The sequence below is a fragment of the Tasmannia lanceolata genome, unplaced genomic scaffold, assembly GCF_043159265.1.
Source record: "Tasmannia lanceolata isolate RefF3 unplaced genomic scaffold, GAP_Taslan_0.1 ptg000012l, whole genome shotgun sequence".
NCBI lineage: Eukaryota > Viridiplantae > Streptophyta > Magnoliopsida > Canellales > Winteraceae > Tasmannia > Tasmannia lanceolata.
Window position 1 is genome coordinate 47,142,928 of NW_027518689.1, and position 144,179 is coordinate 47,287,106.

At 40.5% G+C, this 144,179-nt stretch overlaps 3 protein-coding genes and 3 pseudogenes across 5 annotated transcripts; all 6 read right to left on the minus strand.

Moving 5' to 3' along the window:
- Nucleotides 1-983: 983 nt before the first annotated feature.
- On the minus strand, nt 984-15,576 carry LOC143887426 (protein DETOXIFICATION 23-like). Its single transcript, XM_077391512.1, has 10 exons — nt 14,288-15,576; nt 14,077-14,147; nt 13,085-13,359; nt 5,736-6,277; nt 3,874-3,960; nt 3,734-3,790; nt 3,358-3,596; nt 2,616-2,734; nt 1,921-2,007; nt 984-1,223 (listed from the first exon to the last, which is right to left on the minus strand). The coding sequence occupies exons 3-10, from the start codon at nt 13,328-13,330 to the stop codon at nt 1,143-1,145; spliced, it is 1,458 nt and encodes a 485-aa protein (XP_077247627.1). The 5' UTR covers nt 13,331-13,359; nt 14,077-14,147; nt 14,288-15,576; the 3' UTR covers nt 984-1,142.
- Nucleotides 14,130-18,467, minus strand: LOC143888891 (protein DETOXIFICATION 23-like). Its single transcript, XM_077393279.1, has 5 exons — nt 18,453-18,467; nt 16,793-17,334; nt 14,428-14,514; nt 14,288-14,291; nt 14,130-14,147 (listed from the first exon to the last, which is right to left on the minus strand). The coding sequence occupies exons 1-5, from the start codon at nt 18,465-18,467 to the stop codon at nt 14,130-14,132; spliced, it is 666 nt and encodes a 221-aa protein (XP_077249394.1).
- Nucleotides 18,468-26,219: 7,752 nt separating this feature from the next.
- LOC143888384 (protein DETOXIFICATION 23-like) lies at nt 26,220-50,258 on the minus strand. 2 transcript variants are annotated; one of them, XM_077392776.1, is made up of 10 exons: nt 50,176-50,258; nt 49,547-49,903; nt 48,362-48,903; nt 46,309-46,395; nt 46,169-46,225; nt 45,815-46,053; nt 44,980-45,098; nt 34,388-34,474; nt 26,963-27,088; nt 26,220-26,928 (listed from the first exon to the last, which is right to left on the minus strand). In XM_077392776.1, exons 2-9 carry the CDS (start codon nt 49,790-49,792, stop codon nt 27,008-27,010), a joined length of 1,458 nt encoding a protein of 485 aa, XP_077248891.1. In that variant the 5' UTR covers nt 49,793-49,903; nt 50,176-50,258; the 3' UTR covers nt 26,220-26,928; nt 26,963-27,007. The 2 variants fall into 2 exon arrangements, with proteins under 2 accessions (XP_077248891.1, XP_077248892.1); XM_077392777.1 differs by lacking the exon at nt 34,388-34,474.
- Nucleotides 50,259-110,928: 60,670 nt separating this feature from the next.
- LOC143888892 (uncharacterized) lies at nt 110,929-111,566 on the minus strand (annotated as a pseudogene).
- An 18,198-nt stretch (nt 111,567-129,764) lies between these two features.
- On the minus strand, nt 129,765-130,402 carry LOC143888893 (uncharacterized; annotated as a pseudogene).
- A 4,844-nt stretch (nt 130,403-135,246) lies between these two features.
- On the minus strand, nt 135,247-143,386 carry LOC143888894 (protein DETOXIFICATION 20-like; annotated as a pseudogene). The gene is made up of 8 exons (XR_013254613.1): nt 143,180-143,386; nt 142,395-142,935; nt 138,711-138,943; nt 138,619-138,622; nt 138,242-138,479; nt 136,910-137,028; nt 136,749-136,835; nt 135,247-135,376 (listed from the first exon to the last, which is right to left on the minus strand). The product of XR_013254613.1 is annotated as a protein DETOXIFICATION 20-like (transcript).
- Nucleotides 143,387-144,179: the final 793 nt, after the last annotated feature.

Genomic DNA, 144,179 nt, shown 5'->3' on the forward strand with positions numbered 1-144,179 from the left:
TGAAGGAAGTAAAGGAATTTCTTTAATTAGAATTATCCACAGTAAAGGAATCTCTTTATTCCAATATGTTCATAGACAACAATACTAAAAAGAATGAGATAGACAATACAACGCCTCGCTCTAGGTACTGAGAAGCATGGTCAATCTCTAATCAGTTTGATTGTTGAATATAAAAAATAGGAATTAAGGAAACATCCTTTAATTCGACTTATGAACTGTAAATGAATCTCTTTAATCTAGTATGTTCATAAACAACAATAGTAAAAAGATTGAGATAGACCATACAACGTTTAGCTCTAGGCACAGAGAAGCATGGTCAATCTCTAATTCGATTGATTGTTGAATACAAATAACCGGAATTAAGGAAACATCCTTTAATTAAACTTATAGATTGTAAAGGTATCTGTTTAAGATAGTATGTTCATAGACAACATTAATAAAAAGATTGAGATAGACTATACAATGCCTCACCTTAGGTACGGAGAAGCATGGTCAATCTCTAATCAGATTGATTGTTGAATACAAATAACCAGAATTAAGGAAACATCCTTTGATTAGACTTATAGACGGTAAAGGAATCTGTTTAAGATAGTATGCTCATAGACGGTAAAGGAATCGAAAACTTCCAACTCTGCGCTCAAAGCCCCCTCCCTAGCTAGACAGTAGGCCTCACTATTCACACATCTTCCTATTTTTCCTCATTCTTTATTTTAATTGAAAGATGGGAACCGAGTGAACTAGTGCAGTCTGTTTCTCTATGTTTCTGCCAACCAACCATTTGTCCGGTCCTATATTTATACTCTCGGTTTCCCTAGCATTGTGCTTTAAAAAACGACATTGGTAAATAATAACTGCTCTGATTGTCAACTCAACTCAACTAAGCATTTGTCCCAAACTCGTTGGGATCGGCTAATGAATCTCTTAGAAAATTTTCATGAAGAAGGAGAAAGAATCGGAGAAATTGGTAAATAACTGCTCTGGTATACAGATAAATAAACATCCAATGATTCGGTCTCACGTGACCAATCTTAAATTCAATAATGGGTGTAAACACAAGCCTGGCTTGCTTACGAAAACATATTTTGGTAAAGAATCATCTCCCTCTTGAGGCCTCTTTTCTTCCTGTATGTAGAACATGCTCTCTAAGCATTGGACCGGTTGTCATATGACTCACAGGCATCAGGTAATAACCATCTATTTAGCCTTGCTGATGCTTTCTCTACCTGAAGAACAGGCAAAAGAGATGAATTACTCTATTCAAAAGAGGATGTTAGATAGGCATCATTAACCAAAGAGGTTGATTTGTTGAGCTTTCCATATTGATGAAGTCCATTTTAAAGTTACAACAAATTGAATGTTTTGGGTCATCGTTAGGCCTTCAATTTTTGGGCCACGACTTATCTATGGGGGACAACAAATTAATGACCTAGATCATCCATAGAAGTGTGCCTCACTCTACCTTTTGGCTGCATACCTACACACGGCCCTAATATAAAAACTCCATATATTAGGCTCTGTGACTCCCTACCTTTTCTGGTTGGTAAGCTGGAATTGAACTTCCAACCTCATGGTTGAAGAAGAACGCCTTAACCAATTGGGCTACGGCTCAAACCCTGCTCTGATAGAGTGATACAATTCCAAACCAGTCATGGGTCTTCATATTTAGATATATATTAAGTTTTAGAATTGAGTTGTAATATTACATTTAAGAATAAACAAATGTTAAGCAACCATAATAAATTAAGGGAGATGATATTTTCATCCCCCTACCGATGCGCTCCCCTTATAAGGTGATTTGACGTGAACAGTGTGCAACTTTAACGCTTTTTGAAGTCAAATCACCTTATAAGGGGAGCGCATGCGTAATGCAGTGGGGTGAAAATATCATCGTCCTAAATTAAATGAATTTTGCAGTATTACCTGAAGATTCCAATCTGTTCTCCCAGTAATGCCAATAAGCACAAGTGTTTGTACAGCAACTCCACATATCATGCCAATCCAAATACCCTGAAAAACGAAACCAGAGAGAGAAAGAGAGTATGGTTGTGTTCTTTTATGCTCCTTTCGGAGCAAGACACAGATAGAGCAGAATCACTAAGAGCGACTCTCCTTTGCTTCGAGAACTCAGCAGTTAGTCCCCTGGATATCAAAATTTGGAGTGATGGGATTGCTGGGCTTGATGAACGGTATTAATTTTTTTTTTCCACAAAAGAGAGCAAAAGTACTGTAGAGAATGGTTGAGTATACAACCTATGTTTCTGAAGAGTTTTAACTGAGGATCAAAAGAAAGTCACTTGGAGGATCAAACAGTACTGTTTTGAGGTTTTTAATTCCATATTTTTAGGAAGTTAGGATCAAAGGGTGAGTTTTAAGTTCCTTAAGATTTTATTTTCGTTTTTAATAAACTTCAATATTTTGAGTCAAGTAAGGGTTTTAAGTTGCAGTGCAACCAAAAATGAGATCAGATTGTTCTTTGGATATAATAGTAGTTGACATATTTTCCTTGTGTATTCAAGGTGTTGACTGAGGTTGGAGAGAGAGAGAGAGAGAGAGAGAGAGAGAGAGAGAGAGAGAGAGAGAGAGAGAGAGAGAGAGAGAGAGAGAGAGAGAGTTACTTTAACATCAAGAGAGGTACAATAGCAGAGAAAAATTCCTGAAGGAATCCCTATAACATAGTAGCAACCAATGTTAACATATGCTACAATACTTTGCCAACCTGCCCCCAAAGATACCCCTGCTGACAGCACCACAAAGGTTGAAATGAAAAGAAATAACAATGCCAAATTAACCCAAGGAAAGAAAAAAATAAAAGAGATTACTGTAAATTAAATTGTTTAAGGAGAAGTTTGGCCACCCTGAGAAATTATTTCATGGAATATTAATTGGCTCATCTGTGAAAGAGGATCTCAGCAGGGGGTGGGAGAGAGACTTTAGAGGGCTCAAGTGGAGAGAGCATCAGAAATCCCTTAAAATAGTGAAAATTTATACACTAATTCAAATTGGGTTCCCCTTTTTCTTCAGGAGCTTTTCATGCTCCCCGCACTCCCAACGTCTTAAGTCTCTCCTTATCTGCCCATTTCTTACAACTGGCAGTACTAATATTCCAAGGAATAATTTCTCATGGTTGCCCAAAAAATGTCCTAAAATTTCTTGGTTACTCAACTCCCATATAAATTTGGAAGTATGAAACCACCAAATAAACAACAATATTTATTCTGGGAAGTGATATTTACACTACCTAGTTTAATAAAAACACAATTCTCAGGCAATGAAAAAGTGGCTTAGATGTGTGTGTTCGATCCCAACTTACCAACCAAAAGAAGAAAAAAAATAGAGCAAATAAGATGTAGAATTTGCCTGTAAGTACTGGTTGAATGCTGTTGAGCAAGACAGAGAATGATAGAAGAATGCTGAGACTTGACACTTCTTTCGCCACCTCTATGCTGCTACTGAACGCATAAGAAATGACATTGCCGAGTGCTAAAAACAACACAAAAAACACCACACCAATAGATAATGAAGTGCCTGAGACCACTTTTATTGCAAATTTTGCAGCTTTTGCATCTCCACGCCCCAATTCATTCGCCACTCTTACACTATGAAACCAGAAAAAATGAAATCTTGTAAAGAAGAACATTCTGGTTTATTAGCTTATGCACCAAATATTTGAGCAAATGAATTAGCCCTCCCATTAACACACATCCAAAGAGAAAGTTACAGTATAAAACCATACCTTGCTGCAGACAAGAAACCGAGAGGGATCATTAATTCCCAAGTAGTGATGTTGAGGCTGCAAATCCACAGTTAGTTAGTGTCATTACGTTAGTTTGTGTGTATGAAATGGAGAAATGCAGTCAATTTTGATTTTCATACCAGATTGAGAAGGCAGATATTGCAATCGTGGCATTTTTCATGTACCCAGCTACTAAGATCAACACCGAATTGTACCACATCTCCAAGCTGTTGTAAACAATAAGTTTATAGGCATATGGAATTGGTATTGGCACCCATAAAATTAAGAAAGTTAAAGCATATAAGTTGAAGTTAATTAATTTGATAGAGAAAACCTCCACAGATAATATTCCGACGGGGAGAATCAGCCATAAAATTCTAATGAGCACAACCTTTTGACAAAAAATGTAAGGGAGATGTATTTTCCTCCAAAGTGGTTCGCCGTAGAAGTGATTTCTGCCATTCAAATTGTGAAACTTTTGGAGCAATTGGTTGTTTCACATGGTATCAGAGCAATTGCCTTGTCCTTGGTTCAAAGCCCCACAACTCTTTGATTTTAAGAATCCATATGTAAGGCCAACACAAAAGAGGGGTCATATTTGCCACGTGTACCAACAACCCAAAAAAAAGAAAAAAAAAAACTGGCGTCCCAGACTCACATGTGAGTGGGAGTGTTGATGGGTTTTAGAATCCAGGTTTTAGTTTGTTAGCAGAGTAATAGAGGGGCGAGAAATCAGATAAAGACGGACGGTCTCCTTCTTTAAAATCTTAGATATCAATTGTTTTCTTAGTTTATAAGTAAGAAATTCAGGTTTCAGAAATCCCTCCCCTATCCCGAGATTTCTAAAAAATTGGAAACGCGGGATGATCTCCTACTCTCTTGCTCAACGAAAAGAGAAGCGAGCTGGAAATTAGAAAACGACGGTCAGTCTTCTTCTCTTGTCTCTCATCTAGGTTTTTGGGGAAATCCAGGATTTTAAAATCCTTGTATCCAAACATCCCCTAACAGCTTAATCATCTGAGTAACTGGTTGTTCTTTTACCTGTGCCTGTAGGGGATGTGAAAACTGATGCGAGGCCACGTAAGATCGGTCCTAAGGCAACGTCTAGTAGGTGATGTGAAACTAGATTGACCTTATCCAGTAGGGGATGTGAATCTGGAAACCTTATTCAGTAGGGGATGTGAAACTAGAAACCTTATCCAGTGGGGGATGTGAAACTGGAAACCTGCATAAGTAAGGGATGTGAAAACTGGCCGTGAACTTGCAGGACCGATCATCGATCTCTTCTAGTAGGTGATGTAAAACTAGAAATTGGTGTCTATCACGAGAGTAGTGAAAGTGGTTCTAAACAGCTATTCTTGCATGCAACTCATGGAATTCATGTGTATATTTTATGTATTGCTCACTTTATGTATCTTGGAAAAGTATCACAATTTTAGAGTTTTATTGTTATGTTACATACTTGATTTAATTTTAGAGTTTTATTGTTATGTTACATACTTGATTCATCTGTTATAGGACACTAGTTCACTCTTTGGGCATTAGCTTATTCCACATACGTTGTTTTTCAGCTAGGGAGGAATAAATACAGACGCAGGACGGGATTGGGATGAGCCTAGATTTAATTAGCTTTAACATTCTTAGATTCATTTATTTTTCTTCTCTAGGAACATATTACTGATTTGGTATTTCATTAATGATTGAACCTCATGAGAGGTGAATTATTTAGATATTAATTGAACCTTTTATGGTTAAATGGATTTAGAATTTTAGATGCTCTGCTACATGTCATATTGGACATGTGTTACTATAAGTGTTTGGCCCTGCATGCTTGTGTCGGTGAGCCACGGGCATGTGATGCTGTTGCGGACCCTGCTTCGAGGCGTGATACTTCTTTTATTCATCAATAAAATTTGAGGTGCACCCAGGTTCCTAGATAAATTCCATGTAAAAAAAAGAAAGAAAATAAAGGGTAGCATAGGATACTCTAGAGGAAACGTACCAGATCATTACACCAGAGGATACAGAGAGCTTTACCATTGGCCATAGCTCCGAAAATGCACTTTTAGAAAACCCTCTCCATGTTTGTGGACACCATCCCCCGAATACATACAAAAATAATCCAGAGATCGGCAGCCAAGTTGCAAGAACCATGGAACCCATGGCGCCAGCAACACCCAAATTCAACTTGTCAACCAAGGTCCATGAAAGGATCATGTGAAGTGGAAATGATATACCAGCTAGCCATGCAATGATAAAGTTCTTGAGTTGGGCTTGTAGAAACATTTGCATTGTTGTGTTAAAGAGATCATAAAAGGTTATGGGGATGAACCATAAGGCAATTTTTCCGGCTGCTTCTGCTATCTCTTTATCCTGGCCAAGAAACTTGAGGATCGGAGTTGCAAAGATATTGAGAGGAAGAATTAGGACAGCGGTGGCAAGGATAACGATCCAAGACCGTTGCATATATATTCCCATCATGTGGTATTGTCTTGCTCCGAATGCTTGGCCACATAGAGTTTCCAAGGCACTTGCCATGCCAAACTGCATAGGGAATGGGAAGAACTTATGAAACATGAGTAGAAATTGGGTGTTGATATTCTCCCCCCTTGTAGGATATTCCTCCTACGGCCCACTAACGGGAAAAGTAAAACGTGGCCCATAAAGGACGTTTCCTATCTACTTTTTACCGATAAAACAATCCGGTCTCTTCCCCAACATGCATGAACGGTTGGTGGACCCAACAATTAATTTGTTTTAATCTGTGAGCAAAGTAGGCCCCACCATAGGATGATCCAAACCATCCATTTGATGGCCCATAATGAAAATAGGTTGCACCGCAAAATATCATTTCCAAAGGATGATCCTAGCCCTCCGATCTAAAGAGAAACTGCAAGTTATTGAAACCTCTATAGATTGGAGGGTTGCGATCATCCAATGAAAATGATTTTTGGGGCACAAACCTATTTACATTGTGGCTCATCAAATAGATGGTTTGGATCATCCTATGGTTCATTAAGGCCCAATTGTAGGCCCCACAAATATTTTTCAAAATGAAGTGTACGTTCCACACAATAGGATGATCCAAGCGTCCATTTGATGGGCCGTAACGTAAATAGGTTGTGCCCCCAAAATCATTTCCACAGGATGATCGCAAAAAACCATTTCGATTTCCACAGGATGATCGTAGGAAACCATTTCCATAGGATGATCGCAACCCTCCGATCGATGCGCTTTCTCTTCAGATTGGAGGGTTGCGATCATCCTGTGGAAATGGTTTTTTGGGATAAAACCTATTTACGTTGTGGCCCATCAAATGGGCGGTCTGGATTATCCTATGTTCTTGGCCGTACGGTTGATTTTGAAAAAAATGGTGGGCCTACCTTGCTCAAAGATTTAAACAAATTAATTGTTGGCCCCACCAAACGTTCATGGTGGGAGACCGGCTCTAGAGTGGGGGCGTTGGGGGAATATCACTTCCCTTTCTGTTTTCCTCAAAATCTGTTCATTGCCAAAACAATAGGATTTTTAGTCCAATTTTTTGTACATTAATGTATTGAGATCCAAGGCATCGATATGCGCTACACCCACCACCAAGGATCTCAATTGGCTCAGATCCCAGCCAATAGGATATCGTGTTGACCGATTGATCATTTCAACAAAAATATAAATGGTGAAACATTTTTTCGGGAATACCGAAATACCCAAAAAAAGATTTGCGGATATCCTTCAGAAAATAAAGACCAACGATTTCTTGTCTACTGCACATGTGCCACTGCATGGGATTTCGTGTTCATCTTCCAAAGGAAATAAAAAACATAGACTCAGTGCAAAGGGTTTTATGTGTGGAAATAACAGTCTTTAAAATGCTTTCCTTGACATCCCAATTTGGTGTGAAAAGGGCAGAGAGGCATCCCCATTTTTCTTGCTGGGGAAGTATAGCATCTGCATCATCGTATGGAAACAATTACTTTTCTAAACATTGTTATCAAACCCATACAAGATCCATTTTTCAATACGTTATGTTGTTTTAAGATGGTCTCTCTATCATGGCCCAAACATTTTCCCCAATTACAGGTAATTTCGTCCAAGCCCATCTTAAGGATTAATGGAATTAGCAAGAATGTTTTGGTCAGTTAGAGATTAGGGTAAACTTAACCCTAAGTATAACCATGGTTTTAAATTTCGGTTTCAGCTAAAATTTGAGACTTATCCGAAACTGAAGTTTCAGCTGAAATCCCAAAATTTAGGGCGAAATTCGGTATTAGCTCTCGAAACGCCTATTTTTTTGGACGAAATTCATTAACGTAATAAAATATTTTTCTTTTACAAATTCTGACGAAATTTGGTATATTTCGAGAATTTCGGTTTGGTACGTTTCAGTTTCGGTCCTCACCGAAATTCCAAATTTCAGTCCGATATTTCGGATTTCAGTCGAAATTTAAAACCATGAGTATAACTAATATTGGCTCTATTTTATGATTTCCATCAGAAGAGAATCCTGGAGAAACTTTGAGGCTGCCAGAGAAACAAAATTGTGAAATGGGAGGCAGGAGGCTGACTTACAGATTGGACATAACACCCAAGGTAAGAAACTTGGTTGTGAGATTGTTATTCTCGCTCAGGTTTCTTTTTTATTCATTGTTCGTAGTTTTCACCAAGGTTTAAAATTCGGTTTCGGACCCTGAAATTTCAAAATTTCAGTCGAAATCTGGTACAAAAAAGGAAAATAATATTTTATTCAATATTAAATTTCGGTCGAAATTTCAGTAATATTAAATTAATTAAAAAAAAACAGATTTTTTGGGTCAAATTTTGGAAAAACAAAAATTTGACCGGAATTCCGAAATTTTGGCCGAAATAAATGACCGTTTCGGGTTTTGGTGGTTTCGGTGTCGGTCTCCACCGAAATCCGAAATTTCGGATTTCGATCGAAATTTAAAACCATGGTTTTCACCTAGAGAGGGGTGTGAGATTTCCATGTTTTCGTCGTATGGGATGAGCCCATCGTCAAAGTTGGATCTTCTGAATTCTCCTCAATGTAGGAAATACATTGGGTCCTAGTTTAATTGCTTTGTATGCCTAGTGAAGATAATAGAAACTTATAGCCTTAGCCCTAGTTTCTCCAATGATCCCCATCCAGTGAGATTCCGACAGCCGGATTAGGTTTGACGGAACCATCTCTCACATGGATTTCAACAAATCCAACCACGATCAGTTTTGATGCTCGGTGAACAAGTCATTGCCCCTCAAAGTTGTTAAAAATTAGAGGAAATCTGAAAAAATTGCGACTTGAGTAAAAAAAACCTAGAATTGCCTTGGCGGCCGACCGGGGTAAGGGTCAACCAGGCCGACTGGCGTAAGGGCAGGTTCACCGAGCCAATCGACTGAGGATGTTTGCTCGACCAAGCTCGAAGTTCTGTTCCGAAAAAACAAATATTTCTTCAGTTGATTAGGGTATGGGTGGTCGACCAGGGCTGATCGACCACCGTAAGTTCAGTTGACCGAGTTGAGGATTTTTCACGGGGATTCTAATTTATCGAACTTTCCATTTTGGGTGTGTTCCTCCAACTCTTTTCTTCTCGTTTGGACCCTGTGAACCTATCTAATGATGTTGTGGTGGAAATTGATAGGTGAACCGATCATTTGACTCAAAAATCGAATAGCTCCACTCGGAAATCGAATATTTGGACTTTTCCAACTTCCATGGTACATTTCAAACCTTGTTAATAGATAGGATCCCCATGTTTAATGAACTAGGATCTGGCATGCAATTGATACGTTTTCTATGAATTATTGACTTGAGATATATTGAATGTCGATTATGGTGATTTTAATTGCACGAATATTCTCTATTGCATTTTGGTTGTATTACCATGCTGTGTTATATCTGAGCTTCATCGACATGTTATACCAAGTATGGGTCTTATTATCATGTGATGTTGTGCGTGGGTCCTTATGTCCATTTTGTGTGATGCATGAGTTACATGATCATCCCATGATGGGCATGGGTTCTCGATTCTCGATATGTGGATGTTTATCATGATTTGCATTTCACAATGGCTAAGACTAGAACCAATCGCTAGAACCAATCGCTTCAGTGGGCGGTGATCCCAAGGTGGCAGTATGAATATCAGTGGTACCTTTAGGGTATCCCCGAGCTGCCGGTGCGAATAGCAGTGCCACAGATTTTGAAGTTTGAATACTGTGAGGTCTATAACTTGCTACCGACACGGATTAATCACCGGTAAATAGCAAGAATCTATCTATCCATGGATCTGCTGGTCATTCATCCCACGGCTTGGTAAGGCGGTTTCGGGGCATGGGTGACCCCAACTATGTGAGGCCTATTGCTCTTGCTCGCCTCGCATGGCTTTATGAGTGCATTGGACATGCATTTCATTTATTGAACCGTGGTAATTCACAGTTATTCCTGCCTGATTACTTACACTCTTATTCATGCGTTGACCCGTGATTTCCCTTGGCATGCCTAGATATGCCAAGGATCCCCTTATGACAAACTGAGCGTTAGATCACCTCATTGATTAAATTTTATAGATCTTGAGAGCTGACTTTGGACAAGTTCAAGAGGCGCATTGAGCCGGCGTACCGAGATTTACTAAGTTCTAGTAGTTACTTTCTTTTACTGCAGTGAGAAGTACATTGGATGAAACTCTGTAATAATTTTATTAGTTTCTCGGGCTGAGGTGAGATGATTTTATAGATAGTTGTGTTAGCCCAAGGGTTCTCATGGGTTCAACCAATCACCATGTTTTAATGATTAACAAACATAAATTGATTAGTTCTTTTATGGACTGATGTATTGTCTTGAGTGTTGTGCTATAGACAGGTATTTACAGGTTGATTCATGCTAGCACATCACAACACATGGCCTATGCTTGAGGATGAACCAAACAAAAGTCAAAGGAGCTGAAACATACTTGGATCAATCATGCCTTGGAGGTACAACCGAGGAGAAACTCAATCTCAAGCATCTCAAGTATTTGAAGATTCAAAGGAAGATCATTGAAGGTCAAAGTTGAGGATCAACATGCATAAAAGACAAATGAGCTTGAACATATTAGTGGCATCATTATTAGGAGATGTCAAAGCAAATAGCTCGAATTGAAGATCACAACATGAAGGCAAAGTGAAGTCAAACAAAGGATCACTCCAAAAACTAAAGCCATGCACATGCCATTCAAGGGAGTAGATCGAATTCAGGACCAAGCACGGGAGATAAGTGAAGACCTCAAAGAATGGAAGATATCAAGAAAAGAGCTCGAATTGAAGATCACACAAGCAAGCCTTGCATTCAAAAAAAGATCAAATGAAGACTAAGTAAAGAGGCACTCAAGAGAGTGAACAAAATGGTAGAATGTATTCCTCTCTCTCTTGGATTTATTCCAGGGTCAAGGCACTCATAAAAGGACAAAAAACACACCTAAAATATACCCTAAAATATTTTAAAAGTGACCCAAAACCAAGTGGCCACAAAGCCCAAGTTCTAAGTTAAGTTTTAAAAAGGAAAGACATGAAATTAGCACTTGAAAAATTGATCCAGCACATAAATCCTATCATAACAGGTTTAAAATATTTTTAAATAATTTTGAAAATATTTTTAACAGAAAGATCTCATTGTTTCCATTCAAATCAAGTACAACAACATCAAAATCCGATAAGAGACGAGTGAGTTATGAATTTTACAAATCAGGAAAACCTTCTGAAATTGCCTAACTCGGAATTCAGAGAAAATTCTCTGAATCCAAGCTCCGAATTCTGAGAATTTTTTCGGAGTTCCGAGAAAGGTTCTGTTGCTAAAAAAATATAGCTGTTACGAGTCTAAAAGTTGCACAGTATTACGGTTTTGCCCCTGTAACGGCTAGTTTTGCTTTTTAGCTATATATATGAGTTTAAACTTGCATTTTAACTTTAGAAAAAGGTTTTCCAATATATTTAATGTCTATACAAAATATCTAAGGTCTATATAAATACTTGCAAACCTTCTTTGCCTTGAACATCTCTCTCCACCTCATTAGTGCCTTGATCTTGATTAAACCCTTTTGAGAGTGGATTAAGCTTTACTTGTAATCTTCTTTGAGAGAATTTTTGTGTGAGCTTCAACTTGAAATCAAGCCTACATTGAGGCTATATATTCTTCTTATTTCTTTAAGATTGTAAAGAGGGTCTTCGATTCGGTCCGCTAAGAAAGGTGAATCAAAGTTGTAAACAGAGTCTTCGATTCGGCCAACTAAGAAAGGTGAATCAAACTTTGTAAGAGGGTTCTTTGATCTAACTCGTTAAGAAAGGAGATCACATAGTGGAAGCGCCGAGAAGGTCTTGGTAGAGTGGACGTAGGACTTAGCAAGGTGCTAAGTGCCGAACCACTATAAAAATCCTTGTGTTCATCTTCTTGACTCTTTCTCACTCTCCCTCCTTCACACTTGATTGGTATGCTCTTTACTTTGCTTATTTTCTTTCATCTTTAAATTAACAAGAGGTAGTTGCATTTACATTTGCAAATTAACAAGGGATCCTCAAACAACTTAACTTGAAAATCTTTTTGTGTAGATCGACTTGCTCTTTGTGCCCTTTGTGCCCTTTGTGCCAAACTTGCAATCTTGATTTAAAATCTATATTAGTCAACCTAAAAGGAGAAATTTTTTATAAACCCAATTCAGCCCCCGTTGGGTTGCCTATTGGGATTTCAAGTTGGTTATTATTATTCTAGAGATTTGGATGTTAACACTATGGTTATTTGATTCCACAATTGTGAATAAGGTTAGTTTGTTATCGTATTTATTGTAACCTTGCATATATGGGAGTTTTGAGGGCAGGTGTACGTAACACCGTCACGTGCTTGGCCATGGGCTCGGTTTGGAGCGTGACACTCTCTCTCTAGTCCAAAGGTCCACTTTGTTGGATTGAAACTAACTAGGATGGAGGGAGAATATGAGGTTCAAGAGAAGAAAATTGTTCTCTTGATGTCAAACACACAGAAAGAAGCCCAAGTTGTTATACTACTTGAGAGCCTTCAAATTTTCCTAAAATGGCTTGAAAAATATGAAGATACAAGGCCTAATATATAAGCTACATTGTAAATCTGAGATTAACATGTTATAATTATATTTGCCTTCCCTAAACTACCAAATCACACTTACACAATTCCAATAACTAGAAACAAAGTATCTAAAACATTAACTCCCCAATAGTGAGTTCCAATGGAGGAATACCAAGTACATTACTTTTATACAAACTCGGTTCGTTTAATTTCTTTTAGGCTTCTTTGGTTTGCTAATTTAGCACTGTATGGTATTTGCAAATAGCATAAGGAAATTAGCAAGGGCTTACCAGTATTCCATTTGAGAATCCTAAAAGAATGGTTTGGACAAGTGCATAGGCAGCGAGCTCAGTTTCTCCAATGTGTCCGATAAACGCCTGCGTCACAACGAACATCCCATACAAGGAAATCCTTGCGAGAATAGCAGGCCCTGCAACTCTCCATAACTTCGTTGATTCTGACAAAATCCTTCCCTTTAACTCCTCTCCATCATCCTTTTCTGATTGAAGAAGCTTATCATCCACCCTACTCTCCATACTTCCCTATGTAGAATTGTCCAATACACCTAAACCATGAGAAATGAAACCAATATATACTGTTGGCATTCATGAAGTTTAATGCTTTTTTTTGTTTGACTATTGACTCAAAATTTAAAGCTTAAACGCCCTTTCGTGTCACACTGTGTCGTTGTTTACTTTATTTGAATCAATTTAAAATGCTGTAAAGTTGAAAAGTCTTTTCTTCCAAATATTTTAGGGTTTTGCTAACGAGTGCACTTGTTAAGCATCATTTAATTGCCTTTCGGATCTTAAATTTACACATAATTTGAGGAAGAAATCTCAATCCATGTGTAAAAGTCTAAAAGTATGTGAAAATTCAAGTTCCCAAGGGCAATTAAATGATGCTTAACAAGTGCCCCTACGGCACTAGTTAGCAAAACCCAATATTTTATAACCATTTTATATTTTCCACTTTTCTGGCAATGATATTTTTAATTTTTCCAACGCTTTATGCGTTTACACATATGTTGCAACGATATTTTGAATTGGAGTTGTGGTAAAGAGTGCGGACATACACACTTCTTTATTGTATACAAATTGGAAGTATGAAACCACCAAATAAACAACAATATTTATTCTGGGAAGTGATATTTACACGACCTAGTTTAATTAAAAACACCCCCCCCCCTCAGGCAATGAAAAAGTGGCTTAGATGTGTGTTCGATCCCAGCTTACCAACCAAAAGAAAAAAAAAACATATAGCAAATAAGATAACGAAGTGCCTGAAACCACTTTTATTCCAAATTTTGCAGCTTTTGCATCTCCACGCCCCAATTCATTGGCCACTCTTACACTGAAAGCAGGAAAAAATGAAATCTTGTAAAGAAGAACATTCTGGCTTATTAGCTTAATTATGCACCTGATCTTTGAGCAAATGAATTAGCCCTCCCATTAACACACATCCAAAGAGAAAGTTAGAGAATAAAACCATACCTTGCTGCAGAAAAGAAACCGAGAGGGATCATTAATTCCCAAGCAGTGATGTTGAGGCTGCAAATCCACATTTAGTTGGTGTCATTAGGTTAGTTTGTGTGTATGAAATGGAGAAATGCAGTCAATTTTGATTATTATACCGGATAGAGAAGGCAGATATTGCAATCGTGGCATTTTTCATGTTCCCAGCTACTAAGATCAACACCGAATTGTACCACAGCTCCAAGCTGTTGTAAACAATTACTTTATAGGAATATGAAATTGGTATTTGCACCCATAAAATTAAGAAAGTTAATGCATTTAAATTGGGGTTAATTAATTTGATAGAGAAGATCCACAGAGAATATTCCGATGGGTAGAATCATCCATAATATTCTAATGAGCACAACCTTTTGACTAAAATTTTAAGGGAGAAATCTACGAGTACCTTCTAGTGGGGGTAGGTAAGAGGGGCTAAGCCATTTTGGGGTAAAGCACTTAGGAGGGATGTATTTTCCTCCAAAGTGGTTAACCGTAGAAGTGATTTCTTCCAGTCAAATTGTGAAGCTTTTGGAGTAATTGGTTGTTTCACATGGTCTCAGGGCAATTGCCTCAAGGTAGGTCCTCGGTTCAAAGCCCCACAACTCCTTGATTTTAAAAATCCATATGTAAGGCCAACACAAAAGAGAAGCGAGCTGGAAATTAGAAAACGACGGACGGTCTTCTTCTCTCGTATCCCATCCAGGTTTTTGGGGAAATCCTGGATTTTGAAATCCTTGTACCCAAACATCCCCTAACAGCTTAATCATCTGAGTAATTGGTTGTTCTTTTACCTGTGCTAGTAGGTGATGTGAAAACTGATGCGAGGCCATGTAAGATCCGTCATAAGACAACGTCTAGTAGTAGATGTGAAACTAGATTGACCTTATCCAGTAGGGGATATGTGAATCGGGAAACCTTATTCAGTAGGGGATGTGAAACTAGAAACCTTATCTGGTAGGGGATGCGAAACTGGAAACCTGCATAAGTAAGGGATCTGAAAACTGGCCATGAACTCATAGGACCGATCGTTGATCTCTTCTAGTAGGTGATGTGAAACTAGAAATTGGTGTCTATCACGAGAGTGGTGAAAGTGGTTCTAAACAGCTATTCTTGCATGCAACTCATGGAATTCATGTGTATATTTTGTGTATTGCTCACTTTATGTATCTTGAAAAAGTATCATAATTTTAGAGCTTTATTGTTATGTTACATACCTGATTCATCTGTTAAAGGACACTTCTTCACTCTTTGGGAGTTGGCTCATTCAACGTACCCAAAGCCAAATAAGGTACTAAATTTATGGACCTAATCTGCAATTGAATGTACTAAAACCACCCATCGAGTCAACTCGAAAAAGAACCACGTCAGCTTTGAACTCTTAGCTCTTAAGCTACCATTTGTTGGAAAATGACCTTATGGGTTAAATTGTTAGAAATATAGATATTTACACCTGTAAAATCTCCATATGAAGGGCGCTGATATCCCCCTCTCTTGTAGGCTATTCCCGCCCCCCTTGACGGCTGGCTAACGTTTTCCCACCATTTGACCGGCCTCTCTCTCTCTCTCTCTCTCTCTCTCTCTCTCTCTCTCTCTCCCCCCCCCCCCCGTCCTCCTCCTTGACGGCTGGCTAACGTTTTCCCACCATTTGACCGGTCTCTCTCTCTCTCTCTCTCTCTCTCTCTCTCTCTCTATCTCTCCACACACACATAACAGGAACAGTTGGTGGGCCCAACAGAAACCGTTGGTGGAATGGTGGGCCCATCTTTGAACAACGTATGCCCCGCCCATACCACACCATAGGATAATCCAAACCGTCTATTTGATGGGCCATACACATAAATAGGTTGAGTCCCAAAATATTATTTACACAGGCTGATCCTAGCCCTCCGATCTAAATAGAAACTACTTCTTATGCAACCTCTATAGATTGTAGGGTTGTGATCATCCTACGGAGATGATTTTTGGGGCACAACCTATTTACATTGTGGCCCATCATATGGACGGCTCGGATCATCCTAAGGTCTGGACGGTACACTTAATTTTCAGATACTGAGGAATAAATACAGACGAAGGACGGGGTTGGGGTGAGCATGGATTTAATTAGCTTTGACATTCTTAGATTCATTTATTTTTCTTCCAGTATTTAGTAGGAACCTATTAGTGATTTGATATTTCATTAATGATTGAACCTCATGAGAGGTGAATTATTTAGATATTAATTGAACCTTTTCTGGTTTAATGGATTTAGAATTTTGGTTGCTCTGCTACATGTCATATTGGACATGTGTTATTATAAGTGTTTGGCCTTGCATGCTTGTGTCGGTGAGCCACGGGCATGTGACGCTGTTGCGGACCCGGGTTCGGGGCGTGACACTTCTTTTATTCCTCAATAAAATTTCAGGTGCACCCAGGTTCCTAGATAAATTCCATGAAATAAAAGAAAGAAAATAAAGGGTAGCATAGGATACTCTAGAGGAAACATACCAGATCATTACACCAGAGAATACAGAGAGCTTTCCCATTGGCCATAGCTCCGAAAATGCACTTTTAGAAAACCCTCTCCATGTTTGTGGACACCATCCCCCGAATACATACAAAAATAATCCAGAGATCGGCAGGCAAGTCGACAGAACCATGGAACCCATGCCGCCAGCAACACCCAAATTCAACTTGTCAACCAAGGTCCATGAAAGGATTATATGCAGTGGAAATGATATACCAGCTAGCCATGCAATGATAGAGTTCTTGAGTTGGGCTTGTAGAAACATTTGCATTATTGATTTAAAGATATAGTAAAAGGTTTTGGGGATGAACCATAAGGCGATTTTTCCGGCTGCTTCTGCTATCTCTTTATCCTGGCCAAGAAACTTGAGGATCGGAGTTGCAAAGATATTGAGAGGAAGCATTAGGACAGCGGTGGAAAGGATAACGATCCAAGACCGTTGCATATATATTCCCATCATGTGGTATTGTCTTGCTCCGAATGCTTGGCCACATAGAGTTTCCAAGGCACTTGCCATGCCAAACTGCAAAGGAAATGGGAAGAACTTATGAAACATGAGTAGAAATTGGGCACGAATTTTGCCCCTTGAAGGCTATTCCCCTACGGCCCACTAACGGGAAAAGTAAGACATGGTCTATAAAGGACGTTTCCTATCTACTTTTTACCGGTAAAGCATTCCGGTCTCTTTCCCAACGTGCATGAACAGTTGGTGGACCCAACAATTAATTTGTTTTAATCTGTGAGCAAGGTAGGCCTCACCATAGGATGATCCAAACCATCCATTTGATGGCCTAGAATGAAAATAGGTCGCACCGCAAAATATCATTTCCAAAGGATGATCCTAGCCCTCCGATCTAAAGAGAAACTGCAAGTTATTGAAACCTCTATAGATTGGAGGGTTGCGATCATCCAATGGAAATGATTTTTGGGGCACAAACCTATTTTCATTGTGGCCCATCAAATAGATGGTTTGGATCATCCTATGGTTCATTAAGGCCCAATTGTAGGCCCCACTTATATTTTTCAAAATGAAGTGTACCGTCCACACAATAGGATGATTGAAGCGTCCATTTGATGGGCCACAACGTAAATAGGTTGTGCCCCCAAAATCATTTCCACAGGATGATCGTAACCCTCCGATCTATGCGCTTTCTTTTTAGATCAGAGGGTTGCGATCATCTTGTGGAAATGGTTCTTTGGGATAAAACCTATTTACGTTGTGGCCCTTCAAATGGACGGTTTGGATTATCCTATGGTGTTGGCGGTACTGTTGATTTTGAAAATATTTGTGGGGCCTACCTTGCTCAAAGATTTAAACAAATTAATAGTTGGCCCCACCAAACGTTTATGGTGGGAGACCGGCTGTAGAGTGGGGGGGTGGGGGGAATATCACTTCCCTTTCTGTTTTTCTCCAAATCTTTTCATTGCCAAGACAATATAGGATTTTGGGAAAATGATACAACAAATGGGACTTTTAACTGAAATTATGAAAAAAAGGGTTGAGTAGGCTAAATTCTGAGAAAGGGGTGAAATGGATCCCAAGGCATGTTTTAAGACAAGAATCCCTTTACTTGCTTTTCCCTCCGCCAAGGTAAGAAACGGATCCCAATGCATTTCACCAACCCTTTTCACCTTTTTTACCTTCTTCTTCCCCATGCCAAGTGCTGAAACTCCATTGTCTTTTGTAAAATTCCATTAAAACTCCATTGAAGACAGGTGAAACTCCCCTTGAGAACATGTAGATTTTATTGCCTCTCTTTATTTTCTTTGGCTATGAAACATAAGGTTCTCTAGTAGGTCCATTGTCATACATTTGCTTAGGTTTAACATGTTCTTTACAATGATGTGGTGTATTGTCATCATCCTCTTTATTTGTTAGGGATTTGTTATTGTCATCATCCTCTTTACGATGCTATAGTGTATTGTCATCATCCTCTTTACGATGCTATAGTGTATTGTCATCATCTCTCTTTCTCTATTTCTCTACCTCTCTCTCACCCTCTACGTTTATGCTTAGAGTAAAACCCGGTTGAAACTCCTGTCTATATACAATCAGAACCACTATTTAAATGTGTAGAACAAATATTTAGTTCTAGGAACCACTGTTGATATGTGGGAATCAATATTTAGTCTTCGCAACCACTAAGTAGTGGTTCCAATGGTATGAATAGTGGTTCTGAATGTGGAAATACACTGACGACCCTATGTAGAAGATCAGAACCACTATTTAAACACTTAGATAATCTATTTATACCGTCCTAACCACTATGTAGACCTCTGAACCGCTATATAGTGGTTCCGAGAATATAAATAGTGAGAATAAAAAGTTATGCAGTCAAAACCACGATAAAAATTGAGAATGACTGTATAAATAGGGGTTTAAACACTCAGAACCAATATTTACCACTATGTAGTGGTTCTGAGGTATAAATAGTGGTTCCAAGGTATAAATATTGGTTCACACATTATAATAGTATTTCATTGGGTGTCAAAGTTGTCATGAATTTATGAACAGTGGTTTAAATAGTTGTCTAAACATTCAGATCTTATGGTGGTTCATAGTTTAGAAGGTCTAATACTTGTTCCGAGAGTATAAATTGTGAGAATAAAAAAGTTATACGGTCAAAACAACTATAAAAAGTGAGAATGATTGTATTTATAGGGGTTTAAACACTGAGAACCACTAATTATACCTAGAAACCACTATTTACCACTATGTAGTGGTTCCGAGGTATAAATAGTGGCTCAGAGGAATAAATATTGGTTCATACATTTTAATAGTATTTTATTAGGTCTCAAAATTGTTATGAATTTATAAACAGTGGTTTAAACACTCAGAACCACATTTAGATGAAAGGAATAACAATCAAATCCTTCCAAGCACTAATTGTGGTTTCAAGATTCCTGGGAACCACAATTACAGTCAAAACCACTATAAAAAGTGAGAATGAGTGTAAACATAGCGGTTTAAACACTTAGAACCACTAATTATACAGTGAGAACTACTATTTATACCTCGGACCACTATTTACTACCAAGTAGTGGTTCCGAGTTATAAATAGTGGTTCCAAGGTATAAATAGTGGTTCATACATTCTAATAGTATTTCATGAGATCCATTATCCCTTTTGGAGTGCTTTTTGGATCTTAATTTCTGAGTCCGGGTCACAATATATTTTGAGTCGAGTGGGACCATCCATCAAAGTGTCCTAAGTCCAACTTATATTGTACATAGTTAGCGCTTAGAGTTAGGGATCAAGAGATCAAGATAAAGTGGAAAGAAACTCGAGAGGATAGACAATTTTTATCCAAACAAAAATAGAGAACATGAAATGTTGTTTGAAGTTTTGAGTATGTTTTGCATAGGCTGATCCTCGCCCTTCGATCAACAGAGGTTTCCATAATCCGAATTTCCTCTATGGATTGGAGGGCTAGGATCACCCTATGGAAATGATTTTTTGGGCACAACCTATTTGCATTGTGGCCCATCTAATGGATAGTTTGGATCATTCTATGGTGTGACCCGTATAGTACTTTTTGAAAAATGCTGGAGTATACGGGCTTACACCTTATAAAAACTCTTTCTCATGAAGAAACAATAGGTCTTCCCTACCACCAAGTCAAAAGCTAAGCGTATTTATGTAATTGAAACTCTTTGTCAGATAGTGTTAGGATGGTTGTTGAGGCCATCACATCGACTATTGAGGTCCATAGCCTTATTGAACTGAAAGTCGCTGTGATGAGCATGGCTGGTTTCACCAAGATGGAGCTGATTAGGGCCTATACCTACCTGCACAAAAGTCACAAGGATGCTGAAGTCTTCTTTTCCCTCGACAAGGATGAACCACTGCAGATGACGGGAGATATTGTGGCGCGTTTGGCGTAGTTTTTCTATTATTTGGGGGTTTTTGTTAAGGTCATATATGACCGTAGTATGACTTAGATACTTTTCTGCATCTTTATTTCCGTGGACTTGTTATGTTGATGTTGTTTATGTTTTGGACTTGTTTGTTGGGGTTTATTTTGTCAGATTTTGTAGGACTTTGTTGGTGGTTGGGTGCTTATCTATGTTGTTGGTGGTTGGACTTATTAGGCAATTTATGTTGGTGTTTGATGTGTTTGTTGTTTATCCTATGTTATTGGGCTTTATTTAGTTGGATTTTGTTGGACTTGTTTGTTGGATTTATTTTATTGGACTTGTTTGTTGGATTTATTTTGGTGGACTTGTCTCTTATGTTTATGTTGCTACTTTTAATAATTTATTTTCTATATTCTTGTAGTATTAGAACAATATGTGGAATCTAGACATGGACATGACTATGCTAGCTGGCATGGTGATTCAAATTACAGAAGAAAATAGAGGGATGGTGGATTCAATGACGTGGCATTTAACAATGCCGTCATCCATATCAACAATGCTCATAATTTACACCTAAACATATCCCAAATCAAGAAAAGGTTGAGAACATTAAAAAAGAACTACAAACAAGTCAAGGCATTGTTGGAACACGGTGGATTTATTTGGGATTCAACGAGTAAGATGATTTCCATATGCAATGAACTGGGCACAACACATATTACGGTGCGTATGTCCATGTAGTATGTTTATGTTTTGTTCTCTTATAAAATTACGATTCCTACATCTCTTATTCTATATTTTTCCATGCAGTCTCACCCTGAAAATTTGAGAATGTTAACACAACGACATGATTTGTTTGTCGAATCCGTTGTAGTCTTTGGACGATTATGGAACTGGGCAGTGGGCCCGTTCAGTAGGATCACGCCACTAGGTTACTGATTATGCAATTGGGCAGTGGCATCTGTAGTCCAGTAGTGTTTCGTTTGGCATGGGTTCATTGTACTTGTGGCTTTTTTTTCAAACTAATACTTCGGGTGTTCTTTTTTACTTTTCTGATCATGGGTATTTGGAAAACTTTGGTTTGTGTACATGTAAACTTAATGGCTCTTATTCTGTTTATGTAGACTTTATGGATCCAGTAGTGTTGCTTTCCTTACTGTTGTTGTTGGGCCTTATTTAGTTATGTGGTTATTTTTAATGGCATTTCTACAGATTAATGGTCGAATTAAAGTTCTATGTGGTTTCTAAGGGAAGGCAGGTAGGCTTATATGACAGTTGGCAACACTGTCATGTTCAAGTTAACGGGTTTAGTGGAGCATGCTTTCATTCGTATAGGAGTAGGGAGAAGGCGGAAGCCGACCTTAATGCATTTTTACATGGCATTAGTGGGCCTAGCGAAGATAGCAAAGAAGAGACCAACATTCCTGGGGATTCCCAAGCCTCAACAAGTTCTGCTGGGACCAGTTCCTCTTCTAGTTAGGTTTTATTGTGGTGTTTGTTACTATGCCTTCCATTTTGTAGGCCTCTAACTATGTCAGACTATGAAATATGGTTCCATGTGACTTTTATGTTTAGCTTTCCCACTACAGTTTAATTGGCAAGTGAACAGGCGCAGGAAACCTTTTCTTGATTTCTCAGGTTTTCCTACACAAGTGAATAGCCGCAAGATTCCTTTTCCAGCACAGTTTCGTTTCGTTTCGTTTCCTTTCTGCTACGTCAGATTCTTTTCCTTTCCTTTTCCTAGAAAACAAGTGAACGGACCCTTAGTGACCAATCTCCTCTTTAGTTCTTCCAATGTATTAGGGTATTTTAGTAATTTTCCATGAGTAGGGTATTTTACTCATTTTTTATGACACAGGGGTATTTTGGTCATTTTATTACGTTATGAGGTATTTTGATCATTTTATATCATTGGGGTAGTTTATGTATTTTCCATGATTTAGTAGTATATTGGTCATTTTTACCCGATATAGGAGCATTTCAGTTACGTTTCTTTACTCGGGGGTATTCTAGTCATTTAACTCTATATGGGGATATTTTGATCATTTTTACGTCATAAGGGTATTTTGGTCATTTTCCACAACTTAGGGGTAATTTTGAAAGATCCCACATTGGAAAGAGAGGAAACGTTACTGGGCTATATATGTGGATTTCTCCTCTCCCTATGTAGACACGTTTTCAGCATCTCCAAGGGGTGGGCCCCGCGAAGTGGGTCGGGTACGGTTAATGCTGCTAGAAAACAAAACCGGGGAGGGTAGATGACTCAGAACCGGACAATATCTACACAATGGGGTCGGGGCTTGACAAATTTGGTCATTTTCACCTGATATAGCGGTATTTTGGTAGTTTTCTATGACACGGTGGTATTCTGGTCATTTTCACCTGATTTGCTTATTTTGATCATCTTTTTATGTCAAGGGAGTATTTTTTATTTATCATGACTCAGAGGTATTCCGGTCATTTTTAACCGATGTAGTGGTATTTCCATTATTGTCCATTTGTCGGGGATATTCTAGTCATTTTACCCTATATGGGTATTTTGATCATTTTTTACACCATAAGAGTATTTTAGACATTTTCCATGACTTGCAGGTATTTTGGGCATGTCACCCAATATAGAGGTATTTCGGTCATTTTTCGTGACGCAGTGGCATTTTGGTCATTTTACCCAATACAACATATTAGATAAAATTTTAGTCATTTTTATATCATATGGGTATTTTAGTAATTTCCATGACTTAGTGATATTTTGGTCATTTTTACCTCTCTTAGGTCGATTTAGATTTAGATTTATAAATGAGAAAAGAGTTCCTACTCCCTAGAGTAGATAACTTATCTAATCCCGAGGCTTTAAATAAATTTGGAGCACATTGTTTGGGTGATCCAAACAATTCATTCGATGGGCCCTCATATAAATAGGGTGTGCCCAAAAAATCAGCTCCATAGGATCATCCCAACCCTTCGAACTGTGGAGGCAAATTGAAAGGTTGGAATGATCATGTGGAGCTGATTTTTTGGGGACACCCTATCTATGGGAGGGCCCATTAAATAAATGGTTTGCATCACCCAAACAATGTGGCCCCTACTGTATTTTAAGCCTAGGGAGTAGGAACTCTTTTCTCTTTATAAATAACCTCTCCCAAAAATAATTTTCCAATCAAAATTTTTTATACTAAGTCGAATAATTTGGAATTAATGTGGATTTGGCTCAAATCCAAATCCAATTGTCAAAAAAACTTGCCAAACGCCGGATTTGAATTTAAAAATCCAAATCCAAATCCAGCTCCAAATCTATATCCATATCCATTTCCAAGGTGTACCCAAATGGTCCATAAATTCATTTGAGGTATAGTACCTCCTTTATAAGAGCTTAAAACTTTTATTTTCCTTTCTAATTGATTTTCATCATCTGTTTTAATAGGTGATGAATTTTTAAAAAGATTCATCCATATTTTTAAAAAGTTCACTATAAAGAACCTAGAGTAACGGTCTATAAAGGTAAATAACAAGACTTTATATGGTGAATGCCCACGTAGATTGGTACTGGCAGTACAAGGGTACTGCCCTTGATATTTGATCAATAGGAGCACACTTTTTAAGGTGCTGCTGCTAGATCAAACATCGAGGGCAGTACTCGTACTAGGGCTGCAACTCGGGTCGGGCGGGTCGGGTTTTGGAGAACCCAACCCTACCCGAGAAATATCTCGGGTCGGGTCGGGTCGGGTTTTTTTTCGGAAAACCCACGATTCCCAAACCCGGCCCTACCCATGATAAATCTCGGGTCGGTTCGGGTCGGGTCGGGTTTTTTCACGTTGACGCAAATTTTTAAGGAAAATTCTTGTTTGGCAAGGCAACTCAACTCATAGAAGCAGAAATTACACTCACATTACACTTGAATCAAACAATGATGTAATTACACTCACATCACACTTGAATCAAACAATGCTGTAATCAAACAATGTTGTAATTACAATCAAACAATGCTGAATCAAACACTTGAATCAACTCAACTCATAGAAGCAAAAATTACACTCACATACAGTAACAGTGGGTGCGTGGGTTTTCACTTTTAACTTTGGGAAAATTACATTTACACCCTCTCTAGTTTCTGACACATCCACTTCTACCCCTATAGTTTAAAACGTGACAAATACACCCTGTAGTTTCAATTTGTTTAAGGTTTGCCCCCTCAGCTGAAGGTTCGTCCATAGATTGAAGGGTTAGGATGATCCGATGGAGCTGATTTTTTGGGCACACTATATCTATGTCAGGACCCATCAAATGAACGCTTTGGATCATCCAAATAATGTGGGCCCCTAGCCGAATCCAAACACTACCAAAAAATCATCCAAATAATGTGGGCCCACATTGTTTGGATGATCCAAAGCGTTCATTTGATGGGTCCTGACATAGATAAGGTGTGCCCAAAAAATCAGCTCCATCGGATCATCCTAACCCTTCAATCTATTGACGAACCTTCAGCTGAGGGGGCCTACCTTAAACAAATTGAAACTACAAGGGTGTATTTGTCATGTTTTAAACTATAGGGGTGGAAGTGGATGTGTCAGAAACTAGAGGGGGTGTAAATGTAATTATCCCTTTAACTTTTAACTAACAATAGAAAAAAATGTACATACTATAACTTATGTAACTCGGGTCGGGTCGGGTCGGGCCCCTTCAAACCCGGCTCGACCCGAGATTCATGCGGGCTTTTGAATGCTGAACCCGGCTCGACCCGAAACCCATGAAACCTGAACCCGACCCAAGCTATTTTCGGGTCGGGTCGATGCGGGTCGGGTAAAACCCGGCTCGAGTTGCAGCCCTAGGTACTCGTACCGCCAATCTCGATCTGTATGTGCATTCATATAATTTCTCAGTAAAAAAAGTACCTTTCGCCACTCCTAGAGCATTATGTTGTTTAATTCACACACATTGCTGTGAATAAAGTCCTAAGTTTTTTTTTTTATTTTGCTATTTAATGAAATGGTTTTCTTGTTGTCAGAGGTCCAACCTCTAGCTGTATGGTAAGGCTTTGGTTTTCAACCTTGAGGTTGGATGTTCAATCATAGCTTACCTACCTAAAAAATAAATGGTTTCCATGTGATTGAACACATATTTCATATTTGTTCTCTATTTTACATTCGCATGTCGCAACTAGGTATTAAACCAAAGTTCACTATTTTCTTCAAGGATGAGAAATTTACTTGCCCTAGTCTATCATGCCAAACATTCGTAAAGGCAACAATGTAAGTAGAAGAAGTATAAGCTTTATTCATTTCATTTTCATATACGTTGAGTTTAAACAGCTCATTACAGGCATCCCTAGGATAACATTGTCTGTCAAACACCATCTTAAAGCCTTTCTTGATTAGAATTGGAAGTTAACTACACATCAGATTCTTTTAGATATATGGTACATAGAGGACATCCATCTGGTACATGGACGACATCCACCAGCTTGACAACTCTCCTAGATGTGAGCTTCAAAATTATTGCCCCTTTCGAATTCTAGTGCCTACTTTTATATGCAACAATCTTTACACACCGAAGTGCAACTGTAACCCTTTCTTTTATAGTAAAATTGGTATCTTTCTCAAGATAAAAAAAACAACACTTTTATTCTTACTACAATAGAAAACTAAGGATATTCCTTCTTTTCTTCCCTTTCGGAATATTGTAACATTATGAATCACGGACATAGAAAATTCTAGTAAGAAATTAATGTATCAATTTTAACTTACTCATTTATATTGTTCTCGGTTTCTTTGCATTAATTTCCTTACCCCTGGCTTGCAAACAATATTTTGTTTATAGAGAACGATCTCATTTCTTTAGAGAACGATCTCAATTCTTTAGAGAGAGAGAGAAAACAGTTCCTACACACGTGTAGATAAGTTATCTACACACTAGCTTAAAATACAGTGGGGGCCACATTATTTGGATGATCCAGACCATTCATTTTTAAGGCCCTCACATAGATAGGGTGTCCACAAAAAATCAGATCCATAGGATCATCCTAACCATTCGAACTGTGGAGGCAAAAAATGGACTAATTTGTGAAGGTTTAAAGACATCCATTTAACCTCCACAAATCGTAGGGTTGGGATGATCCTATGGATCTGATTTTTTGTAGACAGCCTATCTATGTGAGGGCCTTTAAAATGGATGGTTTGGATCACCCAAACAATGTAGGCCCCCACTGTATTTTAAGCTAGTGTGTAGAGAACTCTCTACACATATGTGTAGGAACCGTTTTCTCATATATATATATATATATATATATATATATATATATATATATATATATATATATATATATATATATATCGAATATCTTGCTAAGCATGGGAATTGTTGTTAGATGAATCACTAGCATCAGGCAATAACCATTTATTTAGCCGTGCCGAAGCTTTCTCGACCTGCATAAAGGACAAAAAGGTATATATTAGTTTCTTCAAAAGTGCGTGCTAAAAAGGCATTAGTTAACCACTGTACAGTGTCATCCATTTTAAATAACAAATTGAAGGGTTAGGATCATCCCAAGGCCTCCAATTCTTGGGGCATGGCCAATCTATGGGGGCCAACAAATGAATGGCTTAGATCCTCTGTAGAGGTGTGCCAGAGGTGTGCCCCACTATATTTTTTTGCTACATGTTCACCTACACATTTCCCTAATATAAAACTCCCTCTATTGGGGAGGGTACACATAGCCAAAAAGTATAGTGGGGAAAAAATGAACTATGCCATTCATTTGTTGGTCCTCGTCTTATCTAGTAATTGGTGGCCAAAGGATTATCTTCCCCATTCGATTTGAGGAGGTTTCTGTAAGCCCAAGGGCTTATCCTCTTACCTTGTTTTAATGATTAATAAACCCAAATTGATTAGTTTGCCTTGAGTGTTGTGCTATGGATAGGAAAGTCACTGTAGACACCCCCATTTTGCTACGCTTTAAAAAGCAAAAGATTCGGTAGTTTGTCAAGTCTCGAGTCTATATTCCGCAATAGATTAGGCAGCAATGCATTTTAGGGTAGATTTCATCTCATTTTAGGTGTTTGGAAGTTGATTCGCAATCCTAAAGGTTTCTAGGGTGTTCCAATGGTATCTGGAAAATGAAAGTTCAAGTTTTCAAACAAGTGAAAAAACCTGCTATTTTTAGAATTTCCAGGGTTTCCCTCATTTTTGCCCATTTTTGCACTTCAGGGGTATTTTGGTCTTTTCCTTTGTTATTCTTTTGATTCTCGAAATGTGTCTGAGAGATTATAGATGATTTCATGAATTTTGGAAAACCTGCTAAAATTAGAATTTCTCAGGGGTTTTACTTAACTTGGAAATTTTATGTGCGAAGGGCATTTTAGATATTTTCAGGGGGTACCAAATGATCATGTTTGATATTGCCCACCAAAAGAAGCAAACTTAAAAACTTTCTATTTTTTAGGTTTGACCATGAAGACTTTCTATTTTTAATTTTCCCCTTTGGGGGCAATCAAATTTAAGGTCATTTTGGTCGCTTTTGGGTGTTTTGATCGAATAAGGGTATTTTGGTCCGAAAAAATATTTTTCTAAAGGGGATGGTTCGACCATATGTCGAGGGTACACCATGAATGTCATATGGGTTGAGTTCATCAATGAAAAAATTTGAATTTAAAGGATTTTATTGAATTTTCATTGAAAAAAAACCCGAAATACATGTCATATGGCCCATTGGGCTAAAGCCCATTAGGTGGGGGTCCATGTGGACCCACCCATGTGGGTTGGCCACATAAGTGGGTGCCCCACATGGGGAGGCCACATGCAAAAAAGTCCAACATGGGATGAGGTGGTTGGTGACATCATATTTGTTTTAAAAAAATAATAAAGAAAAGAAGAGTTATAACTAGAAAGGGCTAGTAAAGTCAGGTTAGTAAAATTGCCATAACGTTTTACCTTCTCATTCAAAAAATTCGTATCTATACTTGTTTCGAACGTCTCGAAAAGATCTACAACTTTCTAGTTTATCACTTTTTCTGAATCAGCCCCTAAATAAGTCGAAAATGAGCTCAAACGTGGACAGCCCTCTTTGGACGAAAATCATTCATAAAAGCTAGTTTCCTATGTGAGAAGGCTTCTAGATTAATCTTGAAGGATCTATATTGTGTAATTTAGCATGTCTTATTTGACAAGAAATTAAGATTAGAATTTAATTAAATTTGGAAACAAGTAAGAAAGGAAGCAAGAAGCACAAATTGGAAACATGCTAAAGAAAGAAGCTCTCACATTGGAAACTGCTAATTTTCTCTCAACCCTATCTTTTCTATAAAAGCAAGCACACACAACCTTTGGGTTTCTTCTTGAAACTTCATCCAACCCTAGGAGAAGATCTGAAAATTCATCCATCTCTCTTGCTCCTTTCTTGGAATTTTGTTCCATTCTTTTGGTGTTCATCTCTTCTACTTGGTTCTTCAAAAAGAATTCTCATATTTCTTCGACATAATCAACATATTGGAGATATTCTTTGGGGGTTTTCTTTGCTAATTGAAAGGGTAAGACAAAGCGTATATCCGAGGATTACTTACCCTAGAGACAAAGAGAACTAGCAAGGTTGGTATTCCAAAACCCTCTTTCATATATCTTAAACTAGAAGCATGCTAGGATTGAATTTGTGATTTTTTTTTAAAGTCATGAATATTAAAGAATTTGAATGTGAAATTTTAAGGAGATTAGATCAAGTTTAAGTTATTTCATAATCTGAAATTTTTCTTGGAAAATCTATTTTTTATATTAAAATTGAATTTTCGGAAAGAAAAGGGTTTAAAATCCAATTTACAAAGCAATTATAACAAACCTTTACAAATTTTTGAATTTTTCAATCTCTGAGTGTTTTGCACATTAAAAAGTGTAGAAATCTGGAATTTCGAAGAATGTTGACTTCGTTTTGACCGCGATTTGACCTTTTGAACTTTACCCTCAAAGGGGTAAAATTCTAAAGATTGAATTTAAAAAGATGTCAAAACAGATCCCAAATCAATGAAAATTTAAACATAACATAATTTTAAGATTTTCAATTAGCACGAATTGTTTTATGAATTCTTGATTTGATTTAAAGGGTTTAAAAATTCATTTAACTCTAGGGGTATTTTTGGAAAAAACCAATTTTCGAAAAATCTATAAGGTTTTCAAAGTGAAATTTGGATGAGAAGCAAATTAAATCTAATCTAATCTCCTGTGAATGTTTCAAGATTTTTGGTTGCTGTTGGATATTTGTTTATGATTTTTTATGTCAAATCATGCATGCTGTATTAAATCTGAGAAAAATAGTAAATTGCAATGAAAACTTCTGAAAATATGTTTTTGATAATTATTACTGGAATTACATGTTTTCATAAAGTTTAAACTGATTTGGATTTGATTTACTATGTGTTTCTTTGTTAATTCATAATCTGGTTAGATATTTGTAAAATCGTAAATTAATAGTAAATCATTCTTAAAATTTATGAAACTTTTACAGTAATCTTTTCTGATTGTAATAAAGTTACTGTAGAAATTTCATATTGTTTCGAATTGATTTACTATACGTTACTGTGTTAATTTACAATCTGGACAGAAACTTTCAACATTGAAAAACTAATAGCAAAACACATTTAAAATCTATGAAATTTTTATAGTAATCGTATCTAATTAAGAAGAAGTTACTGTAAAAATTTCATATTGTTCTGAAAAGATTTGCTATATGTTGATGTGTAAATCTACAATCTGAATTGAAACATTTTAAAATCCTTAAGTAAATCGAATTAAAATCAAATTGTTTTAAAAATTTCCAGATGATCATAATATTCCATCACATATTCAATCATTAAATTATCAAAATAGAAACCTTAGGAATCACTGATTTTCTTTGTAAAATCCTGATGCTGTGATAGTTTAATGGTTGAAATCGCATTCATAATCGTATACTAATTGTGATCAATCCTTGACAATTTGAGCATGTAAATTATAGTACGATATTGGCTCCGAGGTCTACTGTCCACGGAAATCCTGAGAAACATGCCAGGTAATAACGTACTATAACTTAGATGTTAAATTGTGCGAGGTGAGAGCGCACGATTCCCTTTCATGAATGCGATCTAAGCATGAATTTTATCAAGCCTTAGAGCCTTTGGTATTCCTTAGATGTTAGGAATCAGAAACCTTTTAAAGAAACTGAAAACCTTTCATTTCAACAAACTGAATTGATTTAATCCATGTCTTTGGAACCGTTGGATCGCGGTCTCCCATCGTAGGATCCTTTAGAGCCCCTTAGGAGCACTCACGTCACGTTGTGTTCTAGGTTTTAGGGAGTCCTAGAGTTAGGAGTTCAGCCTCATCACGGACGCTTGCTATGAATAGCAACCGTGTTATAGGTCTAGTTACACTAGTCACCCAATCTTTTCCTAGGACAAGCCTAGTAAACTAGGATGTAGGCTAACCTGCATTAGTCTAAGGAACAACTTGCATTTAGATAAGAATCATATAGCATCTTAAATGAAATCCTAGGATAATAAAATCCTCAACTTGAATTAAATAACTCCTCTTAAAATTGTTGAAACAGTCAAATCAGTCTAGATCGGTGTCTTAGTTGAGTTAGGCATAAGTAGCTTAGCTTAGGTGCACCGAACTACGTCGACTCTGATCCCAGTGAGGCTTGGGTAGGTAGGCAGCTTGGATGTCTGATGACATACCAACCGCGAGTCGGCACCACAACAAATTGTGGTGTTTTGTATATTAATTTTCTTGTAAATACTTAATCAAATCACTTAGGATTTTTCATGAAATTAGAATTTTAGGAGAACTTTCACTTAGATGGAATTCAAACAAATAAAGTAATCAAGATACACACTTAGGATCTACATTGAAATTAGATCATAGGATGCATGTCACATAGTTCGCACATTAACAGAGAGTTGAATGAGCCATTTAAAATGAATTCAAAAGAGTTAGCTTTTGAAATTGAAGACCAATTATCGGGCAGGAATGGTGCATGTCGTGGATAACTCCCCATACCTTCCATTCTTGTAACCAGGTAGCGAGTCTAGATTTCTGGTGAATTATGGGTCCTAGATCCCACATCTAGGTGGCGACTCTGTCAGTCTCTTTTGTGTGGAATTCGGATTGCCTTAGTGATCCCAAGTCTACATAAAAGATGAATTAAAATCAACACTAAAAATCAACACGCCAATCGCGTGGGTACGAGAGACCAAGAGAAGGCGTGACGGCTCGCGCCCCACCCCTCTCGCGGGATCGGGTCCCACAGTCACAGGTCAATCCAAGCTAGCACACACACAAAGATGGCCTATGCTTGAATATGAACCTAACAAAGGACAAAGGAGCTAGAGCATACAAAGGATCACTCATGCCTTGGAGGATCTATCAAGGAGAAGCTCAACATCATCCACATCAAGCATTGAACATACAAAGAAGATCATAAAGGCCAAAGCTGGAGGATGAACAAGCACTGCAAAGGACAAAGGAGCTTGAACCAAATGGTGGTATCATCCTTAGAAAGTATAAAAGAAAGAAGCTCAACTTTGACGATCCTAAAGCTAGCCAATCATCACATTGAAGATCAAATGAAGATTGGCTCAAGAGAAGTCCAAGAGAGTAGCTAGAATGGTAGAATGTATCTCCTCTCTCTCTTGCATTTTCTCTCTGTCAAGGCACACTTTAAAATCCCCTAAATATTTTTAAAAGATTATTTTCAAAGAGACTATAACACACCCTAATTGGACTTAACTGGTCTATGATTGACCCTAGTGGTGTCCACACTTTGTTGGACCCATAGAAAAATCAATTCATGTATAGGACCCAAGACCATGGCCCAAGTCCCTGAATTTTTATTGTTAAAATGGATTTTCAAACAGGGCCGGTCGACCGCGGTAAGGTACCTGGAAGTCCAGCACCTATCGGAACATAGTGGGCTGGTCGACCGGGAACTCACGATCGACCTCGAATGTATTTCTGAAAGTCCAGAAACAATCCAGCATGGTCGAGCCGGTCGACCTCCATAGGGCCGGTCGACCATGGATAGGAACCTAGACAAAAATAAAAATGTCCAGGTTGCTCTCGGAGGTCGACCACGACACACTCGGTTGACCGCAGCGCTTTTGAAATTCAAAATAAAAAAAGAAGTGCCCAACGACGGCGGGCGACCGTGACACCCCGGTTTACCATGACAGTCTAGAAAAAATCTCTCACAAATCCCTTGTGCCTTGATTTGGAGAAAATCTTTTGAGATTAGTTTAGGCATCACTTGTATTCATCTTTGAGAGTATATTAGGAGATTCATTGTGCATTGTAGCCTACATAGAGGCAAAGCTATTTTCTTCTTCTTCATGTGTATCGGTGGTGAGGGCATCCATATTTAATTCCCTCCGAAGTGCGCTTAGTTCTCGGCGGTATAGGAGAGACAGGTGTAAAGGTAGCAAGGGCATCCTCATTTAATTTCCTTGGGTTGTAAAAGCCTCGGAGCCAGGAGTAGTGGAGGTCTCAATAGTGGAAATCCTCAAGTGCGACCTTGAGAATAGTGGAGTAGGCTGTTGGTCGAACCAATATAAATCTTTGTGTGACTTGTGTTGGTATTTCTATTTCTCTCTCACCCTCTCACTCTTTTATTTGTGATTGCATTTTTACATATTTAGAATTGAGTGAGTAGTTAGCATTTTAGTTTTGATTGAATATTTGTACCTTGCTAATTAGGCTATTAATCACTTAATTAAGTTTGCTAATCAACAAGGTTTTTGAACTTGTATTAATTTGTAAGTTCAACTAATTCAAACTTAATTAAACAAGGGATACAACTAGGGTAAAATTGGTTAAAGTTTTTTAAAAGGCAAAAGTTTTTATAAATATCCTATTCACCCCCCTCTAGGTTGTCAAACCGGGTTACTCTTTGGATTTCAGTTTCTCAGTGGGAATTCACATTACGGAAACTTCTATAGATCAGAGGGTTAGGATCATATTATGGAAATGATTTTTGGGGCACAACCTGTTTACATTGTGGCCCAACAAATTGACGGTTTGAATCATCCTATGATGTTTTATGTACTATACTTTTTGAAAAATATGGGATTATAGGCTAAAAAGTATAAACAATTCCAAATATCATACATTGAGATTTGGGTTCCAATTTGTCATTTGTCCCTTTCTTTTGACGTAAAATGGGAGTAAAACAAATTTTACGCCCATTTTGACGTAAAATGGGCGTAAAATTTGTTTTACGTCCAATTTAGGTTGAAAGAAACAGAGCCTAAGAATTCCTTAGCTATTGAGCAGTTTAGAAAGTAAATTCACTTTGTGCAACAAGTCAATTAAACTATGACAAGTTTCAAGTTGACCATGGGCGTAAAATTTGTTGACATCTATTTTAAGACATAAAGGTACTTAAGTCATTTTCTCTCTGTTTCTTTCGACGTAAAAATAGATATAAAATTTGTTTTATGTTGTAAAAATGGACGTAAAATTTGTTTTATGTTGTAAAAATGAACATAAAACAAATTTTATATCCATTTTTACGTCCAAAGAAACCAAGCGTGAAAGAAACATGGCCAAAGAATTTCTCAGGCTATCTAGATGTTTGAAAAGTAAATTCATTCTCTGTAACAAGTCAATTAAAGTTCAGCGAGTATGAAGTTGACTAATGCTATCTTGTGGAAGAATAAATCAATGTAAGTAACCATACTAAATTAAGTGCATTTTTCTCCTACTACCTGAAGACTCCAATCTGTTCTCCCAGTAATGCAAATAAGCACAAGTGTTTGTACAGCAATTCCACACATCATGCCAATCCAAATCCCCTGAAAAGAAACAAAAAAAGATGAATAGAGAGAAAGAGGGTATGGTTGCCTTCTACTATGCTTCTCATTTTCCGACTTCTTTTGAAGCGAGGCGTGTGGACCATCGCTTGGAAGAACTCATCTTTGCTTCAAGAATTCAAGTCAGGAATATTTTTTTCATGATAAATTGGTGTCTCCAAGTTGTGAGAGAGGGGTAAAACAGCTGGAGAAGGAGAGAGATTTGAGAGGGCAAGATTGAGATGAGCTTGAGAAGTGGCTAAAAACCAAGAAAAAAGTGATCGTATTTTGAATAGACTTTTTTTGTTTTCTGATTTTTAACTACTTCACATCAATTGGAGACACTAGTTTCTTGATTTGTGTTCGCTTATTTTTAGCCACTTTACCTGCCCTACCCCTCTCTCACCACTTCGAGACACTGATTTATTATGGGAAAAAATATTAATGGTAGCCAAATGTGTTGTGGGGTCTAGCCCCATGTGGTGGCCCCACATACGACACTCATATTACTTCCCTATTTCGATTCGGAAAGTGGGGTTGTAGACACCCCATTTTGCTCTACCTTAATCGATAAAGAAATTAGGGTTTGTTTTCCGTCGGTTTTCCAATGTCTTTCTTTCCCGCATCCGTTTGTTACATTTCTAAATATTTTTGGTCATTTCCGTCGTGTTTCGCATTTTCCCGCTAAATGTTGAGAAGGATTATTCAGAAAAATCTAAACTAGGGAGAATTTGTACCCGTTTGTGTGGGACCCGCTGATGTGGGACCCGTTTGTGTGGGACCCGCTGATGTGGGACCCGCTTGTGTAGGGCCCGCTGATGTGGGACCCGCTTGTGCGGAACCCGCTGATGTGGGACTCACCATTAGCATGACTTAACTTTCTCTACCATTTCCACTAACTTCATTTTTCCCTTTAAAATAACACCATTATCTCCATTACCATTATATATTCCATTATCCCCACCACCATTCCCACCATTACCATTATATATTCCATTATCCCCACCACCATTCCCACCATTACCATTATATATTCCATTATTCCCACCACCATTCCCACCATTACCATTATATATTCCATTATCCCCACCACCATTCCCACCATTACCATTATATATTCCATTATTCCCACCACCATTCCCACCATTACCATTATATATTCCATTATTCCCACCACCATTCCCACAATTACCATTGTTTATTTCCATTATTCTCCACCACACCCACCATTCACATTATATATTCCATTATTCCCCACCACAATTCCCACCATTACCATTATATATTCCATTATTCTCCACCACACCCACCATTCTCATTGTTTATTTCCATTATTCTCCACCACACCCACCATTCTCATTGTTTATTTCCACCTCTCCACTAAGTTTTTCACTATATAAAGAGAGGTGATGAGAGGAAGAAAAAAAAAAAAAACACATTGTTTTTGGATAGTTTTCTCTTTCTCTCCCTCAATATCTCTCACTCTCTCACTCTCACACTATCATTATCTAATTTCTCTCCTTATTTGTTTCTCCCCATCTCTCTCCCTTGTTCCATATAAAAAAAAAATATAAAAGAAAATAAAACAAAGAAAAAGAGAAAGAAAGCGGAAGCGGATCAAGCGGCGGTGCGATTTTCGAATTTTTCGGCTCTCGGATTCAGCGAGGATTTCGATCACAGGTAGGTACTTAATTTTTAGATTTTTCTAGAATTATTTGGTATATTTGCATGATTTTTAGTATTTAATTGGATTTAGTTGAAAATTAAATATGTATGCTCAAAATCATGATCTCCATGAGTGTTTCGAAAATAAAATATATACTAAATGAATTCCAAAATTAATGAAATTTTGTGGGAAACTAATATGATACCAGTACATTCTACCATGAAATTTTGAGAATTTTGAGAATTTGTTTGGTATATTATTTTATGCTTTCTTTGAAATTTACCAGCTTTTGGAGGAATTGTTACTGACATCAGATAACAACTAAAATTCTTAAACTTTTTACAGTAGTCTTCAATCTCACATTTCTAGTTACTGTAAAAGTTTCAAGTGATTTGGATCTGTTTTCATATGGGATGTAGGGTTAATTCATAATCTGGTCTGAAAATTAAAAAATCTGAAACTGATAGTAAATGGTTTCCAAAATTCATGAAAATTTCTCAGTATGTTATTTTTACTTATATCTTATTAATGTAGAAATTTCATTGAATTTTGATTTCTATTTCTTGTAGTTTGTGTGTTATTTTTACAATCTGGTCATTTAATTGTTAAATCAAAATTAAACATGAATTTAACTTAAAAATTTGCAAAATTCATTCAGTAAGCTACATACATTCTCAGTTTGCTTCTGTAAAAATTTCAACTCATTTTGAATTCGTTTGCAATAATTTCACTTGTAAAATCACTCATATGCTTAAAATTGATAAAATCCATGGAAAATTCGAAATTAATTGAAAATCATATAAAAATTCCTAAAGAACTTTAAAATTCTGTCATATGTTCACTCCTTAATCCATTGAAACAGAAATTTTAGGATCTTTAGATTTTCCCTGGAAAAATGGCCAGTGTATCCATAATCGTATCCCAATTGCAACCAATCTTTGACAATTTGAATATTTAAGCTATAGCATGTTATTGGCTCCGAGGTTACTGTCCACGGAAATCCTGAGATTTGCCAGGCAATAAGATGCTATAACCTAAGTACTAAATTGCACAAGGAAAGAGCGCACGATTCCCTCTCTTGGATGCCATTCTGGGCCGAAATTGGTGAACCCTAGAACCATTGGTATTCCTTAAGTGTCCAAAAACTGAAAATCCTTAAAATCTGAAATTCGTTAACCTCAAGAACTCAAATCGATTTATCTTGTGTCTTTCGGAACCATTGGATCATGGTTTCCGATCTAAGAACCATTAGAGCCCAATTTAGGAACCCTGGTGTCAGGTCGTGTCCTAGGTTTTAGGGAGTCCTAGAGTTAGGAGTCCAGCCTCATCACGGACGTTTATTATGTATAACAACCGTGCCATAGGTCTAGTCACACTAGTCACCCAATCTTTCCTTAAGACGAGCCTAGTAACCTAGGATGTAGGCAAACCTGCATTAGTCTAAGGAACAATTTGCATTTAGATAAGAATCATATAGCATCTCAGATGAAATCCTAAGATAATAAAATCCTCAACTTGAATTAAATAACTTCTCTCAAAACTGTTGAAACAATCAATTCTGTCTAGGTCGGTGTCCTAGTTGAGTTAGGCATAAGTAGCTTGGCTTAGGTGCACCGAACTACGTCGACTCTGATCCCAGTGAGGCTTGGGTACGTAGGCAGCTTGGATGTCTGACGGCATACCACCCGCGAGTCGGCACCACAACAAATTGTGGTGTTTTGGATATTAATTTTCTAGTAAATGCTTAATCAAATCATTTAGGGCTTTCCATGAAATTAGAATTCTAGGAGAACTTTCACTTAGAATGAATCCAGACAAATTAATAAATCAAGATACACATCTAGGATTCACATTGAAATTAGATCATAGGATGCATATCACTTAGTTCGCACATTAACATAGAGTTGAATGAGCCATTTAAAATAAATTTAAAAGAGTTAACTTTTGGAATCGAAGACCGATTATCGGGCAGGAATGGTGCATGTGGCGGATAACTCCCCATACCTTCCATTCTCGTAACCAGGTAGCGAGTCTAGATTTCTGGTTAATTTCGGGTCCTAGATCCCACATCTAGGTGGCGACTCTGTCAGTCTCTTTCGTGTGGAATTCGGATTGCCTTAGTGATCCCAAGTTCACAGGAAAGACGAATTAAAATCAACAATTAAAAAACACACGCCAATCGCGTGGATACGAGAGACCAAGAGAAGAGAGCGCGGCGGCTCGCCCCACGCCCCTCTCGCGGGATCATGTTCCACAGGGGTTTCCAACTTGAATAAAAAAAGAATTGAGAGTGGTGGTGTGGTGTGTGACGTTTTGTAAAAACGTCAATAGGGAAAAAAAGGAAAGAGACAGGGAAGACAAAGAGAAACAGGAGAAGAAGAAAAACTTGGGATTTTTCTTGTGTTTTAGGGTTTTTGGCTTGGGACCAAAATCGAGGGCTCTTTTTTGGGCATTCTTCCTGGAGTTTTTCACCATGCCGTTGAATCCTCTCGTTGCACGGAGACTTCGCGAGGATTTGGATTTCTTTGAGTTGAAGATCGAAGTGGGTATTTGGGGTGAGAAAGTAAGATTTGTCTTCCCCAAAGAGGTAACCCTTGTATCTCTCTAATTTCTTTATTTTCTCAAGTATTTCGATGGAAACTTGAGAGAGACGTTTTATTACCTAATTTTATTAGTGGAATTTTTCGACGGATTCGTCCCGTGGTTTTTCCCTCTTCGTTGGAGGGTTTTCCACGTAAATCTTTTATGTTCTATTGTGTGATTGCTCTCTTAATTGTTTGATTACTTAATCCACATATTTATTTGCTTCATAATTTGAGTGGGTTTTCTTTGGCGAAAAACCCAACAAAACGTGCCCTTAGAGAAACGGCTAGTTCGGCTTAAAATCAGGAAACTAGCATCCCCAAGTGATGAGAAGTGACTAAAAATCACTAAACAATTAAGTCTACTCAAAATAAGATCGCCTTTTTCCTCATTTTTAGCCACTTCACCGTCCTTCCCTGGTAGAAAAAAAAACTAAAAGCACTGTCCAGAATGGTTAAACAATACAACCTATGCAGTCAAAAGATTTTTTAACACTTGGGATAAAAAGCAAGTCATTGAGAGGATCAAATAGAACCATTTTGAGCTTCTTGAGTCAATATATTTTGGAAGTTATGTTTACGGAATTTCGATCAAAGGATTGGTTTTAAATGCCTTAGGATTTTATTTTCATTTTGAAATACCCCAAATCCCTTATTATGTAAATTTGTTTAGTAAGGGGGTATTTTTGTCAAGTTTATTTTTAAGTTTAGGGCTTTCTTAACCTAATGCGAGCGGAAGAAAGAAGAAATTGCAACACCAAAACTCAAATTTAATTTCTCACCTTTGATCTATGATTTTTACAAAACCATAACAAATGAAGAAAAAAAGATGGCTCACGGCCTCTGTTTCACAAAACGTGAAATATCAATTTCTTAAAATAAAAAAAAGTGCCTTTCCCCCAAATCACATACGTTATTTAATACCAAACTAAAGTCCTAAAATCATTCTAAAACTACCTACAAAAAATAGGAAAAGATCTCTTTAGATTCCAAAGAATAAAAGAGTTACTAATCTATGAAACACTTACTAACTAAAGATATCCTAAAATCCTATAATACCAATCTATTGCTAACTAGAGAAAAGGATAATAACTAGGAAACATATCTCAAATATATTTTTGGTTTCCTAAATCTTTTGGAAACTTTGAATTTGGCATGACTCTTTCCACGTTTCCATATGATATACCCTTTTCCATATCATGCGCCTGCATCATAACCTAAGCTTTAAATACTAATAATACGCCTTTTTCTCTTCATAAGAAAACCTAGACGAAGACAGATCGGCAACCGAGGAGGGCTTTGGTGCTGGAGGACATATTTAGATGTTTGTATGGATTTGTAGATAGTGAATTTTTCGCTTTGTTTCCTTCATCTCTGCTCCTAAGTTAGGTTAAACTTGGTTAAATCAAAAGTTTTGCACGTGTCTCCCCCGTTGATCGCCGTTCGACGAGTTTCCGGTGACCGAACCAGACTCTTTGGAATCCTCTTGACACAAGGGTTCCAATAAGACTGACCTCGATCGATTCGATTGAGCAATTAGGGAGATTTGTTCCTTTTAAGTTTGAGAAGTAAGGAGAAAGCATGCAAAACTGGAAAACTCGAAAGGTCCTACATGGACGACCGTCAGCCCGAACGGTCAATTGTCACCTAAGCATTGTTGATAGTGGGCTCAGATGGTCGACTTTCCAGAGGCCTCCGATGAAATGTATGTCGACCATGGCCTAACACGGACGTCCGTTCTGAGGCCCTGTTATTAGGGCACAATTGATTGTAGTGCATATCGGTCGACTATCCAAGGCGCTTCGTGACCTTCTAAATTTCTTTCCATGAGGCCCTAGGGCATGCTTCATGCACCCAAACCACCCTGTTGGCGCATCTTAGGATATGTTTCTAATTTCTGTCCAAATTTTGGACATTAGGTGACTAAATTTTGAGTTTCGATAGATCGAAAATTTAGTTTTGAGGAAAGTAATATGGCACTTCTTTAGTGTTTTCTACTCCAAAAAAAACCTATTGTGGCTTTGTAAATTGCGATATTTGTTTTAGCTAAGTATCATGTAAATTTTTTTTATAAAACCTTTAGATTCATGTCAAGCTTCGTACAATATACTCCTATTTCATAAACTAGGGTCTAGCATGCCTCGTTTTGAAGATTTCAGGTACTTGTGCAATCATGCTCTGTATAAAGATTTTGAAATATTTGTGCCAGCATGTTGCAGGCAAAAGATTTTGAATTATATAGAATTTATGATATATTTTGAAAACTTAATATGTTGTTATGAAGGGTTCTAAAAGAATTTCATATCCTAGTAATAACTCGTTTTTCGAATCGATATGCTATTTTGATAAGTTTCAGCACATGTTTTGCGGCACTTTTAATCATGATAAGCTACATGTATGTTTGTTTGCATGACCGAGAAAGCTATATTTTCAGATTTTATGTTGTATCTCATGATGGATCTGATCCGATCCTGCTAATGGGAAGCAATACGTTGGCTCTCGAATCCCCCAAATGGGACTGATACGTTGGCTCTCGAGTCCCCCAAATGGGACTGATATGTTAGCTCTCTAATCCTGCTATAATGGGATATGATATGCTGGCCCTGTCTACTTTTAGTCTGAGAAATTGGTTTCGATCCATGCTGCTGGCGCAATAGAAGTTGATCTGTAATTTAAGATCTTCAGCCTATGTGCATGAGATTATTGGGTTTTGTGTATGCTTATTTTTAAGCTCCACTTCGGTTTTATCAATTTTGATAAAAATACAATTTCCGATAATTTGCTTTGCACCTAGTCATTCCTTATCATGTCTTGTTTAATCATCAAATTTAGACTTTGTTCTTGGTATGCTTAGACCCAACTAGGAATTTGTTATATTACCTACTAGCTTTCGAGTTCACGTGTGTTTTTCTATTGTTTTTCAGGTTCTGAATCTTTATTTTGCGTAGGGCCAAGGAGAGTGCCCAATTAGTCTGGCACTTTGGGAGATTTTACTTTGTTTAATTGGACTTTAATGTATTTAATTAAGGCCCGAGTGTTTATTTGTTTTGAAAAATTGAAAGAACTGCAATGGTTTAAATTCTATGTTGGGATTGACGTTGGTATCTTTGACGGTTCATCTATTTATTTATGGAGATACTACCTGCTCTGAATAATACTATAAGGGCCCGTTTGGATGCTGAGAAGATTTTGATTTTGATTTCTCATAGTTGCAGCCCTTTTTGCGTTGACATTTAGATCCTAATCAAGTCCTTGAATTTCCAATTCAGTGTCTGACAGTGAAAAAAATCAGATTTCCTAATATTATGTGGAAACAAGAAATTGGAAATCCACAGATCTGGCAGTTTCCGTCACCCTCTTTGCTCCTCAACCTCTCGCTGCAGGAGGAATTACCCCCTTCTCTCTCTGTCTCCCTCAACATGAGCTGGCAGATCTATTCATTTTGTACTAAAAACTCAATTCCAAATCCAAATACAAAATCTGAGGTATCCAAACGTGCCCTAATATATTTTGGATGAATTGTTAGAAGGGGAGTGATAAATCAACCCCCATATATCTTAAATCGACCCCCTATGTGTCTATCTCTCTCCTCTCTCTCTAACCCAGAGGAGAGAGAAAGACACATGTGGGTCGATTTAAGATATTTGAGCTAGGGTTGATTTATCACTGCATGCTCTTGATCCAAACCGTCCATGTGATGGAACACAACATCAATAGGTTGTGCCCGTAAAATCATTTCCATAGGCTGATCCTAGCCCTCCAATCTATAGAGGTTTCCATAATTAAAAAAGCATAAAAGATGGGGTAGGATTGAAATTATGTGGCTTTAATGGGTGCCTTTGTTAAAAAGAATAGGGGGGGGGGGTAGGATTGAAAATATGTGGGTTTAATGCGTGTCTTTGTTAAAAAAAGTAAAAAAAAGTGATGTGTAATTCTCATAGAATTTTGGGAGAAATTCAAATAATTCACTCATTTTCTCTTCTGCTATATAGTATATATAGATATAGTATATAGATATAGTATCTATATAGATATAGTATCTATATTTATATACTATATACTATATAGCAGAATACTATATCTATATACTATATAGCAGAAGAGAAAAGGAGAGAATTATTTGAATTTCTCCCAAAATTCTATGAGAATTACACATCACTTTTCTATATCTATCTACTACAATATAGCGGGAGGAAAAAGAAATTTCTTTTCTTTTTATCTGGGACTTACACGTCAGCATTACTCTTTTACCATAATCCCCTTTGCTGATATCTAACATCTATCTCTATGAGAAATTATTTGAGGGTAAAATCGTAATCTACATACGAAAAGTACCGACACGGGTACCTGTCTATGACAATTACGGTAAAAAACTACCAGGAAGAGGTAAAGACATATGACAATGACGAAAGAACTACTTTTTATTACTCATGCAGGACACTTACAAAATATTGACGGATTCCGGGCACCTGAATAGGAACAACAATTATGGAAACCTCTATCGATTGGAGGGCTAGGATCAGCCTATATCGATTGGAGGGCTAGGATCAACCTATGGAAATAATTTTACGGGCAGAACTGATTGATGTTGTGTTCCATCACATGGACGGTTTGGATCAACCTATAACCCTCTATAGATCGGAGGGTTCGGATCAACCTATGAAAATTATATTTGGGGCACAACCTATGTAGGCAATGGCCCATCTAATGGACGGTTTAGATCATCCTATGGTACGGGCCATACCGTACATTTTAATAAAGTGAGGAGTGCGATCATCAAAATACAGTGAGTAGTGCTATTATAAAATATGGTAGTGAGGACATTAGCACTATATATAATTTGAAACCATCGTTGTTACTTGGATGTTCCCACACGGGTCGGGTTCAACCCGAATTTGGGTTGGGTCGGGTTAAGCTTTTTCGCAAATCGAGTTGGGTTGGGTTGGAAAAAATCAACCCGAATTGGAAATCGGGTCGGGACGGGTTGGGCTATCGGGCAACCAAACCCGACCCGAAACCCGAATTTGGGTTCCATCTGAAGAAGTTCTGTATATGTGTTTTTCTTTTTCAACATTGAAATAATCTCCACAATCCACAATGGATGGTTTGGATAATCCTATGGTGCGGGCCATACCGTACTTTAGTAAAGTGAGGAGTGTGATCATCAAAATATAGTAGTGCGGATAACATTTCCCTTTGTTAATTGTTAGTCCCAGTTTGGTTTGGATTTTGAGAACCGATTGTGAGTTAAAAACTGATTATTGGTGACTCACTATTGGTTCTCAAAATCCAAAACAACCCGGCTTGAGTTGAGGTGGTCAACAATTGGTACCATATCAAATCGGGTCAACCTGACCCAACCCGACCCAACCCTACCCGAATTGGAAATCGGGTTGGGTCGGGTTGAGGAAATTGCAAATCGGGTTGGGTCGGGTTAGAAATCGGGTTGGGTTGGAAAATATGGGTTCCTCGGGTTGGGTCAGGTTGAGACCCAAGTTGCACCCCTAACGATGACGAAAATACTACTTTTCCTTATTCACTATGTGTGGGTCAAATTACGGAAAGTTTGATATTACGAATGCAGGACACCTGTAAAAATATTGACGAATTTTGGGCACCTTAAGACGAACAACAATTATGGAAACCTCTATAGATTGGAGGGCTAGGATCAGCCTATGGAAATTATTTTACGGGCACAACCTATTTATGTTGTGTTCCATCACATGGACGGTTTAGATCAACCTATGATGTGGCCTGTAGAATTCTTTGTCGGCCCGTGCAGCGCACAGGGTTTTTTGCTAGTATATTATATAGCAGAAGAGAAAAGGAGAGAATTATTTGAATTTCTCCCAAAGTTCTATGAGAATTACACATCACTTTTTTTGACTTTTTTTAACAAAGGCACCCATTCAACCCACATATTTTCAATCCTAACCCCCCGCCTTTATGCTTTTTAACAAAGGCACCCATTAAAGATACATAATTTCAATCCTACCCCCCTCCTTTATGGTTTTTTAATTATGGAAACCTCTATAGATTGGAGGGTTAGGATCAACCTATGGTAATGATTTTACGGGCACAAGCTATTGATTTTGTGTTCCATCACATGGACGGTTTGGATCAACCTATGATGTGGTCCGTACAGTTCTTTGTTGGCCCGTGCATCACATAGGGTTTTTTACTAGTATATATATATATATATATATATATATATATATAGAGAGAGAGAGAGAGAGAGAGAGAGAGAGAGAGAGCCTTACTTTAACTTCTAGAGAGGTCAGGTAGCCGAGCAAAATTCCTAAAGGAATCCCTATAACATAGTAGCAACCAATGTTCACGTATGCTACAACACTCTGCCAACCAGCCCCCAAAGCTACCCCTGCTCAAAATCACAACACCACAAAGATTAAATGAAAAGAAATAGAAATAGAAATGCCAAATTCCGAAAGGTAGAAAAAGAACAAAGAGGTTACTATAAAATAAATTAAAAGAACAAAGAGGTTACTATAAAATAATTGTTTAAGGACATGTTGGGTAACCATGAAAAAATATTTCATGGAAAATTCATGAGCTCAACTGTAAAAGAGGAGCTAAGAAGGGAGGGGAAGAGACTTTAGAGGTCACGAGTCAAGAGAGCATAAGATATCCCTAAACAATAGTAAAAATTTATACACTAGTTCAAATTGAGTTTTTTTTTACTGTACTTTTAGGAGCGTTCCATGTTCCTCCCATTCCCACCCTCTTTAGTCCCTCCTTACTGTCCATTTCTTAAAAGTGGGCCTACTAATATTCCATGGAAAAAAATTTCATGGTTGCCAAACATGCTCTAAAATTTCTGGGTTACTAGTCAGCTCCCATATAAATTGGAAGCATCAACCACCAAATCAACAGCAATGAAAACGTGATATTTGCATTACCTAGTTTGATAAACACACACCCATCATGCCTATTCTTTTGTCTTCATTACCACTCAATGGTAGTTGGATTTGCAATAGGCAATGAAATACTTGCTCGATGGGGGTGTGTATCAAAACAAGGTGATGGAAATGTAGGTTTCCTGTATGATACATATAGCAAAGAAGCTGAAGAATTTACCTGTGAGTACTGGTTGAACGCTGTTGAGCAAGACGGAGAATGATAGAAAAACACTGAGACCTGACACTGCTTTCGCCACCTCTACGCTGCTACTGAATGCATAAGAAATGGCATTGCCGAGTGCTAAAAACAGCACAAAAAACACCACACCAATAGATAATGAAGTGACCGAAACCACTTTTACTGCGAATTTTGCAGCTTTTGCATCTCCACGCCCCAATTCAGTCGCCACTCTTACGCTGTGAAACCAAAAAATGAACAATCTTGGTCATTTGTATATGCACCAAACATTTGAGCAAAGGATTTGGCCCTCCCATTACCACACATCCAAAGAGAAAGGAACTAAGACCATACCTTGTGGCCGACAAGAAACCGATAGAGATCATTAATTCCCAAGCAGTAATGTTGAGGCTGCAAATCCACATTTAGTTAGTGTCAATATGTTAGTTTGTGCGTATGAAATGGAGAAAAGCACTCAATTGTAATAATCATACCAGATAGAGAAGGCCGATATTGCAATCGTGGCATTTTTCATGTACCCCGCTACTAAGATCAACACGGAATTGTACCATAGCTCTAAGCTGTTGTAAACAATACGTTAATAGCCATATGGAATTGGTATTGAAACCCATAAAATTAAGAAAGTTGAAGCATATAAATTGGAGTTAATTTCATAGAGAATAGCTCCATAGAGAATATTCCTAGGAAGAGAATCGTCCATAAAATTCTAATGATCAAAACCCTTTGATTAAATTTTTGAGGGGGATATTTAATAATGGGGATTTGCTAGGCAATTTCCCCAAAAGTGCTGCTGACTTTTCAGCAAATATAATAAAGGACTAGGATCAATTTCTCTGGGAGTTTTTTTCAGCAAATATGGTAAGCGCCACTAAATTCCAGCTTTCGATTCCCGCTCTGGCAACCTTGGTTTGAATCATCTAATTAAGTGGACTCCACTTCATGGTCCATTTCATAGTAGTATTTACGACTTAAATGAGTGATCTTTTCATTGAAATAGAAAAAAAGAAGATAAAAGTAGAATAAAATAAATATTCCTTAAAAATAAGATAAACCCAGAAAAATGGTAAATGTCTATAGAAAATGGGGAAAATGTCCTTTTCTCATGGAAAATAACCAAAACACCCTTATCTTGTAAAAAATAAACAAGAAATCATATTTCATAAAATAACCAAAGTACCCATATCTCATAGAAATTAAATGAACCCATAACTCAGAAGGAAATATCCATACCCCATGAAATATGAGTCTTTTGATCATTCTCAATGGGATACGGGATTTTTAGTCATTTTTATGTATTAGAGCTACTTTGGTCATTTTCTATGAAAGGGGATTTCTTTTGTTATTTTCTATGAAAAAGGGTATTTTAGTCATTTTCTATTAGATAATGGGGTTTTCTCCATTTGCCACCAGAGAAAAGTATTTTTTTTATGTATTAGGAGTATTTTGTTGATTTTCTATGACCAAGGGCATTTTGGTGATTTTCTATCACCAAGGGATATTTGGATCAGTTTCTGTTACAAGGGCATTTTAGTCAATTACATAAGGGTATTTTCCGCATTTAAGACAAAAGTCATTTTCTCTCAAAATAGGGAAACTTTGGTCAGTTTCTACGGCAAGGCATTTTAGCCATTTACGTAAGGGTATTTTTGTCATTTTAAGACATACAGGTACTCAAGTCATTTTCTCTTAAATAGGGAAACTTTGGTCATTTTCTATGGCAAGGCAGTTTAGCCATTTACAAAAAGTATTTTTGTCATTTTAAAACACACAGGTGCTTAAGTCATTTTCTCTTGAATTCGTCATTATCTATGGCAAGGGGTATTTGGGTCATTTTCTATGAGAAATATTCAATCACGGAATGATACGATGTCACATACTATCCTTCTAATCTCGGCCACGAAATGGAAATTGCCACCAAGGCAACGTTTAAAATTTCGGTCGAAATCTGCTACATAACCCGAAACCAATATTTTATTTAATATTAAATTTTGGCCGAAATTACAGAAATTTCCGTAAAATATTAAATTAATATTAAAAAAAAAAACAGTTTTTTTGGGTCAAATTTCAGAAAAACTGAAATTTCGACCATGCTCCAAGGAAGCTGATTCTAAGGGCGCTCCATCCCATGTTAATTCTTGTGCATTCAGTTGTCCAGGTCCATTAGTTGGCCCTATCCCTAGGGATGCATATGAGACATTTTCCAATAATGGTGGGGCCTACCAATTCATTTTTGGAAGCATGGTTTTAAATTTCGTCCGAAACCCGAAATTAAATTTCTGATTTTGGTCAAGACCGAATAGTGGGGTGAAAAGATCATATAATTTCTGGAGAAACTTATCGGGCAATAGTAAAGATATAAGTAGCTATGGTCTAACCTACCAAAAAAAAAAAAAAAGTAGCTATGGTCTTTTGGTCAAGGTGACCTTTAAATCATAGCCATTCACGGTGGACATAATTTCAACATCATAGAGGAAAAAAGCTTGAGATGAAATTAAAGGGTAGGTTAGAGGACTAGAGGAAGCTTACCAGATCATTACACCGGAGGATACAGAGAGCTTTACCACCGGCCATAGTTCTGAAAATGCACTTTTAGAAAACCCTTTCCATGTTAGTGGACACCATCCTCCAAACACATACACAAATTCTCCGGCGATCGTCAGCCAAGTCGATAGAACCATGGAACCCATGGCACCAGAAACTCCCAAATTCAACTTGTAAACAAAGATCCATGAAAGGAGTATATGAAGTGTAAATGATATAGCAGCTAACCATGCTATGATAGAGTTCTTGAGTTGGGTTTGGAGAAACACTTGCATGGTGAAGTTAAAAACAAAGTAAAAGTTTATGGGGATGAACCATAAGGCGATTTTTCCAGCGGCTTCAGCTAGATCATCATCCTCGCGAAGTAGCTTAAAGAGCGGAGTTGCAAAGATATAGAGAGGAAGTATTAGAACAGCGGTCGAAAGGAGAATGATCCATGACCGCTGCATATAGATGCCCATCATGTGGTACTGTTTTGCTCCGAATGATTGGCCACAGAAAGTTTCCAGGGCACTTCCCATGCCCAACTGTAAAGGAAATGGAAAGAAAATAAGAAAGATGATGGGCGACTCTATAATTAATATACTCGAACAAGGGTATTTATGTCATTCTAAAAGCACAATGATTTTCCAAGCCATTTGCTTTAAAGCTCAACTTTTTTGTTTAAGTCCTGATCGTGTTTGGAGACAAGAGCATCGGTATGCGGATCCCACCAACAGGGATCTCAATTGGCTCAGTTCCCGGCCAATAGGATATCCATGACCACTTGATCATTTCCAGCAAAAATATCAGTGGTGAAACTTCTTTAGGATCACCCAAAAATCATTTTTGTTTGATCCAGGCTGAGGAATACCGAAAAAAAATTTGGACTTAACAGCAAAGGAAGGATGTGGGTAGAAATAAGTCCCATACACTTCAACCTCTATTTTTATCATCTTATGTGTAACCTACTTTTCAAGTCCTCCAGCTTTTGGAGTGCATCCCCCCTCTCTCTCTCTCTCTCTCTCTCTCTCTCTCTCTCTCTCTCTCTCTCTCTCTCTCTCTCTCTCTCTCTCTCTCTCTCTCTCTCTCTCTCTCTATATATATATATATATATATATATATATTGCCAGGTTCACATGGTGCAACCTATTTACAAAAAGAAAAGGAAATTAGCAAGAAAGAGCTTACCAGGATTCCATTAGCGAATCGCAAGAGAATGGTTTGGACGAGCGCATAGGCGGCAAGCTCAATTTCGCCGATGTGTCCCATGAACGCCTGTGTCACAACGAACATCCCAAACAACGAAAGCCTCGTGAGAATAGAAGGCCCTGCAACTCTCCATAACTTCTTTGACTCTGACCAAATCCTTCCCTTTAAGTCTTCTCCCTCACCCTTTTCTGATGGAAGAAGCGTTTCATCCACACTACTTTCCATACTTCTCTATGTAGAGCATATGAGAAATCAAACGTTTAAATTTTGCATCGACTCATCTTCATCTAACGGAATTCTTGAGGTGGCATATCTTTTTTCCTCAAAAGCTGCGACCTTCCAAATGATAATAACAAAGGAACTTCATTAAAAGTTTGATCAACACCTACGGTCAAACTACCGAATATTTTAATATTGGGTTACATCATAGAATTTAAGAGGTCCTTATATTATTGGCAAATTTAAAGTAGCTTCTCCATGATAACATCGAAACAATTCTTTCTCTAAATTGTACATTTTCAGGTTCGAACTTAGTTGGCTAAGATATATAGAATATTAATTGGGTCAGGCAGTTAATAGTAAGGAAAGAACTGAATTGTATGTCTTACTAAATTTTCAGCAGCGGGAAGAAGGCATTTTTGACTTGTTATTGGCTTGAGCTAAAGGACTTCAGTGGTAAGTTAAAGGGAAGATTTTAGTGTCTTATTAAATAGTTGGGTGAGTAGAAGATATTAGAGCTTTGAACGTTAGATGTTCTTTTGGTTTGACAGGTAGTTAATGATGAACCCATGTAGAGATGTGGCCAAAATGAATTCTTACGAAAGGAGACAACGAAATAAGGAGATTTTGATGATTATGAATCAGAGACTTTCTGTCTACTATAAATTTCTTGGACAATTTGGATACACTTTCCGAAAGGAGACAACGGGATAGAGATTTTCATGATAATAGCTCACAGACTTTAAGGCTATTATAAATTCATTGGCCATTTTGGTATGGTACGGTACTTGTGTTAGATTTTCTTCTTCGGTGGTGGTTGTGCGATGTGACCTGACATATCCTAGTGAAACAACCAATTACTCCGAAAGCATAAGTGATGATCCCCAAAATCCGATTGCACGCACTAGCTTTTGTAAGACCTGTGATCCTACGCTCACAGAAAAAATGTCAGTGGGCCCAGAGTTATGGCTCCAGGCTGCCACTTCGACACTCAAGTCAGAGATGGGCAATCACAGACAACGGACGATGAATAGAAGGGAGGGCCAAGACAAGTTACCGGACCAAAGGAGAAGAAGCAGAATTGATTTCGAATTGCCCTTGCTTGAGTGCGTAGAACCCCTATTTATAGGGGAAGAGACCCATAATCTTGAAGATGCCAATCATGCCTTTGATTTAGCCGTGGGGCGTGATGGATGGAGGATAAGATCGTGGAGATATGATTCCCTGTGATTCCGGGCGGATATCTTGGGCGGTGGCCTTGGCGGGACGTTTTGAATTTGAATACAGTGCCATATGTGTAACGGTTGCCCGGATTGATCGCCTAATGGCGAGATTCCCGTGATTGTGTCTGGCTTCACTTGAGGTTCGATACTTGATGACACCCAAAATCTGATTGCGCGTACTAGCCTGGCAGAACCTGTAGTCCTGCACTCACAGAAAAAGCGTCAGCGGACCTGGAGTTGTGGCTCCGGACGGCCACTTCGACACTCAAGTCAGAAATAGGCAATCACAAACAATGGACGATGAATGGTGGGGAGGGCCAAGACAAGTTACCAGACCAGAGTAGAGTAGAAGGAGGAGAATTGGTTTCCAATCGCCCTTGCTTGAGTGCGTAGACCCCTATTTATAGGGGTGGAGGTCCACGATCTTGAAGATATCAATCAAGCGTTTGATTTAGCCCACGTGGGGTGTGATGGCTGGAGGATAAGATCACGGAGATATGATTTCATATGATTCTGGGCGGAGATCTTGGACGGTGGCCTAGGCGGGATGTTTTGAATTTGAATATTGCGCCTTGCGTGTAACGGTAGTCCGGATTGGTCGCATAATGGCGAGATTCTCATGATTGTGTCTGGATCCCTTTGAGGTTCGTTACCGTACGAAGGAGAAATGTTGAGGGCGTGATTTGTTAACAAGTGTTGCTTGTGGCGGTTGACTTGACCTGGTTGAGTAGTGGAGAATGGCTTTGAGGATCGGTACCGTGTATACCGTTTTTACCCCTAACAATACCGAACAAAGGAAAAATGTTATGGGGATCTTGGTATGATTCATTAACGAGTGTTGCTTGTGGTGGTTGAGTTAACCTAGTCGAGTGTTGGAGAATGGTTTTGAGGGTCGGTACCGTGTATACCGATTTTACCCCTAACATACTTCCCCCTACTTCCTTGTCCCTCTATATGGGCCAAGGAAGTAGCTGAATTTTCAATAGGTGGACCGATACCGAATTTCTGGCGTTGACAAAGTTGGAGCGTCATTGGCGGGAATTGAGGAGCGAAGTGTCATGTCACTTGATGGGCACAGATTCCTGATGGGACGGCTCTTAATGTTGCGCGCTTTCCCGTGGAATTCTGACCATTTTTATCATTATGTGCTTCAAGAAATGGCAGGAGTATTAAATTCCCGCTTGGGTTTTCGCACGGTTTTTCGAAAATGGGCGGAATCATTATTCTCCCACTTTAATGCGGTTTCGAAAACCGACAGGACTATTAAAACCCGCACAATTTTACCGCCCGGTGTAGCCTAAAAAGTAGGGGAGAGGGGAAAGGATCTTTCTTTTTCTTCTTCGATTTTTGTCCTCTCGAAGATGTCTCAAGAACTAGTTGTCAGTGGCCAATTGGAGGCAAATGTCCCGTTGGTGGAGGTAAATTTGCCATCGGACGGAGACAAGAACAACAAATCCACGCTGGAGAGCCAGTGGCCCGGAGAACACGGAGGTCACAGGGAAAAAAGGGCGTCGTCGATGGAGTCTGGATCGCAGGAGATGGCAACTCTGGTGGCGGTGATCTCGTCAGTGGCTCCCTTAGCGGTCGGAGAAAGGGAGGCGAGTCGCGGTTCTCAAAAGGAGAAGAAGCGGAAGGTTGAGCTCGGCGGTCGCTCAGGTTCTTCACCTGCTGGGAGTAACTTGGCTCCCGGTGACGTACCAAGCTTCGCCGCTAACTACAAGCGGTCTTTAAAGCACATGATGGAGAGGGGACGTGGGGTGGCGGATCAACTCCTCCGGCTGGGTGCGGAGGTTCTTTAATTAAGGGCCAGGGTCGGGGAGCTGGAAGAGCAGCATAAAGCTCTGAAGGCCCAGTTATAAGGGGCATCTGAAGGAGACATGAGGGTCGGATCTGTGTCCCCCGGTCTTGAGCATCATCTTGAGGAAGATCCGCTGGAGGAGGATCTTGAAGAAGACCCTGAGGAAAATTCGGAGGAGGAACCGGCTGAGTGACTGCGCCATCAGCCACAGTCCTAATAATGGCACCTCAAGAATCAAGCTTCTTTCTGGAGCAAAGAAGATTGTGCCAAGTGGGTGCCGTGGCATGAGGGAGTTGGGTGGCGATGGTGAGGTTTAACATTAGGCAAAACTCGATAGATCATTAGGCGCATTATACCTTTTTTGTTTCTGTAAACACCCCATTTTGACCGTGCCCTAAGTTTCTATGTTTGTGCACAACCCCACCAAATCAGAGATTTATGACCCCAAATTGTACCCTAAGCTAGGTTAAGTCCCACCAAAGTTCCTGAGAAATTTCATCGAAATCCGAGCGCGTTTGCCTAGCGAACAAGTCAAGCAATGTCGTAGTGCAAATACGAAGAAGGGGGGTGGATTATCCTGGAGGAGGCCGACCCAGAGTCGAATAGGAAACGATTGGATGGTGCGCCCATCAATTTTTCCGTCAATAGTGCACCCATCAATGTTGGTAGTGCCAATATCAAACAATCAAATCCTTTTGAAACCCTTAACCTCATGTCCATCTTCTTCCTCGACCTAGCTCCAGCCGGATTCCGGCAAACTTCCGGCCATGGCCTCTCTTCCTTCTATTGTTAGTTTCTGCCTCTTTTATTTCTTCTTCTCAGGATCTCAAACCCTAGAGATAAACTCCTAAATCCATAGATGAAACCCTAACCCCGAGCAGATCCGTCCTCTTTTCTTCAATTTTTTTCCGGTAGAACTCCATAGATTCCGGCAGATCTCCATCAAAACTGGTCGATCTCTCCAAGATTCTAATCAAGTTTTACCATCAGCTATCAGCTACTTCCACCGATCTCCTTGCCTCTGTCATTATATGATTCTACCTTCAATAAATCATCTCCCTCTTGTAAATTCCATTGTTTTCAAATACTATCTCTGATTTTATCATCCTTAACCTCTGGATCCAATCAAGAAAGGAGAAATATTGCAGAAAGGAAGCCTCTTTTTTCATTTTTTGGAGAAGGCTTCAGATCTAGATCAGATCTGAGTGTTGAATTACGAAAAAAGATAGTGAATCTTGTTTTCCGAAGAAGAAATCTCTGAGATTCGAGATCATTCGGCCATCTTCATTTGATCATCACTCAGGTAAGTTATTTTCTTCTAATTTTTAATGCTTTTTTAATATTCTTTAATAAGGATCTAAATGCTTCTAATTTTTATTTTTGGACTGCACAATTTTGCAATTTCATGTGTTTGATTTCAGTTATTCTTTTTCCTTTTAATCTCTGATGAGAATCGTGAAATTTTTTAATGGAAGAGATGTTAATGTTTGCATTTTTAATCTATCAAAATCACACAATATCAGCTAGTTTTTTTTTTAAATATCAATAATCAGTGTCAATTACTCCATAGAGTGGCTGTTAGGAAATAGCTTTACAAGTTACAACCATTAAAAAATATTTTCCTTTCCTCTCAAGTATCAATTTAAATGCCATCTTGAGACCCATATTGCTACACCAAAAACCACTTGACATTTGGTTCCCCTTTCTGAAAATTCTGTTGAGAGGATGGAGCTTCTGTTTGGGGATCTTGTGACTGGTTTATGAGGAGTAAAGTGATGTAACTGAGGGCTTATTCCACTAATGTTTTCATAAGGGAACCTGCTGGTAAGTAAATTAAAGTGTTGGGTGTATTGATTGATTCAGGCTTATTCCTTATACAACAAGGTAAATCACATTTGGTAAATCAATGCCATGTCATTTGTTTTGGTTAAATAGATTCTGTTTCATATTGAACAAAAATTAGCAATGAACTCCTTGTATTTCTTGGGTGATTTTTTAAGACCTTGCCTCAGTACTTAAGATTTTCATGAGGGTTTTGGTGAAGCTTCTGTGACCCTTGTAGCATGATGGTGCTTATGTTAATACCTTGAGGTTTCTCATGATAACATCAGCAGGTTTTAGTAATAGCTTAAGCTTAGTCTATCACTTCTATTTGAAAAAGACCTGTAGGATATCACCTATGAATAAGTATCCATTATAAGATCATTAGAGAAGCGAATTTTGACCTTCACCTTTATTTAGCTCATAGTAGCATCAGATTTATAGGGTATACTCCTGATTTATGTTAGTGAAGGGCGAGAAGTATTCTTGAGCCAACTAGTACTATGATTATGCGTTCTGATTGATTCATTAAGTTCTTAAAAAAGAGATTGAAACTCTTCCTTAAGTTCATTTTATATGTAGTAGATATTGAGACATGGCTAATAAACATAAGACAAGTTGAGTTGGGGCAGTTTTTGGAGGGCTATAACAATATCATTTTTTTTAGATAGAACTAACCTGTAGTATGTAAACTTTTATTTGCACAGCCCTGTTTTGGCCAAGTGAATGTTCCAGTTTTAATTAAATCATTTTGGATGGGATTCGAGGGATAGGATTGGGCTTTTAATTTGTAAGCTTCTATCCTATTTAGAATTGTTTAGAGAGAGCCTCTACTCTAATATTTCGAGTCTCTAATATCATCACAACCATACTGATAATTGCATAGATCCATTTCATCTATTGATGCCCTAATTGTCTTGTGGATGTCAACTCCCTAGGATCACCTTTCTAGGGTTCTCTAAGTTCTAATGGACAAGATAGTCATTTACTGATGGTGGGGGTTACAAGTTGGAAAGGGATAATTTTCTCTATTAGTTTGGTTAAAGCAATATTAGCCCTTACCATTTTAAAATGGCAGCCCTTTTAGCTTTGGTTGTAGCAGCCCCCATGCATTTTGATAATGGCAGCCCTTGTGACCATGTTTTGACAGCCATGCCCTTGATAATAGCAGCCCCCATACATTTTTTATACTAACAGCCCTCATTTCTTTGTAATACTAACAGCCCTCACTCACTTTTGATACTAACAGCTCTCACTCACTTATAATAATTATTGATTTGGTTTTGTTGGGTTCCCAATATAGTTATGAGTCCATTTGAACTGTTGCACTTTCGGTCATATAGTTGTATTATGTTGCTAGCATGATGTAATAAATATTCACAATATTTTAGACTTATTTTAAAGCTAACTGTTGAAATGAACTTTGGGGAGGCCTATTTGGTTAAATGCAAATCAATCATGAGAATTTGGGCCATGAACAAATGGTGTGATCTGCTCCTATGCACAATGAAGTAACATGTATGCATAGGGGTATGTTATGGTGGTGATTGGAATAAAATCAAAGATTTATATATTGACAGTGGAATCATTTGTAACTTATTTTATTTCTAGACTGCATTATTTGTGGATGTAATTTCTCATAAGCTTGGTATTCATTATACGGCAGTTATGTGAGCTAAATAATCACTCTATATGTTCAGGTTTAGATAGTCATGAGATTGTAATTTTATCTATTAGATATCTGTCTCATTTTATTTGTTCTATGATATTGAGATAATTGTCAACTGAGATAGGATTATTAGATTAAGTTTTTAGAATAAGAAGGTAGGGCGATGAAGGCGTTAGCCCAAGCCCATCCTTAGGGGATCTACTTAGTCCGAGTGGCACCCTCCTCTTTCATTTAGTAGACCTTCTTAGCCTTTTAGGTACCCCTGAACATCAGTAGCCTTATCATTGCAAGGGCGATGAAGGCGTTAGCCCAAACCCATCATTGGAGAGACTTACTTGGTTGTGGTAGTACCCTCTTCCCTCTTTATTTAGGTAGAGACCTCTTATTCTTTCAGGTACCTTAGATTGTAAAAACCCATTCATTGCTGAGGCGATGAAGGCGATAGCCTAAGCTCATCATTAGGGGACTTGCTCAGTCCAAGTAGCACTCCCCTCTTCTATTCAAAAGACATGCCTAATCTTTTAGATGTATATCCCTTAAACCTTAGGTCCCTTTTCATTGCAAGGGCAATGAAAAGAGACATCTTGAGCCCACCCTTTAGGGAGACAAGCTATGTCTCAGCAGATAGTCATACCCTTTAGGGAGACAATCTATGTCTCAGCAGAGAGTCACACGTAGGAGGCTTGCTTAGCCTCATCATTAGAAACTCCCTTCTTAGTTGAAGACCAACTTGGTCTGGTAGTTGTCCTAACCCTTTTTTATCAATGCAAGGGCAATGATAAGGTTACTTGGAGCCCTTCATAGGAGACACTCAGTGTCTCATTAGATGGCAATTTCTCATTTAGGGAGACTCGCCTAGTCTCATCTTTCTCATTTAGGGAGACTCGCCTGGTCTCATCTTTTTCATTTAGGGAGACTCGCCCAGTCTCATCATTTTCTTTCAGGAGACTTACCCAGTCTCATTCTCTTGTCGATTCTTCTCTTTTAGGAGACAGGTCATGTTTCATTGATCTTAATGGTCATTTTCATTTGAGAGACAGGCCTTGTCTCATCTGCAGACTCTTTCAGAGAAGCGCAATGCAAAGCTTCATTTCTAATTTAGTTCTTCTCCTTTCTCTCAGGGTTTAACTCAGTCTTCTTAGGTTTTCACACATTCTCAAGATTTTATCCCTTCAATCATATATTGAGACATCGATTTACTTATTTAGGACAACCCTTAGGCTAAAAAGGTTCTATCTTTTCATCTGGCACTTCTCCAAGGTATGGATCACAGGAGTGTTGTTTTTGTTCTGGTTGTTTCCTTATTTTCCTTTGGCTAAAAGGTTTAAAACTCTTGAAAATCCAAAACATCAGAAATTTGAAATATCAAAAACATTGAAACTCAGCAAAACATTTGAAAAACATCTGAAAAACCAAAAATCTCAAAAGTCTTGAGTCATTAGGAATAGTTAGGAAAATCTGTTCTGAACTACGTTGGCTTGATCCCTTTCCATAGGGTACGTAGTGCAAATTGGGATCCACATCCCAGGTCCAGCCAAACTTTTAAAAATAAACATTTCAAACCTTCCAAAAATACAAAACTTCTTTAAAACCTTTTCAAAAAGATCTTCCCCTAGAGTTAGGAGTCTGTCTTAGTTGTTTGGGATGTTTTAGAGTTAGGAGTCTGTCTTGTTTGTGTTGATTTGGTATGTCCTGTCGTGTGAGTGTCCCTAGAGTTAGGAGGCCTCGAGTTAATTGGTTAGACATTTAGTCGAACTGATGGCTAGACTAGGAAGCATATAGTCAGCCCATGGTTTTCATTAGGTTGCATAGCCTAGATACACATAGGATGTAGGGCCCACCTGCATTAGCTTAAGGCTAATAAACTTGCATTAGTTAAGGCATATAGAGAGTCGTAAAAATTACAATTCACTTGAATTCAAGCAATCGTATGAAAAGCTTTAAAAATCAGTCGAGTCTAGTGGATCAAGTCTAGGATAGTAGTTCTAAATGGTTCGTCGTCGTAGTTTAGAATAGGTCATCGAACTATGTTGATTCTGATTCTTCCCGAGGTCGGGATACGTAGAGCAGCTAGGGTGGATGGCCATTCTGGTCCGAGTCAAGTATTGCATTAGAGTTTTAGGATTCGTCTTGTCAAGTCGTGTATAGAGTTGATTTGTGTTGTGTTTTATTGTGTTTTTTTATTTTCATGTACAAATCCTATACTTTTAGCTGTAGCATGCATGTGTTTGCACACCAGAACTTAGACACCAATTAGGTATGACATTCATAACCTATTTATTCTTAGGTGACACTCATTTCATTTCTTTTATATGTGCTTATTAATCATCTCAGAGACATGCATGATAGACGTCTTCTCGGAGATATGTGTTCCCATTTCATATGACTTTCGCCCAAAACTCTTCAAAATCAATAAATAAATGGCATAAGAGACCAGGTGTTTGCACTTGGGCGGATGAGGTGCTCTTCGAACCTTCTAAATTTGTAACCAGACACGAACCTTCTTTTATATCTCTGGTTATCCATTGTAACAGAGCATAGTATGGGATCCAGGGCCTACTTCCTTGGATGGCGACTCTTCTTTGTTTAAGATACATTTCGAATCTGGGCTAGTTCCCGAATTGAGAGGTATCTCACTTTTTATCGCCACTCATGCTGTGAGAGGTATCTTCTTTCAAGAGTTTCTTGGTAGAGCTCTCTATTCACGTGCATGATTCCAGAGAGAGACTGGTCGTGGGGGCTCGTCCCTCGCCTCTCTCGGATCGGGGTCCACAGTTTCTTATAATCAGTTGTAGTTCAGTGAAGTTTCAAACGCTTTAGTCTTTCTTTACTTTCTTGTAATTGGCCTAGAAGCCCTCTTTTATAAAGGTTCCTTCACACGTAAATAAAAGAGTATTTTCGTAATTTCTATTGTCTTCTAAGCAATCTCAGCATTATTCTGTATCGAGGAAAGTGAATGATTGGAGCTTGTATGTTCGTTAGCGGTGCGTCGCTTGATCACGGTCGGTACTGCATGTTGTGAGGCCTGCGTGGCCGTATTTAAACGTACCATTCGGTTGGGGCTATTCGCATGGTGCAAGTGTGTAGAGTCGATTCCGATCAATATGGATTGTAGTTGGTGTTGACTTTATGAGAGTAATCTGATGGGCGAATGATACTCCAAGGCCTCTTTTCTATCATTCGGTCCCGGAATTCTCTCGAGCTTGGTGGCATTAGTGGAAATATGGGCGTGTTCTGCTCTTCGGGTGTTTTTGGATGACATTCAGTACCGATGGATGCTTTGCCTTGAGTGAGGATTGACATATTTCGCAGAGGCCCCTTGAGGGGACATGTGGGAGGGTCGTGACTCTTCGAATTCACCATAACGGCAGTTTGGCGCTTCAAGTAATGATGGTGGAACGACGCATTTATGATATTAATAACTGCGCGCGAGTTACGGGGCACCACGTGGCAGTTGGTGTCAGTGGGACACGTCTTTTGGGTTTCCCGCACGTGGGTCTATAAAAGCCCGCCCATTTTTCATTTTCTATTCCATCTTTTATATCTTTTTTCTCCTTTATCTCCTTCTTTCCCCTCCTCTACTCCGGCGAACTCTTGTGTTTTCCAGTGAAGTGCCTCCTTCCTTTCCACCGAGTCCTGCTATTCTCTCATTTTCTAGTTTTCATCGAAGTTTCGTGAAGTTTCGAGTTTTTCTTCCGGAGTTTCTCTTTTTCCGGTGGAGTCTCCAGCACCAGTTCATCTTCTCCAGCAGATTTTTCGAAGTTCCTCCTTAATTACTCTTGTGCGTCTCTCGTCTCGTCTTTGCATTTCTTTTTCTTTTAAATAGTCATGTTGGAGAACACCGATTCGCAAAACCCATGGCCTGAGCCTGTCGGAATGGAAGAATCTTCTTCTTCCCCGCATATCCAATCGGAGGGAGAAGTTGAGAGTATGCTCGTACGACGGCCAGTAAGGAGGCTGATTGTAATATTAAATAACTGCAAGTGCACGGATCTGTAAATACGGGTCGAACTCAGGGAAGAGAAATCTAGTTGTCAATCTTATTCTTTTACCGATTAGAATACTAGCTATGATATAATGTTGCCTGGAATGGACTCAGGATTTTCGTGGACTTGACCTTGGAGCCAACACTATATATAAGTGTATATTCTATTCAATCTAAGAATCAAATTCAAGTAAGATCTTTTTTATTTAAAATCATAATTTAGGCAGAGTGTACCAAATTTTAATGATCTCTATTAACTACTTATCTAATTTAATTAGAAAACCAAATTCTAAGGGCTTAAGTGAATTGGAAAATTGCAAAAGTAATTTGGAATAGTGTAAAATTCTTAATTCATTATAAAAGAGTAATTAGGGTTAGAATCCACCATGGGTTTGGATTAAATTGATTAATTAAAACAACTCTTGAATTGGGTTGAAAATTCGATTAACTAATAAATAAGGAGTAAGATCAAATGGATGTCATTCCTTATAAGTAATTAATCAAATCTACTCTCCAATTTACATCAATTATGTAGAACTTTATATTTGTTAATCAACAATTATTCATACGAAAGGGGAAAGCCAATGTCATGAACGATTGGGATTTTCCAAACACAAAATCCTACATAAATTTTCAATTGAGTAGATTGATTTAATTATAAATATTTCTCCTTCCCCATGGCTTCAACTAAACCCTAAGTAATTAGGATTTAGTTATTCATGAAGGGAAGAAAAATAAAAATAAAAGAGATAGATGAGAGAAAGAGTGCCATATAGAACTTGAAAAGGAAACGAAACAAAAGCAAATTACTTCTTCACTAACTTGAATTGAAACAAAATTACATCAAATTGAACTTAAAATAAATAACAAAAATTAAATAGAACTTATTCTTTTTCTCCTCCAACTTTGGCCAAATCCTCCTCTTCAAGCTTTAGTGTCACCTTGGATTGAACGGTGGATGATTGATCCTTGGTTGAGAGTAGAAAAGAAAAAGAACTTAAAAGAAAGAGAGAACAAGAAAACCTAAGAGAGAGAGAGAGAGCTTGAGAGTGGTAGAGAAGTAGAGAGAAAGAGTACAAGAGTGAGAGTAATGTCTTTTTGTTTTTATATATGTAGCTTTCTTCCCCTTCTAATTTCAACCCCCAAAGAAGTTCACAAACTTGGCAAGTGTCTTTCATTTTTGGAAAATCACCACCTGTAGTTGGAAGTTTTTGAAATTGCAGTATTTGTTGGTAATTGCACCAACTTTATTTTCTTTTCTTTGAAATTTCAGCAACTTGGCACTCTTTTTTTGGTAAATTGTCTCTTTTCTTTTTAAATTTTCAACGTGGGAGAGTGGATGGAATTTTGCTACAAGACAAAAGAAAAATATTAATACATTATCAAAAGTTATGAGAGTAATAAAATAGCAAATGGGACCCACTTTCTATGATAGATAATTGCAATTTTTAAACCTACTATTCTTTCTACAAACCCCAAACGTGGGAGCAAGCCAAGTTAGTAAGTGGGTCCAATTTATATATGGAATAACAATTATAAAATGCTATTTTCTAACAAAAACGTGAGCGGGCTGCTGTTCTTTGTTTTGGAAGCATGGGACCCACATATTGCCTCAAAACTTGCAAACCGACATAGGCATACATTGCTGGACGTGAATGAGCATGTATGGTAGAATGGCAAGATGCCATTTATGTTAAAATTCTATAAACAAAATCCTTGTTGTCACTGTCACTGTCACTGTCATTGTCCATTTAATATGCCATTCTCTTTCTCGGTTACCATGCATGCACATGGATGTTAACTTTCTAATTCATCATCCAATCCATGCAAAGAAAGAAACCAACAGATCTAAAAATAATTTTTTACTCATGTAATTCACGCCAAAATGGGTAGCCATATATGGCTGGGATCCACTCATATGTTGGACGAAAATTCTACTCCAAACAGATGTAATTCACTTAACTGGGCCCACTTTAAAATAAGAAAGAGAGTGAGAAGTGGACATCATGGGATAATCCAAACCGTTCATTTTATGGGGTACAAACCGTCCACTTAAATGGCCGTGCCTCTTTTTCCACTCCCACAAGTTGATCTAAACCGTCCACTTAAATGGGCCATGGTGTACTTTGTTTGCACCCAAAATTAAAATGATCTAGACCACACCATGATAGATCTAAACCGTTCACTTGATTAGGCCTCGATGTAAATCCTCTATGCGTAATCCAAGCTGTCCGTTGTGTGGGCTGTTCCAAATTCATCCCCAAAAATGATCTTGACAGTTCACTTATCAAACCACAATGTAGGAGGGTCATATCCTAAATGATGATCCGAACCATCTATGAGGTGGGTCTACATAAATGGGGACAGACAATCCCACTTGTGCTCACACAGTGTAGTGCGCCCAAAAATCATTTCTATGTGATGAACCTAACTGTCCATTTGAACCGGCCACAATGTAAATTGGTTGGGCTCTCTCAATTATTTCCCATAAGATGGACCCAACTGTCAATTTGGTGGGCTCAACAAAGTAAGTAGGTGGCATCTCAAACCCTCTTCATAGAATAATCTGAACCATTCATTTGTTCAGCCAGTGCATCACTTAGTTGCTCCAAATTATCTTTTTCATTGAATGATCTTGATCGTACATTTGATAGGCTTGACTCCCTTTATTGGGCTGCAATATTGTGAATTGTTCCCAAATACTTTCTTCCATGGGCTGATCCTAGCTCTTCATTTAGTGGGTTATAATTTCCCAAAGGGATGATCATGGCCATTGATGCTATTTCCTTGGAATTTCATTGCTTTAGCTCCATTTTCCTTGAAAAATTCGAAATATCCCTGAAACATCAGAAAAAAGAAAACACATCAAATAGCACTGCTCTAAAAGTAAAAAGATAATCTTTTCCTACCTATAATTCACACATAAATGTGCTCATCAGAGGCAGAAGATCAGGGCCAAGAAAACTGGAGGCGACTTGGTGGTGGAGAAAGGCGGGGGATTCAAGAAGAAGATTACACCACGTCAGAGAAAAGTGGCAGAGCCCATTCTTCCCATTAAGCCCCCTGAGGCAACAGAGTCGGTGCCGAGTAATCCCACCATGATCGAGGCATTATCGGTGGATAAGAGCGACTCATGTTCGACACTGATGGAGGCTCAGATCAGGCGGCTTGCCAAGGAGACTGCAGAGCTTCGTGAGCCTCCGGTGCCTCATGGTGCAGCTTACCGGCCTAGTGAGGCTATGGGCTCGATAGGAGTCCTTCAACCTTCGGACCTTAGGCATTTACAGGAGAAGTTTCTTATCCCGGATGATTATCAAGTCCGGCTTCCTACTTCTGACGAGCAGGCCTGCTGCAGTAACGTGGAGGGAGAGACGGCCTTTTACAGGGAGATTATGGAGGTGGGTGTCCGGTTCCCTCTCCCCCCTATCATGATAGATTTCTTAGATTTCTTTGGCTTGGCCCCATCCCAAGTTTATCCGAACGGATGGAGGAGTCTCATGGCCTATATTGTTAAGAGTAGAATGGTGAAGTCCCCAGTGTCACTGGACGTGATTCAGAAGTGTTTCCTAATTCGTCAGAACAGTTGTTGGGTGGATGTGGGCCAGCGTCGAACATTGATGATCGCTGCAGGGGCTCCCTCTTCAATTAAGCGGTGGAAGAATGAGTTTTTCTTTGTCAAGCCGCCCGAGTCAGCCGGCTGGAGGTTTCCCTTCGATTGGAGGGAGACTAACGATGAGAGGATGGGGTTAAAGGTTTCTTTAGGAACGCTGGGCAAGTTGGTGTTTAATGATGTAGTAGGTATGGAGATAGAGGTAGTGAAGGTAAGGTGCGATGTTTGGGAGTTTAAGTCCGAACGAGTGCTAGTTAAGTTTGGTCTGAGTAACGTAGTATTAGATTCGGAGGATGAGGCTGATGATGGAGAGGAGGAAGAAGATGACGAAACGAGTTTCAGCGAGGGTCAAGCTGGTGATTCCTCCGTCCCAGACCTCTTTGTATTTTATTTCTCGTGTTTATTTTTTATATTGTGTCATATTTTGACATTTTATCCATGGTGCAGGGATGACAACGATCCCATCTTCAGCAATGGAGAGGGCTTTGAAGGAGAGAACTGAGAAAGTGGCGAAGGCAAAAGAGGATAAGGCCGCTAGGCGACAGGTGAGCAAGGCTGGACAGGGGGCGGTCCCAGTCGTTAAGCCGAAGGAGGTGGTGACTAGTTCTCAACCTTCAGAGAAAGACATGCATGGAAAACGGCAGATAGATTTGCCTGAAAAGAGCCCAAGTAAAAAGGGCAAGTCTATGGAGGGGTAGGGATCTAAGAGCAAGGATCCCGTTGAGGCTTCAGAGTTCATCCCTGTAGAGGGTTGTGAGGGGACTCGGGCCCTTTTTCGGCCGATAACCCTCACCAAGGAGCAGGCGCTTCAGCAGGGGCCGTCTTTTAATCCTGGTTGGAAAGTCGGTGCTGAAGATTCGGCCCTTCATAATCCGAGGGTGGCAGTTGAGATGGCAATGGCAAGCATCTTGCCGAAGGATCTGGCAGAGATGGAGAAGTCCTCGCACTACGCCCTGGGCCGGGATATGGTTGCCCTGACCAAGAAGGTGCGCCCCTTAGTTTTAGTCTTTGAACTTTCTCAAGAATTGAAGAGGCTCATCTTTTTTCTTTCTGTGTTCGCAGTTAGCTGACGTTTGCTCCTACTCTTCGGAGCGTATGGAGAGATACCATTCTCTCTATGCCCAGGCGTCCAAAGAGGTGAAGAACTTCGCGGAGATGCAGGCGAAGGATCAGAAAGTGTTTCAAGATGCTTTGGAGAACGTGAGGAAGCTTCATTCTGCCACCCAGGCCAAACTTCAGAAGGCCAGAGATGAGCTTGAGTGAGAGAGGTGCGTGCTAGTCTCAAGGAGAAACTGAATGAAACCGCCCAGTGGGAGGAGGAGATTTGGTCCAAGGCGATCGATGATTTCAGGGGTTTGAAGATTATCAAACGGACATGACCCTTTATGTTTTAGACTTCGAAGTGAAGGGATTCGTCTACTGTCGGGCTTAGGTCAAGGTCATTGACTCTGAATTTCCTATCGAAAAACTGAAGGGACCGCTTGGGACCAAGCTTTTTGAAGGAGAGGATTCTGAAGCGACCACACCAAATGATATTGACCCCAAGGTCGCATCGCCTAAAGAGGAATCCTCTGTGCCGCCTGTTGCAGAGCTCCCGGTGGGAGAAAATTTAGAGAAAGATGTTTGAGGGCCGGGCCCTTTGTAGTTTCTTTTTGTAATCTTTTTTTGTTATTTCTGCAGATCTCTCATGTAACGAACTTATCTATGGCAGTATCAATGGGAAATCTCTGGTAGTTTGCACTTTTCGCATTGTTGTCTTTGTACTTTTCTTTATGGTTTTAGTCCGTTGTCGTCCTTATCCCATAGTTGAGTACTTTGGTAGTCGGAAGGCTTTGACAAACGTAGACATTCTACCGAGTCTCTTAGGACTTCAGTTACGAGTGCTCCTAACGTTGAGGAAGGTGGGCACTCTACCGAGCCTCTTAGGTCGTTGATTTTCGAGTGTACCTTAATGTTGGAGTAATTTGGCGATGGTAGACCCTTTACCGAGCCTCAAGGGGCGTCGGTTTTTTTCCCACCTTTAGTCGGAGAATTTGGCGTAGGTAGACCCTTTACCGAGCCTCAAAGGGCATTGGTTTTTGGTCCCAGCTTTAGTCGGAGAATTTGGCGTAGGTAGACCCTTTACCGAGCCTCAAAGGGTGTCGGGTTTTGGTCCCACCTTTAGTCTGAGAATTTGGTGTATGTAGACCCTTTACCGAGCCTCAAGGGGTGTCAATTTTTAGTCTCACCTTTTGCCAGAGAATTCGGTGTAGGTAGACCCTTTACCGAACCTCAAGGGGCGTCAATATTTGGTCCCACCTTTTGTCAGAGAATTTGGTGTAGGTACACCCTTTACCGAGCCTCAAGGGACATTGGTTTCTGGTCTCACTTTTAGTCGGGGAATTAGGTGTAGTTAGACCCGTTACCAAGCCTCAAGGGGCGTCGGTTTTTTGTCCCACCTTTTGCCGGATAATTTAGAGTAGGTAAACCCTTTACCGAGCCTCAAGGGACATCGGTTTTTGGTCCCACCTTTTGTGCTTCGGCACGTTGGTCGTTGTTCTCTCGAGTGATCAATTCGGAGGTAACAAACCCACCCACCTTGACTTAGAACGGGACTTTTACCCATGATGTTCTGTGGTGATTCCCAGGGATTCAAACCCGGTCACGCACGTATCATCTCAGGGAACCCTTTTATTCGGATGGCCCGAAGGCCCATCCAATGGGCGTTAATTTCTTTATATAAGTTAACTGCCAGTGCGTCTGGCCTGGAGATTTATTAATTTTGGAAAGTAATTGCTCAACGAATGGAGAATCGAAAAGGAGATTTCATTATTTGAAGCGAAGGTTTACATGTCTGCGATATCAAGAGATACAGACAAACATAGATTTATTATAAACAGATACAATAGAAAAGATTACATTCTTACCTATTAATAGAATTTCTTCAAATTTGACATGTGCCAAGCGTGGGGGATAGGGTCGCCTTCTAGACTTTCCAGCTGATACGAGCCTGGACAGAGGATACGGGAGATGCCGTAGGGTCCTTCCCAGGTGGGAGCTAACTTTCCCGTGTTACGAGGATCGGACACTTCGGTTCTGCGTAAGACTAGATCCCCTGTTCTGAGCGCCCACTCCTTCATTTTGGAATTGTAGTATCGGGCGGCTCTCTGTTCATATGGTGCCATCCGGACCCTGGCTTTTTCACGAGCCTCTTCCATGAGGTCGAGGCTACTTCTAAGGAACTTGGAGTTGGCCCGTTCGTTATACGCTTCTAGCCTCGGAGAGTGGGATCTGATCTTCACCGGTATGACAACGTCTACCCCGAAAGCGAGGCTGAATGGCGACTCTCTCGTTGCTGTCCCGGGGGTAGATTCTGTAACTCTTCAGTCAGTCCACAAGCCTCGGGCGCCTTCTACTCGTTTCTTCGATACCTGCAAAAGTGTTCGGTTAGTTACCTCTACCTGTCCGTTGGCTTGTCGATGGGCGCCTAATGTGAACCTCTGCTCAATGCCGAGCCTGCCGCAGAAGTCTTTGAATTGCCTGCTCGCAAATTGAATCCCATTATCGGTCACCAGGACTCTTGGTATTCCGAATCTGCAGATGATGTCGTGGTAAAAGAAGTTTCCCGTTTCTTTGGAAGTAACTTTTTTCATTGCTTTGGATTCGACCCATTTAGTGAAGTAGTCGATAGCCACATACATCATTTGGTGCCCCCTGGTGGAATTTAGGAAAGGTCCCAGCAAGTCCATCCCCCAAATTGCAAACGGGACGGGATTGGAGATGGGTTTGTAGGGTACCGTTGGAAGACGTGGAACCGTAGCGAACTTCTGGCACTGTTCGCATTTCCTGACGAAGTCTGAGGCGTCCTGTTGGAGCGTTGGCCAGAAGAAGCCTCGGTGGAGGATCTTGTGGGCTAGGAATTCCCCCCCCCCGAGTGATCACCAAGATCCCCTCGTGGACTTCCCTCATTGCAAGCTCCGTAGCCGAGGGTTGCAGACATTTCAACAGTGGCCAGGAGAATGACCGCTTGTATACGTTTGTCCATCAAAGATATAATGGCCAGCTTTGGCAACCAGGCGCCGAGCTTCTTTCCTGTCCAGGAGTAGGGTGCCGTCTTTCAGGTATTGTATTATTGGGTCTATCCAACTGGGCTCCTCTTCGATCTGTAGGATTTCTTCTCTCTCGATGCTGGGTTTGGAGAGGATCTCCGTGTAGACGTTTCCTGGCTCGACAATTCCAGATGACGCAATTCTGGAGAGAGCATCGGCCTGGGCGTTCATAGTTTGGGGGATTTGAACTATCTGAAATTCTTCAAAGTGGAGATCTCTTTCCTCACCTTTTCTAGATATTTCAGCATCCACTCCTCCTTAGCTTCGCTGAAACCGTTGACTTGTTGTTAGCCCAAGGGTTCTCATGGGTTCATTCAATCACCTTGTTTTGATGATTAACAAAGTCAAATTGATTAGTCGTTTATGGATTGATCGTTCACCTTGAGTGTTGTGCTATAGACAGGTAATTCATAGGTCAATCCATGCTAGCACACACCATTGATGGCCTATGCTTGAAAATGGACCAAACACAATGCAAATGAGCTAAAGCATACTTGGATCAATCATACCCATGAGGATCAACCAAGGAGAAGCTCAAAATTAGTCATCTCAAAGCATTGAGTTCGTTATATCCATTTTGATTACTCCTCCACACATCAAAATCTAAAGATTTTAGAAAGACTTTCATCCTAGCTTTCCAATCAGGGTAGTTTGATCCATTGAAAAAGGGAGGTCTAGTAGTGGATTGCCCCTCAATGAGAGAAGGTTGCCATTTGGATTTTTCCCTTGTAGGTTTTCAAGAGAAATCCTCTATAAGAGCCTTAGCTCAGATACCAAATGAAATTCCACTTAACAACCCAAAAGGGGGGTGAATTGTGTGTCTTTTAAAATTTTAAGAACTTTAAAAAGCTTTCTTGCACTAGTTTTAAAGTTAAGAAAAGGAATTAGATTTAGAGTTAAGAGTTGATGCACTTACCACAAGAGAAGAAGAGTAGAGACAATCAGAAGCTTGGACACAAGATTTTTAAGTGGTTCGGTCTTAAACCCAAGACTTACTTCACGCTTCCCAAGTTGATCTCTTGAGGAATCCACTAATAAACTTCTTAGCCTCACCGGCCGATTACAACGAGCACCGCCACTCCAAGGGACTTAAATACGGCGCCCCTTTCGCCAAATACAAGTCGAGCACAAACGCTCCAAGGGACTTAATTACAGCGCCCCTTTCACCAAATACAATGAAGAAGAGAATGATGTAGCTCACTTGCCTCTTAGTAGGTTGATTACAAGGTATAGAACACTCACTCTCACTCTAGAAGAAAACAATAAGTAAATCCTAAAGATCTCTCAAATGTAATCTAAGATTAAAGGCACAAGAGAGAAGATGAGAGTGTGATTATAAGTCTTAGAATGATTCAAGGCTTTGTATGTACTAAAGGTATGATGTATGAGTCCTTGAAGAAGTGTTTTGAAAGCCTAGAGTCACATATATATTGAATAAAGTGAAATATGGCCGTTAAAGAGTCTCCAACAGTCATTACAGAAGCATCGCTCGAAATTCCGTAGTGACCATTACACCATAAATTGTTTTCGATTAGAATGCTTCAGGGAACACAAGGAATTCCGTGAGGCCTCTGGAGCAGATTTTCCATTTTTGTTTGGCCTTCAGAATTCACTTCTAATGTTTTGTATGGAATGCCATATGGGTCCAAACATGTGAGGACACCACCATGGTCATTCACTTGTCCAATAAGGTTCATTTTAGGTTGATTTTAGCTCTCTTTTTGTGCCTTTAAAATGAGATACATATGATTGACCAAATACAATCAAAGTATTGCTTGTTCTTCAACTTGATGGCACTTTGATGATAATTTATCTTGGCTTCAATCAACTCCATTGATTTGCTTGTGCATGGCTTTGGTCTTTGGAGTGATCTCCTTCTTTGAGCTTTCATTTTGTTCTTGCCTTTGAGGGATCTTTGTCTTGCTTTGATCTTGCTTTTCCCTTGCCTAGTTCTTGCCTTCTTCACACCTTTGAATTGACTTGTACTTGAATGATTTGTCGTTTGATGTGCAACCTTGAGAGTACTTGGACTTGACTAACATTCACTTAACCATCAAAGAGCATTAGTCCAAATAATTATTACATGACAAATTGAGTTTGTTAATCATCAAAAGAAATAACTGGGAGTACTTGTTGAACCCTTGGGCTAAACCTTCGTGATTATTATTGGAATCTCAAAGAACCTTCGTGATTATTATTGTAATGTAAACTTCTCAAGTAATGTGTACTCTATTACATTGAAATCTCTTTTGGAAACCCATGTGAATCACTGCCATCCAACCTTTATGCCCTTCTAAACCTTTTGTTATATGTGGACACTTCTTGTGGAGGCTTAGGATTATATGTGGACAATGAGGGCCCTCACCAATGGGGCTAGTATGGTGGTTTTATGGGCACCGTTAGTGGGACAAAATGCTGGCCAAGTTGACAAGTATGTGATTTGAGGAACTAGTTCCGACACCGGGACAATCGGTGTAAGCAATAACTTGCTTTTTGTACAAAGGTGATGACCTTCAGGTGGTATTGATACCTTTGAGCTATGATTTTGTAGACCATGTCTCTTATTTACCTTGATGTACTCATTGTAGACATTTGGATCCATGTTATAGCCCATTCCACATGTAACTTTATACCATGTTTTGTACACTTGATTGATACCTTTGTTGCCAGCATGCTTAACCCAACTGTTGTAGCACGTTATTATGTACTGGGCTTCGATTGACTATGGCTTCTGACATTTTTTCAGATTTTTACCCTTGTGGTGTGGATGAGGGAGCAGAGGAGTAATTTCTCTCTTCATTTGATTTCGTTTGAGTTTAAAGATTGTGAGTTATGTTTTAAACATTTGTATGAGACTACGTTATTTTGTTATTGTGGGAATTGGGAGAGTGAGAGAGCAAGAGATTTTATTGCTTCGGTTTATTTATGACCTTTATTGCTTTAGAAATTTGAGCTGCCATAGATGGATTTGATATCATTTTGCTAGCCTTGTATACATGTGTAGATTTCTTTGCAAGTAGATGGCGTTGTCATGTTCCTAGGCCGTGTACACGGTCTGGGGGAGTGCAAGAAAAGTAGTGTCAGAGCCTAGGCTTTAGGTCCTAGGTAAAATGTGATCTAAGATTATAAGAATGAGAATTGGGGACTTAGTTAAGGATCAAATTAGGAAGTGCTTGATGGATTCGTTTGCACTGGGACTCCTAGATAGCACATGTACCCGTAGTGGGATTAGGGTCCAATCACGAACTCGAATGCACCCGTTGACACTTGGGAAGCATGAGAGTTTGTAATTGGGTGAGAAGTATGGAGGTAGACCGTATCTCCATGGGGTGGCTTTATGATATTTTAAATGTTTATAAAATGTGTGTGTCATATTGACTTTGTATTCGAATAACCAAATTTGTGTTAATTTCTAGAATGACGACTCGAGGACAGCGTGGAGACCGTACATGGGCCCTCGAAGAAATTGTTGACCGAGATAACAAGAGCCTCAAAACCTAGGAAACTAAGTCTAGAATTTGAACCCTAGAGCGTTAGCGGCTGCATTGGTTAGGTCGCTAGAGATACCTCAACCATTGGTGCTTCAAAATGACATTGAACAAGAACATGCTGAGATGAGAGGTTTTATGAGAGCTGTTGTGGGCTTAGACAATTAGCAGCAGCAGCAGCAAAATCCACCAGTGCAGCAACCTCAGGTTGTAGAACGCCCCCATCATGTCTCAGGCATTTCAGAATTTATGAGACTGGCGCCCAAAATCTTTTACGAAGATACCATGGCAGAAGATGCACAATCATGGCTAGAAAGCACAAAGAAAGCCTTACGAGCTATGGACTGTGATAGATAATGACAAGGTAAAGTATGCAACGCACATGTTTGAGGGAAGATCCCTTCACTGGTGGAGCTTCCTCAAAAAACAGTTAAGGTTAGAGGGGGGAAAATGACCGCAACTACATATATTGATATGATGGAAGATTTTACTATGAGCATGAATCATGGCAGAAGTAATCAATAATCTTTCAAAGGAAATTGGTGACATAGACAAACTTCATGAGGCCATTTTTAGGATAGACAGATTCGAGGAGGATGTATTGGAGGGGGCCTATGAGTACCTCCACCTTAACCCTAGGGAGGGTCAGGGTTTTATGAAGTTACAGGCAGATAAGAGGATGCACTTCATTTTGAGGAAGATTGATAAGTTTATGTAGTGTCGTTGACTCGTAGACTTCTCTTTTATGCTTCACTTTTTCTTCTAGACTGGTGGATTCCTTTTTTATGTTGGTATTTTATCTTGAAGTTGTGGATCTGTCGATCATCCAAAGGCATTATTGACTTCTCTTTTGTTACACGCTTCTTAAAATTATGGTAGAATTTTTGGGCTTTTAGATCCTTGAATATGTGGATGTATGGACAAATTTATGTGTTGTTGGATCCGTGGACAAGTTCAGAATTTTTTGGCTCTTGTTATACTTCTCTTTTGTTACACTTCTTGAATGTCAACGTATGCTTTGTTTTCGTGTTGTCTCTATTCACAGGGCAGCAAAGGTAGGGTGTGGGGTGCATAGAATATCGTATGGGCATTCTCTATTGACATGAAGAAACTGGATTCATCGCACAACATGGTGTCATTAGTCTTGTGATCAATAGGTTGCCTTCCAGTGTTTGATTTGATGTGTAGGTACATGGTGATATTACAGGTAATGGCTTGTTATAGAGATATTTGATTTTCTGCTTTGCATGTTTTGAAGTTTCAAAATTGGTTTTTTTTTTTAGTTGCATGAGTTCCTTAGTTCCGTATCTTTCCGGCGTGAAGATTTTCCGGCTTGAGGCTTCCCCAGCGTGAGGGTTCTCCTGTCTGAGGCTTATCCAGCGTGAGGCTTATCCAGCGTGAGGATTCCTCTCATCCCAGGTGTTGAGGGCCCAAGCCTTTCAAGATCCTCATCTTCCTTTCTTCGAACCTAGGGCCCAAGCCCTTATTGGCCCTTTGGATTGTTTTTGAAATATACCAAATCTCGCTTGAGATCGATGCTTATCAATCCACTCACGATTGCTGCTTCAAAGAAACAATATGATTAGAAGTTTTCTTGGATGAATGTGGAATATCTTACGAATCTCCGGTGAGACTCGGGATTGATTTCTGGTGTGCTAGAGGAGGCCCATGCCCTTCGCGAATCTCCTTTTGTTTTTTTTTTGTCTGTGGGGCCCAAGCCCTTCGTGTCTCCTCTCAATTTTCTCAGGATATCAAAGCTAGTATAAGAATTGAAGGAGAAGATGGACTAGAGAGTAGAAAGGTAGCAGGTGCTGGGTACTCAGAGGCATGTTGGGGGAAAGCATGGAAGGGAAGGATTGTTCAACCAGCTTTGAAAGTTAATATTAGTGTCCTTCTTGGAGATTGGGTTCGCAACATATGTGGCTATCTTAACTTCAGGAGGATGGAAAGTTGTAGATTGTCTCATGGTTCAAAATTGTCGATACCTCGTAAAGCGAAATGTATGGTAGGCCAGTGGCCAGACTCTGGGAAGATCGAAATTATTTACACTAGAGAAACTCTGCTGATCTCTATTTCTGGAAAGGAGGTGGAGAATAGACATCAATTTCTTAAATCATGTCTTATTGGAAAGATGAAGATGGAGGAATGGGAAATAGTAGATCTTTGGCATTGGGCAAAATGGTTATGGGATATCCCTTCATTATCCCGGCCTTGTGTCCTAAGCAATAAAGAAGTGTTGTTCATGTTCAAATAATTGGAATCTGTCTCAAAGATTTTAAATATGGGCAGGAGAGCTCTGGGTCAATACCTCTTATCTCTATCTTCGTGGAACTCGGGATACCAGCAGGGGGCAAGAGCTATTTGCGTAAAATTCTATGGGATTGCCCTTCATGCCTGGGCAATCTCGATAGTGGAAGCTTTGAGAAAAATCTTTGGACCGGTTCTGGAATCTAAAATGGAAGAAGACCCTGTCCTATGCATGTGGTATGCATCTGCAAATGTGTTTACAAATGAATGGAAGTTATTGAGGTCTTTTGTGCATCTGAAAATTGATAATAGTTGGTATATAATTGGAGTGGATAGTGAAGGGGAGGAATGGCAATCAAGAATCACTCAACTGGAAACTGAGCAACGAGAATAGGTCAGATCCTAATTCTCTGAAGGGTACAGAACAATGGGCTTCCAGTTGGTACAGTACCGGAGTAGGCCCATGGATGATCCAAGGATTTCATTTGGTTCGTCGGATTTGTCGCTACTTAGCAGAAAGACCTCAACCGTTGATTATGGGGTTGGAACTGGTCCATCGAAGACTAGTGATCTGTCCATGTCGGACGCAGTCTCCAAGCCTGTTGTTAATTCAAATTTCAAAATTCAAACTAAGGAGGATGACATGTATGCTGGTAATTTGGATTGGCATCCGGTGCTAACACCTAGCATTGTACATGGGTTTGATATGAAGGAAAATATTGAAACATCAAAAAAGGGGCAGAACTCTTGGAGCCGTTGAATTAGAAGATGAAGTCTATTCATGGTCCAGAAATAGCTTCTGTAAAGCCTGGAGGTGATGTCAGCTCTGTCCACAAATCAGCCTTGTCGCCCTTTAAGGAAGAGGCTGTGATACGGAGACCAGAAGTGCCTGGTAAGGGTCCATTAAGCGTTCTGGAAGACCAAATCTTTGAAAATTAAGGGGAAATCGCGTAAGCTCCCCTGAGCATAAGCTTCCCTCGAAAAAAACTCTTGCTGAAAAGAATGGTGCTCTCCGGGCCAGAAAATCTAGCGAAGGAAAGGGCGTGGAAGATGAACCTGGAAAAGATCAGTCAAAAGGAGTAAACTCAATGTTGATAGGATGGTGGGAGAAGGAAAACAGTTTGACACAGAATGTGGAACCTATGCTGATTAACACTGAGAAGGAAGTCTCAACGGAGGGTCTTGTCTGGCTTTAGGCCGGTGGATGGGAATGGGTAGGTTTCTCAACAATGTTTAAAATGAAGCTCAGGTTTTGGAACGTTAGGGATCTGGGGGATAAGAAGATTGAAGCAGTTAAGGATCTGGTTCACCACCGTAAACTAGATCTTCTTGTGATTGTGGAATCAAAGATTATGGGGGTTACTGATAATCATATTAATAAAGTGTGGGAGAGGAATTGATGGCGTCTGGATCCGGGTCTGCGATCGCGCGGTCGGTAGAGGGCCTCCGCGGGGTCTGCAATCACAAACAAAAGGGGGTCAGGGGGTCCGGGGTGGGTCCCGGACGACCACTTCGACACCCAAGTCAGATCCTTCGACCAGTCAATATAAAGAACAGCTAGAAAGGGAGGGGATTTTGACCAGGGTTACCAGGACCGGTGCGCGGGGACATTTCTGGGTGCACAAATGAGTGAGTCGGAGGGGACTAGCAGGGAGGGCAGGATGGGATTCCTGGCCTCCTCTGTTGTTGCCTCGCCTCTTTTTCCGGTGTTGCGGGGTGGAGGATGGGTGAATTCCCTGCTTTCCGATATCAAAAGAAAAAAAAGGTCCTCCTCTTCTTCCTTTCCCTCCCCTTTTAAAGGGAGGTGTGCGGCCCTTTTCATCATTATGGAGGGAAAAACTTCCTTTGCAGGATTGGGCCGTCCCTCTGCCTCGCCGGCGCGCGTGGCTTTGGCGGCCATTTCCTTCCCTAATTTGTGATGATGAGGCCTGGGTGGTGAGAAGAACTTCCTTTGTAGGATTGGGCCATCCCTCTGCCTCGCCGGCGCGCGTGGCTTTGGCGGCCATTTCCTTCCCTAATTTGTGATGATGAGGCCTGGGTGGTGAGAGGGCGACATGTGTCATGAATGTGTGGTCTTTGCCGTTTTCCAACACCCTTCTTCATGATGGTTGGGCTCTGCTCGTGCATGGATGACACGTGGCGATATTTGGGAGCGTAGCCGTATTTGTGCCCCATCATAACTCCCCCTTACTCCTTTGGTCCATTGAATGGGCCAAGGGAGTAACGTTTTGTTCGAGCTAAGTCATGATGAGGATATTTACGAGGGCTCCGGGGTGCGTGGAGACGTGCCGTTTTATCCGGCGGCTGTCCTTGGGAAGCGGCGGCGTCGTTAGGAAGGCTGCGTTGTCTCGAGGCACCAGGATTTCTTTCCCGAGTTTAAAAGAGGGGAATTACCCTGGTGTCTTTTTGTGGCTCCTCGTCGCTCTTCTTCTTTCTTTTGCGGTAGGGGTTCTTTTCGTATATTCTCCAGCAACATGTCTGGCTCTTCTTCACGAGTTAGGGGCAAGGCCTGTTTCCTCCAGGAGTCGTTGAGCGACCCTGACTTGTCCTCCGATCCGGGGGTGGATCTCGTGGCTCATCGGAAGAAGGCTAAGAGGGGCCCGGGCGCTTCATCGGGCTTCCCCCCCCTTCGCCTTTCTTCCCTGCCTAGGAAGGACAAATTGTCCAGGTCCCGCGTTGCCCGGGAGTGGTCGTTTTTCTCTCGAGCCTATCGTCAGGGAACGGAACTGCGTGGGCGTGTTTCGAAGATGGGTCAGGAGATCGAGGACTTGAAGCGGGAGAACGAGGTTCTACAGAAGAAAGTTCATCTTCTCAACGAGCAGCTGTTGGAATATGAGGTGGACCCCCTGCTGGAGACCTCTTGGGAGGAGGAGGGGAACTCCTCTGGGGAGGAGTCGTTCTCCGATTAAGCTTTGGCTTTCTATGTTTTCCTGCGTGTCTATCCCCTTCTCTGGCGGGGATTTCTGAGGCCTGCGTGCCCTGTGCTGTTTTTTGGTTTCCCTTTATTTTTGTAGGCCTATGGGCCAGGAGGATGTTAATGGGTAGTTTATGTGTATTTGGGCCATATCTCTTAATGTTGTTCTTGGCTTGTGATGGAGAATCTCTCTGTTTGCAAGGATTTGCGATGCTCCGACCCTTCCGGACGCTCTCCCTGCGTGGGGTCGGGATAGCGAGGCGTGTCGAATTCGTATGATTTTGCCCTTTACCCTCTACTTCCTTTATGAAGGTTAGGTTTTATGTAGATCTGGGGCGACACGTGGCGTGCTCCGGTGATAGCGCCGTCTTTGCATGTTATCATGATATGACCTTTAGTCCATTGATTGGCCTCGGGGAGCGGGCCCGTTGGCATAGTTAAAGGATAATGTAGTGAAGGCGTTTATGGGAGCATTGGGGTGCGAGCGGATATTCTGCTCCGTCCGGCGGCTCCTTCCCGAGGCGCCGCTTGGTTGTTCAGTAGGAAACGGACACGCGGGTAGTAAGTGCTTCGTTTTTTCACACCGGGGTTTCCTATAAGGGTTCTATAAGGGGTGAGCTTTCCTGAAGTCAGGAATATCGCCCTTTGTTTCTTCTTTGCCTTTTTGATTTCTTCCGGCCTTTCTTCAGGCTTGTCCGAGATGTCGTTGCCTTTCCAGGGTCCCTTTGCGGGCGGCGATCGTAGGTCTGATCGTGACGGGAGTCGTCCGAATAACCCCGAGGCAAATTCTGGCTGGCTGGGGCCTCAGCGAGGGGTTCCGGAGGGGGACGTGGATCATCCTCCTCCCCTGCACGAGAGGGAGTCTCATGAAGTGTTTATTCACCGCAACCGTTCCTTCTTTTCCTGCGTCCATCGTAGGGGAATGGAGGTTTTTAGCCGGATGAGGGACATGGATCGGGAGATTGCTGCTTTGTGCGCGGAGAACGATCTGCTGAGGAACCGGGTGCGTTGGTTAAATGACCAGGCCCGTTTGGCTGGGAATCGGCGTTGGGGAAGCTCTTCGGACGGGGAACAGAGTGATAGGGAGATTTCTGATGCGGAAAACTCTTTCAGCGGCCAGTCCCTCTGAGCTGATTGCGGTTGGAGTTCGGAATTTTTCGAGGAAGCCTCTTGTCTTTGCGCTTTCTTTTTTTTTGTCTTAGGGATCGTGGGGGCTTCGGGCCTGCGTGCCTATTGTCCTTACTCCCCTTTTTGTAGGCCTTTGGGCCAGGAGGAAGTGGTTTATGAATGGTGCCTTTCTTTTTCCTGGATCTGATGTGTGTTTTCTCCTTACGTGTTTGCTTTTCTTTTGCATGCTTGCTTTCTCGCGCATTTCTGAGCCCTTGTCGCTGCGTTCGATATTTTCGGCCCGGTGGTATTTTGTATGGGGTATCTAGTCGTACCTTTATGACGGGTTCCGAGCTCTTTGCCATCGAATGTGGTTTTTTTTTTTTTTTTTTGTGGAGGTGTATGTCGGGCCCTTGTGACGGGGTCCGAGCCCTTTCTTTATGAACGCAGTTTTGTCCATCTGGTGGAGGTGTATGGATGGCTTGCTGGGGAAGTTATGTCGTGGGTAGGGGTAGAGATGTCCTTTCCGTATGGCGCTTCGACTTATGGCGGTTCCCTTGGGTTTCTCAATCGGCGCCACGTGTGCGCGTCCCATTGACTTAGAAAGGGCGGGAGATCGAACGACAGATGTCAAAACCCTAGCCCTTTTTAAAGCCTTTTTGGGGATTTCATTTTTTAACTTTATTCCTTCGTCTTCCTCGATTAGAACGGGTTTTTTCTCCGCGGCGATTCTTCTACGTGTTGCTTGTCGTCCACGCTTCGTTCGGTGAGTTATGTGTCTTTGTTTCATAGCTTACAATGTCTGTTGCGACTGTGCCTCAGAGCCCCTCTTCCGCGTCGGTAGAGGTGGTGGAGAGGGCTCCGGTGAGAAAGAGGAGGCGGTTGTCTGTAGAGGGTGGGAGCGGCGTCGCTGAAGATGTGCGGCAGCCCACGGAGTTGAGGGATAGTTCCGGGACCTCCGGGTCGTCGGTGGGGGCCGCTGCTTCGGAATCTCCGGCTCGAGTTTCTTATGCTCGTGGGGCGGAGATTGGGGACATTCGGCCTGGCGCCGTTATTCGTCCCGGCCGGGTGGCGTGTTTCAGGAATACTTTGGAAAAAGGGGCGGCGGAGAAAATTAGGAGGGAGTTCCATATCCCCGACGATTATGGGATTAGAGTCCCCTCCTTTGTAGAAGGGGTGTGTGGGGGTACCACGGAGGAAGAGGTAGCTTTCTACGTGGAAGCTTTCCGGGCGGGGGTTAGGTTTCCACTCTTGGACATTATAATAGAGGCCCTCGAGTTTTACCAAGTGGCTCCTTCCCAACTGGCGCCTAATAGTTGGCGCACACTCTTGGCCTTTGTGGCCAAGGCGGGTCTTCATAAGGTTCAGCCCACCCTTCCGCTGCTCCGGGCCTGCGTGGCCCTCAGTCCGTTGGTGAAGGGGGAGGACAGCTGGCTTTATCTGACCCAGCGTCCTCAGGTGAAAATTGCAGCGAACTTGCCTTCGTCCATCAAGAAGTGGAAGGAGGAGTATGTGTTTGTTATCCCTCCATCGGACGCTGGCTGGGATTTTCCTCGTTCTTGGAGGCGATCCGTTGAGTGGCGGAGGAAGTCCCTTCCCGACGAGTCTGACTACAGCAAGTTTGACTTGGAGAAGCTCGCCTCTGGGGAGGCTATTGACGTCTCCGAGTTTAGGTGGGAGAGGAGCCTGAAGTGGTTTGGCTTGGTGGGAGCTGTGGAGAGGAGGGTCCGTTGCACGGGCGAGGGAACGGGGGAGAGTTCAGCCAGCTATCGTGGTGAGCCCCTCCCCTCTTCCTCTCTCTTTTTTATATATTTTTTTTGTTTTTCCTTTGCTTTGAGCGATTGTTATTTTCTTGTTTTTGGCAGGAGAGATGTCTTCTTCTGGTGACGTTGGTAAGGGGAAGGAGGTTGCGGCGGTGACAACGGGCTTGTCGAGCCGTAAGAAAATTCCTTCTGACTTTATGGCCGCGGCCAGGCTAGGTCGGTCGCAAGCGAGGCTCGCAACATCTATGCCTTCCAGCCCCTCTGGTCGAGCGGTTGGAGAGAAGGGGCCGGTTAGTTCCTCACCCCCGGGGTCTGAGCATCCTGCCAAGAGGGTCGCCGGCCTCGTGGTGTGTCCTTCAATCTTTGCGGAGGACGTGCCAAGTCGGATGGAGGGGGCGGTAATGACCAAGCTTCTTCTGGAGCGGGCGGAGCTTCCCCCGCAAAGTTTCCAGATGCGAGGGGAACTGTTTAAGCCTGGCTGGAGGATTGGTATTGAGGACAGCGTTCTTGCGAATCCCCGGGTTGGGGTGGAGCTAGGGGTGACAACTGCCCTTCCTTGTGACGAGGCTGAGCTGAAGGGCTATGATCGTAGGGCCCTGGGGGCTCAGTATTTTCAATCAACTTCCTGCGTAAGTAATGGGTGGCCGGTTTTCTGATGGTATTTTTCTCTCCTCGCTGTTTTCGAGATTGTATGTTGAAATTTTCCTGATAACTTGCCTTTTGCAGTCCCAAAGTTATGCCAGGAGGATGGTGCAGTGCCTTCTTGAGGATGAGGCTGAGATAAGTGCTGTAGGGGAGCTAAACCGGCAGTTACGCGAGGAATTGGGCAGAGCCCGGGCGGAGAGAGCGACCTTTGATGACACTGTTGCTCAACTCCGGGAAGATCTCCGGGTAACTGTGGAGGGGAGGAGTCGTGCGTCGGACAAGTTAGCGCTGGCCCGGCGAACTCATGCCCAGGAATTGGCGAAGGCACGGGAGGAATGGAGCGACTCTGCGGAGTTTTTTAAGGCTGCGGCTGCGTTCAGCTTGGATATTGAGATTGATGCGTTTGCTGAATGCCGGCGGCGCGTTCAAGAGGTCGATCCCTCCTTCCCTCTTGATAAACTGATGCATGAGTCTGAGGTTGATCCTTTGCCGGCACCGGCGGAAGTGGTGGAGCCGGTAGGAGAGGAGGTGGCCGCCCCGGTGGATCGCGTAGTTGCCGAGACTTCCGAGGGGGGCCCAGTGATGTTGTGAATGCCTCGGGGGGCTTGCTCTTTTCTTTCAATGTTCCTGGTTATTTGGTCTGTAATAACTTTTGAACTACCTATTTTTTGTTGTTTGGTGTTTAACCGTATTGACATCTCTGCATATATACGATGCGCCGCGAGGTTTTCGAGGTCCTCAGGCCTTTGCGAATTGTGTTGGTGAGAGTATTCTTAGTGCACCCCGTAGGGCGTCTGTTTATGGGAGGACTATCTTCCCCTCGAATGATCAGTTCGGGGTTAATGGGTCCCGCCTGCCCTTAAAGGGGGAGGTCTTTTTTTTCATGGGGAGCGTTTTAGGGTATTCTCGGGGGGATCGGTCCCGATGTTACCTCTGTCTCACTCCCTGTTTTCTTTCGGGTCCCTCATTTATCGTGGGCCGGAAAGTGGAGATGTACGCTGCTTTTGTAGAAGTGCTTTTCCATTAATTTGTTGACAAGAATACATCTTTGCTTCTAGAACACAAAAAGGAAACCAAAACACTTGTCATATTTTTAAAAGAAAGGCACGGAACTTACCCTGTCGTTTTACTGATAGAACTTTCGGAGGTTGTCCATGCTCCAACTGCGAGGGACCGGGGTCCCATCGAGGCGTTCTAGTTGGTAGGCCCCGGGTCGAAGTGCTCGAACGACTTTGTACGGTGCTTCCCATTTGGGTGCGAGCTTACCCGTGTTGTGGGGGTCTGATACCTCTGCACGCCGTAGCACCAGATCTCCGGGCTTTACCGAACGCTTTTTTACCCGGGTATCGTAGTATCGTGCCACCTTTTGCTGGTAGGAGGCGGTTCGGAGGAGGGCTTGCTCTCTTTTCTCGAGCACGAGATCGAGGTTGTTCCGGAGGAGTTCGGAATTTCCCTGCTCGTCGTAATTCGCGGTGCGGAAGCTGGGGAGGCCAATTTCTAGCAGAATGACTGCTTCGGTCCCAAAGGTTAAGCTAAAAGGGGATTCTCCAGTTGCGGTCCGTGGTGTTGTTCGATAGGCCCAAAGGACGCTAGGGAGTGCGTCCAGCCAGTTTTTTCCGGCTTCTCCCAATCTCTTCTTGAGACTTTGTAGCAAAATCCTGTTGGTTACCTCGACCTGCCCGTTGGCCTGCGGGTGTGCTACGGAGGCGAAACGGTGTTCGATGCTTAGGCTATCACAGAATCTGCCAAATTCGGCGCTTGTGAACTGGGGACCGTTGTCTGTTACAAGGGTCTTTGGAATGCCGAAACGGCAAACGACGTCGTGATAGAAGAACTTCTCCGTCGCTTTGGAATTGGGTTTCACCACGGCTTTGACCTCAACCCACTTGGTGAAGTAGTCGATAGCGACGTATAACATTGTATGCCCCCCGGGGGCCTTGGGGAATGGTCCGAGTAGATCCATGCCCCACATGGCGAAAGGCAGGGGTCCTGCTATCGCGGTGTACGGTGTAGCCGGTTGGTGGGGGGTGGTTGCGTACCTTTGGCAGGGGCTGCATTTTTTGACGAATTCCTTGGCGTCCCTAAGGACCGTGGGCCAGAAGTAGCCGTGCCTTACAATTTTCTGGGCTAGGGTCCTGCCGCCTCCATGGTCTCCGCAGATCCCTTCATGTACTTCTCGTAGCGCGTAGTCTGATTCGGAGGGTACCAGGCATCGGAGGTACGGCCATGTGTACGACCGTTTGTAGAGCCTGGGCCCGTGGACCACGTAATGGGCGGCTCTTGCGGTTAGGCGCCGGGCTTCCAGCTTATCTGCGGGTAGTATACCATCTTTCAGGTATCGTATGATGGGGTCCATCCAGTTTGGCCCCGGTGGAATCTCCAGAACTCGTATCTCGTCGATGCTGGGGTGGGGCAGGATTTCTGTGAGCACGGTGCCGAAGTCATGGGTCTCTTCGGCGGCCATTCTTGATAATGCATCCGCTCGGTTGTTCATGTCTCGCGGCACCTAGAGGATCTCTACCTCTCCCATCCCCTGCAGTTTCTCTTTTACCTTGTGGAGGTATTTTTTCATTCTGAAGCCCTTGGCTTCGTATATTCCGTTTACTTGGTTAACGACAAGCTGTGAGTCGCTATAGACTTTCAACTTGCCCGCGCCGAGCTCCGCGGCTAGACTTAGTCCTGCTAGTAAGGCTTCGTATTCGGCCTCGTTATTGGAGGCTTTGAAATCCAACCTGAGGGCATATTCCAGTGTGAACTCTTCTGGGCCGTGGAGGACCACTCCCGCTCCGTGTCCTTTATTGCCGGCGGAGCCATCAACGTGCAGGATCCAAGGGGTTTCGCTGTTCTGTTCCGAGGGGTCCTGCATCCCATCGTCGCAAACCGTGTGCGCAGTGGGGCCCTCGCTGCTCCCCATTGTTGCTGGTCCTTCGGCTGGGGCCGTGAATTCCACTATAAAGTCAGCGAGGGCTTGAGATTTGATAGCCGGCCTTGGGCGGACTTGTATGTCTAACTCGCCCAGCTCGACGGCCCAACTTACCATCCTACCCGAGGTCTCTGGTTTTTGGAGAATCTTCCTGAGGGGCTGGTGGGTTAGCAGGACTATGGGGTGGGCCTGGAAGTAGGGGCGGAGCTTTCGAGCGGCACTGACGACTGCGAGGGCGAATTTCTCTATGTTCGAATATCGGATTTCTGCACCGTGGAGAGTCTTGGTCACGTAGTACACATGGTGTTCCTTTTTGTCGCTTTGTTTGGCCAACACCGCGCTTACTGCCGTGGGGCTGACGGCCAGATATAAAAATAGCTCTTCCCCCGGCTCGGGTTTGACGAGCACGGGCGGTGTCTGGAGGTATTGCTTCAGAGAGTCGAAGGCCTCTTGGCAGGCCGGGGTCCATTCGAATTCCCGTATGTTTTTTAATTGTTTGAAGAAGGGTTGGCACTTCTCTGCTGATTTGGGCATGAATCGGCCGAGGGCCGTGATCCGTCCTGCGAGCCTCTGTACTTCTACTGCTGTCGTCGGGGGTTCCATGTCTAGGATGGCCTGGATTTTTTCTAGGTTGGCCTCGATCCCTCTTTGGCTGACCATGAACCCCAAGAACTTTCCGGAAGTTACCCCAAAGGCGCATTTCGCGGGGTTCAGCTTCATTTGGGGTCGTCGTAAGGTGTCGAAAGTTTCCTGAAGGTCGGAGATGTGTCTGGTGGCTTCCAGGCTTTTTACCAGCATATCGTCGACATACACCTCCACGTTCCTTCCAATTTGCGTTTGGAATAGCTTATTCACGAGCCGCTGGTAGGTGGCGCCTGCGTTTTTTAACCCGAAGGGCATGACAGTGTAGCAGTAGACGCCCTGATCGGTGATGAACGCTGTTTTCGGGATGTCTGGCTCGTGCATTTTGATCTGATTGTAGCCTGAGAACGCGTCTAAGAAGGTGAGAAGTTCGTGTCCGGAGGTGGCGTCGATGAGTTGGTCAATGCGCGGGAGGGGATAGGGGTCTTTTGGGCAGGCCCGGTTGAGGTCGGTGAAGTCTATACAGGCCCGCCATCCTCCGCTAGCTTTCTTGACCATCACGACGTTTGACAGCCACTCGGGATACCGGATTTCCCTGACGAATCCGGCTTGTAACAGTTTTTCCACTTCGGCCTTTATGTGAGTTTGGCGCTCTACTGCGAAGTTCCTCTTTTTCTGCCGGACGGGTTTAAGGGCGGGGTTCACATTCAACTTGTGGACGGCCATTTCCTTGGGTATCCCGGGCATGTCCTTGGCGGACCATGCGAACATGTCTTTGTTTATTCTGAGGAAGTTGATCATCTGGTCTCGCAGGGGGCCTGTTAACATGGAACTTATCCGGACTTGTCTCTCCGGCTGATCTTGGGTCAGGGGGATGGAGTCTAGCTCCTCGGCGGGCTCTCCTCTGATTGCGCGAGCCCGCTGCCGAGGGTCTTCACTGCCGATTGTGAAGTTTTCGGCTGGGGCGTTGGTTCCTTTCAGGCTTGCCGCGTAGCCCTGGCGTGCTATCATTTGCTGTCCCCTGACCTCTCCCACTCCGTCCAGAGTGGGGAATTTCATCTTGAGATGGGGGGTGGAGACTACGGCTCCCAAGTCTCTGAGAGCAGGGCGCCCAATGATGGCGCTGTAGGTGAACGGTATGTCTACGACCAGGAAGGTGGTCAGGATGGTTTTCTGCAAGGGGTACGCTCCGAAAGTCACGGGCAAGTCGATCTTGCCGTCTACCTGCACGGATGCCCCGGAGAAACCGTAGATGGAGTATTCCGCGGGTCCCAGCCTTTCCCTGCCCAGTTTCATTTCTTCGAAAGTTTCGAGGTGTAGCACATTGACGGAGCTTCCTGTGTCCACCAAGATTTTTCCTATATCGAAGTTGGCGACGACTAGCCTGATGACCAGTGCATCGTCATGCGGGACTTGTAGCCCGTCGAGGTCTTTGTTAGAAAAAGTGATGATCTGGTTTTCATGGGGCGGATTTGTTCGGGCCTTCTTGGAAGGTATGTCCATGGAGAATACCCGTTCTGCGTATGCCCGCCGACCGGCTGTTGTCGGCCCTCCCGCCGCGGGCCCGCCTGCGATGATATTGATTTTTCCTATGATGGTAGGCGGTTGCTCGAGAGCCTGTGGCTGTTCGGGGGGCTCGCCTTTTCGGGGGCGCTGGTGGCGGCTCGTGTCATGTCTGCTGCGGGATCGGCGTCGGCTTCGTGAGTGATGCCTACTGGGGGATCGGTGTCGGCTTGTGGACCGGCGGCGGTTTGGTGACCGATGCCTACCTCTGGGTTCGTCGAGTGGGCGCTGGGCCTCGCATGGGCTTTTGTCAAGACTCCTGAGGTACTGGTTTAGGTGTCCTTCTTCGTCCAGCCTTTCCTGCTGGAGGCGGAGGTGGAAGCAGTGGTCAGTTTCGTGGTCGTGGTCCCCGTGGAATTCGCAGAATTTCCTGGCGGACCTCTTCTTTGGATCTGTGGCCATTTTCTTGGGGGGGGGGGGTCAGGAGACCCTGATCCCTAATAGAATGTGGGAGAGGGGGAACTTTAGCGGGGCGGTTCCCAGCCTTTCGAAGACAGGGATGGGGTTGCGGCCCGTCTGTCTTTCATCGGTTCGTGGCCTTATGGCCCTTCGGCCGTCGTTTTTTCTCTCGTCGGGGCCGGGCCGATTCTGTTCTCGAGCGCAGGCTTCTTCTGCTCGGACGAACTTATCAGCCTTTGATTCAAGCTCCTGTAGGTCCCGCGGGGGCTTGAGGGTGAGGTGCAGCTTAAGATTCGGATCGGTGGTGGCATGCTTTAGTGTGGCGACCGCTATCTGGACGTCCATGTTGGAGAGTTGGGCCAATTCGGCGTTGAACTTCAACATGAAGTCTCTTAGGGTCTCGTTTCTGCCTTGGCGGAGGGCTAGGAGGGCGTCTGCAGGATCATGGCGGAGGCGGTTGTTGGCGAACCTCGTGCTGAACTTTTGCTCGAATTCGTGGAAGGATACGATGGAGTCGGGCTCCAATCTCATGTACCAGTCGTTGGCGGTTTTTCTTAGTAGGGACGCAAAGGCTCTGCACATGAATCCATCCGACGCGCCTCGAAGCGTCATTACTCTCTTGAAAGTCTGGAGGAACTCGAGGGGGTCCGTGCTCCCGTCGTATAGACCGAAGCGGGAGAGGTCTATGCCCGCTTCTGCGGGGGTCTTTAAGACCTCTGAGGTGAACGGGGATGCCGTTTCCCTTTCCCACTCATCGAGGATGCCGTGGGCGTAGGGTTTTTTCATTTCTAGTTTTACCTCTCGGATTTGCCTTTGCAGGTCCGCTATTGGATCCAAGCTGGGCGGTTGCGCCGAGGTTGCAACTTCTTCTGCCCGAGCCAAGGGCGGTTCCCGGAGACGGGTATCTTGGACAGGGGGGGCGCGGCTGTTAGTGACCTGTCCCCTGCTGCCTCGCTGATGTCCCCCGGCTGCGTGGGGCAAGGGGCTATTTTTTGATGGGGACGGCGTTCTGCGAGTCGGTGCTCGCTTTCGCCGGGGATGTCGTTCCCCTGATTGTTCCTCGTTGCCTTCGTCGTAGGCTTCTGTCCGATCCTGTGTCGTCCCGGGCTTTTTCGAAGCCGGGAGAGGCAAACGCTGGAGTAGTTCGTTGCGAAGTTCGTTGAACATCTCCATGGTGGGGACCATCTGCGGCGTGCTAGAGGAGGGTCGGGGTTGGTCCGAAGGTGGTGAGTTTCGTTCTTGGGAGCTTGAGGAGCTGGCTTGTGCGCGCTGGGCCTGACTCCTGGTTATTACCCCTGTTTCTGGCTGTTGGGTGTGGTTTTTCATCGCCATAAGGCGTTCAGTTACTCGACGAGTCCCACGGATGGCGCCAATATGATGGCGTCTGGATCCGGGTCTGCGATCGCGCGGTCGGTAGAGGGCCTCCGCGGGGTCTGCAATCACAAACAAAAGGGGGTCAGGGGGTCCGGGGTGGGTCCCGGACGACCACTTCGACACCCAAGTCAGATCCTTCGACCAGTCAATATAAAGAACAGCTAGAAAGGGAGGGGATTTTGACCAGGGTTACCAGGACCGGTGCGCGGGGACATTTCTGGGTGCACAAATGAGTGAGTCGGAGGGGACTAGCAGGGAGGGCAGGATGGGATTCCTGGCCTCCTCTGTTGTTGCCTCGCCTCTTTTTCCGGTGTTGCGGGGTGGAGGATGGGTGAATTCCCTGCTTTCCGGGATCAAAAGAAAAAAAAAGGTCCTCCTCTTCTTCCTTTCCCTCCCCTTTTAAAGGGAGGTGTGCGGCCCTTTTCATTATTATGGAGGGAAAAACTTCCTTTGCAGGATTGGGCCGTCCCTCTGCCTCGCCGGCGCGCGTGGCTTTGGCGGCCATTTCCTTCCCTAATTTGTGATGATGAGGCCTGGGTGGTGAGAAGAACTTCCTTTGTAGGATTGGGCCGTCCCTCTGCCTCGCCGGCGCGCGTGGCTTTGGCGGCCATTTCCTTCCCTAATTTGTGATGATGAGGCCTGGGTGGTGAGAGGGCGACATGTGTCATGAATGTGTGGTCTTTGCCGTTTTCCAACACCCTTCTTCATGATGGTTGGGCTCTGCTCGTGCATGGATGACACGTGGCGATATTTGGGAGCGTAGCCGTATTTGTGCCCCATCAGGAATCATCGAGGGTGGATAGCAAAAGAGGCTATGGGGTCAGCACGGGGAATAGTGGTAATTTGGAAGGAGGGCCTTTTTGTAATGGAGGAATTCTCAATTGGTAGCTTCTCTGTTTCAATCAGGTTTTCTTGTCGTCAAATTGGGGGGAAAAGTGGGTATTGACGGTGGTCTATGGCACAATCAGGGCAAGGAAGAGGAAAGAATTGTGCGTGGAATTGATGTCCATCAACAATCAATAACAAGGTGCTTGGATTGTGGGGGGTGATTTCAATACTAACCGCTTTCCGGGGGAAAAGTAAACACAGGGAAGGATTACGACGCATATGAGGAAATTTTTCGATTTCATCCTAGAAAATGAATTGATTGATCTTCCTTTGGAAGGTGCAAGGTTCCCTTGGTCAAACAACCAGGATCGGGTAGTTATGAGTCGGTTGGATCGTATAATGATCTCCCAAGATTGGGAGGAACATTTTCCATGATTACTCAGCGGGCTCTCCCAAAAATCGGTGTCTGACAATAATCCAATCCTTCAAGAGATTGCGGAGTTCTCAGGTTGACCCCTCCCTTCAAATTTGATCTTGATTTATGCGAGTTACCGGAGTTTGAAGACAAGTTAAAGCTCTAGTGGGATGAGATCATGGTTGAAGGTTGGAAAGGCTTTATTTTGTGTAAAAAATTGGAAGGGATCAAATTAAAAATTAAGGATTGGCAGAAGGTAATCAATGGAGAAAATCGAAGAAGAAAGGAGGAAGTTCTTTCTGCCTTGGAGTTTCTTGAAGAAAATAAGGCAGATGGTAGTTTCTCATATCAAGAAAATGTTGAAAGACCGGGCCTGTTGGAAAATCATGAAGAAATCCTTAGGAGAGGAGATTCGATAGCGTCAGAAATCATGATCTACTTGGCTAAAGGAAGGCGACAAAATCTCAAAGTTCTTTCACCAGATGGCTAATGTAAGGAGAAGAATCAATAATATTAGTTGCATCAAGGTAGGGGAGGAGTTGGTGGAAAATGCTGAAGTGATTTAAGACATGATAATTCGGTATTATTCCACTTTGTATTCTAAGACTGTTGAATGGCAGCCTAAAATTGAAGTGCTGCGATTTTGGGTCATCCACGATGCACAGAGAAGCTCTTTGGATAGGGATTTCACGAAAGATAAGGTGGAGCAAGCAACATTGTCGATGCAGAAAGATAAAGCGCCTAGGCCAGTGTGGACCCCGATACGAGAGAGGCGGGGGAACGGGCCCCCACGCTGAAGTCTCAATGGATCATCCACGTGAATGGAGATCTCTACCAAGGAACTCTCGAAAGAAGTGCCCCTCACAGCATGAGTGGCGATACAAAGGTGAGATACCTCTCGATTCGGGGACTAGCCTAGATTCGAAGCGTACTTTAAACAAAGAAGAGTCATCATCCAAGGAAGTGGGCCAAGGATCCCATACTATGCTCTGTTGCAACGGATAACCAGAGATATAAAAGAAGGTTCGTGCCTGGTTACGAATTCGGAAGGTCTAAAGAGCACCTCATCCGCCCAACTGCAAACACCTGGTCTCTTATACCATTTACTTAATAATTTTGAAGAGTTTTGGGAGAAAGTCATATGAAATGGGAACGAATATCTCCGAGAAGACGTCTATCTAATCTTGCATGTCTCGGAGATGAATAATAAGCACACATAAAAGAAATGAAAGAAGTGTCACCTAATAATAGCTAGGTTATGAGTGTCATACCTAATTGGTGTCTGAGTTCTGGTGTGCAAACACATGCATGCTACAGCTAAAGGTATAGGATCTGTACATGAAGTAAGAAAACACAGCAAAACATACAACATAAATCAACTCTAAACATAACTGGATAAAATGAATCATAAAACTCTAATGCATTGACTCGGACCAAGATAGCCGTCCATCCCAGCTGCTCTACGTATCCCGGCCTCGGGAAGAATCGGAGTCAACGTAGTTCGATGACCTATTCTAAACTACGATGCCGAACCATCTAGAATCGCTATCCTAGACTCAATCTACTAGATTCGACTGATTTTTAAAGCTTTTTGCACAATTGCTTACGTTCAAGTGAATTGTAATTTTTAGGACTCTCTATATGCCCTAACTAATGCAAGTTGATTAGCCTTAAGCTAATGCAGGTGAGCCCTACATCCTATGTGTAACTAGGCTATGCATCCTAAAGAAAACTATGGGCTGACTATATGCTTCATAGTCTAGCCATCGGTTCGACTAAATGTCTAACCGATCAACTTGAGGCCTCCTAACTCTAGGGACACTCACACGACTGGACACACCATATCAACAAATCAGGACAGACTCCTAACTCTAAAATACCCAAACAGCTAGGACAGACCCATAACTCTAGGGGAAGATCTTTTTGAAAAGGTTTTGAAGAATTTTGTATTTTTGGAAGGTTTTGAAATGTTTATTTTGAAAGGTTTGGCTGGACTTGGGATGTGGATCCCAAGCTGCACTACGTACCCAGTGGAAAGGGATCAAGCCAACGTAGTTCGGAAATAGATTTCCTAACTACTCTGAATGACTCAAGATTTTAAGATTTTTGGTTTTTGAAATGTTTTTTATGTTTGTGACTTAAGAGGACAGAATCCTATCATCATAAGGGTAGGACAGTCTCCTGATATCCCGCAAAGGTTGGACGGCATCCTATTCTTTGAGGGGGAAAAAGACAGAATCACGACTCTGCAAGGGTTGGATAAATTGCAAGAGAGGACAAAAAATCACATGATTTGATGAGGGGTTGGATAGAATCCTAACCCTTATGATGATAGGACTGACTCTTGAAAGACTAACTCTCTGGCTAAGGACAGACATCCTATGCTAAATGACTGACTCATATACGAAAGGAGTGACTCCTAATGCACAACCCTAAGAGGGGAGGTGCCAACGAGACTAGGCTAGTCTCCTAAAAGAAGAGGAGATAAGAAAGGTGCTAGTGAGACTAGGCAAGTCTCCTAAACACAGAGATGGGCTCCATTGCCCTTGCAATGATAAGAAGGATACGGTTTTTAACAGACCAAGTCGGTCCTTAACCTAAAGGAGGTGTTCTATTTGAGACTTGGATTGTCTCCTATGTATGACTCGCTAATGAGACAAAGCTTGTCTCCAAAGGATTTGATTATGTTTTCGTGAGACATAGCTTGTCTCCCTAAAACGATGATGATCAGTAGGATAAATGAGACACGGCCTGTCTCTTAAAAAAAAGGCTCTAGATAGCTCTTTCATTGCCCTTGCAATGAAAAGGAGAATCAAAATATCCAAGATACATGCCTAAAAGGCTTAGAGAGTCTTCTAAATGAGAGGGTAAAACGCTATTTGGACTTAGTTAATCCCCTAAGGATGGGCTTGGGCTATCGCCTTCATTGCCCTTGCGATGAATGGAAGGATCTAGGAAGGATCTAATGACTTGAGGCTGTCTTTATAAAAGACGAAAGAAAGAGGGATACTACATGGACCAAGTAAGTCTCCCTAAAAGATGGGCTTTTCATTTCCAAATACTTGAATGCAATGACCAAATCTTATGAACAATAAAAACACGAGATGTAAAGTTAGCAACTCATAAACTAGTTCAATGGAATTTCTGAATTTTGACCATACAACCGGCTCCAGTAAAGAGGAAATATATACCCTGTGCGCTAAAATGTGGCGGCAAAAGAGCACTCAAAAATTCATTACGCACATACAAGGGTACAAACATCAACCCTGAATATCGATATATTCATGCTACTTCTTTAGCTTATCATGTTTATCAAAACCATAATTATTTTTTTATCAAATGAAACTTGTGAACTCTGTGCCACTACGAATAATTTATTATATAGACCAACAAAGCACACTAGTTCTGTACCTTCTTTCAAATTAGATACAACCAATCATAACAAAGCAAGAAATAAGTGAGAAATCCAAAACGACTCAATGCAGGTGCTTTCAAAATCTCATCTAAAATATATAACAAACCTATAGATTTTACGATACATTGAACCTGCATAACACTTGGTGCGGTAAAGTACTCAAATAGTTTCATCTCATCTATAGCTTTATCACATAACAGGTGAACAAGTCAAGTTTATGCAACAACTAAAACATGGTAAAGCCAATGTAATAATTAGTTCAACTTTAAAATTGAACAAAATGAATGTATCCGTGACTCTAAACCGAAATGACACCTTTCTCATGCTACGTATGCAGCCAAAAGAAAATTCAATAAGCCAATCTAATTATAGTTACACAAGACCAAGTGATCCACAAACTGGAATACGACTCTCAACGCATTTTGAGTAGAATCTAAATTTACTGCTCCCATTTCCATGCTTAAACTAAAAGAGTAATCCATCAACCTTACAAGAAAACTCCCCTCCATTCTCCCATCATAGAGACCACATTTAAGTTTATAATAACTATCAAAACTTGATGAATTAATATAGAAAGGTCAGAACTTCCCTCTGTTTTGAACACTCCACCTAAAAAATAATAATAATTGTAGTTCTTACGATTTTCTTATGCTGAAAAAAAAAATATGTATAAGCATCACTACATTTCCTTTTGGAATTACAGTTAAGTTCAGAATATTAAGATAAGTTCACTCTTATAACTAGCAATGGCAATAAAAAAAAATTGAGCATGAGAATTTAGATTCCTAAAGAATAGTTTGAACGAAAAGACTATGTAAATGACCATTTTTCAAACTACAGCTATACTGACCGAAAGAAAATTACCATCTCATTTCAAACATCAAACAATAGCAATACAAAAATAAGAAATTGAAGAAGGGAAGAGAGTTACCTGATCCACCAATGGTTTATTTGCTAACAAAAATGGAGATAAGCTCATTGCAACGATGAATGAAATTATTGAACTATTACTAAAAGTTGGATCCAAAGAAGGATGAGATGAAAATTATAACGTCAAAACCCTCTCTCTTGTACCTCACATCCGATCCCTGCAACTCTCTCTCTTCCTGAGATTTCAAGACTCCCTGCAATAAATCCACTCCAAGACCTTCTCCAAGCAACCGATCTTTTATGTGAAAAATTTTTAGAATCCGCTGATAATTGCTAGCTTAAGAGGATGAGCTCGATCTATACAAATTATTAGCAATTCTTTGGAACAAAAATCAGATCTAACAGAGGAAAGAAATAATCAATTGAGTTAAAAAAAAAATTTAGGGCATGGATCTGAGGACTATTCGAAGGATAACAGCAGATCTTGGTTTAGAGTGAAGAAAATCATGAATCAAAAAATTTCTAACTAAGAAAAACAAGATTTGATGGTATGGATCTAGGGTTTCTAGAGAAGAAACATATAGGATTTCACCATGAAATTAAGAAATGAAGTTAGAAAACGAAGGTAAACAGAGAAATAAAAGGGAAACACTGGTCGGAGTATAGTCGGAGGTCAATCGGAGTATACCGGAGAAGAAAACCTACTCTCTCTCTCCCTCTCTCTCTCTCTCTCTCTCTGAATTTTCGGAAAAAATGAAGATCTGCCGGAGAATGTTGAAAACTTACCAGAGAAGAATCGGAGAAGATGACCGGAGCAGGAGGAGGTAGACTAGGGTTTCGTAATTTGGGGGATTTCTCCTCTGCGATTTTTGATTTTTTTTTTAGAAAAAATGAAAAAACCCCCTCCTCGTTGTAACGAAAATGGGCTTTATATATGGAGATGTTAAATACGCACCCCCTCTAATACCTTGGACAGCCCCATTTAGGATAATCCACCCCTCTCTTGAATTTGCCCTACGACACCCATCTCGGCTCGTTCGCTAGGCAAACACGATCGGAATTCAACGAAATTTTATGGGGAGCTAGCTGGGATCCTAAGCTAGCTTGGTAAGAAATTTGGGGTCCTATCTCATTCATTTGATGGGGTTTTACTCAAACTTGGAGGGTTTAGGGCACGGTCAAAATGGGGTGTCTACAGATGCCCCTCTTTGGCAGAGCGTGCTTGTCGCGAGAATGCCAAAGCTGAACAGACAGCACATTTTGACTGGCCCAAAATTGATTGAAGAGAAAGAAGAATGAAGAAAATGATTTTGCGAATATTGGATTGTTGGAAGGATCAAATACCTCAGGGGTTATGATATAGTGGATGCCTCAATGATCTGAAAATGGAAGGGATGCCTCAGGGGTCTTTATACGGAAGAGATGCCTCAGGGGTCTTCATTTGGAAAGGTTGCCTCAGGGGTCTTGAAATGAAAGGGTTGCCTCAGGGGTCTTCAGATGGAATGGTTGCCTCAGGGGTCTGAAAATGGAAAGGTTGCCTCAGGGGTCTTCATTTGGAAAGGTTACCTCAGGGGTCTTGAAATGGAAGGGTTGCCTCAGGGGTCTTCAGATGGAATGGTTGCCTTAGGGGTCTTCATTTGGAAAGGTTGCCTCAGGGGTGTTGAAATGGAAGAGATGCCTCAGGGGTCTTGGTTCTTTCGACGCTCGGGGCGAACACTATTCAAGGAAAATTTAGATTTTACGTTCAGGACGAAAAACTCTCAGGAGAAATTGGGTTCCACGCTTGGAGCGAATGCTTTCAGGAAGAAATGGGTTCTACGCTTGGAGCGAATGCTTTCAAAGAGACAAAATTGATTTTACGCTTGGAGCGAAATGCTTTTCAAAGAGAAAATTGGGTTTGACGCTTGGAGCGAAAGCTTTCGGGAATAATCGGTTTCTTCACTCGGGGTGGATGCTCTCAGGGAGAAAATTTGGTATTTTCACTCGGGGTGGATGCTCTCAGGGAGAAAATTTGGTATTTTCACTCGGGGTGGATGCTCTCAGGGAGAATATTTGGTATTTTCACTCGGGGTGGATGCTCTCAGGGAGAAAATGGTTCTTCACTCAGGGTGGATGCTCTCAGGGAGAATTTGGTTTCTTCACTCGGGGTGGATGCTCTCAGGGAGAATTTTTGGTAAACGGGAATCGAGGGTTCATGGTAATAAACCACGAAGAGCCTCACGAGAAAGATATTGAGGTGGTTGGTAGGTTAGAAAACTGGGAATCAAGGGTCCATAGCCATAAGCTATGAAGAGCCAAGAAGTAATCGAGGGTCCACGGTGACAAGCCGTGAAGAGCCACGCAATGAATCTAGGGTCCATGGTAATAAACCATGAAGAGCCCAACATTGAATCTGGGGTCCATGACAATAAGCCACAAAAAGCCGAGCAGAAAGGAATTAAGGGTCCACGGCAATACTCCGTGAAGAGCCAAGAAATGACAAGGATAGTGGGTCCATGATACATCATAGAAGACAGATCACGAAGAGCCACTCAAGAAGCAAGGGTCCATGGTATACCTGAATAGTAGACCACGAAGAGCCTTGGAAGGACAAGGATATTGCTGAGAATTGATTGATTTTGAATGATTTTTTTTTTTAGACTGATCGCCTCTTGCCGAGGAAATTGGGAGTACGAGTTCCTTGCTGAGAATTGGACTCAGATAACTTGCAGGGACTTGGATATTAGCCCTTCTTTGACAGGTGAAAAGCATTATGCTGAGGTTTGAAAATTGTGGGAGCAAATTCTAGACTCCACTGGGGAAATTGATGTTCTTTGAAAATTGACTCTTTTAGAAAGAGGGCTCATTTGAGGAGTTTAGAGATTTGGCTTTAGATGTGCTCGCATCTCTCTTATCTCAACTTGTTGTAAATATTAGCACTGATTGCCTTTTCTGCTTGATATCTTTTATGACGCAAGTCATAAAAGATGCCCCTAGTGTATTATATTTCCATGACAAGAGTTCCAAGGAAAGTAGAACCAGGATAGGTAAGAAAATTTGAGTTTGCATGGGTTCTTTCTTTGGAATGAAGATAAGATAATGGCTGAGCTCGAAAACTTCTCCTTTCATTGACCACTATTTGAGGTTCGTTCTTTCCACCACCATCTGCTTGAAACTTGACATATTCAACCTGTCTGGACAGGATATCTCTCGCTTTTCTCTGGTACCTAAACCAGGGTCTATTCTGAGAATTTGTTTTTTTTTCACTTTGGAAAGTATACACCCATTCTCCCAGTGCCAGACAACTTTGGACCTTGAAAGGAAAATGGATAAGAATGAGGAATAGACTTCCAAGACTCTATCAAAGAAGATGTACATTATTTAAGGGACTTGACTCACTTTTGATTCACCCTTAGACCTGATGTGTATTTTTAAATGGTAAGGCTAGCCGCTTTCAGAATAATTTCGAAAACCATGTCAAGCGGCACTAATTTCCTTCATCAGGATTTTTGTCATGGTTATTACCCCCTTTGGATTGCTCAGTTTTAATGCCCCTAGTTTAGAAATGTGTCAAAGTAAATCTCACTGACACTACTTGGATTCCAAGATCCTGCCTTGTGTAGTGATTGTTTCTTCATCTCTTCGAGTCTCCTCTGATGGGAACTCATGATTATTGCATTCCAGGTTTCTGCTCTAGCAAACCATTTGCCTCAACTTTTGCCTGGAATTCTCATACTATTCAAACGTCAGAATTCTCCATAATCAAGGAACTCCTTCCATGTCTTATCAGCTCACTTTTTGGGAAGTCTTTGCCCCTGACTGAATTGCCTCTTCAAGTTTTCAACCCATCAAACCGCTACCCTCACTTTCACATAAGCCAACCCTTTTGGTTGTTGACTTAGCAAACGCATGACTCTAGGCCGCCCTTTCGGGTTTTCAACCTAGTGGGTCTTCAGACTCTCGTTCTTTTCATTTCCTTCTGTTTTTATTTTTCAATTGCCTTGAACCTTTGCTCGTTTCACCAGAAGAACTTTATAGGTAGGCTCGGGTTCAAAAAGGGTTAGATATCAAAAGTTCAAACGATTTGGACCAAATCTGGTCTTGCCAGACTATCTACGTACCCCAAAAATGGAGGATCAGATCCGCGTAGTTCGCTTTGGGGTTTACAAAGAATGGTTTAGCTTTTTAGCTTCAAAATTTTGAAAGGGGGATGATTTAACTTTTATCCCAAAGGTTGACCGAACCTGAATTGATCAGGTTGCCTACGTACCCCTGAAGAGGTGGGGATAGGTCCACGTAGTTCGGGTGCATAAAATGCCCCTGGTTTATAATGTGGTTGAAAGAATTGTTTGGTTTTAAAATGTTAGCTCAAAGGGCTCACAAAAGGATTTTTTTAAAAGTTGGGATTTTGGCTATAAAGGCTCAAACGTCCAATGATGGCCTCCTGGTGTTTTGATGTACAAGCTTTTGAATGTTTAAGGTTCAAGACTTTGAATATTTTTTTTTCTGTCGACGAGTCTGGCGGTATTTGCAAGCAAGACTTCAACCACGGTGTTCCACTCTCATCTCGAAAATCTCGGATTTTATGTTCGAGATTCTTCAACTATCATTAGTCTCCAAATACTGAAGACAATTCTCATATACAATCTGTCTCACAGACTCCATCATCTGGGTCTTTGATATGCCTAAGGAATTGTCTTAGGGACACATTCCCTTCTCCTTCTTGTCTATCGCATGCCTTTCTTTCTTTTGAATATTCTCTTTCTTTTGGACATAAAAACTGTCCTTACTGTCTGAATACAATGACTTGAAATCCCACCAAGATGTACAAGCCGAGTGTTCTTCTTGGGGATCAAGTTCTATGAATACAACTTTGCAACTGAAAACCTTCTCTCAATGTTGTCATCAGCTTCACTTGATGTCTGATGCTTCACTCTCTTGAATTCTTTGCTTTTGACTAAATGTCTAAAGCTGATGGAGTCTCGCTTTTCACAACAACAGGGCGTTCACCCTGTTTATCCTTATAGGATCAAGCAAGACTACCTCAAACCCCTCTAAACAGGTTTATCAATTCCTCGCGCTCCTCGGGAGATAAAGTTTTGCCAATCCATCTTTCCCGAGTTTCGGATTTCAATACCATTATCAACAGCTTTGATTTCTTCTTTGAGTGGCTATGCTCGACGCTTTTCCTCTCGTTTGATCATGTTTCAGATCTCAAGGGGAATTTCGTCTGCATTCTCATCCGAGAAGGGTGTCTTTAGTTATTTTAAACATTAGATCTAAGAGTGAATCATAAGACATTGAAGATACAAAAGCAAATGCTTTATTGAATTGAAAACTCCAAGTACATTAATGATTCTTGGAATGCCTCTATAGGCTTTACATCTGCTTGACAGAAAATAAAACACTGACTGTAAATGAGGAAGATTGACAGACACGACACACTTTTTTTTTATCGACACAATGAGACTTACCAACTTTGAGAGAGAAAAGTTGGTGTACACTCAATGAAAGACAAACCTAACAAAACAGGACACTTCTTCGTCAGTAATGCACTGGCATTGAAAGTTTATGGGTAGCACCCCTTCCTCTATGACGTATGACTGGGGAGTCCAACCCTGGTATAGGTTTTGTTGACCTGGCTGGGTGAAATGAAAGGAAACTGGTTCAACAAATGGGTGAAGTCAATTAGGTCTGACTCCTGTCATGAAAATGACAAACACTAATTTTAGTATGAGACAATCTCGTTGAATGTTATACACAAGTTGAAACAAGAGATAATACAAACACATCTCTCCCTTGGGTAAGAACCAACAACATAACAATTGGAAGAAGGGTTATGGTAAGTTAAACACATGACTCATCAATAACCCTAAACCATAGCAATCACATTGAAAATGTGTTAGGTAAAATTCGGTAGCATGACGGCTATATAAAGAGATCCCCACAAGTCATCTCAAGGGTATATGGATAAACTCGGTAGTATATGACTCCCAGCAAGGATACTTGCACTCAAATGATGGTGGCAAGATAGGCTCATGAGTGGAAAACAGAATATGGTCATCAGAGGGATGTGATCAAATGAGGGACTGACCATGAATGACGACATTTATAGATGGGTTGAATTTGCAACCAAAAGATCGAAGTATAGATCGTGACCATAAGAATGATGATTAGAAGCCATCGATCTGATCATAATCTAAAAGAATGAATATATAGGGATAATTGATTAAATTAGGAATGAAAACCTAACTAAGAGGTAAACCCTAATCTAATAATGTAAATCCACAATGAAAAACATGGATCAATTTTATGAATAATAGATCACGGGATAGATTATTGATAAAGAGCCAATAATCTAATGATAATCCACAGAATGGATAAATAGAAAGAATTGATAGATCAGGAAGAAGAACGTAACTAAGAGGTAGGCCCTAATCTAAATATCAATGTATAGGATATAGATCAATAATACAAGATATGAATCAGATCTATGATCAAAAGATCAGAAAAAAGACCATGGTCATAACGATGACAAGTAGAATCATCGACCAAATCTAAATCTTAAAGAATATGACTGATTGGATTAGATATGAAACATTACAAAGGAGTAAGCCCTAATCTAATAATCAATATATACATATATATACATATATATCCTAACCAGGGGCACCAGCCCTAAATTTAATCCCGCAGAGTCAAGACACTTGACTCAATACAGACATTTGAGTGTACTAGGACTACGCTGTAGCCACATAAGGTGAACTACAATAATCTATGGATAGGACATTGTTCCTAAATCTAGGCTCCAACATTTATAAGCAACACATGTTCGTCCTTATATGAATGCAATATATATATAAGCATATGCAGATCCTAATTGGGTTTTACTAACTCAACAAATATATCCATGTACATAATATATGTAAAATGAAAGTAGAGCTCCAGACTCAATATATCGGGTACTATGCATATGATCCATACTTTAAGTATATAACACAAGTACACCGAGTGTCATATACAGTATGCTTCATTGCTCACCGGCTGCTGTAAACACAAGTACACCGAGTGTTTACGACTGCAACACTAGCGCATAGCTTGGAAATAAATACAACAGCACCAACAGGGTAATGACATCCCATGTGGCACCCATTGTATCTATCCCGTGGAGCCAATAATAGCAAAATCAAAAAAAAGAAAATAAAGAACAAAATGATGTATGCTGTGTAGTGTGTGAATCCCTTGTTTTAAACACCTATTTAGTGCCCCTAGTTTCTCCGCGACTAAATTCCCATTTATAATGATTTTAACCCAAAATTCTTCAAAGTTAGTAATAAATGGCATTTTAATAGAGTTAAGCAATGTTCCAAGAATATCCCCAGCAGAGTCGCCAGCCTGTGGACCCCGATCCGAGAGAGGCGGGGGAACGGGCCCCCACGCTGAAGTCTCAATGGATCATCCACGTGAATGGAGAGCTCTACCAAGGAACTCTCGAAAGAAGTGCCCCTCACAGCATGAGTGGCAATACAAAGGTGAGATACCTCTCGATTCGGGGACTAGCCCAGATTCGAAGCGTACCTTAAACAAAGAAGAGTCGTCATCCAAGGAAGTGGGCCAAGGATCCCATACTATGCTCTGTTGCAACGGATAACCAGAGATATAAAAGAAAGTTTGTGCCTGGTTGCGAATTCGGAAGGTCTAAAGAGCACCTCATCCGCCCAACTGCAAACACCTGGTCTCTTATACCATTTACTTAATAATTTTGAAGAGTTTTGGGAGAAAGTCATATGAAATGGGAACGAATATCTCCGAGAAGACGTCTATCTAATCATGCATGTCTCAGAGATGAATAATAAGCACACATAAAAGAAATGAAAGAAGTGTCGCCTAATAATAGCTAGGTTATGAGTGTCATACCTAATTGGTGTCTGAGTTCTGGTGTGTAAACACATGCATGCTACATCTAAAGGTATAAGATCTGTACATGAAGTAAGAAAACACAGCAAAACATACAACATAAATCAACTCTAAACATAACTGGATAAAATGAATCATAAAACTCTAATGCATTGACTCGGACCAAGATGGCCGTCCATCCCAGCTGCTCTATGTATCCCGGCCTCGGGAAGAATCGGAGTCAACGTAGTTCGATGACCTATTCTAAACTACGATGCCTAACCATCTAGAATCGCTATCCTAGACTCGATCTACTAGACTCGACTGATTTTTAAAGCTTTTTGCACAATTGCTTGCGTTCAAGTGAATTGTAATTTTTAGGAGTCTCTATATGCCCTAACTAATGCAAGTTGATTAGCCTTAAGCTAATGCAGGTGGGCCCTACATCCTATGTGTAACTAGGCTATGCATCCTAAAGAAAACTATGGGCTGACTATATGCTTCCTAGTCTAGCCATCGGTTCGACTAAATGTCTAACCGATCAACTTGAGGCCTCCTAACTCTAGGGACACTCACACGACTGGACACACCATATCAACAAATCAGGACAGACTCCTAACTCTAAAATACCCAAACAGCTAGGACAGACCCATAACTCTAGGGGAAGATCTTTTTTAAAAGGTTTTGAAGAATTTTGTATTTTTAGAAGGTTTTGAAATGTTTATTTTGAAAGGTTTGGCTGGACTCGGGATGTGGATCCCAAGCTGCACTACTTACCCAGTGGAAAGGGATCAAGCCAACGTAGTACGGAAATAGATTTCCTAACTACTCTGAATGACTCAAGATTTTAAGATTTTTGGTTTTTGAATTGTTTTTTATGTTTTTGACTTAAGAGGACAGAATCCTATCATCATAAGGGTAGGATAGACTCTTGATATCCTGCAAAGGTTGGACGGCATCCTATGCTTTGAGGGGGAAAAAGACAGAATCACGACTCTGCAAAGGTTGGACAACATCCTATACCTCGCAAGAGAGGACAAAAAATCACATGATTTGATGAGGGGTTGGATAGAATCCTAACTCCTATGATGATAGGACTGACTCTTGAAAGACTGACTCTCTGGCTAAGGACAGACATCCTATGCTAAATGACTGACTCCTATACGAAAGGACTGACTCCTAATGCACAACCCTAAGAGGGGAGGTGCCAACGAGACTAGGGTAGTCTCCTAAAAGAAGAGGAGATAAGAAGGGTGCTAGTGAGACTAGGCAAGTCTCCTAAACACAGAGATGGGCTCCATTGCCCTTGCAATGATAAGAAGGATACGGTTTTTAACAGACCAAGTCAGTCCTTAACCTAAAGGAGGTGTTCTATTTGAGACTTGGATTGTCTCCTATGTATGACTCGCTAATGAGACAAAGCTTGTCTCCAAAGGATTTGATTATGTTTTCGTGAGACATAGCTTGTCTCCCTAAAACGATGATGATCAGTAGGATAAATGAGACACGGCCTGTCTCTTAAAAAAAGGCTCTAGATAGCTCTTTCATTGCCTTTGCAATGAAAAGGAGAATCAAAATATCCAAGATACATGCCTAAAAGGCTTAGAGAGTCTTCTAAATGAGAGGGGAAAATGCTATTTGGACTTAGTTAATCCCCTAAGGATGGGCTTGGGCTATCGCCTTCATTGCCCTTGCGATGAATGGAAGGATCTAGGAAGGATCTAATGACTTGAGGCTGTCTTTATAAAAGACGAAAGAAAGAGGGATACTACATGGACCAAGTAAGTCTCCCTAAAAGATGGGCTTTTCATTTCCAAATACTTGAATGCAATGACCAAATCTTATGAACAATAAAAACATGAGATGTAAAGTTAGCAACTCATAAACAAGTTCAATGGAATTTCTGAATTTTGACCATACAACCGGCTCTAGTAAAGAGGAAATATATACCCTGTGCGCTAAAATGTGGCGGCAACAGAGCACTCAAAAATTCATTACGCACATACAAGGGTACAAACATCAACCTTGAATATCGATATATTCATGCTACTTCTTTAGCTCATCATGTTTATAAAAACCATAATTATTTTTTTATCAAATGAAACTTGTGAACTCTGTGCCACTACGAATAATTTATTATATAGACCAACAAAGCACACTAGTTCTGTACCTTCTTTCAAATTAGATACAACCAATCATAACAAAGCAAGAAATAAGTGAGAAATCCAAAACGACTCAATGCAGGTGCTTTCAAAATCTCATCTAAAATATATAACAAACCTATAAATTTTACGATACATTGAACCTGCATAACACTTGGTGCTGTAAAGTACTCAAATAGTTTAATCTCATCTATGGCTTTATCACATAACAGGTGAACAAGTCAAGTTTATACAACAACTAAAACATGGTAAAGCCAATGTAATAATTAGTTCAACTTTAAAATTGAACAAAATGAATGTATCCGTGACTCTAAACCGAAATGACACCTTTCTCATGCTACGTATGCAGCCAAAAGCAAGTTCAATAAGCCAATCTAATTATAGTTACACAAGACCAAGTGATCCACAAACTGGAATACGACTCTCAACGCATTTTCAGTAGAATCTAAATTTACTGCTCCCATTTCCATGCTTAAACTAAAAGAGTAATCCATCAACCTTACAAGAAAACTCCCCTCCATTCTCCCATCATAGAGACCACATTTAAGTTTATAATAACTATCAAAACTTGATGAATTAATATAGAAAGGTCAGAACTTTCCTCTGTTTTGAACACTCCACCTAAAAAATAATAATAATTGTAGTTCTTATGATTTTCTTATGCTAAAAAAAAAAAATATGTCTAAGCATCACTACATTTCCTTTTGGAATTACAGTTAAGTTCAGAATATTAAGATAAGTTCACTCTTATAACTAGCAATGGCAATAAAAAAAAATTGAGCATGAGAATTTAGATTCCTAAAGAATAGTTTGAACGAAAAGACTATGTAAATGACCATTTTTCAAACTACAGCTATACTGACCGAAAGAAAATTACCATCTCATTTCAAACATCAAACAATAGCAATACAAAAATAAGAAATTGAAGAAGGGAAGAGAGTTACCTGATCCACCAATGGTTTATTTGCTAACAAAAATGGAGATAAGCTCATTGCAACGATGAATGAAATTATTGAACTATTACTAAAAGTTGGATCCAAAGAAGGATGAGATGAAAATTATAACGTCAAAACCCTCTCTCTTGTACCTCACATCCGATCCCTGCAACTCTCTCTCTTCCTTAGATTTCAAGACTCCCTGCAATAAATCCACCCTAAGACCTCCAAGCAACCGATCTTTTATGTGAAAAAATTTTAGAATCCGCTGATAATTGCTAGCTTAAGAGGATGAGCTCGATCTATACAAATTATTAGCAATTCTTTGGAACAAAAATCAGATCTAACAGAGGAAAGAAATAATCAATTGAGTTAAAAAAAAAAATTTAGGGCATGGATCTGAGGACTATTCGAAGGATAACAGCAGATCTTGGTTTAGAGTGAAGAAAATCATGAATCAAAAAATTTCTAACTAAGAAAAACAAGATTTGATGGTATGGATCTAGGGTTTCTAGAGAAGAAACATATAGGATTTCACCATGAAATTAAGAAATGAAGTTAGAAAACGAAGGTTAGCAGAGAAATAAAAGGGAAACACTGGTCGGAGTACAGCCGGAGGTCAATCGGAGTATACCGGAGAAGAAAACCTACTCTCTCTCCCTCCCTCTCTCTCTCTCTCTCTCTCTCTGAATTTTCGAAAAAAATGAAGATCTGCCGGAGAAGGTTGAAAACTTACCAGAGAAGAATCGGAGAAGATGACCGGAGCAGGAGGAGGTAGACTAGGGTTTTGTAATTTGGGGGATTTCTCCTCTGCGATTTTTGATTTTTTTTTTAGAAAAAATGAAAAGCCCCCCTCCTCGTTGTAACAAAAATGAGCTTTATATAAGGAGATGTTAAATTCGCACCCCGTCTAATACCTTGGACAGCCCCATTTAGGATAATCCACCCCCCTCTTGAATTTGCCCTATGACACCCATCTCGGCTCGTTCGCTAGGCAAACACGCTCGGAATTCAACGAAATTTTATGGGGACCTAGCTGGGATCCTAAGCTAGCTTGGTAAGAAATTTGGGGTCCTATCTCATTCATTTGATGGGGTTTTACTCAAACTTGGAGGGTTTAGGACACGGTCAAAATGGGCTTTTTTTCAAAATTATTGGAGCATTGTGAAGGGAGGAGAATTGATGGCTTTTATTTTTGAGTTTCGAGAAAGGGGAATTATTAGTGAAGCAGCAAAAGCAACGTTCATAGCTCTCATTCCAAAGAAGGAAGGAACATTTAGAACTAAAGATTTTCGGCCGCTTAGCCTAATTCACAGTGTCTCAAAGATCATCTGAAAGGTCCTCGCAAGGAGGCTAAAGAGTGTCATGGGTGACATCATATCACAATTTCAAGGAGCTTTTGTTAACTCTAGGCAGATTCTGGACACAGTGTTGAGTGCTAATGAGATACTGGATCTGTAAAAAGGGATGGGGGACGGGTCTGGTGCTTAAAATTGATATTGAAAAGGCGTATGATCACATTGAGTGGGAGTTATTAGATGACATACAACATCAAATGGTAGTTGGGAACAGATGGAGGAAATGGACCAATGCAGTGGTGTCATCCAACAGCTTCTCGGTTCTAATTAATGGATCGACTGTAGAATTCTTCAAAAGCTCAAGGGGTCTACCCCAGGGTGACCCTCTATCCCCGTACTTGTTTATAATGGTCATAGAAACCTTGAGCCTGCTACTATAAAAGGCAAAGAATATGGGGATGATCTGAGGAATGAAAGCGGGTTCAAACGGGGAAGAAATCACCCATCTGCAGTTTGTGGATGACAATTTGGTGCTCATCGAAAAGAAGGATTGCGCAGTTGCTAATGTGAGGCGTATATTTAGGTGGTTTGAATTGATATCAGGCCTAAAAATTAATTTCAGCGAAAGCACGATGGTTGGGATTAATGTGGGCCAAGATGAGGTGAAAAAGTCTACTTCGGTGATAGGTTGTGAAGCTAATATACTACCTATCTTCTACCTTGGATTACCTCTGGGGTTCAGAATTCCTTTGGCAGCTCAGTGGGATCCGGTCATAGAGAGAATTGAATGGAAATTAGCACCATGGATCGAAAGGTACATCTCGTTGGGAGGTAGTATTACACTGATTAAAGCAGCATTAGCAAACATGCTGGTATACTTCATGTTGTTATTCAAAATCCCAATGAAGTTGGCTGTAAGAATTGAAAAGCTCCAGCGAGATTTCCTATGGGAGGGAAATGGTGAAGCAAAGAAGTTAAAACATTTGATGAAATGGAAGAGGGTTTCTAATTTGAAGAAAAATGGAGGTTTGAGAATAGGTAAGATCAAAGCCCGTAATATGTCTCTATTGGGTAAATGGTTATGGTGTTACAGGAATGAAAAATCCGCATTTTGGCACAAAGTCATAGGGAAGAAATATGGAATGGAGTGAGGAGAATGGAATGCTAAAGATCCGGGGTCAGGCAAGGGATCAGGGGCTTGGAAATCGATTTGCTCGGTGAAAAAGGATTTTGAGGCCCTTGTTCGTTATAAGGTTGGGAAAGGGAAGGAGGTTAGATTTTGACTGGATCTATGGAGTAGCGATAAATTGCTGAGTGAGGCAGATCCTAGATTGTTTAGGATAGCATTGAATCCTAGTGCATCTGTAGCAGAGTACCTGGTGAGAAACAATGGCATGGGGAGAGGTTTTTGGGACTTAAGGTTGTGAAGGGACCTTGAAGACGAGAAAATCTCTGATCTTCAGGCACTTCTATCACAACTAAATTAATGTACTGCTCGAATTTTAAAGAGGATCACAAAATCTGGACTTCAGAGCCGAATGGAGAATTCTCAGCGAAGTCGTTTTTTTTTCTTCAATTAATAAAGGCCCGGCACCGCCAAGAGTGGTGGCTTTTGTGAAGTAGAGTGTGGAAATCCATGGCACCGCCAAGAGTGGCAGCTTTTGTGTGGACAGTTGTTCACAGGAAAATTAATACTTGTGACCGATAGAAAATTGAAAGCCAATTTGGCTAGTAGATGTGTCTTGTGTATGAATTCGGAAGAGACCTTTGATCATCTGATGTTGCACTGCCCTTTCTCCTTTCAATTATGGACAAAGCTGGTGCCGGTGTTTGGGATATAATGGGTTTTCCAAGATCTATCAGCAGAGTCTAATTAATTTGGAGCTCAGGTCCATTTGGGGATACAAGTAGGTTGCTTTGGAACACCATCCCATATGCTATCGTCTGGAACATACGGAAAGAACGCAATAGACGTATCTTCGAGGATAAGAGTAAGAGTGCAAGTCGGGTGGCATCGGATATAAGAGTGGAAAGTATTTCCCGGGCAAAAGCTAAAAAGAAAATCCCTTACGGTTTAGGCGATATTCTACACAATTGGTGGGTGATTTTATGGGAAAGAACTATCCAGAGTAAACCTCAGCCTAAGTGAAAAGCCTCCGCCTCTCGGGTGGGTGAAACTGAATTTTGATGGAAGCTCGATAGGCAATCCAGGAAAAGATGTGATTGGTTGACTGATTAGGGGTGACAAGGAATCAATAGTAATGTCCTTTTCAGGGCAGGCGGGAGAATGTGATGCGAATGATGCTGAAGTCAAAGGCATGCTTTTTGGTCTTCCTGGGCTTATGACCACAATATGAGGCCGCTAATTGTGGAAGGGGACTCAGCTAATGGAGTAGCTTGGGCTTCAAACAAGTCTAAGGGTCCTTGGAAGATGCAAGGTGAGATTGCAGAAATATTGGATTTAATGAAATTTCTAGAACCCAAGGTTGAACATCGGAGGAGGTCTTGTCATCCATCAATATTCCAATGTAATGGGTCCAATGGATCTGAGGATCATCTTTATGTATGTGGTGTCGGACATCTTGTCATCGCATAACTTTTTGAATATTAATGAATTGTCGCTTTTTTTTAAAAAAAGGCTTTTTGTTGTGAGACTTCCATGTGGGAACTTTGAGCCTACATGTTTGTTGGAATCCTTCAAAGAGGCCTATGCACATTCTATGTCCAGTTTCCATTACTTGTTCATTCATATACTATTTAATTAATTGGAAGCTAAGTGCTAAGTGCATTATGGGAATGAAATTTTCTCTTTGAGGTATATAGGTTGCAAGCATTTGGATCTATATTTGCTTTACTATTGATGACTCCTTCATAAGTAAATGGTGAAATGGAAGTTTTATATTGTTTTCAGGGGACGTCACGTTAGAATATTTAACACATGGCAAGAATATCAAGTGCAAGTTAATGGTTGTAGTGATGCTCTCCACTATTCATTTAACGATAGGGAGGAGCCAAAGGAAGAATTTATGGCAATTATGCGGCAGAACGTGGTATCCTCCCAAAAAGCTCCGCTCCAAACTGTACCTACATCTCTCGAGGCTACACCTACACCTTTTCACGTTACACCTACAACTCCCCTTTTCACGTGCCCCCACGCGCAGTCTCAGGATCATCCACGTGAATGGAGAGCTCTACCAAGGAACTCTCGAAAGAAGTGCCCCTCACAGCATGAGTGGCGATACAAAGGTGAGATACCTCTCGATTCGGGGACTAGCCCAGATTCGAGGCGTACCTTAAACAAAGAAGAATCGCCATCCAAGGAAGTGGGCCAAGGATCCCATACTATGCTCTGTTACAACGGATAACCAGAGATATAAAATAAGGTTCGTGCCTGGTTACGAATTTGGAAGGTCTAAAGAGCACCTCATCCGCCCAAGTGCAAACACCTGGTCTCTTATGCCATTTATTATTGATTTTGAAGAGTTTTGGGCGAAAGTCATATGAAATAGGAACGAATATCTCCGAGAAGACGTCTATCTGATCATGCATGTCTCGGAGATGAAAAATAAGCACACATAAAAAGAAATGAAAGAAGTGTCGCCTAAGTATAACTAGGTTATGAGTGTCATACCTAATTGGTGTCTGAGTTCTGGTGTGCAAACACATGCATGCTACAGCTAAAGGTATAGGATATGTACATGAAAGTAAGAAAACACAGCAAAACACACAACACAATTCAACTGTATACATGACTGGACAAAATGAGTCCTAACTCTAATGCGACCTGACTCGGACCAAGATGGCCGTCCATCCCAGCTGCTCTACGTATCCCGGCCTCGGGAAGAATCGGAGTCAACATAGTTCGATGCCCTATTCTAAACTACTATGCCTAACCATCTAGAACTGCTATCATATACTCGATTCCACTGGACTCGAATGATTTTTAAAGCTTTTTTGTACAATTGCTTAAATTCATGTGAGTTGTAATTTTTAGGACTCTATATGCCTTAACTAATGCAAATTGGTTAGCCTTAAGCTAATGCAGGTGGGCCCTACATCTTAGGTGTATCTAGGCTGTGCAACCTAATGAAAACCATGGACTGACTATATGCTTCCTAGTCTAGCCATCGGTTCGACTAAATGTCCAACCGATCGACTCGAGGCCTCCTAACTCTAGGGACACTCACACGACATGACACACCATATCAATACAAATCAGGACAGACTCCTAACTCTAAAACATCCCAAACAGCTAAGACAGATTCCTAACTCTAGGGGAAGATCTTTTTGAAAAAAGGGTTTTGAAGAATTTTTGTATTTTTGGAATGTTCGAAATGTTTATTTTTAAAGGTTTGGCTGGACTTGGGATATGAATTCCAAGCTGCACTACGTACCCTGTGGAAAAGGATCAAGCCAACGTAGTTCGGATCAGAATTCCTAACTACTCCTAATGACTCAAGATTTTTGAGATTTTTGGATTTTTCAGATATTTTGATGTTTTTGAAATTTCTGAATGTTTTTGAGTTTTTGACACCAGAGGACAAAATCCTATCATCATGAGGGGAGGATAGACTCCTGAATATCCCGCAAAGGTTGGACAGCATCCTATGCTTTGCGAGGGGGAAAAAACAGAATAACAACTCTGTAAGGGTTGGACAGCATCCTATACCTTGCAGGAGCGGATAAAAACACATGCAACGATGAGAGGTTGGAAAGAAATCTAACCCCTAAGATGATAGGACAGACTCCTGACAAATTGACTCCTAGTGCACAACCCCAAAAAGGGAATGCAAATGAGACTAGGCTAGTCTCCTAAAGAAAAGGAGATAAAAGGAGGTGTTAATGAGACTGGGCAAGTCTCCTAAACACAAAGATGGGCTCCAAATAACCTTACCATTGCCCTTGCAATGATGAAAGGTTAGGGTAACTATCAGATCAAATTGATCCTCAACTAATGAGGGAGTTTCTAATGTTGAGGCTAAGCAAGCCTCCTATGTGCGACTCACTAATGAGACAAAGCCTGTCTCTTAAAGAGTACGACTCTCTGCACGAGACATAGCCTGTCTCCCTAAACATGGGCTCTAGATATCTCTTTCATTGCCCTGGCAATGAGAAGGACTTTATGTTTTAAAGGATACAAAAGACTGGGCAAGTCTTAAAAATAAATGAGGGGAGTGCTACTTGGACTAAGCGAGTCCCCTATGAATGGGCTTGGGCTATCGCCTTCATCGCCCCTGCAATGAAAGAAAGGCCAACTATCTAAAGACTAAGTTAGTCTTTACCTTAATAGAGGTGATCCTATTAAAAGAAACTTGAATAATCTCCCCAAATAGATGGGAGAAGATGAGATTTGAATAGAGTTAACCTGGATATTCTTACATTTCCTAAAAAAAATAAAGTTATCTCTATTTTAATAAGCAAATCATTTCATCATTTAGCCTAGCTAATCACATCTATTTTATCTACATGAAGTTAAATTATTCACCTTTATACTCACACATATATCTTGATATCTGCTCATTATCATAAGAAATATCCTCACATTATACAACACTATATTAGAATAACAAGCAATAACCAGCTCCTAAGATACTGATTTAAACAATTCCAAATACATGAGGTCTTAATGCATTGTAATATTTACCAAAAGATAAAAAAAGTATTAAAGCAAAATCCATTTACCATCTTCTTTTTTTTAAACAAGACAGTTCTAAAAAAAATTAAAATGCACTTCTTATTATTTATCAAACATTCAACCATTTCACTGGGCAATTTACTTTCTTATTAAAACAACAGATTAGTTTATATCATTTAAACTCCAATTTCACATCATACTCTATCATTTTATATTCGTAAAACTGAAATAAATTAAAAACCTTTTTTTTTATTATTCTGGATAACAAATAAGAGTCTTCAACAAGCTTAGGAGTAGCACAGCCTAGCTTACCCAATTCAGAACAAACTGAAACTGGATATTAGGGGAAATAAAAGAGAATTCTCTCAATGGGCAAAAATTCCAGAGTACATACAAAAGCTTCAGAGGTAAAGGAACTCCAAGTTTTTTCTAATATCAAGGGAAAAAGGGCTGCACATATCAAATGGGGCATGAGGGTTGTAAATATTAAATGGGATGGGGCTGTGCCTATCAAATGGGATGGGGTATGAGGGCTGAAGAATATTTTCTGATGACTGGAAATATGATCTGTAGGTAGATCTTTTGATGATGTCTCCAGGGGCACCTATGTACCAGTTTGTTTAAGTCCATGTCCAGTAAAAGGACAGCGAATCTCACTTCCTCTAGCTTTTCAGAACCTGAAACCATACACAATTCAATTCTCTCCCTAGAGAGAATGGTACTAATTTCAAACTTCAATCTCTCATCATCAAGTTCCACAACACGCTTCCTCTGATAAGCTATGTAAAGATCCTTTAGTTCATGAATGAGTGATAATAACCTTGTGGGGTCTTTGTTATTCCAATCACACAAACTGCTCTTGATTGTCTAAATTCCGCCTTCCCCCTCACCAGACATAGGAAGGGGATGAAAGCTATCATTTTCCAGTGCAAATATGATATCTGGAGCAGCCAAAGGGTACTGTGCATTGTATATTAAATCCTATTTTATATAATCTAGGCAGAATGGGATCAGCAAACTGAACCGGTCAGAATAAGGAGAATTTTTGCAACCAGACCATATCTGATCAACCTGGATGGAGAGAGGGGATGAGTGATGAGATAATTGAGCTGAACTGAAATTAGAAGTGGTAAGGTTTCTACAGACATCTCTCTGTAGACTGCAGAAAAAAGGTGAAGAAAAAGAAAAGATTCTCCTTTGCCTTCTCTGGGTTTTTCTTCTTCTCAGTTTTTCCTTACCCCCTTTGCTTGTAAAGCAACTAAATTTGGGCATTTACACAAACATGATCATATCAAGATCAGTCCTAAATAAAATCAAGAAGGAAAAATAAATCTCTCAGTAATCCATATCTAGAATTGTAGAGATTAGATTAAGTAGAATCCAAATTCTTAAATCCTCTTGGTTGAACTATAAAGGAAATAATGAATCAAACATTTGTATCAATCAACAACAGTTATAAGTAACCTAACAGATCTCATTATCTCAACCAGCAATGTAAACCCCAAGATTAAATTCAATATGCAAACAGTCCTAAATTATAAAATCAAATAGTAATCAAAGGAGCATTTTAAAAGACAGTCAAAACATGAATAGTTTACAAACAAGTTGCCTTTCAGGAGTTTACAAACAAGTTGTCTTTCAGGTCTGGAAACTGAAACAACTAAAGTGATCATCATTTCGTGGAGCAAGCTGAAATATGTCAACAAAACAAATATATTTGTCATGAATGGTCATTAAAAAAATAAATAAAATATCTACATAACTACGTTATCACATGGACTGATGCAAATAACCTTTGAACTGATGTGCAACTACATGAACTAATGCATGAACTGATGCATCATTCCTCTAAAACAATAGCATATACTTTGCCAATCTTTTATCTATTATAATCAGTTATATACATGACGTTCGATCATCTTACTCTATTATTTTTATTTTTATATATTTTTTTAGCAAACAGTCTTCATCATGATAATATAAACATTGACAGTTAAGGTGTACAATGCAATGAAATAAGTTAAGCTCAACCATATCTGAAGGTATAATCTGAAAAGAATATTTTACAGCCAAAATAAGCCTTAGCATATTCTACCAATAGTTAAACGACTCATACATATTATGAAAGAATGATTCCAATCTTCACAGATCAACAAATACAAATATCTACTCAAACCAGGGATTATGCATATACTTTCTTCATCTAGTCTTTTATTATCACAATAACTTCAAGAAAAATCTTAGTGATTTCACTCACAAGATGAAGGCTAAATACCTTTACTACAATATCAGGACCATTAATGTCCTTATATGAACAAAACTTGTTTAGAATATAAAGAAGCTCACTATAAATCAACACATTATCAATAAAAACCTGAACTTATGAAATCAAATTTAAATCGAAGAAACGATAGAACATATTAGCCTAAATACTAACAGAGAAAATACAGATCTATAATAATAAAAGCTTAATAGAACAGATTCGAGCTATTGGAATAAATCAAATAAAAGAACTTACCTGGAACGATTCCACACACTCTATTAAAAGTCAAATTTAAAATTTGATACGGAAGAAATTGAAGAACGATCAACAAGGATGATTTTGCCAAAGCTAAATCTTGCCGAATCTCAACCTGAGCTTTGAATCTGCTGAAATTAGCAAATCCTTCTCTTATTTCCTTCTGAAAATGATGAACTTGAAATTTGCCTTGCCTAAGATAAGAATCTGGCACAGATTTCGATTGATCCTAACTAAGAATAACCGGATCTAAGATTTGAGCTCAAACGAAATAGAAAAGGACAAATCCGAGTGGAGAAGAATGATCGATCGGAATATTAGCTGGAATCTCAAGGATCTGGTCGGAGAAGATGAACGGAGTTAGGGTTCTAAAGGTAAATCTATAATGAAGTAGGGTTTCAGACAAGGTAAATGAAGAGAAATTCAATGATTCTGGTATAGGGGAAAGGACTAATGAAAAATTAGAAGAATGTGAAATCACCGATCGAATTCCGGCCGGAATCCGGCGAGAGAATCGTCGGAGAAGAAGATTTAGGCTGAGATCCCTTTTCCCTCTCACTCTCTCTCTGCAGATCTGATTTTCTTCCTCTTTTTTCTTTTTAAAATGAGCTTAAACCGAATTTATAATAAAAATGGGAAATTGATATTGGAACAAAACTTGATGGGCGCGCGGTTTTTGATATGGCGCGCCCGTAACTTTTGTCGTATTTGGCGCAAGCTCGGCACCATCCAGGATAATTCGCCCCCCTTCTCTGAACTTGCACTACGACTTTGCTCGACTCGTTCGCTAGGCAAAAGCGCTCGGATTTCGACGAAATTTTGCAGGGACTTTGCTGGGTGCCTAACCTACCTTGGGGTGAAATTTGGAGTTTTAAAACATTGGTTTGGTTAGGTTTTGCTCAAACAAGTGAGATTTAGGGTACGGTCAAAATGGGGTGTCTACAGATGCCCCTCTTTGGCAGAGCGTGCTGGTCACGCGAATGTCAAAGCTGAACAGACAACTCATTTTGACTGGCCCATGATTAGAGATTTTAAAATTTTTGATTTTTGATTTTTGAAAATGATACTCACAAAGATAACACGGTGAAATAGCCATTCACTAGACTCTGAATCTGCAAACGCTGGTGAGATAGCCTCTCTCCAACTCGTAACTCAACAATTGTTATATGGGCGAGATAGCCTCTCTTGCAAAACATTAAATGATAGATTTGATTGTAAATTATCTTGAAACTTGGAGAAAAAATGGATTTGAATGCCGTGTAGAAACGAACTTTGAATGCCGTGTGAAAACAGACTTTGAATGCCGTGTGAAAACGGACTTTAATGCCATGTGAAAATGGACTTGGAATACCATGTGAAAATGGACTTGAAAATGGACTTGAATGAACTTGAATGCCGTGTGAAAACGAACTTTGAATGCCATGTGAAAGTGAACTTGAATGACTTGAATAAACTTGAATGCCGTGTGAAAACGGACTTTGAATGCCATGTGAAAATGGACTTAAAATGCCATGTGAAAATGGACTTGAATGACTTGAATGCCGTGTGAAAACAGACTTAGAATGCCATGTGAAAATGGACTTAGAATGCCATGTGAAAATGGCGAAATGAGGACGGATGCTGTAGATAGCAAAAGCTGAATGATTAAAGAAACCGAATTGGATTCAAAATCAGAAAATGATTTTGAATGGCTTTATTGGGGGATTGATTGATCATCTCTTGCCTAGAGAAATAAAGAGTTCACATTCTTTGTTGAGAACAGAACTTCAAAGACCTGAACGGATATTGGGTAAGCCTTCTTCCATTTTCAAAAATAGAACTGCAGATTAAAGATTATTTTAAAAATTGTTTTGAAGAGAACTAAATTTCACAAATATTGACTTTATTGAAAAGCATTTGACTGAGAAGCCGGATTCAAAGAATACTCAAGCTTCTCTCGTCTTTATTTGTTTGAGAATAGCTATCTCAATTGCCATCACTTGCTTGATATCTTTTATGACCTGAATATTCGGGTCATAAAAGATGCCCCTAGTATGATTTTACTTCCATGACAGATTCATAAGAGAGCAAAACACAGAGAAATGGTCAAAAATTGTCATTTCATTGAATACTTGAGTTTACAAAGCCTTCAGGTTTACAACAGAGTGTATCTGCCTGACAACCACATTTCAATTCTGATGATCTTTGCCATTTCATATGGGCTTGAAAGCCTGCCATATGGACTTGAGGATCTACCATCTTTTGAACTTCGCTCTGCTACGTATTACCTTTGAAGAGACACAACCTTATCATTCATTTTTTTATCACCCCAGCCTTGGGAGGGATACTAACTACATAGGACTTTAGAGTTTGACTTTGACTCGACACAGAAAAGACTTGGACAACCAGCAAACGAGGACTTCGATGAGCATAATGACTTAAACTCTAAGAGAGACTGAATCAGCTTCTTAGTCTGATAAGTGTTTTAAAATGGTACAGTCTACCACTCTTAGATTCTTTTGAAAACCGTATTTAAAGGAGTTTCATTCTTTTTTTCAGTATTTCCATCATGGTTATTATCCCTTTTGGATTGCTTAGTCTTAACCCCCTTAGCCTTGAGAGTGTCAGAAGAATCTCTGCCGGTGCTTACTCAGACTTTGGAGTAATGCCTCAGAAGAAATGAAAGTCTTGCTGGCTTTCAGAGGTTTTGTCCTTTATGAAGTCGCTGCCATGACCAAATCGCCTTTTCAGGTTTTCGATTTGGCGGACCGCATGCCTTAATTTTTGCCCGGACTGTCTGCCCTTGCAGATTTTCCATCCAGCAGGTTCAGCACTCTAATTTTTGCCTAAGCCGCCCTTTCAGGTTTTCAGCTTAGCGGGCGAAATGACCATAACTTTTGCCTAGACCGCCCTTATGGGTTTTCAGTCTAGCGGATCTAACACTCCATCATTTTTTCTTTTTCTTTCTATTTTTCTATAAACCTGGGCCTAAGTACACCAGAATGACTTTTAGGTAGGCTTGGGTTCAAACAGGTTACACATTGGTAAGTTTTCATGTATTTGACCGAATCTGGCCCTCCAAACTGCCTACGTATCCCCTAGGGGTGGCCAACCGGTTCGGTTCTCCGTCCCTTTTTTTCGGTTCTCGGTTCTCGGTTCCATGAACCGTAAGAACCGAACCGAACCGTAGTACACAGTAGGACCGAACCGAACCGGACCGAACATAATCGGTTCGGTTCGGTCCGGTCCGGTTCTTCGGTTCTAATGGCTAATTATTAATTATTAATTATAATTTATAAAAACTTTTAATTAAAGTTATAATATAAGTTACTTTCTTATTATAATAATAGTATTAACTATTACTTATTAATATTATAAGTAATTTATATTATTAAGTATATGTATAATAGAAATATAAAAATATTATATATATATATATATATATTCAAAGTTCGGTTCTTCGGTTTCGGAACCGAACCGAGAACATTAGACCCGGAACCGAACCGAATAAGTTCGGTTCTTCATCAGTGGAACCGAACCGGACCAAAAATATTTTTTTAGAGTTCGGTTCCGGTTCGGTTCTGGCCACCCCTAGTATCCCCAAAGAAATGGGAATCAGGTCCGCGTAGTTCGCCCATTTGGGTTCCAAGGATTGTTTGTTGGTTTTTTTTTTTTAAGGATTTGAGATTTGACCGAACCTGAATTGATCAGGCTATCTACGTACCCTGTAAAGAGGGATCAGGTCATGACGTAGTTCAAGCTCAATATCTTTTATGACGCAAGTCATAAAAGATGGCCCCTGGTTTGAGTTTATCAAAGAAAGAATGTTTTCATTTTTAGGCTCAAAAGGGTTTGCAAATGGTTTTTGACTTTGAGGTTGCTGGCTTTTAAGCTCTGATCGATCAAAGATAGCCTCCTGGTATATTTAAGCATAATACTTCTTTAGTTGGTCCAGGTTTGTAGGTTCTGTTAATTTTTCTCCATTTTCATTGAGGAGTCTTACGGCTTTTCCAGGCAGGACTTCATCAACAATGTAACGACCAGACCAATTTGGCCTGAATTTTCCTCTGGGATCAAATATTGGTGCTCTGTAAGATTTCAAGACGAGATCTCCTGGCTTCAAATCTCTGACCTTGACTTTCTTGTTGAAGGCCCTTTCGATTCTTCTCTGATACCCTTGGATGTGATACAAGGCTCTCAGCCTCTTTTCATCTATCATCTGCAATTCTTGATGTCTGGCTTTTGCCCACTCAGACTCTGGCAGATTCGCTTCCATCATGACTCTTAAAGACGGAATTCTTAGCTCAACAGGGAGGACTGCTTCCATTCCATACACTAGAGAATACGGAGTTACACCTGTAGAAGATCTGATTGATGTCCTGTAGGCCCACAAGGCAAAAGGAAGTTTGTTCGACCAATCCTTATAAGTCTCAGTCATCTTACTGATTATGACCTTGATGTTCTATTCGCTGCCTCTATAGCCCCATTTGTCTGTGGTCTGTAAGGAGATGACTTGTGATGCTTGATTTTGAACTCTTCGCACAGGTGCATTACCTCTTTCTTGAAATGAGATCCATTGTCAGAAATTAGTTCATGAGGTACTCCATATCTGCAAATGATATTCGCACGGATGAACTTCGCAACTGTATTGGAAGTTATGGAAGCAAATGAAGCAGCTTCTATCCATTTCATGAAATAGTCAATGGCCACCAAGATGTACTCGTGTCCACTTGACGATTTAGGATAGACTTTGCCAATGATGTCAATCCCCCATACTGAGAATGGCCATGGCGAGGTCATAGAGTGTAACTCTGACGGAGGCACATGAATAAGGTTCGCATAGACTTGGCATTTATGACATTTCTTCACAAATGCGAAGCAGTCTGCTTCCATTGTGGGCCAATAGAATCCAAGTCTAAGGATTTTTCTTGACAGCATTTTACCATTCATGTGAGGGCCGCAAACACCTTCATGTGTTTGCTCTATAAGCTCTGCAGCCTGATCCTCATCAACACACAGAAGCTGTATCCCGTCAAACGACCTTCTGTACAACTCTTCACCACAGATGATGAAGTTGGCAGCGAACCTCTGAAGAGTTTTCCTCTCTTTACTGGAAGCTTCAGGTGGATGCCCCTTGCCTGAAATGAAATTTCTAATGTCTGTATACCACGGCTTTCCGTCCGGACATCTTGCTGATATCTCTATCGCATTCACATGTGCAGGAGCCCATTGCAACCTCACAGCTAAAGGTTGAACCTCCATTGTCCCAGAAATGTCCAACATTGAAGCCAGAGTGGCTAAAGCATCAGCAAAATGATTCCTTGTTCTCGACAGATGAGTAAAGGTGACATTCCTGAACTTCCCGACCAGAGATGCAAGATAAGTGTGATATGAGATCAACCTTGCCTCTTTTGTTTTCCAATCCCCATTTATTTGACAAATGATCATACTGAATCTCCGAATACATCGATGTCTTGAATTCGCAAAGCCAAAGCTGCCTCAAGTCCTGCGATGCATGCTTCATATTCGGCCATGTTATTGGTGCATTCAAATTGCAACTTGATGGATATCGGGATGTACTCCTTCTTTGGAGATACCAAAACTGCCCCTATTCCTTGACCATGATTATTGACAGCTCCGTCAAAGTACATAAGCCACTTGGAACTCGGAGTCTCTTCTTCAATGTCCATAATCTCTTCATCAGGAAAATCAGCCTTCAAAAAAGCATTCTCCTCAACAAGAGCATCAGCCAACTGCTAAGCGATGACCCGTTCCTTAATTGATTTCTGAGTGACATAAGTGATGTCAAACTCAGACAGTAATAGCAATCATCTAGCTGTTCTTCCTGTAAGAGCGGGTTTCTCGAACAAATATTTCAGCGGATCCATCCGTGAGAGCAGAAATATTTTATTCGACAACAGGTAATGTCTAAGCCTTTGAGTCGCCCAAACCAATGCTAAACACGTCTTTTCCAAAACAGTGTACTTGATTTCATACTCCAACATTTTCTGATGTAGTATATGGGTTTTTCTTTCTTAGACCCTGCCTCCTGCTGAGCAAGCATACAACCCATTGCTGTATCCGTGATGGACAAATACATCAATAATGGTTGACCAGGAATGACTGGGGATAGGGCAGGAGGCAAGGACAAGCACTGCTTAACTTTTTCAAATGCTTCTTGACATTCTTCATTCCATTTCTTGGAAGAGTTCTTTTTCAATAACTTGAAAATGGGTTCACACGTCATAGTTAAATGAGATATGAATCTCCTCAAGTATTGCACTTTGCCAAGGAATCCACGAATCTGCTTTTCTATCTTTGGTGGTGGCATTTCTTGGATAGCCTTGATCTTCTGAGGATCCACTTCAATTCCTCTCTCGCTGACTATGAATCCGAGCAACTTTCCTGATGTGACCCCAAATACACATTTATTTGGGTTCAAGCGAAGTTGAAACTTCCGGATTCGCTCGAAGAATTTTTTCAAAGCGATTGTATGCTGTGGCCGAGTCTTGCCCTTGACAATCATGTCATCCACATAGACCTCGACTTCCTTATGAATCATGTCATTAAGAAGAGTAGTCGCAGCCCTCTGATATGTGGCACCAGCATTCTTGAGACTAAATGGCATCACTCTGTAGCAATATGTCCCCCACTGAGTAATAAATGCCGTCTTCATCATGTCCTCAGGCGCCATTTTGATTTGGTTGTACCCTGAGAATCCATCCATAAAAGATAAGAGTGCATGTCCAGCGGTATTGTCAACCAGGAGATCAATGTTCGGAAGCGGAAAATCATCTTTTGGACTTGCCTTGTTCAGATCTCTGAAATCGACGCACATCCTGACTTTCCCGTCCTTCTTAGGCACTGGTACAATATTTGCAAGCCATTCAGGGTACTCAACTACCTCGATGAATTTCACTTCCAGTAGTTTCTTAACCTCATCATGAACTTTCAACTCCCATTCTGTTTTCAGTTTCCGGAGTTTTTGCTTCTTCGGCTTGATGCCAGGGATTAGAGGTAATCTGTGTTGGACAATGTCCTCAGTCAATCCTGGCATGTCGTCGTAAGACCAAGCAAAAACCTCCTTAAACTCTTTTAACAAGGTGATTAATTCTTCGCGCTCCTCAGGAGATAAAATTTTGCCAATTCGTATTTCCCGAATTAAGGTTTCATCACCTATATTTACAGTTTCAATTTCTTCTTCAAGTGGTTTAGCTCGGCGACTCTCCTCTTGTTGAATCATATGTTTGATTTCAAGGGGAGTGTCGTCAGCTTCCTCATTAGAGGGGGAGTCTTGATTATCATTATTAGTTACTTGACCAGGTTTAGAGGCAGAATCAGTAGAAGAGACAAGTACAGGAATATACACAAAAGAGTCTTTTATTTCATCAGAATCAATGATTACATCAGATGACTCGCCCACATCAGGCGTTATAGACTCTGAAACAGAATGAAAAAATAAGTCGACATCAGTATCGACACAATGGGAAATATGTACAGACGAAGAATCAATGAATATGTCCTCAGACTCGGACTCAACGCCACCAGGAATAGACTTGTCACCCACTGCAGAGGTAGACACGACCTCTACAGTACCTGCATCCAAAGAAAAGTTAGAAATGACAGACTCTGGAACGGACTCAGAAACTGACACAAATTTCGAAACAACTGACTCTTTTGAAGGGATTGGAATATACTGAAGGACTACTTGGGGTATAACCTGTGAGGTCCAGTTATCCAGAGGTCCCTCGGCTGGAGTGATATAGTCCTGTGGATTCACAAAAGGTGTGTCTTTTCCAATCATAGCAATGACTGGGACCTCAATCTGAAACAGGGAGTCTAAGAGCTCTGGTTCAATATTCTTAACCCAATCTGAGTCTTGCTCCTCTACCACTGCTGCAACTGCAATCTGCTTACTGTAAAAGTCTGCTGGTAGCTCATCTGCAAAAAAGATCTCAAGACCCGGCAGCTTGGTCCCATTCTCATCATACCATGACTCTGAAAAACCGTAATAAGGGCAATCAGCTCCCTCTTTCCGGAATCTGCCATTCATGATCATACTGAACGGTCCCATCGGAAACTCTAAGCCTCTGCGGCGACATTCGGCCCACTTCAACATGTAAGCTTTCATTTCCTGCATTTCCTTGCGAGTTGGCTTGTATCTCAACCCAAACAATCCGTCTGATGCTTTCAACTCTGGCCGCTCAGTCGGACCTTGCATATTCTTTCCCAGACCCGCCCCTGGGAGATATCCAAATCGGCGCATCATCTTGACTACCCGAGTATTGGTGCTAGAGAGAAACATAATTTCTTCACTCATAGCCTCTTTCATAGTGATAGCTGAAACTTCTACTGAAAATCCTGTCAGACTGATATCCCTTGTGTTTTCAGTAACAAGCTCTTGAGATATTTGTCCGACTTCTGGCTCGGGATCTCCCTTGACTGTGATCACCCGGTTGTTTCTAATGAACTTCAGTTTTTGATGAAGTGTGGAAGGGATAACTCCAACCTTGTGCAGCCAAGGTCGACCAAGCAACAGACAAAAAGAAGTCTTGATATCCAACACCTGAAATTCAATGTCAAAGGTTTCTCCTCCGATGATAATCTCAGTAGCCAATGTTCCGATAACGTCCCTTCGAGTACCATCATATGCTAGTATACCTTGCTTAGACGGTATGAAGTCTTCAGGCCCAAACCCCAGAGTAGTGGCAGTGCTCAAAGGACACACGTTCAGAACTGACCCATTGTCTACCAATACCTCGGAAACTTTCTTCCTATTACACAGAAGGGTAATTTTTAAAGGACGAGTATGATCTTTTCCTTCTGAAGGCAAGTCGTCATCTGAGAAACATAAGGCTTTTCAAGCCTTGGTCATGGCCACCAAACCGACCAATTCGTCAGGAGTAATCTCAACTGATACTTGAGACGAATTCAGCTCACGAAGCACAACCTGTCTATGTTTCGGCGACGCCATCAGTAAACCCCAGATAGAAACATTAGCTTGCGTTTTCTTGAGCTGATTCAACAAGTTATCTTCTTCTTCATCAAGCCTCTGTTTCTGTTTCTGACTGTCAACCCCCCTTGCAACCTCAGCGGGATTATCAACTCTAAGTTCAGCCGGCTTGAAGACTCGTCCACCCCGTGTGACGTGGCGGAGCTCATCGCACTGATCATTCATGAGCAAAAGATCTTCATCTTCTATCTTAAGGATGTATGGGGTTTTTATCTCTTCTTCCTCATCATCACTCACCCTTAAGACGTACAGAGATTCGGAGTCTTTCTCCTCATCCTCACACTGGAAAACGTATGACTGATTTGATGGCCCAGCCACATCAGGATCGTTCCAGGATAATACATATGGCTTTTCTGATTCCACCCACTGATTTTCTCCTTCAAATTTCCAGACATAGGGTTCTTCAGATTCCACAGCACATATGAAGGAAGCCGGATCAATGATAGACTCCTCAGCGCAAATGACATTGACCGAGGACGGAGGCGGCATTGCATGCGTAGGAAGGGGGTTTCTAGTTACATTTGGTAACTCAATTGACAGCTCCTTCCTATCGATCATGTTTTGTATTTGGTGTTTTAAAGCTAAACACCTATCAGTGATATGGCCAGTGTTACGATGATAATCACAGAACTGATCCTCTCTCCAGGATCTCGGCAACGGGTTGGGAGGAGGCTTAATATCAGGTAGCTTGATCTTTTTGTCCTTCAACAGCTTTTTCAAAGCTACAGACAAAGAGTATGGAAGGGGATCAAAGTGACGAGGAGGCTTCTGCTCCATCGGCGGCCTTCGCACTTCGGTGATTGTCCTGGGTGGAGGTCTGACATAATTGACATTATGTACTTCTTTTGGCGCCATCACAGGTCGCTTCCCCTCTCTGACATCAGATGATACTCTAGATCTCAGGCCTTTAGCCAATGCATCTTCTATTTGGGTCCCAGTTTTAATGAGATGGTTAAAATCAAGAAAATACTGGATAGCCATATGGTGGTAATATTGTGGTGACAGATTTTTCACCACAATCTTGATTTGATCCTCATCTGACAGCCGATGAGTCATCTGCGCAGCTTTCCTTCTCCATCTGCGGATGAAGGAAGTGAAGGTTTCATTATGGCCTTGCTTCAAAGCCTTGAGATCTCTTTTTGTTACATCGATCCCCTCTTCCATAGAGAATTGTTCGACGAACCTATTTGCAATATTCTCTAGAGTTCTGATCTCCTCTGATTTCAAACTCAGGAACCACTTCTTAGCTGTTCCAACAAGGGATCTAGGAAATAGAAGAGCAACTTGCTCTGGAGATAAACCATGTTGTTGCAGAAGTGGAAGAACTGATATCAAATGGCTCCTAGGACACCCGGTCCCATCATATTTATCCATGTCCGGAACTTTGAATCTAGGAGGTAATGTGACTCTTGGATATATCATAAAATCTGCCATATTCAACTTTTTCGAGCCCTGGAATTTTATATTTTCCATCTCCTGGGCCAGCTTATCCATTCTGTCCGTTATCGCTTTGCCCTCATTGACTCTATCCAGATTAGGATGGCAATTCTCTTCTGCATGCTGCTCATCATCGAGATCGTCTTCGACATTCAAAACAGCAGGTCTGGCCATTGCAGGAGGGGGAGGAGGTAAAACTGAAGGGTGCTGAGCCACATGCTCTTTGGAGGTAGACTCTCTGTCATTTTTCAGACGGGCTATCTCCTCATTCATATTATTCATTTGTTGGAGCATAGCTTTCATCATTTCACTCATCTCTGCCAAAGCAACTCCAGATTCAGCCATCTGTTCAGGAGTAAATTGGGCGGGCAAAGGGATTTCTTGGAGATTGGAGAAAGGTAATGCAGGGGAGGTAAAAGAAATTGGTGAGGAAGAAAATCGACTCAGCCTGGAATTAGCGGACTGACGGGACCAGGTTGATTTTGAAACAAGGATTTTCTTAGGAGCAATGGCTGCTCAATCAAGAATCCTGTTATGGAAATATAAACACTAGATTAAATTTTTGATAATCGAGATAAACTATTCTGATCAAACAGTAACAAGAGAAACAGAAACACACTTTCATTAAAAAAAATTCAAATTGTGATTACAACGGATGAAAAATATTAATCTCTAATCACAACTGGATAAACAGACTGACAAAAATGGGAAATGCAGAAATCAGAATAACAAAAACATGATATGGATCTTTAAGGCTCCTCAATTCGAGCTCTTCTGCTTGCGGGCTCTTCCGATATTTCTCCACGTCGGACTTTGCGAGATAAACCAAACCTCTTTTCCATATTTTTGTTTCCCCAAGCAGCCACAATGGATCGGACAAGATCAGGAGTGAGATCTTCACAAAGAGGAGGGACTATGATTCCTGGAGGACATGGAATTCCCGTAATCTGATGGAGAAATCGCATGGGTGCATAAAAAAAAGATTTCTCGGTACCCATGAGGTAAACAAACGGATGCGGGTAAGTGCTGGTAAAAATTTGAAAGCACGAATGACTTACCCAACGAAACTGGCTCTCCTCTACATGTTGTAACCAACTGCGCCATTCATCAATGGACTGGGGTCGATTGGCTATTGGTTTCCATGTATGGAAATTCTTCAGGGTATACGGATTTTGGTTTTGTCGCTGAAGAATTTGAAGTTTTTCACCAAGCCAGACGTACAACAACTTGACACACCCACAGAAATTGTCTTTGATCTCTTGGGAAGCAATGAGATCTAGTCCCAAGAAGGTCTCTGCTAACATGGTGGGGATTGGATTCCTCCCTTCGTTAATTTGGTCTACCACGGTCAACAAGATTAACGGAGCAACACGAGGGTTTTTCCGAATGACATATCGTGCAAAGACACTAAAAATCAAAGCATTGCGTCGACAACTCTGAAAACGAGAGTTAGTAGGATCGACGTTTTCGGAAAAAAGAGTAATGAGGTTTTGAACTTGCACACATGAATCCGTTAAGCATGGAAGAGCATCAACGGTTTGATTTTTGAATAGCTTGGAAAAAAGAGAATGAGGGGAATCTATATTCAAAGATCGTATCCAAAATCCCTCTGTTGGGAGTTCTAATAAAGCACACCAATCCTCGAATATAGGACAAAGCTCGAAAGATCCAAACCGAAAAATGTGAAGATTAGGATCCCAGAATCCAACGGCTGCTTGGAGAAACTTCCAATTTATATCAGATACACTCAAATGATTGAAGGTACAGATGAACCTATCAGCCATATTCCTTTCCGAAGATTCTCGCTGAAGAGTCCTAATAGTCTCGCTTATCCAGCCTTTCAACACATTATTCGCCATGGTTTGACCTAAATACAAAGAATAGATTGGGATAATTAGGGAATGGAGAATAACTTGGAATAGACAAAGAATAAAGATGAACTTAGCAATTAATCACAAGAAGGATATAATTGATGACATCAAATATTCCACTGCTGATCAAAGATGATCAGAAACTCAGAGACGAGACCGCGGTCACAAAATGACAAAAGTAGATCATAGACCGGATCTAAATCTAGAAGATGGATGTTAAAACTGAATGATCAAGGAGATCAATAACGATAGACTATGGTCATAGAGACAGCAGACAAGCTATCGACCATATCTAAGACAAAGCAAACAACAATTTGAGTAATACATATACAATATGAATCTACAACGAAAGAATGGATGAATGAAGTTTGAACTTGAAGGATAATAATAGTTGAAGGATAATAACAGGTAAAATTTATCATCACCGAGTCAAGGAATAAACCATAGCTATGAGTGTGACAAGTAGAAGCCACTAGCTGGGTTTAGATTTGAGAGATGAATATACACGATGGATTGATTCAAGCCAGGAATCACTACTAGAAAGTAGGTCCTGATCTTATAATCAAAAGATATATGGACAAGAATCTTAATGAATAGATCAAAGGATAGGCCACGACCATGAGAGGGGCAAGTAAAAGCCATTGGTCGGGTCTAGATCCGAATAACGAACTGATATGACTGATTTGATTAGATAAGGAAGCCTCACTAATGAGTAGGCTCTAATCTAATAATCAAAATATAGATATATACATATATATCCTAACCAGGGGCACCGGCCCTAAATATAATCCCACAGAGTCAAGACACTTGACTCAAGACAGACATGTGAGTGTACTAGGACTGCGTTGTAGCCATATACGGTGAGCTACAATAATCTATGGATAGGACATGGTTCCTAAATCTACGCTCCAACATGTATAAGCCACACATGTTCATCCTTATATGAATGCAATATATATATAAGCATATGCAGATCCTAATTGGGTTTTACTAACTCAACAAATATATCCATGTACATAATATATGTAAAATGAAAGTAGAGCTCCGGACTCAATATATCGGGTACTATGCATATTATCTATACTTTAAGTATATAACACAAGTACACCGAGTGTTATATACAGTATGCTTCATTGCTCACCGGCTGCTGTAAACACAAGTACACCAAGTGTTTACGACTGCAACACTGGCGCATAGCTTGGAAATAAATACAACAGCACCAATAGGGTAATGACATCCCATGTGGCACCCATTGTATCTATCCCGTGGAGCCAATAATAGTAAAATCAATAAAAAAAGAATAAAAACAAAATGATGTATGCTGTGTAGTGTGTGAATCCCTTATTTTAAACACCTATTCGGTGCCCCTGGATTCTAAGCGATTAAATTCCCATTTATAATGATTTTAGCCCAAATTCTTCAAAGTTAGTAATAAATGGCATTTTAACAGAGTTAGGCAATGTTCCAAGAACTTCCCCAGCAGAGTCGCTAGCCTGTGGACCCCGATCCGAGAGAGACGGCGGAGGACGTGCCCCCACGCGCAGTCTCAGGATCATCCACGTGAATGGAGAGCTCTACCAAGGAACTCTCGAAAGAAGTGCCCCTCACAGCATGAGTGGCGATACAAAGGTGAGATACCTCTCGATTCGGGGACTAGCCCAGATTCGAGGCGTACCTTAAACAAAGAAGAGTCGCCATCCAAGGAAGTGGGCCAAGGATCCCATACTATGCTCTGTTGCAACGGATAACCAGAGATATAAAATAAGGTTCGTGCCTGGTTACGAATTCGGAAGGTCTAAAGAGCACCTCATCCGCCCAAGTGCAAACACCTGGTCTCTTATGCCATTTATTATTGATTTTGAAGAGTTTTGGGCGAAAGTCATATGAAATAGGAACGAATATCTCCGAGAAGACGTCTATCTGATCATGCATGTCTCGAAGATGAAAAATAAGCACACATAAAAAGAAATGAAAGAAGTGTCGCCTAAGTATAACTAGGTTATGAGTGTCATACCTAATTGGTGTCTGAGTTCTGGTGTACAAACACATGCATGCTACAGCTAAAGGTATAGGATATGTACATGAAAGTAAGAAAACACAGCAAAACACACAATACAATTCAACTGTATACATGACTGGACAAAATGAGTCCTAACTCTAATGCGACCTGACTCGGACCAAGATGGCAGTCCATCCCAGCTGCTCTACGTATCCCGGCCTCGGGAAGAATCGGAGTCAACATAGTTCGATGCCCTATTCTAAACTACTATGCCTAACCATCTAGAACTGCTATCCTATACTCGATTCCACTGGACTCGAATGATTTTTAAAGCTTTTTTGTACAATTGCTTAAATTCATGTGAGTTGTAATTTTTAGGACTCTATATGCCTTAACTAATGCAAATTGGTTAGCCTTAAGCTAATGCAGGTGGGCCCTACATCTTAGGTGTATCTAGGCTGTGCAACCTAATGAAAACCATGGGCTGACTATATGCTTCCTAGTCTAGCCATCGGTTCGACTAAATGTCCAACCGATCGACTCGAGGCCTCCTAACTCTAGGGACACTCACACGACAGGACACACCATATCAATACAAATCAGGACAGACTCCTAACTCTAAAACATCCCAAACAGCTAAGACAGATTCCTAACTCTAGGGGAAGATCTTTTTGAAAAAAGGTTTTTGAAGAATTTTTGTATTTTTGGAATGTTCGAAATGTTTATTTTTAAAGGTTTGGCTGGACTTGGGATATGAATTCCAAGCTGCACTACGTACCCTGTGGAAAAGGATCAAGCCAACGTAGTTCGGATCAGAATTCCTAACTACTCCTAATGACTCAAGATTTTTGAGATTTTTGGATTTTTCAGATATTTTGATGTTTTTGAAATTTCTGAATGTTTTTGAGTTTTTGACACCAGAGGACAAAATCCTATCATCATGAGGGGAGGATAGACTCCTGAATATCCCGCAAAGGTTGGACAGCATCCTATGCTTTGCGAGGGGGAAAAAACAGAATAACAACTCTGCAAGGGTTGGACAGCATCCTATACCTTGCAGGAGCGGATAAAAACACATGCTACGATGAGAGGTTGGAAAGAAATCTAACCCCTAAGATGATAGGACAGACTCCTGACAAATTGACTCCTAGTGCACAACCCCAAAAAGGGAATGCAAATGAGACTAGGCTAGTCTCCTAAAGAAAAGGAGATAAAAGGAGGTGTTAATGAGACTGGGCAAGTCTCCTAAACACAAAGATGGGCTCCAAATAACCTTACCATTGCCCTTGCAATGATGAAAGGTTAGGGTAACTATCAGATCAAATTGATCCTCAACTAATGAGGGAGTTTCTAATGTTGAGGCTAAGCAAGCCTCCTATGTGCGACTCACTAATGAGACAAAGCCTGTCTCTTAAAGAGTACGACTCTCTGCACGAGACATAGCCTGTCTCCCTAAACAGGGGCTCTAGATATCTCTTTCATTGCCCTGGCAATGAGAAGGATTTTATGTTTTAAAGGATACAAAAGACTGGGCAAGTCTTAAAAATAAATGAGGGGAGTGCTACTTGGACTAAGCGAGTCCCCTATGAATGGGCTTGGGCTATCGCCTTCATCGCCCCTGCAATGAAAGAAAGGCCAACTATCTAAAGACTAAGTTAGTCTTTACCTTAGTAGAGGTGATCCTATTAAAAGAAACTTGAATAATCTCCCCAAATAGATGCGAGAAGATGAGATTTGAATAGAGTTAACCTGGATATTCTTACATTTCCTAAAAAAAATAAAGTTATCTCTATTTTAATAAGCAAATCATTTCATCATTTAGCCTAGCTAATCACATCAATTTTATCTACATGAAGTTAAATTATTCACCTTTATACTCACACATATATCTTGATATCTGCTCATTATCATAAGAAATATCCTCACATTATACAACACTATATTAGAATAACAAGCAATAACCAGCTCCTAAGATACTGATTTAAACAATTCCAAATACATGAGGTCTTAATGCATTGTAATATTTACCAAAAGATAAAAAAAGTATTAAAGCAAAATCCATTTACCATCTTCTTTTTTTTAAACAAGGCAGTTCTAAAAAAAATTAAAATGCACTTCTTATTATTTATCAAACATTCAACCATTTCACTGGGCAATTTACTTTCTTATTAAAACAACAGATTAGTTTATATCATTTAAACTCCAATTTCACATCATACTCTATCATTTTATATTCGTAAAACTGAAATAAATTAAAAACCTTTTTTTTTATTATTCTGGATAATAAATAAGAGTCTTCAACAAGCTTAGGAGTAGCACAGCCTAGCTTACCCAATTCAGAACAAACTGAAACTGGATATTAGGGGAAATAAAAGAGAATTCTCTCAATGGGCAAAAATTCCAGAGTACATACAAAAGCTTCAGAGGTAAAGGAACTCCAAGTTTTTTCTAATATCAAGGGAAAAAGGGCTGCACATATCAAATGGGGCATGAGGGTTGTAAATATTAAATGGGATGGGGCTGTGCCTATCAAATGGGATGGGGTATGAGGGCTGAAGAATATTTTCTGATGACTGGAAATATGATCTGTAGGTAGATCTTTTGATGATGTCTCCAGGGGCACCTATGTACCAGTTTGTTTAAGTCCATGTCCAGTAAAAGGACAGCGAATCTCACTTCCTCTAGCTTTTCAGAACCTGAAACCATACACAATTCAATTCTCTCCCTAGAGAGAATGGTACTAATTTCAAACTTCAATCTCTCATCATCAAGTTCCACAACACGCTTCCTCTGATAAGCTATGCAAAGATCCTTTAGTTCATGAATGAGTGATAATAACCTTGTGGGGTCTTTGTTATTCCAATCACACAAACTGCTCTTGATTGTCTAAATTCTGCCTTCCCCCTCACCAGACATAGGAAGGGGATGAAAGCTATCATTTTCCAGTGCAAATATGATATCTAGAGCAGCCAAAGGGTACTGTGCATTGTATATTATATCCTATTTTATATAATCTAGGCAGAATGGGATCAGCAAACTGAACCGGTCAGAATAAGGAGAAGTTTTGCAACCAGACCATATCTGATCAACCTGGATGGAGAGAGGGGATGAGTGATGAGATAATTGAGCTGAACTGAAATTAGAAGTGGTAAGGTTTCTACAGACATCTCTCTGTAGACTGCAGAAAAAAGGTGAAGAAAAAGAAAAGATTCTCCTTTGCCTTCTCTGGGTTTTTCTTCTTCTCAGTTTTTCCTTACCCCCTTTGCTTGTAAAGCAACTAAATTTGGGCATTTACACAAACATGATCATATCAAGATCAGTCCTAAATAAAATCAAGAAGGAAAAATAAATCTCTCAGTAATCCATATCTAGAATTGTAGAGATTAGATTAAGTAGAATCCAAATTCTTAAATCCTCTTGGTTGAACTATAAAGGAAATAATGAATCAAACATTTGTATCAATCAACAACAGTTATAAGTAACCTAACAGATCTCATTATCTCAACCAGCAATGTAAACCCCAAGATTAAATTCAATATGCAAACAGTCCTAAATTATAAAATCAAATAGTAATCAAAGGAGCATTTTAAAAGACAGTCAAAACATGAATAGTTTACAAACAAGTTGCCTTTCAGGAGTTTACAAACAAGTTGTCTTTCAGGTCTGGAAACTGAAACAACTAAAGTGATCATCATTTCGTGGAGCAAGCTGAAATATGTCAACAAAACAAATATATTTGTCATGAATGGTCATTAAAAAAATAAATAAAATATCTACATAACTACGTTATCACATGGACTGATGCAAATAACCTTTGAACTGATGTGCAACTACATGAACTAATGCATGAACTGATGCATGAACTGATGCATCATTCCTCTAAAACAATAGCATATACTTTGCCAATCTTTTATCTATTATAATCAGTTATATACATGACGTTCGATCATCTTACTCTATTATTTTTATTTTTATATTTTTTTTAGCAAACAGTCTTCATCATGATAATATAAACATTGACAGTTAAGGTGTACAATACAATGAAATAAGTTAAGCTCAACCATATCTGAAGGTATAATCTGAAAAGAATATTTTACAGCCAAAATAAGCCTTAGCATATTCTACCAATAGTTAAACGACTCATACATATTATGAAAGAATGATTCCAATCTTCACAGATCAACAAATACAAATATCTACTCAAACCAGGGATTATGCGTATACTTTCTTCATCTAGTCTTTTATTATCACAATAACTTCAAGAAAAATCTTAGTGATTTCACTCACAAGATGAAGGCTAAATACCTTTACTACAATATCAGGACCATTAATGTCCTTATATGAACAAAACTTGTTTAGAATATAAAGAAGCTCACTATAAATCAACACATTATCAATAAAAACCTGAACTTATGAAATCAAATTTAAATCGAAGAAACGATAGAACATATTAGCCTAAATACTAACAGAGAAAATACAGATCTATAATAATAAAAGCTTAATAGAACAGATTCGAGCTATTGGAATAAATCAAATAAAAGAACTTACCTGGAACGATTCCACACACTCTATTAAAAGTCAAATTTAAAATTTGATACGGAAGAAATTGAAGAACGATCAACAAGGATGATTTTGCCAAAGCTAAATCTTGCCGAATCTCAACCTGAGCTTTGAATCTGCTGAAATTAGCAAATCCTTCTCTTATTTCCTTCTGAAAATGATGAATTTGAAATTTGCCTTGCCTAAGATAAGAATCTGGCACAGATTTCGATTGATCCTAACTAAGAATAACCGGATCTAAGATTTTAGCAAAGCTAGGGTTTCAGAGAAGATGAAATGGAGGCTAGTAGGTGAGGTGCCGGACTTCATGAGATTCACTGGAAATTGCACCGATCAGAATTATAGAGTGAGGATTTTCTAAACCTAAATGAAGATGAGCTATGGCCAAGGGTTTTGATATAGTGAAAATCAAGATTTGAGCTCAAACGAAATAGAAAAGGACAAATCCGAGTGGAGAAGAATGATCGATCAAAATATTAGCTGGAATCTCAAGGATCTGGTCGGAGAAGATGACCGGAGTTAGGGTTCTAAAGGTAAATCTATAATGAAGTAGGGTTTCAGACAAGGTAAATGAAGAGAAATTCAATGATGCTGGTATAGGGGAAAGGACTAATGAAAAATTAGAAGAATGTGAAATCACCGATCGAATTCCGGCCGGAATCCGGCGAGAGAATCGTCGGTGAAGAAGATTTAGGCTGAGATCCCTTTTTCCCTCTCACTCTCTCTCTGCAGATCTGATTTCTTCCTCTTTTTTCTTTTTAAAATGAGCTTAAACCGAATTTATAATAAAAATGGGAAATTGATATTGGAACAAAACTTGATGGGCACGCGGTTTTTGATATGGCGCGCTCGTAACTTTTGTCCTATTCGGCCCAAGCTCGGCACCATCCAGGATAATTCGCCCCCCTTCTCTGAACTTGCACTACGACTTTGCTCGACTCGTTCGCTAGGCAAACGCGTTCGGATTTCGACGAAATTTTGCAGGGACTTTGCTGGGACCCTAACCTACCTTGGGGTGAAATTTGGAGTTTTACAACATTGGTTTAGTTAGATTTTGCTCAAACAAGTGAGATTTAGGGTACGGTCAAAATGGGGTGTCTACACATGGCCATTTTCTTCTTTTGATGGTAGTAGTTTTCTTATTTTGAACTGTAGATTGTAAACCATATATTCGGCCCACTTATTTTGGTCACAATTGTGGCGTTAGTTCTATGAGGGCCCCATTTTGCAAGTTAGGACCATCACAGTTTATGTTTTACGTGATCTCTTACAGGTTTCTATTGAGTTTCTATGCAGCTGAATACATCTTTATGTTTTTCTGTTAAGCTTTTGTTAGGTTTTCTGGAAACAAAACACTCATCTCACAGGTTTTCTATTAGGTTTATTTTCCATTTTCTCATGCCAGTTTCCTTCCCTATCCTTTTTTTTCCTTTTCGCAAAAAACAAGTGAACAAAGCCTAAGAGTACACTTTTCCAATGCTACTTATTAACTTCCGTAGGAAAAGTCCAGTCCTGTCCCTACGGATTATTCTGTAGGGAAAGGTGGCCTATCCCTACGGAACTTTAAATTCGTAGGGAAGGGCTTTTCCTAACCCCATCTAGCCTACAGAAGTTGTGCACGCTGAAATCCGTGGGCAAAAACGTTTACCTATGAATTTTGCTACTTTTTCTTCTGGATTTGTCTGTAGGGAAACTAGATTTTTGTTGTAGTGTCTTGAGACCTTTAGGAGGTGTTTAGCAATGTTGTAGAAAAAGAGTTTTACCTTTTTCGGATTTTAAAATCAGAATATTAGAAATACCACGTTTGGCATATAAAATTTGGTTAAATAAAAATTTGTTTCCTGCTCCAAAAATGCATTAAAATGGTGGGAAACGCATGATCATTTTATCAACATATCTAAACACACCACACCTCTCAAATTTCCCATCTCTTTCTTCCTCTCGAGAAAGCAACCACCCCTATCGGCGACCACTGCCTATCGCCAAGTGTCTCCCTCCCTGGGTAAGTTGTCGTCCCCCTCGATCGCCGATCCCTCTCCAATCCCCATCTCGACATCCTATTTTCTTATCCTATCCTAGGTTCCTACATAGGATTGTTATTCTTGTCCCTTTCCTTCCTCCAAATGAAATTAGAGCCCGTTTGGATGACGAGAAGATTTTGATTTGGATTTCTCACATTTGCAGCCCTTTTGGCATTGTAATTTGGATCGGATCAAATTCTTGGATTTCTAATTCAGCAGCTGACAGTGAAAAAAATCAGATTTCTAAATTTGCTGTGGAAATAAGAAATTGGAAATCCACAGATCTGGCAGTTACTTTCACCCTCTTTGCTCCTCAACCTCTCCCCTCCACTAGGAAGTACTCCCTTCGCTCTCTGACTCCCTCTACATGAGCTGCCAGATCTATTCATTTTGTATTCAAAACTCAATTCCAAATCCAAATACAAAATGGGAGTAGCCAAACGGGCCATTAGGGTTTCTGAAATTCTCTAGGGATGCTCTTTTTTACCAATGGTGAGGAATTCGATTCTCTGATGAACACGGTCGACATCAAATGCTTGTGAAGGTTAATTGGAATGTGGTGTGCCAACGTCTATGATCTCTCCAAAGGTATTCTTTCCTCTTTTTTTAATCTCAATCTTAAGAACCCTAACTTGAATTTGTTTATTCTGCTATCGACTTGAATCTTCTATTTTATGTTGTCCTTTCAAGAACTTCGTGTTAATTATTTGGTATTTAGTCATTTTTTGGAATCGTTGATAGGTGGGTTTCTTCTTTTTAAGGAGTTAATTAGAAAGATAATTATGCTTCTGAATTTTTCAATATTTAGAGAAATCCATGCCACCACCTTAATTTTTCATTTGGTTGTGATATCTTAATGAAAGTCTGGGTGGATCCAAATCTCAATTTGGGACTTTTCAGATTGCATTTTTCACATAACCACCAACCTAAAAAGGCTCAATTATCAATATAAAAAGATGTGCAATTGCAATGGCATCCACAGAGCACTTAATGCCCTCTTTACAAAGATGATTAAAAGTTTGCAAAAAAGGACTAATTTTGGGGGCCGGGCTACCAAAGAGGCCCCTTCATGTATTTGTATGTTCTTTTTCAAGAGCATGTGGCAACACAAAGGAAAAAAAACCTTTGCCAGTTTTGGTTGGCCTGTGAGGAATATGGATCGACAGCTCTCTTGTTGTTTAGTTGGGCTGCGAGGAATATGGATTCAATTTAATTGACTGATGAAATTAAAAGTTTAAAACATTATTACTTTTGATTCTCTATAACTTGTAGTAGTAATCAATTTTATCGTCCAAACGTGATTATATTCTAAAAATACAAAATAAATTTTTTTTATATCATTTGCCAAACATGATTATGATATCCAGAATCAAAAATAGAATCGAGAATCAAAATCAAAATCAAAATCAAAATAAAAAAACTGAAGTAGAATCATTGCTAAACGTGCCCTTAATCTCTTCTTACATATCGACTCGGTCTCTAAGCATGGGACTGGTTGTCATAGGCCTCATTGGCATCAGGCAATAACAATCTATTTAGCCGTGCTGATGCTTTCTCTACCTGTATAATGGGCAAAAAGGTATGACTTCATTCAAAAGTTCATGTTAGAGAGGCACTAATTAACTAAAAGAAGTTAATTTGTTGAGGTTTGTATATTGTGTCCCTCATTTTAAACCTACAACAAATTCAAAGGTTAGTATCATCCTAAGGCCTCCAATTTTTGGGACACAGTCTAAGATGATCCATAAAAGTGTGCCCCACTCTACTTCTTGGCTGCGAGTTCACCTACACATGCATGACCTTAATATAAAAACTGCTTATATCCACAGCTAAGAAGTACAGTGGGAGAATAGGTGAACTATGCCATTCATATGTTCGTACTCGCCGTAGACAGGCAGTGTCTAGTAATTTGTAGCCAAAGGATTATTTATGACGTGCATTATAAAAACTCCAACAAATCGAAGAGTTATACAAATAAATAGCTTAGATCATCCATTCAAATGTGTCCACTATAAGTTTGAAAGAACTCAACTCGTTGAAAATCACCACTCATGCCTAGTGGTCTCACGCAAGTATGGTGTTAAATATCTCCACATATCATCCGATGTAATAATAAATCTCGGTACCAGAGGTGTCTTATACGACTCATATATCGGGACCATAGAACCATAGTTAGCAAAACTTGATGCAACAAAAAAGGCGAATTCGACTTTTATACGCTATTGGCTCAAAAAAAATGTAGTAAAAAATGGTGGGAAAAATTAAAACACGAGAAAACATGTTTTAAATGTTTAAACTTTTGCCATTTACAAAATATAGCGGGGTAAAATTGAAAAGTTGGTCAGAAAGCGCATTTAAAAGGTTTAAGTTTTAAACCTTTTCCTTAAAAACAGAGTATTTTGTCCTAAAAAGTTTTAAAGAAGTATTAAACGGAGAATCTACAAAATGTTTTTTTTAATCACTAAAATTAAGTTCTGCTAATTATGTTTAAAACCTTGCATGAGAAAAAATTGAAGAAAAGAAAAGATATTCGAGAGGCAGAGTCCGAGACTGAACTGACAGCTATTTCACTATGAATATCTACTTGATATTTGTATTCTTTTGATTATTTGATTAATAGGGAGGTAAATCCCATTAATATGGGAAAACTTGCCATAAGTTGAAAAAACCAAATACTTATCTATCAATCAATAATCTATCTATCTATACTATATACTAACAAGCTTTTTTTCCATTGTCAATCGTTTTCTTTCCAAAAAACTTTATTGGAAAACCTTTTCCCATGGACAATTTTAATCCAGAGTAAATTCATTTTTGTGTAACACTTCGATGAGTTTCAAGTTGAGTAGCTACTCTTGTTCCACTGCTATTGTTTGGAAGAATAATTCAATGTATGCAAACATACTAAATTAAATGTATTTTTCACTCTTACCTGAAGACTCCAATCTGTTCTCGCAGTAATGAAAATAAGCACTAGTGTTTGTGCGGCAATTCCAAGCATCATGCCAATCCAAATACCCTGAAAAGAAACTAGAATGATGAAAAACGAGAGAGAGAGAGAGAGAGAGAGAGAGAGAGAGATATGAGACTCACTTTAACCTCGAGAGAGGTAAGATAGCCAAGTAAAATTCCTAAAGGAATCCCTATTAGGTAGTAGCAACCAATGTTCACGTATGCTACAATACTTTGCCAACCTGCCCCCAAAGCTACCCCTGCTCACAACGCAACAAACAATAAAAGAAAAGAAATAGAAATGCCAAATTAACGCAAGGAAAGAAAGGAGTATATAGATTACTGTAAAATAAATTGCTTACAAGTTCCAAGTCACTCATCTCACTTATAAAATTGGAAGCATCAACCCCCAAATCAACAGCTATACTTACAATGGTAAGTGATATTTACATTACCTAGTTTGATAAACACACACCCGTCAGGCCTATTATTTTGATTGCTCTACTACTCCATGGAAGTTGGATTTGCAATAGGCAATGAAAAAGTGGCTCAGATGGGGGGGTTTGTATCAAAACAAGGGGATGTAAATGTAGGTTTCCTGTATGATACATATTGCTTAGAAGGTGAAGGGTTTGCCTGTGAGTAGTGACTGAATAAGAGTTCAATTGTTGTAGTGTGAGGACGAGGGACCAAGAGCCTCTTTATATAGGCAATAAAGCTCCCGTAAAGCTTCTAAAATTAGTGAAATTCATTTGGCGCTCTTGGCACAAGATTAGCAAGTGCTTTTGGTGCTAACTTGCCTTCCAAGATTTCTTCAAACATATTCTACTCAACTCAACAAAGCCTTTGTCCCAAACTAGTTGGGGTCGGCTAAATGAATCCTTTAGAAAAAAAATTCATGAAGAAGATAAAAGGTATCTGCCCATTTCTAATCTGGTTCAAGTTGGGTTCTTCTACGTGGATCATTTTCTTCCATTCTATCATATCTACTTAAATGCAAGGCCACGACCAATTTAAACAGTTTAAAACAAGGAGACGTCTAACAGGCACCTCTAGCTACTAGAGGCATGTTACATAATGGATCCGGTGCTTTTCTGTCAGTGTCAAATCTTTCTACAAGTCGATTCCATCCAATCCCGTTGCCATATCAACCATACTCATTGATGATGGACATAATATAGCTAATCAGGTGATAGTGGAAAGAGATTCCTTGAACATGATATGATGGTTGAAGGGAAGCTCATCCTATCTTTGGCGGTTTGTAGGATGGATTGATGAGGTCTTGGATCGGGTGGACGGAATGTCAATCCCATTTCATCATGAAATAATATCAGCTAATAGCGAGGCCAACAAGTTGGCAACAGAGGGTGCATCTACGGTGGAGCTGGAAGTCTTTGATTTCCTCCCCCCTTAATGTGTTGTTGTTTTATGATGCTTTATTCTTTCTTGTAAATGTAGGTTTCCAGAATTTGCCTGTAAGTACTGGTTGAACACTGTTGAGCAAGACAGAGAATGATAGAAGAACACTGAGATTTGACACTTCTTTCGCCACCTCTATGCTGCTGCTGAATGCATAAGAAATGACATTTCCGACTGCTAAAAATAGCACACAAAACACCACACAAATAGATATTGAAGTGCCTGAAACCACTTTTATTGCGAATGTCGCAGCTTTTGCATCTCCGCGCCCAATTCATTTGCCACTCTTACACTGTGAAAGCGGGAAAAATATTTGAAATCCTTTTAAAGAACAATCTGGTTTATTGGCATATTCACCAAGCATTTCAGCAAATGATTTGACCCGCCCATTACCACACATCCAAATAGCAAGTTACTAATAAAGACTATACCTTGCTGCCGACAAGAAAGTAAGAAACCAACAGAGATCATTAATTCCCAAGCAGTGATGTTGAGGCTGCAAATCCACTTTAGTTAGTATCTTTATGTTGAGAATTTATATGATGGGTGGCCGGGAAAACACGTGAAGTCTGAAAAGGGAGGTACGGTGTCGAGGTTGTGAAATTAAAAATAAATGTTAGCTTGCGTTTGTGAAATGGAAAAAAAAATAATGAATTGTGATTATGAGACCAGATAGAGAAGGCTGATATTGAAATCATGGCATTTTTCATGTAGCCCGCTACTAAGATCAACAGGGAATTGTACCATAGCTCCAAGCTGTACCCAGGGAAAAAAAAAAAAGAGCAACAAATTAATAACCATATGGAGTTGGCATTGAGAACCATAAATCTAAGAAGAAACCTCCAAATAATTCTAATGAGCCCAAACTTTAGATTAAAATTTTTATTGAGGGGGGTGTTTAATAATGTATAGATGAGAGAAAATCATTTTACTATAGAGAAATCAGTGAGTATATATGTTGCAGCGGGTGTAGGTGAGAGAACAAAACTTGGCTCCAGCACGGGTTTGAGGAACTTTCCTCCAACCCCTTGCTAATAGTCTAATAGCAAGGGGTGTGGAAATATCAATTCCTTTTGAAAATAAAAAGTAAGCACGTAATTGATATTTCCGCACCCCTTGCTATTAGAGGGGTTAGAGAAAGTTCCTCCAACCCGGAAAAGGGAACGAAACTTTGCTCTAGCCCGGGTTGCAGGAACCAAGGGTTCAACTTTCGGTTTCGGAATGCATTTCAGTCCTCACCAAAACAAAAATTTCAGCCGAAATTTTAAAATTTCGGCCCACGAAATCAAATTGCACCTGCTTTATCTCCTACAGAATTTCGACCGAAATTACAGAAATTTCGGGAAAAGATTAAATATTTATCTAAAATCCAGATTTTTTGGTGAAATCCCTTAAATTTCGAAAGGAATTTCAGAATAAATGAAATTTTGACCGAAATTTCAGAATTTCGGCCGAAATAAACGACCATTTTAGCTATCACTGATTTCGGTGTCGGTCTCTACCGAAACCCAAAATTTTGGATTTCCGTGGAAATTTAAAACGATGGGAGGAACTCTCCTACAACTAATTGCTAATAGTCTAATACCAAGGGGTGTGGAAATATCCCTTTTGAAAAGGAAGTTCCTCCAACCTAGGCTAGAGCCAAGTTTTGTTCGCTAGAGCTTAAGTTAGGTTAAGGGGCATTAGGAAACAAGTAGCAAGAGTCTTTCGGTCATGAGCACTGCTAGGTAAACACGGGAATCCGTTTTGGGAAAAAAAGGTCATCATTCACTAGGACCACGTCCACTAAAATACAAAAGAATGGAGCTCAAATCCCCATAAGAGCAATAAATTCATCTTGAAAAGGTCAAATCAAAGGTCACATCAAGCCGGTTTTTCTTTTCAACACAAAATCTCGTTTTCATAGTGTTTCCCTTTCGCTCTGTTCACTCGCGTTCCCAGGAAAGCAAATCCCTGGAAAACAACCTCTTTTTCCTTGACTTGACAAGACAGAATTCTGGTGTTCACTTGTTTTCCTGTGAAAATAGAATTACACATGTGGAATTTCTGCAATAAGTCAAAAAATGACATAGAAAAACCCATCCCCCCTCCCCCTTTAGGGATTTCATTTCCGACCAAAAACACACGGATTTCGTTTCCCTGGGAAACTAGTGCAAAAAGAAGGGCAAGCAGTTTCCCTGGAAACCTTTTCCTGCGCAAGTGAACAGTCCATGGAAACTTTTTCCCACACAGATTCCCTGGATTTCTTTTCCTAATGCCACGTCAGATTCCCGGGAAACATTTTCTTTTCCTTTCCTGGGAAAATAAGTGAACAGAACCTTTGGTCATCATGACATTTGAGTAATAGCCCATCCACAATGGGATCCATTAAATGATGAATAGAAGAGAAAAGTACAGAATGTGTGTGATAGTTTCAAAAAATTACAGATTTTGGGTCCTTTTGAAAGCAAGTGTGAAACAACCAGTAACTCCAAAAGCTTAAGCCGTTGGAAAAAAGCGTTTTTCATCTTTTACACTTTAACACTCCCCCTCACGTGTAGGACTTCTGCTCTAAAACCATGTTAAACAACCAGTAGCTCCAAAAGCTTAAGTTGTTGGAGAAAGGCATTTTCAAACTTTTATACTTTAACAGCAAGCATCAAACACGGGTGATTCTTCAAAATCGGGAGGAAAAAAGACCATGATACCCTTTTGACATCAACAAAAATCTCTTTTTTCATTACTGCCAATTGAATTGGGGCGCTTCACCAGGCTTCTTTTGGTTCGTCTGAATGTGTATTTGAACAGACAGAACTAGGGGTGGCAAGGGTTCGGTTTCGGTTCGGTTTGACCCCCAAACCGAACCGAAGCAAAATTTGAATCGGTTTGGTTTTACCAAACCGAAACCGAACCGTTCGGTTCGGTTCCACCAATTTTGCCACCCCTTACTCATAAACATTGGAAATATTCTATTTCAGTTCGGTTTGATCCCCAAACCGAACCAAACCGAAATTTGAATCGGTTGGTTTGACCAAATTGAAACCTAATTTTTGGTTTGGTTTCAGCTCAGTTCCGGTTCAGTTCGGCCAATTTTGCCACCCATAGACAGAACCTTGGGTTCATTTCTATCTTGGCCGTCGGAAATAACTAGAGATGGATAGATGCTTGACAAGTGTTGAAAATTTTTTTGGAACGTTGGCGCTTCTATACACAGCCGGTTTGATTTGGATTCGAAATCTTTCTTTGAACCCAGAGTTCCTTGGGTTCGTTTAAATCTTGGCCGTCGCCAATATGCATAGACGGTCGGATCCATGATACGTGGACATCAATAGGGAATGGTGGCGTCTTCTAATAATACCGCCTCTCTATATGAGATTCTGCTGGCGTATCCATTATTTCCACCGGTGTACACTCTATTTCCGTTTACACCCTATTTCCACCGGAGTACCCCTTGATATTACGGCGGCGTTCTCTAGAATCCGGCGGCGTATTCGATATTCCGGCAACGTACTCGATATGTATGGAACACATGTTTGAACCTAGAAAATCCGACAGCATACTCGATATTCCGGCGGCGTACTTGATATCTTTGAACAATTGATGTTTCTTCAATCTGACGGCGTACTCAAGAATCCGGCAGCGTTCCAAGCCAAAAGACGTGGGAAATAATAAAATGTTCAATAACGTCATCATTCTAAGACAAAAGAGACGTACATGATCTGACGTGAAAAGTGAGCAACTTTAACGCTTTTTGATGATATTTTCACTCCCCTTGCATTGATGTTCTCATCTTTTAAAATTTTTAAAGAAAATGATTGACGTTCTCATCCATCAGGAAGGGCAACATACGAGGACTCTGATCATGTCAGAAGGGTATTAGGGTCTTTTTCCCACCCGATTTTGAAGAATCACCTGTCTCTGATGCTTGTTTTTAGAAGCCCCAAAATCTGTAATTTCTTGAAACTATCACACACATTCCGTAATTTTTCCCAAGGATAAACTATTCCAATCAACAACCACTTTGTCATATTAAAGTTGGACATAATGCCCGCACCACATAATCTCACTTGGAAAAAGCCAGAGATAAAGTAAAAATTGGAGGTTTCGATAGACTAGAGGAAGCATACGAGACCAAAAGTTGTACATAAGGTCAACACGACATAATCACTTAGAAAAAGAGAGAGATAAAGTAAAAATTGGAGGTTTCCAGAGACTAGACGAATCATACCAGATCATTACACCAGAGGATACGGAGAGCTTTACCACCGGCCAAAGTTCCGAAAATGCACTTTAGAAAACCCTCCCCGTGTTCGTGGACACCATCCTCCAAAAACATACACAAATTCTCCGGCAATCGTCAACCAAGTCGATAGAACCATGAAACCCGTGGCACCACCAACTTCCAAATTCAACTTGTCAACAAAGGCCCATGACAGGAGTATATGAAGAGTAAATGAGATACCAGCTAACCCTGCAAAGACAGAGTTCTTGAGTCGGGATTGTTGAAACACTTGAATGGTGTAGTTAAATACAAAGTAAAAGTTTATGGGAATAAACCATAAGGCGATTTCCCCAGCGGGTTTTGCTAGTTCCTCATCCTGGCCGAGAAGATTAAAAATGGGAGTGGCATAGGTATAGAGAGGAAGTATTAGGACACCGGTCAAAATGAGAATGATCCAGGACCGTTGCATATAGATGCCCATCATGTGGTATTGTTTAGCTCCGAAAGCTTGGCCACAGAAAGTTTCCAGGGCACTTCCCATGCCCAACTGCAAAGGAAATGGGAAAACCTCATGAAATATGACAAAAATCATTTTTGTTTGATCAAGGCTTAGGAATATAAAAGTTGAAACCAAAAATTAGACATCAAACCACTCCTCTTTTCTGTCAACTCATCATAATTAGCTAGTTTTTGCATACTATATCGTGAACCATACTATTAATCAGTTGCCAGATGCACATGATGCAACCTATTTACAAAAGAGAAAAAGAAATTAGCAAGAAAGAGCTTACAAGTATCCCATTGGAGAATCGCAAGAGAATGGTTTGGACAAGCGCATAGGCAGCGAGCTCAGTTTCGCCAATGTGTCCCATGAACGCCTGCGTCACAACGAACGTCCCAAACACTGAAAGCCTTGTGAGAATAGCAGGCCCTGCAACTCTCCACAGCTTCTTTGATTCTGATAAAATTCTTCCCTTTAACTCCTCTCCACCCCCTTTTTTTTATGGAAGAAGCTTTTTGTCCACCCTACTTTCCATATTTCTCTATGTAGATTTGTTCTAGACACTTAAACCATGGGAAATCAAAACAATATATAATGGGACAGTCCCATAAATTTTCCACCTACTCTTTTCATTTAAATTTTGATAAACCACTAAAATACCTGTAAAATACCAAAATACCCCCTATTGAAATTCGTCCCCGCTCTTTTAAAGAGGGGCGTTTTTGTCAGTTAGAATTTGGCTTTGATTAGGCTTCTTAAGAAAGCCTATAAATATATCGTTTCATTGCTAAAGTAAATCCTAAACGTTTTGTACAGCCCAAGAGAAGAAGTTCGTGAGAGAGAAGAAGAAGAGGATCATACCTTGGAGATTTCCAACGCGAATCAAGGTAAGATCTATGTTCTATGAAAGCATTTGTATGTTTAAGAACCCTAAATCAAGTTTTTTGACCTATACGAATAGATTAGACGTTTGATTTCGTTTAGTTAAGAATAAAAGGACTGATCTTGAATTCCTTAGGGTTAGAATCGTTCTTAATTCTGACGAACTCAAGATCAGGAATTTGATCTTTAAGAATTTGACTTAGAATCTTGAATAATTTTTCGTCAATCGTTCGTATGAATTCGGAGCGTGAAATCGGGTTTGGTGGATTCCTCCTTTCGAAAGGAATCCATCGGATCTGACCTTGCCCAATTTGGAGCCAGATCGAAGAAGATATGAATTTTGAAGTTTTGAGAAAATCAGAACAAAATTTGGAATTTTCTTCAAAACCCACCCCGCACTTCGAACG

Bases quoted from the DNA above. Each gene is read 5' to 3' on its own strand.
- LOC143888384 (XM_077392776.1), bottom strand. From the start codon at position 49,792: ATGGAAAGTAGTGTGGATGAAACGCTTCTTCCATCAGAAAAGGGTGAG. The intron at 48,904-49,546 runs GTAAGCTCTTTC...TTTCCTTTACAG, and splicing joins GATTCGCTAATGGAATCCTG to TTGGGCATGGGAAGTGCCCT. The intron at 45,099-45,814 runs GTAAATTCTTCA...GATTTTGAGCAG, and splicing joins CGTTCAACCAGTACTCACAG to GGGTAGCTTTGGGGGCTGGT.
- LOC143887426 (XM_077391512.1), bottom strand. From the start codon at position 13,330: ATGGAGAGTAGGGTGGATGATAAGCTTCTTCAATCAGAAAAGGATGAT. The intron at 3,961-5,735 runs GTACGTTTCCTC...TGTTTACAACAG, and splicing joins TCCTCTGGTGTAATGATCTG to CTTGGAGATGTGGTACAATT. The intron at 2,735-3,357 runs GCAAATTCTACA...TGCTGTCAGCAG, and splicing joins CATTCAACCAGTACTTACAG to GGGTATCTTTGGGGGCAGGT.
- LOC143888891 (XM_077393279.1), bottom strand. The intron at 14,515-16,792 runs GTATGTTTCCTC...TGTTTACAACAG, and splicing joins TTCTCTGGTGTAATGATCTG to CTTGGAGCTGTGGTACAATT.